This window comes from Sinohyriopsis cumingii, chromosome 3, assembly GCF_028554795.1.
Source record: "Sinohyriopsis cumingii isolate HCF-2022 chromosome 3, ASM2855479v2, whole genome shotgun sequence".
NCBI lineage: Eukaryota > Metazoa > Mollusca > Bivalvia > Unionida > Unionidae > Sinohyriopsis > Sinohyriopsis cumingii.
In genome coordinates, this window is record NC_142963.1 from 33,061,217 (window position 1) to 33,187,542 (window position 126,326).

The 126,326-nt window shown below is 35.5% G+C and overlaps 2 protein-coding genes across 2 annotated transcripts in view; one reads left to right on the top strand and one right to left on the bottom strand.

Annotated features, from left to right (window-relative positions):
- Positions 1-2,299, top strand: part of LOC149802652 (uncharacterized) — a 23,136-nt gene extending 20,837 nt beyond the window's left edge. Inside the window, exons 11-12 of the mRNA XM_089951296.1 lie at positions 863-949; positions 1,446-2,299. Coding sequence (XP_089807422.1) covers positions 863-949; positions 1,446-1,570 — 212 coding nt within the window. The 3' untranslated portion in view covers positions 1,571-2,299. The remainder of the gene's footprint in view (positions 1-862; positions 950-1,445) is intronic.
- Positions 2,300-13,146: 10,847 nt separating this feature from the next.
- LOC149802653 (uncharacterized) lies at positions 13,147-108,045 on the bottom strand. The gene is made up of 11 exons (XM_089952014.1): positions 107,711-108,045; positions 100,561-100,714; positions 78,177-78,330; positions 77,158-77,248; positions 64,399-64,514; positions 62,167-62,407; positions 57,073-57,244; positions 46,915-47,071; positions 44,903-45,011; positions 42,284-42,428; positions 13,147-16,956 (listed from the first exon to the last, which is right to left on the bottom strand). Exons 1-11 carry the CDS (start codon positions 107,796-107,798, stop codon positions 16,713-16,715), a joined length of 1,671 nt encoding a protein of 556 aa, XP_089808140.1. The 5' UTR covers positions 107,799-108,045; the 3' UTR covers positions 13,147-16,712.
- Between the last annotated feature and the right edge of the window lie 18,281 nt (positions 108,046-126,326).

The following is a 126,326-nucleotide window of genomic DNA, read 5'->3' on the forward strand; positions in this document are numbered from 1 at the left end:
AGCCTCTAAAGTCTTGGAAAAGGTCTAAAAGTCTCTGTAGTTTTAGAAAAGGTTTAAAGTCTTAGAAACATTCTAAAGGTCTCTAAAGTCTTTGAAAGGTCTAATGTATCAAACGTCTCTGAAAGGTCTATAAGTCTCTAAAATTTTGAAAGGCCTAAAGTCTTAGGAAAGGTCTAGAAAAGGTCTGAAGTGTTTGAAAAGGTCTAACGGTCTCTAGTCATAGAAAGGTTTAAAGTGTTTAAAACGTATTTGTATTTGTTTTCTTCTTCGCTTCGAAATTTCCCAATCGCCCGAGCTGAGAAAATCAAGTCATGTGCATTACCATAGCATATCAGATGAAATCAAAGTAATTTATCTTGATTTTCACAGGTGAATTAGTGTTAATAGTTTAGTGTACACTGAACATTTAATGATAAATTGTTGAAAATATTTAAACTATGATGATTTGAATTTTTATATGATTATATAAAATTTTAATAGCAGTCGCATATGTGGCTGACATTAGGCTTCAATGTCCGACAAGCTGTCCGTCACTGCAAAGATCCTAGATCTCCGGCCCAGTATGCGACAGGTGATCAGGGTTTATGATATTTGTAGTTTGACCCGGCTTGTTAGCGTGCAAATATGGATGGGGTAATTGTCAACTTTGATAGGCCATTCTTCCAGCTGACTCGAAATTCTGATGCCAGTCGCAAATGGATAAAATAAATATAAAAAATACTGTGTACATACTTTTAAGTCTTTCTGATGATGCAGAAACTTAACGTCTTTTATAATTTATTCCTATATTTAAAATAAACAATGACAAAAACAACAATACCTTACAATTACCTTCTCTTTTAGCACAATTTACCATTTTTAGGTGAGCGAAAACTTAGCCGAAGTGTCAAGGCCGTGGTTATCACTAAGCACACAAAGAAAGAATGTCTGGAAATGAATATCAAACCAGGTGAAGATGTTAACATTTTCCTATTTCTATTCACGTTTTGCTTACTTTGCATTTTGTTAAAAATAACTTTAAAATCTGTTTCTTCATGAAGACCGACCACAGTCCTCATAAAGTACTTCCTATGAGAGTCAACGATCTTGAAGTCACCATAATTGTAATTTATTATTGTATTGTGACTTGTCGATTGTAGGTCAATCCACATTTTGTAGCCATAAACTATCTACTTTTAGCCATTACAACATTGTAGCAAATTGTGCGGAATCTATACTGCTCTAAAATATTTTTTAACCAAAGATATATACCATATTATGCATGTATTATTCGTGAAAATTCAAGTCCCTAATATTCACGATTGACTCTGTACGAGAAACTTGATGTTGCTAATAATCAGGAATGACTGTTCGAGAAAAAAGATATCGCTAATATTCATGATTGACTCTGTTGGACAAAATTGTTGACGCTAATATTTACGAATGCGGTATCCATCTATTTTTAGGCGACAAGGTGGAGCTGCTGACACCACCCAACTCGATGGGAATGGTACATGTGCGAATGCTGTCAAGAGTCGCGAGAAGGCAAAAGAGTGGATTTATTCCGTCCAGTTGTATTTTACCTACTTAAAAAGCGACTAGCTAATGTACAAAACTGACAAAAAAGGGCATTATGACGGATTGTTAAATCCTGATTTCATCTCCCCTTCAGTTGTCAGTCATTATTGTATTTCTTTATATAACTGAATTATATTTCATCTTTACTCATGCATCTTTTTACTAACGAATATGAATACATTTTAAAACCAATTATTTTCCTCTCTTTCTCAAGTTCTAAAGTTTGTTTTAGCACAATAGGTATAATAGTCAAATCTCGAAAGAAGTTCGTGATGGAACAGGTACTGCGATTTACGCCAAATACATTGAAGTCGTGAAATAGCCTTCCTTAGTTAAGTCATATCCGGATTTGGTGGCGCCAACAGAAAAGCCCGACTAGACGATTCGATTAACCCTAATCTTGCTCCAATGAAAGCGTGAAATACCAAATGATGCTTTTATTATTATCATTTACTCATCAGTAATTGGCATTAAATATTTTGTCAGTATTATTCGGAGTAAATTTGCTTTTATCCATACTATTTTTGTTCAGATTTGATTACCTGTTTAAATTTGAGATTACCGCCAAATAATTACAAGAATTTTAATAATTAAATCACGAGTACTTCAGAAAAAAGAAATTGCCAGTATCTTATCATAACCTTCAAAAAAAGAAATCACATTTTTTAATGGAGTTTTTGAGACAATATGCTAATCGAAGTTTTCATATGTCTCGTAATGTTATACTCGTTAAAGTTCATATATTTCCCACATTTTGCAATATGTTTATATTGATCGCTTCATTAATAATATATATTTAATTTAAACACGCTTTGTTCACATTTTTTTTATACCAACCATTCAGTGACAAATATTCACTATTTTGCGACTTGCAAAAGGTCCTACATCAGACCTACAAGTATTCGCATACCATCCCGTTTGTTTCTACCCCAACATATTTTAAAAACGAGAAGCACCATGGATATAAGAAACGTACAACATTTAGCCATTTCATTGTGATTTATAATTTTTAACCGGACTGTCGCCAAGGGTTTATAATACTCACGAATTAATGGAGTTTCAACGCAAACGGAAGCTCTCAATGTAAACAAACAAACAGTTTACGCTCTGTCAATTTCTGGTTTCTAGAATATTCTATTTCAGTAAACAGTGTGTCGGCTGCCTCCAATATTTGCAATGCATAGTTTTAATACTTCTAAAACATCCAAAATATATTGAACAAATAAATAGCAGGAACTCTTGTATACATGTGTTTAAAGATAAGTAAATCCAGAATTTACGGAATTACTGAGATTTTCAAAGACTGGAATACATACATCTATTTCTTGAAATAATAAACAGGCCCTAATATATATTGACAGCGTTAGCCCCCCACCCCTCCCGCGACAATCAGGTTAAAAAGTATAAATCCATCAATGATATGACAAAGTTTTGTGCATTTTTTTCATATCCTTGATGCCTTTTGGTTTAAAATCTATGGGGGTGGGGGTGAGAATACTAGTTAAACAAGGGTTGATCAAAATGTTCAAGAACAAATACAGTATCATCCAAACAAAGAAACTAAATGTCATAAAATATTCGCCCATCAATAATTGAAAACGGTCCGAAATTAGGATGTGACGTCATTTTAATTAGACGATATCACGTAGTGACATCGTGGCAAACTGTCAGAAGAGTCCGTTTCCGAACACAGAGTGATTATAAATTGTTATGAAAACAAGAAATAGAAAAATGCTTCACACAGATAAAAGCTCTCATGAATGCTATTTATGGATCTAAGTCGCTTGTTAAATCTGAAATCAGCAGATGCATAAAACGTCTTAGTAATGGTATGGCGACTGTTACGGATCGTATCAGAATATGCAGGCCAAGGACACATCTTTAAAAATAAACCATTTGATTCTGTCGAAGCACATGAGAAGGAAATATGATATGTTACTGTCCGAGAGGTAGCACACAATTTTGAGACTTTATACGTAGGTGCCGAGGAAATTCTGATCAGATAATTCGATATGCAAGGCTTTTGTGTCGCTTGCGTAATAAATAACAAATAGATTTAACGGTAAAGACGTGCGGTGAATTTTTATGCAGGTACAAACTGAAGGCCACGCTTTCTTAAAATAAGATCATTAAATGGGATAATACTTGAATACACTACTTTTAATCCAAGAGTGATACAAAGTAATGTATGGAAGTACACATGTTCGTTATCGCCTATAAAAGCACGTCTTTCCAAATCTGCTTGATAGGTTATGCGCAGTATGTTCTTTAATGTACAAGGAATAGTTCTTAACACATGGCACAATCGAGCACAACAATGAAGGACAATAATATGTCACAGTTTCTGCAGTACTTGGTGCCTCAGAACACAAGAGTGAAGGACAAATGTCAGTTTCTGCAACACATGGAACCATATAACACAATCGTGAAGACAGTAACATGGTAGAGTTTCTGCATCACATGGTACCATAGCACATAATGGTGAAGGTCAATATGATATTTCTGCAACACATGGTACTATAGAACACAATGGTGATGGACAATAATATGTTGCAGTTTCTGCATCACATGGCACCATAGAACACAATGGTGAAAGACAAATGTCAGTTGATGAAACCCATGGAACCATAGAACACAATGGTGAAGGTCAATAATGTCCGTTTCTGCTGTACACAACGGAGAAGGACAACAATATATCACAACTTCTGCAACACATGGTACCACTGAACACAACACTGAAGGATAATAACATGGCAGTTTCTGCAACAAATGGTACCATAGAACTTTAATGATGAAGGGCAATAATGTCACAGTTTCTGAAACACATGGCACCATAAAACACAATGGCAAATAACACAGTTTCTGCAAGATATGGAAAAGAGCTATCTAAAACAGCCCATGTAAGTCTTGCCCTGCTTTCACTAAACATCTGAATTTGAGTATATCCTCATCTGCTCGACTCAAATATTTTATCAACATTTTATGGCTTGTTGACTAACATACAACTGCTTTGGAAACTTGGCTACTGAATTTCCAGATGACAGCTAGACCTGGTTATATTTTTTCTGTTCTGGGAACACAGTGTTTTACATACAGCTCTGTATTGTTTATCCATATCTTCTGTTGGGCTGGACATCTCAAGAGAACATTTTGTGCACATGTGTATAGTATGATCGCTAAGTAACTCGACATATTGGAAGGTCTGTCTTAAAGTTTGAATAACTTATTGTGAGGTGCATTAAACGTGAACACATTCATATATAAATGATTAAATGAATGTTATAATGTAGATTTCCAATTCAAATGTTTGCCCAAAAATATTCTTACGCAATTATTTCTTTAACCTCTAGAACAGAAGTGATTACATGATTACAGTGAAATGGTGAGAAAATTAAAGCACAAATTTCACATGACAGGACTTCTGTAATTGGCTTTTACCTGTTTACGCTGTTGCCACCAGCAGTCATTACCAACATTTTTATCGGCTATGATTTCATCATATCTTGTGCTATTTATTGAGCGAATATATGATTTCTATATTTAAAATTTGCAACTTTCTCGACGACTCAAAATTCACAAGCAATAAAGTCTGTTTTTGATGATGAAATGAGCAATATGTTGAATTTTCATTCACAAACTTTGATTGCAATTTTTTCATGGCAGGCAAAATTTAATCTCATTTTCTAAACGAAAAAAAGAGTCCCTGAAAGGGACCTACACTCTACTATCTGAAAAGAAATGACAGGAATCCATGAAAGTCCAGCATGTACTCTTAGCAATGGACACTTGTCACAGTAGTTCTCAAATATCATTAAAACGACTAGTCTTTGCTTTGTTTAACCATCATACTGCCAAATAAACAACATAACAAAGTAAAGTAAAATAGGTCACTATGTCAAGCTTACAGATTGTTCCTTTGTCAGCTAGTCAATAAAGGTGCTGTGAGCTGTTTACATTAAAAGTGACTACATTGTTTCATTGCTTAACAATCAATATGTAATCATCTATGTATTTGATTATTGTTTTCTCTACTTATTAGAACTCTAGCCAGAAGACACATGACAAAAGAGAGGTGAAAGCTTATCTCCTGGAACTATCAAACAGCTAAATGACTACCCAAGGATCTGTACCACACACATTACACCTGTCACTCACACTGCATGGTTGAATCATGGTGTGTCACCACATTATCCTTAGAATAAATGTAAAGCCAAAGCCAGAATAGCAAGAACAACTAACTTTTATCCTCCAATATTTATGTGACTAGATAAAAAAAAACTTCACCATCCCACTTTACCCGAAATGCCTGTCAATTAGATGTTACATATTTTCAAGGTAGTATGGGTTATTGTCGATTAATAATTTTTAAAACAGCTGAGTGGATTAAAATATTGTTGTCAGGTGAAATTTTACAGTAATTTTCAGAAAGCAAATGATATGTTTAAATAGTTTGAAAGGAAACCAGTTAGGCAAGGAAGAATAACAACAACAGTAAATCAGGTTACCATACTAGAGATCAGATCATTACAACCAACATCTTAAAAAGTTCATAGTGAAAACTCCACATCAACACAACTTTCTGTTTAAGAAGTGTAGTGATATAAAGATTTTTCAAAATGGTTGCTGTGGCATCAATACTGGATGTTCAAATGGCACCTTTTTCATTTAGGATTAAGAAGACATTATATGAAGTCTTGTGGTAAACCCCTCTCGTGTCAATGACTCAGGAATGGTAATAACAAGATGGTCATTGTGGTGGCCATATTAGCTGCACCATTTTCATTTAAGGTATAACGGTACCAATTGCGCAAGTCCAGGTGGGCGGAGCTTAAGGTGTATGGAACATTGTATTCAGAATTAAAGAACAACACTAGCTGTGATTGGTGCATTATGTAAGAGTTGTACTTTCTGTTTGGCTTAAAAAAATGTTGAGCCTCTTGGCAACATGTGAGTTTGTGTTAATTTCTATCTAGATCATATTTTGTATTTTTTATGATTTTTTTAAAATATGGTACACATGGCTGAAAATGTGCTTGTTGTGACTAGATAACTCTTACCCCTGTCTAGTTCCAGTAGAGTTATCTCTCTTAAATGCATTGGAGTACCTGGTTATGTCATTGTCAAATTGACAATCTAGCATTGTTCTATATGACAGTGTGTGACATGCATGCCCAAGTAGGGCAGAAAGTATATTTATTTCACAAAACATTAGCATTGAGGTATATGGAAAAACAATTGGTACCGTGATACCTAAAGGAAAGAATAGCCTCACAGTGTATCCATAGAAACGCATACATGTGGGCGGCATTTATGAACTATACTAGTTTGATGTAGGAAAACAAATGTGTACTGAACAGTTTTGGTCAAATATTGAAAGTTCTTTAAGAATAAAATGTATGAAATCTTCAGAAAATAGCACAAGTTGGCTTTGGATGGGGACTTTTGATAACTATAGCTATGATAGATATAGGCTTGTGTTACCTGATGCCTTTATGTATGTGCTGTTACCTCCTAGATTGGAATGCATGCAACAAAATAAGTTATGTAAACATAATTGATTTTGGCCAAATATTGTTTATTTTACCTGCAAAAGATGAAAAATCATGTGTACAAAAACAGCTATCTTGTTCTTGTAAGGCATGCCATAAACCAGGATAGAGAACACTCTAAGTAAACTTGTAGATAGATCACTTGTACCATGTGGGATGTTCTGGCATGAGTAATTTTTAGGTAATTTATTAAGGATATGGTATTTATTCCCACTTTGATTAGAATTGTCCTGCTCTAACTGTCCTTTTTTTTTTACACTTTCCTGCTTTGAAATTGTTCATGTAGTTAGTTCAGTTCTCTTGCATTCCCTTTTGTTGAAGTATCAGTGAATACCAACAAACAAGAACAGTTTCCTTAAGTCAGCATTTGCCATTGGCACTTGTATAAGCCCAATTATAATCTACTATTGACTTTCAATTAATCCTATTTCTTTGTGTCAAGCTGCTCTTGTGGAATTTCCATGTTTGGTCCAACATTACAGAATGATAACCATTTTAGTCACACAGTGCGTATTCATTCCATTCAAATCCACACTGTTCTTGAAACTTTGCATCTCATCGCAAGAATCCAAATTGGCATAAGATGACATCTGCATGGTTATGGAAGGCTGCACTCTACATGCTGGCATTGTAGAAAATATGAACTATGTGAAATGAAAGAGCTGTGTCATCTTAGAAATTAAAATTACACGACTCTTGAGGTCTCCACTAAATATAGGAGTCTAAATGTTAGGTTCTCACTTTATCAGTAATGTGTTTTGAGATAATTTAATTGCAATGAAGTTAATACAGGTTGTTGATGAACTCATCTATATTACATGGATACTGTATTAGAGGTTACCACACCTTATGTATATCATTCAGTTATCTCCCTTACACCAGTCATAACATTTTAAGGAAATAAAATCTCACATTTTCAGTAACTGGTTATGAAAATAAAGAGAAGATTTGTGAAGTATTATATTAGCCCTCTATCTTGATGCAAATGTAAGTAGAAGCAATTTAATAATTTCTCACAGTAAAGTTTACAAGTTTGAAAACTGATAAGGTATCTTCTGTTTGGATCTGAGATAAGTTTCTCTCTATCTTATGCCAATTATTATTAAATTCTTATGTAGAAGAAATATACTTTATATGTATCTATATTATCTAAATTATTCACCCTTTCATATTAGATGGAAATGAACACAACTTCACTTGAAATTTGGGTACCTGTAAGGGATGTTATAGCACAGTTGCCATTGGGCTGTCCTTGGACCGGTTGGGCCCTGCCCCATATATTTGTCCAAGGTAAGGTCATCAAACTTTCACTTCTCATTTTCAGCATTGCTGATTTTGCCTCCTTTAATTCCTTTATCATAAGCTACCTCTCCCTTTTAGATAAACACTTTCCTCCTGTTTTTAACTCCATTTGATGTGCTATACTTAGTGTTTATATTTGGCATTTTTCTGTATTTTATTCCCCTAAGTTCACCCCCCAATCCAACATAACCACTTAGAGGCTGTGATTTACTATATTTGGTGACTGATTGGCTTATTGAAACAATTTTGTTCACATTACAAAGGAGGAAAGCTTACTATTTGTGTTACAATGAGGATGGGTAGGTGGACCTTTGTGTGAGGACTGGTGGTTAGTGACTTCTTGTATCTGCAGATAGTGTAATGTGGTCAAAGCTTATACTTTATAATAAGATTGGGTCATGTCCACCTGTCTCTGATGTTAAGTTCTGCACCTACCAAACAAATATAAATTCCTTTCTTTTAGGTGAATTGTACATTTTGAAATAGGACAGGTACATACTATTTGGTACATTGACCTTTGACCTAGTTATTACATAATATGACATAATGTGATTTATCCCATATCACCTATGTGAAGTTCAATAAGTGCTGATAGGAATAAGATACAAGTCATAGTTGAAAGAATTCATTTTATTTCAAAAGATGATTTTGATGGTGAAGCAAAAGTATGAAAACAATAGTTCAAACAGCTCAATGACATTTCTATACACATTCATATAAGACATAGGTTAGTACCTCATCAAATTGTTTTTCACAAGTGAGACTAAGTATATTTGTTACTTATACAGTCCCGAACTATTTCACAGATTATTGGAAAAATTAAGGTTTGCTATAGGTATAACGGTACCAATTACGCAAGTCCAGGTGGGCGGAGCTTAAGGTGTATGGAACATTGTATTCAGAATTAAAGAACAACACTAGCTGTGATTGGTGCATTATGTAAGAGTTGTACTTTCTGTTTGGCTTAAAAAAATGTTGAGCCTCTTGGCAACATGTGAGTTTGTGTTAATTTCTATCTAGATCATATTTTGTATTTTTTATGATTTTTTTAAAATATGGTACACATGGCTGAAAATGTGCTTGTTGTGACTAGATAACTCTTACCCCTGTCTAGTTCCAGTAGAGTTATCTCTCTTAAATGCATTGGAGTACCTGGTTATGTCATTGTCAAATTGACAATCTAGCATTGTTCTATATGACAGTGTGTGACATGCATGCCCAAGTAGGGCAGAAAGTATATTTATTTCACAAAACATTAGCATTGAGGTATATGGAAAAACAATTGGTACCGTGATACCTAAAGGAAAGAATAGCCTCACAGTGTATCCATAGAAACGCATACATGTGGGCGGCATTTATGAACTATACTAGTTTGATGTAGGAAAACAAATGTGTACTGAACAGTTTTGGTCAAATATTGAAAGTTCTTTAAGAATAAAATGTATGAAATCTTCAGAAAATAGCACAAGTTGGCTTTGGATGGGGACTTTTGATAACTATAGCTATGATAGATATAGGCTTGTGTTACCTGATGCCTTTATGTATGTGCTGTTACCTCCTAGATTGGAATGCATGCAACAAAATAAGTTATGTAAACATAATATAATTGATTTTGGCCAAATATTGTTTATTTTACCTGCAAAAGATGAAAAATCATGTGTACAAAAACAGCTATCTTGTTCTTGTAAGGCATGCCATAAACCAGGATAGAGAACACTCTAAGTAAACTTGTAGATAGATCACTTGTACCATGTGGGATGTTCTGGCATGAGTAATTTTTAGGTAATTTATTAAGGATATGGTATTTATTCCCACTTTGATTAGAATTGTCCTGCTCTAATTGTCCTTTTTTTTTACACTTTCCTGCTTTGAAATTGTTCATGTAGTTAGTTCAGTTCTCTTGCATTCCCTTTTGTTGAAGTATCAGTGAATACCAACAAACAAGAACAGTTTCCTTAAGTCAGCATTTGCCATTGGCACTTGTATAAGCCCAATTATAATCTACTATTGACTTTCAATTAATCCTATTTCTTTGTGTCAAGCTGCTCTTGTGGAATTTCCATGTTTGGTCCAACATTACAGAATGATAACCATTTTAGTCACACAGTGCGTATTCATTCCATTCAAATCCACACTGTTCTTGAAACTTTGCATCTCATCGCAAGAATCCAAATTGGCATAAGATGACATCTGCATGGTTATGGAAGGCTGCACTCTACATGCTGGCATTGTAGAAAATATGAACTATGTGAAATGAAAGAGCTGTGTCATCTTAGAAATTAAAATTACACGACTCTTGAGGTCTCCACTAAATATAGGAGTCTAAATGTTAGGTTCTCACTTTATCAGTAATGTGTTTTGAGATAATTTAATTGCAATGAAGTTAATACAGGTTGTTGATGAACTCATCTATATTACATGGATACTGTATTAGAGGTTACCACACCTTATGTATATCATTCAGTTATCTCCCTTACACCAGTCATAACATTTTAAGGAAATAAAATCTCACATTTTCAGTAACTGGTTATGAAAATAAAGAGAAGATTTGTGAAGTATTATATTAGCCCTCTATCTTGATGCAAATGTAAGTAGAAGCAATTTAATAATTTCTCACAGTAAAGTTTACAAGTTTGAAAACTGATAAGGTATCTTCTGTTTGGATCTGAGATAAGTTTCTCTCTATCTTATGCCAATTATTATTAAATTCTTATGTAGAAGAAATATACTTTATATGTATCTATATTATCTAAATTATTCACCCTTTCATATTAGATGGAAATGAACACAACTTCACTTGAAATTTGGGTACCTGTAAGGGATGTTATAGCACAGTTGCCATTGGGCTGTCCTTGGACCAGTTGGGCCCTGCCCCATATATTTGTCCAAGGTAAGGTCATCAAACTTTCACTTCTCATTTTCAGCATTGCTGATTTTGCCTCCTTTAATTCCTTTATCATAAGCTACCTCTCCCTTTTAGATAAACACTTTCCTCCTGTTTTTAACTCCATTTGATGTGCTATACTTAGTGTTTATATTTGGCATTTTTCTGTATTTTATTCCCCTAAGTTCACCCCCCAATCCAACATAACCACTTAGAGGCTGTGATTTACTATATTTGGTGACTGATTGGCTTATTGAAACAATTTTGTTCACATTACAAAGGAGGAAAGCTTACTATTTGTGTTACAATGAGGATGGGTAGGTGGACCTTTGTGTGAGGACTGGTGGTTAGTGACTTCTTGTATCTGCAGATAGTGTAATGTGGTCAAAGCTTATACTTTATAATAAGATTGGGTCATGTCCACCTGTCTCTGATGTTAAGTTCTGCACCTACCAAACAAATATAAATTCCTTTCTTTTAGGTGAATTGTACATTTTGAAATAGGACAGGTACATACTATTTGGTACATTGACCTTTGACCTAGTTATTACATAATATGACATAATGTGATTTATCCCATATCACCTATGTGAAGTTCAATAAGTGCTGATAGGAATAAGATACAAGTCATAGTTGAAAGAATTCATTTTATTTCAAAAGATGATTTTGATGGTGAAGCAAAAGTATGAAAACAATAGTTCAAACAGCTCAATGACATTTCTATACACATTCATATAAGACATAGGTTAGTACCTCATCAAATTGTTTTTCACAAGTGAGACTAAGTATATTTGTTACTTATACAGTCCCGAACTATTTCACAGATTATTGGAAAAATTAAGGTTTGCTATAGGTATAACGGTACCAATTGCGCAAGTCCAGGTGGGCGGAGCTTAAGGTGTATGGAACATTGTATTCAGAATTAAAGAACAACACTAGCTGTGATTGGTGCATTATGTAAGAGTTGTACTTTCTGTTTGGCTTAAAAAAATGTTGAGCCTCTTGGCAACATGTGAGTTTGTGTTAATTTCTATCTAGATCATATTTTGTATTTTTTATGATTTTTTTAAAATATGGTACACATGGCTGAAAATGTGCTTGTTGTGACTAGATAACTCTTACCCCTGTCTAGTTCCAGTAGAGTTATCTCTCTTAAATGCAATGGAGTACCTGGTTATGTCATTGTCAAATTGACAATCTAGCATTGTTCTATATGACAGTGTGTGACATGCATGCCCAAGTAGGACAGAAAGTATATTTATTTCACAAAACATTAGCATTGAGGTATATGGAAAAACAATTGGTACCGTGATACCTTAACTTCAACTAGACCATGGGATGAATGTGTTTATGAAGTTTCATGGTAATCTTGGAAATAGTTTAGAAGAAGTAGTTTTAATAAACTTGTGATTTTGGATGGATGACAGTGTATATACAACAGGCCCTTGCATAACCCCATCTGGTCTATGACCAGTAGAGCTACCTCTGCATTATAAATTGGTTCTTGTGGGATCTGGGCATATAAAAATGAAGGCATGGCACATGTGCATCTTAAAAAAAAAAAAAAAAAAAGTACATCCTAAAAGAAATTATATTTCATCTTTCAAGTACATGTTCAATGAGGTAATTAACATCAATGCAAACAAAATGTACAATGCCAACAGTATGGCATAAGTCAACAATAACATAAAATAATCAACAAAGAGACTTTGCATAAATTAATTAATTTGTTGCATGATTGTAGGTATAAGAGCAGGTGGAACTATATCATGACAATAGAAAAAACTTTCATCTCAAAAGCATTAAAAAGGCTATTATCTTCCAACCAGGCATAATTAAATGTAGTCTGATTAATAGGTTTTAAAGCATTTTTATTTTCTGATTACTAGATTCCAAAGCATTTCAATGACAAAAATCACTTTATGTCTGATCACATCTCAAATTCAATCATGCCCTCAGTAATAATATAAATGACTTTATTTAAAGAGGATAACACAATTATCTGAAGAACTAATCTACCATGAGGCCCTCAAAGGAACTTATTTACATACACATGCACACATATAAACACACATGCATACCTATATGTAATATCACTTACATACATAGACATATTATATCTACTATCTTTCCTTTCACCATGTGGATACTTGTCCATACATACTGAACCCACATAGTCACTTAGTCAATATACATGCAATATGCAATTAATGACAAAAAATCTGAGTAGTCTATTTAATGATGCCCAGAGGCATTTATTAATACAAATACCGTAGTTTTCATTCTTATTTTAACTGCATCTATGAAGCCACTGGATATACTGGGTTTGGAAGAAGGAAATAGAGTGCGCATTTCAAATCTCAAATGGAATAATATTCCAGAGCAAATTTCCAGAGTACTGAAAACTTCTTTTGAATAATTCCTTATTTGGTTTGGGAATTTAAATTGTTTGGAAGAATGGAGTGCAGGTGGGGAGTATTACCAGGTAGCCTATACTGGAATAGTGACTCAATATTCATTAGAACTATTATTGGATAACCTGCACATAAACTTTGCTTTCTGTCTGGATTGATGTTAGCCCAAATGCTGTTTTTAAGATGTACTACCTTTTCTATGTTTTCATCATTTGAATGACCCCATATTGTAATACAGTAATCTAAATAGGGTTGTCTGTCACTGCTACAAAATAGTCTTCTATGCCTTTCTGGGAGAAAATGTCTTATCCTACTGAGAAGCCATAAACTTGAATAATTTTTTTTACTGATATGTTTGATATGTTCAGTCCATGATAGGTTATTATCTACCACAACATCAAGTAGTCTATAATGAGAGACCATTTACAAATTTTTATCCTTCCATGTCAGACAAAGTTAATCACTATCAAGATTTGTCCTATTTTGCTGTGTTGAGATATTTAGTTTTACCAGTATTTACCACCATGCCATTGCATGTGCACCAGTTGTCCAGTTTGTTTAGGGCATTCTGTAAAGGAATGTTGAGTTCATGCTTTGTGTTTTTGGATGTCTGATAATGCTGTGTCATTTGCATAGTGATCTGTTGATGAAACTGAATCCCCTAGTAAAACTGGTAGGTCATTAATGAATAATATAAATACTAATGGACCTAGAATTGAGCCTTGTGGTACTCCACATGTAATTGTTCCTGGTTCAGACAGAATATTATTTATTTAAACATGTTGTGTTCTCTCACTGAACCATCTTATTGAGTTTTCAGCACATTGGTAAATGTTCAGTTTCCTCAAAAGGATTTCATTATCCACCATGTCAAAAGCTTTCCTGAAATCTACAAATACAGATCCTATTATTCTACCTTGATCAAGTGTTTGAAGCCATTTATCAGTTAGCAAGATCAAGGCAGTCTCACATGAATGTTTCTGCCTAAAGCCTGATTGGTCAGGGTGTAACAGCAAGTGTTTGGATAAAAATGACATGATCTAGTCATGGACATGTTTTACAATCAATTTCAAAAGCCTTTATTGGTACACATGCTAAATACAGGGTACTCACCCCTTCTCAAACACATCAGTCACATGAGCTGAAACTCAATATCCATCCATTCATTCATCCACTCAGTCCTGGCATCGGAAACTACTCCATAAACTGACCTCAAGGGGTGATGGGAAGGGTTATGAGCCTTTAATATTTCAGAACTATTATTTTGTACTCATATTCAAAACTATCTGAATAAATACAAATCTTTGGCCTGCACTGAGAATAATTAACATACAAGATTACATCAAAATATATTCATCATGTCCAATACCAAAATTTGATGGATGCTAAAACTAAGGTTCAAAATATAAATTTAAGTCTGTATCTGAGTATGGGCTCAAATATATTATTCATACTCAAGGCCTTGACCCATACTTACAAGGTCACATAAGCTAAATATATTACTCATACTCAAGGCCTTGCACCATACTTACAAGGTCAAAAAAGCTAAATATATTACTCATACTCAAGGCCTTGACCCATACTTACAAGGTCACAAAGGCTAAATATATTACTCATACTCAAGACCTTGCACCATACTTACAAGGTCACAAAAGCTAAATATATTACTCATACTAAAGACCTTGCCCCATACTTAGAATAAAGTAATCATACTCAAGTCCTGGCCCCATACTGGAAATAAAACACTCATGCTCAAGTCCTGACCCCATACTTAAAATAAAGTACTCATATTCAAGTTATTCAAGTATAAATTATTCAGACTGAAGTCCTGGCCCCATACTTACAATGTCACAAAAGCAAAATATTCATATGCAAGGCCTTTCTCCATACATACAAGGTCACAAAAGCTAAATATTCAAATACAAGGCCATTCCCTATACAGACAAGGTCACGAAAGCTAAATATTCATACTCAAGTCCTGGCCCCATACTTACAAGGCCACAAAAGCTAAATAAAGTATTTATACAAAAGGTCTTGTGTCTTTCTATTAAAAACCCCACAAAACACCCAAAGATTAAAAAAATGTAATATCATACTAAATAGTTTGTCCATATTATTGATGATTATGCAGTGATATTATAGACTAACTCTGAGAAAGGTTATAAAAGATCAGAGAGCTTTAAATCTGAGGATGACTTGAGTATGTGTGCTCAGACAGTCTGGTAGCTATGAGGCCTGTCTACAGTCATTTTGCTGTCCATTTTTGATCATTTAGTTCAGTTGGCAGATGAGAAATTTAGAAATGCTACAAATAGCTTTACCATCAGTTATTGGGGTTAGGTCTTGCCCAAAAAACTTCACTGGGGATGCCATACTAACAGTTATTGGGGTTAGGTTCTGCCCAAAAAACTTTCACTGGGGATGCCATACTAACAGTTATTGGGGTTAGGTTCTGCCCAAAAAACTTCCACTGGGGATGCCATACCAACAGTTATTGGGGTTAGGTTCTGCCCAAAAAACTTCCACTGGGGATGCCATACTAACAGTTATTGGGGTTAGGTTCTGCCCAAAAAACTTCCACTGGGGATACCATACTAACAGTTATTTGGGTTAGGTCCTGCCCAAAAAACTTCACTGGGGATGCCATACTAACAGTTATTGGGGTTAGGTCCTGCCCAAAAAACTTCCCTGGGGATGCCATACTAACAGTTATTGGGGTTAGGTCCTGCCCAAAAAACTTCACTTGGGATGTCATACTAACAGTTAAAGGGCTACTTGCAATAACTTGACTTTGATCAAATATGATTTTTCTTAAGCCTTAGAACTGATTATTTATTATTGTGACCTATACCTCACTTACCACTTCCAACATTAAATGATTGAACCGTAGCTTAATCAACCTGCAAAACTGAAAATTCACTGTATAAATCAATACAAACTGTTCATAATCATTTATCCTTTGGTCAGTTTTGTCACAGTGATTAAATGATAAAGTTATTAGAATGGCTAAAATCCAACTGCCATCCCATCAGCCCTGGGGTCAGAGCCTGCCCAGTAAACTTGACTGGCAGGGTCAAAGGAAGGGTTGAATGGCCAAGGTCCTCTTGCAATCACTTGTCCACGCCCAAACAGGGACCGGCTAAACCCTCCAATTCCATTCACCTTGTGACCAAGTGTCTGAAGTTCCTCCACCACCTGAAGACAAATTCCCTCTTCCAGATTTACACAGTCAAGACTGCCTTTCATCATTCTGCAAAAGTTACAATTTAAATCTATTAATGTACTGTAATTCTTAATATCCTCTAACATCTTGGTACAAATTTAATCAATAAAACCGTAATTATACTCTGTCTTGTAAATTTTAATACTGTGAGCTCTTTTTTGCAACTGTAAATTTGGAATTCATTTTTACATAGCTGTTAAACTTACTAAATTCTTGACAGTAACTGCATGCATGCATGTGAACAAAAAGCATACTGGAAAAAAATGTGAATTTTTTCAAATATACATCACCAGCATATAAAAAATGTGACTAGTTATTCTTAATGCTGCCTGAGACGCAAAGTCTGGGAAAATAAGTGCTCACAGGCATTCAATTAAATTTTTTGTGGCAAAAATTAGTACAAGTACACTATTTGAGTTTTAAAAAAGTATAAGATGTAAAATTTGCTAATTGGATGATTACAACAAGATATCTTGTTTCTGATTAAGTCATAAACATAGCTATTTATTCACTTTGTTTTAATTCTGCCTTTCTTTCTGTCTTTCCTTTCTTTAGCTCAATCTAGTTTATATGACTACAAGGTGAAAGCTGCATATTAACAGGTATACTCTGATCAAAGTCGAAATGCAATATGCACTGATTCATATCTACTGTTGCATTATGTGCTGGCAGATCCAGTTTGTTAGGATTTGTTGGTACATTATGTGACAATAGACCTGGATCTATGTTGCTTAGTTTGATGCAACTTGTGAGTATATTTGGCAGCGGCATTGTGATACACTTCCCTATCAATAAGCTCGTTAGGGCATTTTAGGAAAATATGGTGATGACATCACAAGTTTACATCTGGATCTCCACCAAAGGTACAATCTTATTAGTTGATCTTGCTAGAAAAGTTGCATTTATCCATTACAATATAAACAATGGTGCAATAGTCCATAGTAAAAATACAGCCGATCACAGGGTGTTCTCCTCAAACTCCTGCCTCAACCCTTAACCGCTATAGACAGCCTACAGATTTCAAATCGCCAGATAGCTTACAAATGAAACTCACAAATCTTAATCCAACCCATTCTAAATCAACAGCCAAACTGAAAAGAATGACATTATATTTATATTGTTTCCACTGAATTTCCATATATTAACCTCCATAAAGGAATATGTGTACACTCAATTTTTGACCAAGTAATGAGAGTTAGGGACCGACTATTTAATGATGACATGAAGGGACTGGTTTTGCTTTATCTCAAGATACAAAAATTCCAACATAATATGAAGGATTTAAATTTTTCCCAAATCAGAGCAAGAGTACTTTTTCTCAAGCTATTTGAGGGTCACATTTTCCCCCCAAAATATAAAGCCCTTGAAAAAGTTAATGGTCTGTCCCTAATATTGCTATATCTTGCTTCAGCAACATCATTATAATGATTTTGGTTATGACAATGATAATGATGATAGCAAAATTAAATTGCAATTATGTTGTCACAAATAAGAATAGAAAATATCTGTATTATACTCCATAAGCCGAAGCTACTAATAATATACATAAGAAATTAATAAATAACACATATCTCTACAGCTGAAGATGTGCAAGACCTTAAGTAGACTGCTCAATGACAAGACATTCCATAAAGATTTTGACCTAAGGTGAGGTATTTATACACAGACAATGTAGCCCTACATCATCTGTGCACTGGAAGTAATATGTTTCTCCCATCGAAACCACTTCGCACGTGCGGCATATGATGAGCCAAACTCACTGTTTCGAAATATTGTACAATATACGTAAATCACCCTCATGTATCATTGTACACAAAAAAAAAAAAAAAATGAAACCCAAGTACATGTATTTAATAAATAAATAGATTTATACAATTCCATGACAACAATGCTTGAATGTTATATGTAAGGTACAAAGCTGTGAAACGACCTGGAAATGTGGCCTGCTAAGCCACGGCAATACGTCCCACCAGACTGAGCTGAGCTCGTTGGGATGAAAGATCTCTCAGGTAAAAACTGGAGAATGTGGACTCCATCCTATGCAATGGATAACATCACTTAGAGAACAGTTCTGGTCAAAGACGATGCTTGTGGCAACTGCTCTAACCACATCAGCCAAAATGTGTAACAAATTCATCTGCACTGTTGTTATATCGTTCTGACCTTGCTGGAGAGGTAAAAATAGGCAGATCTTAATGCAATGGTTCCGTCCTTTCAAGATACCACTTCAAAGCTCATACTTGGTCTTGTAAGTGTCCAAAGTAGAAAATGATTTCATTACAAAGGTCTGGTTACCCATGGAGCCTGTTTTTGACATTGAAAGGGGAACTGTCATAAGTGAAAATGAGACATCTTGTTGGAACTGCATATAATTCTGGTCCCCTGATAGGGCATGTATTTTGCCGATTCTGCCTGCTTTTCATTAATATGATGACAATAAAGGTCTTGTGTGAAAGGTGAGTAAATGATGCCCTTAAAAATGGTTCAAATGGTATTTTGTTCAACCAGGTTTAGCACCCAAGATAGGTTCCACATTGAGTCACAGAGCCAACATTTTTGGTTTGAATGTGTATAATCAAAGTTGGAGAGGAGGTCAGATAAATCTTTGTTTTGTCTGATATTCTCTCTTCAACGATGATGAAAGGTGTCAGCAATCATGCAGCGGTAACCTTTGATTGTACTTGGTGCTTTTTCTTGTCGAAGAGACAGATCAGGAATTAGCTATAATAAAAAATTTCAGGTATAGATGCCTGTAGAGGTATAATGTGTTCTTGTGTACACCACTGTGTAAAATTTTTCCATTTGCTTTCATGTGCTTTCAGAGTGGAGGGCCTTGTGTGACTAGTTGTGAGAACTGTTTTTATCTGAGGACCTGTTTAATATGATCCAGATGTGCAGGTTCAGTAGCTCTGGGTTTGGGTGAGACAACTGCTATCATGGTTGTCTAAGTAGATGAGGGAAAATTCTCTATTTTCTGGGGAATTTCTGTTGTGAGGTCGATGAGTTCACTGATCCATGACTTCTCCCATCTGAGCGGTGCAATTTGGATGAGGCAATACTCTGATTCTCTGGCTTTTTGTATTACCTTTGGAATCAGAGGTGTTGGAGAGTAAACATATATGTCTAGGCCATTCCAATCATAGGATAGCATGTGGACTGCCCAGAGTCAGTGCAGAGCTATGCCTTATGGCATTACCTGGAAAGTAGCAGATGAATTTAATCAAGCTATGACCACTCCGGTAGCCTAGTGGTTAGAGCGTCCGCCTTGGATGCGGGAGGTCGTGGGTTAGATCCCTGGCTGAGTCATACCAAAGACTTACAAAAATGGTACTGACAGCTTCCTCACTTGGCACTCAGCATTACTAGGTTAGTGTAAGGACTGGTAGACCTGGTGTCAGGATAATGTGACTGGGCGGAACATCATGCTACATGTCTGCGACATGATGCCCCAGTGCTAGACATCACTATAAACTGCCACACTGCAGACACCATAGCGATATGACTGAAAAATTGTTAAAGCTATGTTAAAAATCCAAATCACACACATATAATCAAGCTATGAAGCATCCAGGTAAACACCAAAATAATTCACCATACTACCTGTGATAAGTTAAGAGACAACCTGTACAGGTAAATGCAATGAAGCATGGCATCCAGATACTAAACTATATGCATTAGTAAAGAAAACTGACCTGTATGATGTCAGAGGATGGAAAGTTTTCTATAGGTCTCATGGACTTGCATGAACATAAATTAAAAAATACAGCTTGAACTTATTGTAAAGTCATATAGGCTACCTAAGTACAATTAAATGTCTAAAGACAACAAAGTGTGGTAAAATTGTAAAGACAGTACTTTGCTGACAAAGAAAGAAAGGTTGGAAATAAAGATGGAGTATATTTTCCTTAAAAGGTTAAACTCCTCTAACTAGTATCAAAGTTAATTCTGGGTTCTGCAAGGTCTCTCATGGTAAGAGTTTGCTTCTTGGCATGGACAGAAGTAGTGACAGAAATGTATGGATTGCTGCCAATCCTATACTATATCAAGGGAGCTCTCTGTCCAACTACCACCTAGGCGGGAAGATAACACACAGCTCATTAGCTAAAAGTGTTATCTAGGAGTAGTAGTTCTTCCAAGCTAATATAATTTGGTAATGTATTTAATGAAGTAATATATTGATTTTAAATGTAGATATCTGTATTTAAAATAAAAATATCTGCATTTGGAACTGAGATATCTGTTTTAATTATAAACAATACATGTGACAGAACCGGGATCTCAAACATGTTCGTTTGCAAATTTTGATCAGAAGATTGACTTCTGAACCCGTCCAGCAGGTTTTTTTTATTGCCATAAATTTTATGTTTTTCAATGGGATTAAAAAACAAAATACATGTAACCATTAAACATTATTTATAAGATACAAGTCTGAAATTATAATATGTCCATGTAACAAAGCTATAAGTTGCTTCCTACCACTGGAAGAACCCAGGTCAGCTCCAACAGATTGTCCATGGGAAGGCACTTTACTCCAATTAGCTAAATGCATGAACAATCTTTAAACTTTCTCTGGTAAGTGATCCATTTACAATCAAAATCACATAGCTGGGCCAATTTAACAAAATTTGTACATGTTGACTGCAGTTCTCTGGAATTTGTCACACTAATATATGCCTGACAAATCTGATTGGTCTTTATGACCGACCATAAAATGACCAATTGGACCATGACATTGTATGCCAACCCATTGGTGGGTCTTTATGACTTACCGTAAAATGCCCAATCAGACCATGACATTGTATATCAAACCCATTGGTGGGCATTATGACTGACTATTACACGACCAATCAGACCATGACACTGTAAATCAAACCCATTCGTGGGCATTATGATGGACTATTAAATGCCTGTTCAGACCATGACATTGTATATCAAACCCATTGGTGGGCATTATGACTGAATATAAAATGCCCAATCAGACCATGACATTGTATATCAAACCCAATGGTGGGCATTATGACTAACTATTAAATGCACAATCAGACCATGACATTATATATCAAACCCATTGTTGGGCATTATGACTGACTATCAAATGCCCAATCAGACCATGACATTGTATAAAAGAGGTATTCCCAGCGAACAGTTATTTTCAAAAAGGTATTAAAAAAGTTAAATAATCCCTGCACAAATTTAAATATATGCAGATAACTATAGATTGTACTAATGTACAGCAAAGACAGAGCAGAGAACTTTATTGCCACAGCAAACTTTCTACTGCTATGATTAAAATGATTGTGTTTCAGAATCATGCCAACTGGCCCACCTACATCTTGTTGATACAAAGCTGATATCTGCACTGTGTACTTTGAAGAATTTAAAGAAAAGTATAGTGTCCGATTTTAAGCATATTGGTAATTCCATAGCTGTGTAATAACTTCAAAACTTGAATTAAAGACAAAATGCAGAACTATACTGAAGTTAACTTTATGACTTAAAAGTAGCAGCGACTGGTGGAAGGTGGGTGGGTGGGAAACAGTGGTAGTTTGCGGGGATGACTACAACTGCTTCTGATAAAATGAATACCTGGTTTGTTGATGGATATGTAAAGCTTTGTTGACTTAGATATAACCCCTATGTCATACCATTTTGACTTTGATATAAACCCATTTCAGACAATGTTCACCTTGATAAAATCCTTATGTCGTACCATGTTGACTTTGATATAACTCCTATGTCATACCATGTTGACTGTGTTATAACCCCTGTGTCATACCATGTTGACTTTGTTATAACCCCTATGTCATACTATGTTGACTTTGTTATAACCCCTATGTCATACTATGTTGACTTTGATATGAACCCTATTTTATATCATGTTGACCTTGATAAAATCCCTTAGTCATACCATGTTGACTTTGTTATAACCCCTATTTTATACCATGTTGACTTTGATAAAACCTCTTAGTCATATCATGTTGACCCTGATATAACCCCAATGTCATACCATGTTGACATTGTTATACCCCCCTATGTCATACCATGTTCTTAATCTACTTTCAGTATTACAAGTTATTTTTTCAAGACTATAATGAATACAAATGGTTGCATTGTGAGCATTCTGGGAATTCACATCATTATGATTACCTTGTCAACTGGAGTTTGAATTGCAGGCGATTTTGTAGGTTTTTAGTTGTTCTGCTGAAAGCTAATTAATTCAAGATTAGTTTCTGTTACAAAATGTTGCCAAACCTAATGGGTAAACAAATGAATATTCTTAAACCAATTTTTAAACTCATAAAAATATTTACAAAAAGTATTAAAAAACTGGAACGTTCAGATATTCATTTCAGCTCTAGTTGCTATGCCGTAAACCACCCAACCAAATCATTATAACCAAGACATAAATTACATATAAGTGACTTATAAGTCATGAATATGGGATTTATATTTCAGTTATAATGAAAATAAAGTTTTTCCACTTTAACATAATTTATAAATTCTGTAAAGGTAAGGAATTACTTACAAACAAAATTAATTATGTAATCCATATATTTATTCACAAACATAAATGGAATACACATTATAAAAATTGCTTAAACAAAGTGGAAAAAACCCTATCGAGATATCTTCTCCATAACTCCATAAAATGAACACAGTTCCATCAGTTTATACTAAACAAAATGCCAAAATAATGGGAGCATTAGCTGTTTTGCAAATGATGTATAATTTAGAAGATACATTAAGAAATTATGGGGGAATCAAGTAACGTCCATTCTTTGTATTTATTCATGTCAATTGTTACAGTCCACTACTTAATGCTCAACTATCTATGAGTCACTGAATAGAATGTATAAATAATAATACTATGAGTCACTGAATAGAATGTATAAATAATAATACTATGAGTCAATGAATAGAATGTATAAATAATAATACTATGAGTCACTGAATAGAATGTATGAATAATACTACTGTGAGTCACTGAATAGAATGTATGAATAATACTACCGTGAGTCACTGAATAGAATGTATGAATAATACTACTGTGAATCACTGAATAGAATGTATGAATAATACTACCGTGAGTCACTGAATAGAATGTATGAATAATACTATTAACTAACAAAGATCCTTGCACACAGTTTTCAGTTACTTTACATTATATTTATTGGTTCCAGTGACAGAAAATCAACAAAGAATCAAGTGATAAAAAATTTTTATTCCCCAATTCCCAGGAGGATTCAACTGTGGTCATTTAAACAGGGTCCTTATTCAATGATAGTAGTTGTACTTATGGGATGGACTTCATTCCACTGCTGGCCTAAAATAAATAAATAAATACAATTTTTAAATTAATTAACAAGGAAACAATACACAACGTAAAAAAATGTGACCTCATAAAGTGTCTTCACAACAAAACTTTTATCGAAGAAACTGAAAATGTTTAAATATTTTTTTAAGAAAAATCAATGGACAATTAGCATGTCCATGCATGTACCAAAATAACTTGAAATTAATTTTACCTAAACTTTATTCCTCCTAATACAAATTTTATGCTAATACCACAAGCATGTTCTTTGTAGTTCATAACTATGTTAACAATGTCTTAGAGTCAAAATCTACTCATACTGTCTTATATCACCTGAATAATAATAATAATAATAATATTAATAATAATAGTCTATAATTGGTCTGAGTTTCACAGAAACACCACTAGTTCAAAGAAATACCACTGGTCCAAAACATGTACCAGTTACAAAGAAATACTACTAGTCAATAATGTGTACCTGTTTCACAGAAATACCACTAGTCCACAATGTGTAACAGTTTCATTGAAATACTACAAGTCCACAATGTGTAACAGTTTCACAGAAATACTACAAGTCCACAATGTGTAACAGTTTCATTGAAATACTAAAAGTCCACAACGTGTACCAGTTTCCAAGAAATATCAATGTCTATAATTGGTATGAGTTTCACAGAAATACCACTAGTCCAAAATGTTTAACAGTTTCACAGAAATACCACTAGTCCAAAATGTGTAACAGTTTCACAGAAATACCACTAGTCCAAAATGTGTAACAGTTTCACAGAAATACAACTAGTCCAAAATGTGTAACAGTTTCACAGAAATACAACTAGTCCAAAATGTGTAACAGTTTCACAGAAATACCACTAGTCCAAAATGTGTAACAGTTTCACAGAAATACCACTAGTCCAAAATGTGTAACAGTTTCACAGAAATACAACTAGTCCAAAAATGTGTACCAGTTTCAAAGAAAAACCACATACTGGTAGATCATAAGACTGGCATACTATCATTATTTTATTGTCCTTTTACAAAACAGATCGATTATGTGTAATCAGGCATACAACAATTCAAAATTTAGAACATAAATTTATCTTAAGAACAGTTTTTTGTAAATCAAAATAATTCATACATTTGTAAATGATTTTAACAGTGAAGTGAAGATTGAGTCAGAAAGCTTGCTTTTGAAGTCTCTCCACTTTTGACACATTTATCATGAAACATTATTTGTCTTTGAGAACAGGGTACTAGTCTTGTTTCCTTCCACCCCTCTGCCCCATTTTACATATTTGGACAGCAATGTTATGGTGTAAGGTCTGAGTATATTCTCTTTCAAAAACATTTGGGATAGGGTGGGGTGGTAAAACTAATTTTAATTATGTATGGGCTTTAAGATCATAAAAGAAAGGTCCCCATCATAAGAAAATGATATGCTCTTCTGATGGTAATAACAATCCATCATGTGATGGAGGAGGCCCAAATATTAACAGAGCCCTTCAGAGGAAGGAAGAGACATTTCCTACCCTTCCTTTTCCTTTTTGAAGAATGAAACATTGTGTCCTAATAGGTCATAAAAGCCTATATTGTTTATCTGCAGCAAATATTTCACTGAGATTTGGGATTTCTGTAGGTAGTTTAGCTAACAAAGGTAACTTTTTTTTTCTTAAAAAAATACCAGTTGACAAACAAGAGAAACAGATTTTTAATTCCCATTAAATCAAAGACAGCCAGTTTCAAAAGACAAGGACATGAAGCTTGCTCCATCTTCTTGGTGAGTAGAACAGTTTTGACTAAGAGGTTTTGGAAGGAAGCCTTGTTCAACGTTTCACAGGCTTGTTTTGTTAAAGATCATAAATTACAAGATAGGTTCCATCTGAGCATAAGAGATTGGGATACAGGTATTTGCAGCTTGAAATACTTAATGAGAATGGCAAGGTGAAAAACCTGATCAATTGTCATGCCTTGAGAGAATTTAAGGGTGTTGGAAATGACAGCTCTAAAACTCTTGATAGTCAATACTGTACAGCCTTTATTCTTGAAAAGAGACAAAGGAACTCAGTGACGGAACTCACAGAGGAACAGCTAAAATCATGTTTTCTAATGCAACAATCACAAAAGATTCTCTACCTGGCACCTTGGATTTAGAAACTCCTGGCCTGAAAGATGCAACTGGCAACCTGAACTGAGTTGATCTATCAGCCAGTTTAGAAGATCAATGCACCATAAACATTGGGGTCATACTCGAGCTATGAAAAAGATATGAACAGCTGAAGTTCTTACTTTTTGCAGAATTGTCTAGGAGGTAACACTTTAAAGGCATATTCAACAAAATCCCTAAAAATGTGGGACTTGAAATTTATGACTGAAAACAAGAGTCCCTCCAAGGAGCTGATGCTCTAATGGGCAAAGAGAATTTCCAGGAATAAAAGATAAGACCATTTCTTCCTTTTAACTCTCAAGTGTTGAAGCCATCTCTGATATTCTTTGGTGATAAAAATGTTTTCAAATTAGCTCCTCTGGTGCACATACTGAATGTAAGCTTGGCACCATTTAAATTTTGGACAAAGACATCATTAGAAGTGAGTTGGTGAAAACCAAATGTCATCATGACCATCCATTCAGAGTAGTGACTTGTAATGTTTTAAAGCAGTCCTTGTAGCAGCCATACTGGATGTATGACTGGCATCATTTTCATTTGGGACCATCTAGTTGTCATAAGAAGTCTACTGGTAAAACTCCATGTTGATATAGTCATCCATTTGGAAGGAGTAAAGAAAACAATATTTTTTAAGATTTGGCTTTCCATTCAGGAGTAGGAGCAACAGCAGGATTTTCAAGATGGCCAATGTGCGACAGACATACTTAATATCAAATCAACAGCATTGTCATTGAAGACCAATAGGATATCATAAGTCTTCTGGTGAAAACCCCTCATCAATACAACTTTCTTTTCAGGTAGAGTTGTGATAAGATTTTGAAGATGGTAGCCATTCATCCACAATGGATATCAGACTGGCAATCACGATGATATGACCAGTCATAAAGCAGAAGTAGCAATGAGATTTTCAAGATGGCCATTGTGGCAGCCATAATGGATATCAGATTGACACCATTTTCACTTAGGACTAGCTTGGGATCATAAGAAGTCTTTAAGTGAAAACTCTACGTTTATATGACCATCCATTCAGGAGAAGTAGTGAAAAGAAAAGTTTCAAGATGGCTGTCATGGTAGCCATACTGTATGTCACCATTTTCATTGAGGACCAAGTAGATCATGGGGTGAAAAGCTGTGAAAACTAATACCATAGATTGAAAACTAGATGGAATATATTTCTCTGATAAAACAAAATTCCAAGGAATCACTCAACTGATGAAAGGACGCAAAATAGATCAACACTTGTGAGGCCTCATAAGCAGCATGATGACCAAACACAAGTGGTCATAGTAGCTGGCAACTGACAGGATGAAGCGCCCAATCGCTCTATTCAAGTAGACAGTTTGACTGCCACCTAAGGCAAGCAGGCAACCATTAAGCACTTTTAGTGTTAAAATAAGCCCACAAGCCATGCTGGATTTGCAAGGTAGTGGACTTATTTATGCAGATTAGGTAATGTATATGAAGAAGAAATTTATTACACAAGTTTAATATTATATGTAACAAGCTGCTTGTAGTGAGAGAAATACATTATTTTATAATTTTCAAAAAATTACTTTGAACATTATTTTCAGATTAGTGATCACATGGTTTTAAAGACTATTACTATAAGAAATTTTAATGCAATTAATAAGGAATACATTAGAGTCTTATCTACTATATTTTTTACCAGATGTCATCATGCTACTAAAGATGAATCATGTGTAACAAATTCTTGATCCAATAAGGTCAAAGTTTCATAGAAAAAAATGAAATGTCATAGCGAGTCAGAATGCAGTTGAGTTTACAAGAATTAAGCATGTTAATCAAAGAATCATGAAAGAGATACATTAATATTTAACAGAGCATACCTCAAGGTAACTAAATATAGTAATATCAAGACATGGCATATTTAATGTATTTCAAAACGTACCTCAATCGTGGCAAGCTTCCATAGCATGACAGCCTTCGGTTACGTGAGGAAATCTTTGTTCTTCTCTCCATCACAACACCTCATAAGGGAAGGGTGTATCTGCATGACTTTGTTAGGAAATAAGGACATATGACTAAATATTCATTACATTGTTCCCTTCCTGAGAAAATAATTCGTCCCGAATGGAACTTGAACAGATTGAGTATTAAGACCAGGCGACCCCAACACTGGAGACCACAATGACATCAAAAAGGTCAATAAGACTTTTGTTAATACATTGTACGTTATTAAAAAAACACAAATTATGCATTCTTATATAACAAACAAATATTCATACAAAATATTATTGAATGAGATTCAAAAGCAATTTTTTTTGGATGTTTCTGACATATAGTAAAATCTCTCTCTCTCTTAATACGTTTAATTATGTACATGTATGTGGTGTCTTACACCAAAATATTTACAGGCAAAAAATGACAAATTCATATTTTCCAGCTACTTCTAATGAGAGTTTCTATTAAAATGTTTAATGTGGGAAACTTTTTATGCCAAAGATAATGACTATTGTTTTGTGGTCAAAAAGATAATTTTACAAACTATATCTATACATTTTTAAATCAGTCTTGAATTATTTTCTCCAAGCCTGACAATTCATAAAACTGAACTTCTGCCAGAAGTTCCTCTAATTGTACATAGCTGGAAGGTAAGGTTCTGGATATTGGGACAAAACTGACATTCCTGAGATAATTTAATATAGTCCTAAAATGCATTGGGTCACGGACGATAAAGTATGCATAAACTTTTGCTAGTTCATAGGGTTGCATAGGGGATTCCTTGGTTATCATCTTGCTTAGTGGCGACGATGGATCTGCCTGCATGGTTGGAGCGGAAGTTTAAAATCTGGTTCCACCCATGTTGATAATTATCCGCTGTAATTGGCATGCAGACATACCAATAAGTCTGATGAAGGACTTGTTGGTTGATTCATAAGTTGTGGTTTGGTCCTTGGGTCCTTCCACTTCATATTCAGAATATATTATTGACAGGGCATCTCTGCTGGGTAGGGTTGATTTGACTGAACAAGCAGACTTGGTGGAATCAGCAATGTCATTTTTCTTCTTGGTTTGGGTCCTGCCCAAGGTTAGACTTGATGGCTGAGGACTGCACTCCAGATGCTTCCTGTTCTACAGGGGATTCTTGTTCAGTGGGTAATTTCAGATGAAGAAGAGGATGATGATGAAGATGAAATAGAAAGAATAATTTGATCAGCTTTGGTCTGCATCTCCCATGGATGCCAGCCCCGGGATTGATGTTTACTATCTGATGTTGCAGCAGCCGTTGGATTGGGTACATGTATAGCTGAAACAGAGGCAGTTGTTCTTTGAGTGTTGTTGATGGGCTTGGAGTTGGATATTGTGGTGGTCATATTAGACTCTTCCTTATTGATGGCTGTTGTCAATACTACTTTTCTTCTTTTACTGTAAGGCCTGTTTGCTTTGGCTGTGTTGATCTGTGTAAAGGTATTATGTCTTCCTGCCTTCTCTCCTGATGGTTTCTTATTGACAGGAAGTTTTCCTTAGCTGATTTTTCTATGACACGTGGGCCTCTTCTGGTGGCTTCCAATTTTTCTGCAGGTGTTGCAGTTTCCCTTGTAACGAATCAGACATACTGCCTACGTTTTCTGATAAATTCATTGTACTCCCTCTCTTCCTCCTGGCCATACTTCATATTTGCTCTCTTGATGAGGTTCATGGTGGCTCCAGGACATGATAGATGTTTGCTTTTATATCTTGAGCTGACTGCTCTGCATATGCTTCACCTGTATCTAAAATCCAGAATGTGCAGTGGCGATGTGTCTTTCACAATAGTGGAGCTTGGCAAATTCCAGGTCTCCACATATAGTACATTGGAACCTTGTAATCTGGAAGTAGAATGTGAAATGTACAAGACAGAGCTATATGTATGGTAAATAATTATTTAGTTAATTCAACCAGCTTGATTTTATAAATTATAAGGAACCACTTTAGGTTTTGATTTTGGAGTTTTCTGGATGCAAAAGGTAACATCATTTATCTTTTGTATTATGAGAAATGAACCTTCCCATGGACAGTGTAGTTTTCTACCTCTGCCTTTTATATGTACATTATATAATCACACAAAATCTCCTTTTTCATAGGGATTTAGCTGGATATTTCTGTCATGATCTTTTCTCATGTGTTCTGAAGAAAGTTTAATCTCTTCCCTTGCAATTGCATATATTGTCTCTAATTTGTTTCTTAATCCAAGTGCATAATCAGTTTTTATGTTTTCCATTTCAGTTTCAACTCCACCCAAAACAAGATCTACTGGTAAATTTATGTTTCAGCCAAACACCATCTCACAGGGTGATAAACCTGTTGATTCATGCGCTGCTGACCTATATGCCATCATGAGAAGGTAAATGTGCTCATCCCAGTCTCTTTTATTCTTTGAAATAAAAGCTGAAAGCATGGATTCAATAGTTCTATTTGCCCTTTCCACCATGCCATCAGATTGAGGTCCGTAGGGGGTGGTGTGGGTTTTCTCTATTCCAAGTATTTTACAAACTTCCTGAAATACATCTGATTCAAAATAAGTACCTTGGTCAGAATGTAACTGCATGGGTGAATCAAAAATGGTTACTACTCTTTCAAGAAATTTCTGTGCAACAGTTGTAGCTTTTTGATTCCTAATGGGGACAGTATCAACCCATATTGTGAAATAGTCCACAACCACCAGTAAATATAAATTCCCTTTACTACTTTTTGGTAAAGGCCCAAGCACATCAGTTGCCCATCTTTCCATAGGGACTCCAACATTGTAGGATTTCATAGGTCCTTTTCCTTTTTTATGAGGTGGTTTCCTGCAAGCACATTGGTCACAAACATTACACCAATGTTTTATATCTTTGCTCATGTGTTGCCAGAAGTATCTTTCTCTAATTTTTGAAAGGGTTTTATTAAATCCTAAATGACCGCCCGTTACACTGTTGTGTAAATGCTTCAAAACAACAGCTTGTTGCCCTTGACCTGGATTCCATTTATGGCATAGTAAAGTATTGTACATTTCCAAGGAGTCGAATCTTGCCCAATAATATTTTGTACTTTTATCTAAGTGTGAAATCTCAGACCATGTGGACTATTTACCCACAGTATCACCTGTTTTAGTTGTTGTTGTTGCAGGGTTTAACGCTATTTTTCAGCACACAATAGGCTATACATGGCGGCCAGTATTAATGGTGAAGGAAGAACCCAGAAAATCCCTGGAAAGTCCAACCGACCCACGAGAAGCTACTGGCAAGCTTTCTCACATACCCACATTGGCTGAATCCGAGACTGGAACCCACGCAGACAGAAGTGAGATGACAGTGATCCATAATGGAAAGCGCTTTAGACCACTCGAGGCTCCCCCGTTTTAGTACTGATTTCTTGTTTTTGTAAACACTCAGTGTTTTTATTTATTGTATCGATGTTATGGTTATTGTAAGTTTTGTGATTCAGCATTTCATCATTTCCATAGTCAGTAACCTTAGTGTTTGCATGTGGATCCCAGGACCTGGTATGTACCCTATAGCATTTGGAAGAATCTGTTCTGACTGTGACTTTTCACTATATGCATTGTCATATTTCCTTTCTGCTTGGGTACAGTGATTATATTCCAGACTTAGACAAGATCTGAGAGATAATGCATCTATCTTGCCTTATCTTCAATGCATCTGCATTGTTATGTATATGTCCAGCTCTCTACTCCATTTTGAACTGATAGGAAGACAGAAATTCAATCCAACAATCAACCTGATCTTCTGGATTTTTAAAGCTTAACAGCCAGGTTAGAGAACCATGATTGGTTCTAAATTTAAAATATTTTCCATACAAATAGGGGTGGAAAAGTTTTATTGAACTTACAATGGCTAATAGTTCTCTATGAGTCACACAGTATTTCCTTTCAGTCCTGAAATTGTTTTACTGTAATAGCATATAACCTTTTCTACTCCATTTTGTACTTGTGACAGGACAGCACCCTGACCCATATTTGATGCATGTGTCCAATATGAACAAGTCATCAAGTGTAGGATATGCCAGTACTGGAGAACTTGTCAAGGCCCTTTTCAGTTTGTCAAAGGCAGCCTGACAGTTTTCAGTCCAGATAAATCCTTGACTTTGCTCAGTAAGTTTGTGTAAAGGTCTTGCTATATCAGCAAATCCATAGACAAACTTTCTATAATAGGAACATAGGCCTAAGAATTGTCTAATCTCTTTCAAATTTGTGGGTATTGGCCAGTTGTTGACAGTGTCAGTTTTATAAGGATCAGTAGCAATGCCATTCTCGTTTACAATACGACTAAAGAAGGACACATTCTTTCGAAATAAGGTACATTACTTTGGGTTCATCTTAAGGTTTGCATTCCTAACTCTTTCAAAAACTTGTCTTAAATTTTCTACATGCTCACCAAAAGTCTTAGAGAAGACTATAATATCATCATGGTAGATGAGACATATTTTCCAAGTTAGTTCTGATAAGGCCTTTTCCATCAACTTTTCAAATGTTGTGGGTGCTGTACACAATCCAAATGGCATTGTAACAAACTGCCACAGTCCACTGCCAGGTATAGGAAAAGCAGTTTTGGGCCTGTCTTCAGGAGCAACCTTAACTTGCCAATAACCACTTTTTAGGTCAAGAGTGGAGAACCACCTTGATCCAGACAGTGTGTCTAGTGTGCTATCAATTCTTGGAAGAGGGTGACTATCTTTTATTGTAACATTATTAAGTTTTCTATAATCAGTGCAAAATCTCAAAGTATTATCTTTCTTTCTTACTAAGACAAGTGGAGAACACCAGGGGCTATTAGATTCCTCAATTACCCCTTTTACAGCCTTATCTTCAATTTCTTTCTGTACTTCTTTCATACAAGCTAATGGAACCCTTCTGGGTTGCTGACTAATAGGTGGTGAATCACCTGTATTAACATGATATTCAACTAGATCTGTTAAACCCACGTCATTGGTTGATCTTGAGAAAGTGTACTGATATTCCATTAGTAGGTCTTTAAGAACTCCACGTTCAGTCTCATTTAATTCCTTACAGGACTCCTGGAAAAATGAGTCTAAATGTTCAGGTACTGTGTTTTGACCTAAGCAAGATTCTGTGACCTTTACCTCATTTTGTTGTTCAATACACAACTTGACCACATCAGCTGTGGCCACTGCAGTGTTTTTGTCAAGTTTACACCCCTTGTCAGTAATATTTAGAAACTGCAAGGTACAGTACCCAAAGTAGGACTGACAACAGTTTTAGCCAACAATGTTTCATGTTTTTGCATGAAGTTTGGTGTTGGTTCCATTAAAGCAGTTGTTTCCTTAATAACTGGCTCAATAAATTTTCCAGGGACAATAATTGGGAGGGACGATAACAACATCCAAGACTGAAACACGGCTACAAACGGGTTCCATTTCAATCTGATACCGAAAGCATGGAATGTTTTCCCCTTTAACTGTTATAGTTTTTATTTAGCAGAATATCAATAGAATGTCTAGTCATAAAGTCTAGACCAAGGATTCCATTCTGTTCTATATTAGCTATGAGAACCTCATGCCTAAGCTTTTGACTGCCTAGTGAAAGGCCAAGCCAGCATTTTCCTAGTAAAGGTCTCCTAGTAACCAAATTTAATTTCACAGGTTCAACATGAAGTTTCTCCATACTGAATAATTTCTCTTTAAATTTATGGCTAATGGTAGTTACACTGGCACCAATATCCACAAGCAAAGGTGCTTGATAATTTTGTATTTTAGCACAAACAAAGAACATGGTTCCCACGCTTTTCTAAATATAAATTTCCAGGTCTTTTCCAGGATTTTTCCTGGATGAAATTAATTTTTTCAAGGTTAACAAATGACCATTAATGAATGGAATTAAAGAACATTTTGGATAATAAAACATGCATTTTCCGTATCTGACAATGTTTCTCATTCAAGCCTTTCCAAAACATATGTCAGAAAAGATGATCATGTACAAAACCACAAAATGAGTCACATGAAACAATTTGACTATATTCCCATAAATTGGCATTTAAAGCCATTTCAATGTACAGAATACAAATTCTAACTTTACTTTGCTGACCTGCATTATGTTGCTACATGGAAACAACATAATGAGTATAAATTATTTTGTTTCCTTTCAAGAGATTTTTGTGCTCTTTCATTTTTGTATTTTTATTACAACCAGTATACGACTTTCATTTAATATTTTTTTCTACAATATTTGAAAAAAACGATTGTGAAATTCTGTGTGCTCATGCGACATGCTATCGAAATCGCTAGTACCAGCTCAAATTTCATCAACACATTAGTTTCATCATCTTTCAGCAGATTAAAGAATAACGATTTTAATACTCTCGCAATTTCTGAGAAAATAAATAATTTTCATATCAATTTTATGCAGGTATAACTCGATTTAACAATGTTTAAGTTTGCTAGCCCATCTGCTAAGCGGCTATGCTTTAATGCCACCATGTTGGCCTCTTGTGATGCTAGACTAGTTTTCATACCTTCCATAAAAAAAAAAAGGATATCGAGCTGTCTGTGAAACAAGAAGTCTACTAGATTAATCTAATCCACTAAGTGTTTGGATTGTCTTGACAAATATATTTATGGCAAGCACCCAAATGATCCATACTGCAACCTCCTAATATTCTGGTTAGAACTCGATAAATTTAGCTCACGATCAGTTCAGTTATGACTCAATTATGTAATTGTTTCGAGCATCATGTTGTGGAGGAAAATTCCCAGGTTTTTCCCGACTTTTGTCAATATTTGCAAATTCAAGGACTTTTCATGGTCAGGAAAAAAATGATCATTTCTCTCAATTTTTTCCAGATAACATGGGAACCCTAAAAGAATCCACGATTTCTGTCATTTATATTGCTAATCATAATATCAGTGGGCCTTTCTTTCATTTCTGCTGACTTCTGACCCTCAAATTCAGCACTAACTAGTTTTCTTCTGTCTCTCTACTCTTTGATTGGCTATTTCTGTCTGTATATGGTTGAGTCTGTGTATTATCCCTACCCTGGAAGCTTTGGTTGCCATTTCTGTATCGGTTATACCTTTGGCTTCCATTATAATTCTGTTGGTTCATTTTATTGTAATTTGGATTACCATTCCAGGTATTTGTGTGTTGGAGAATCTGTTCTGTCCAGAGTTACCTCACTTTAGAGTTTCTATTAGCTGTTTACTTGTACTGTTCAGGCCTCTGATTCATTAAGGGTTTTAATGTCAATTTCCTCCTTTTTATCAGGGATTGTCTGCTTCTGAGTCTTACAGACAGTTACATGGATTTCATGCTGTGCAGATAGTTGGAGGGAATTCCCTCTTTGTCTTTCAGCAAGTCTGTGTGACGGATAGCATGACTTTCAGCTTCATTGATAGTTTGGGGCCTAAGTTCCCTTATACGAAGCCTTATTTCCGAATATGGGATAGAGTCAATGAAATAATCAATAGCCAAATAAGGCTGAGTCAGCTGATAGATAGGCTGACTGGATTAGCTTTTGAACAGATTGTGCAATTAGTTCTGATAAGAGCTCATCTTTTTCTCTAATTCTTGTTTTCAAGTTTGCTTTATACATTTCTGACCGTTCAGCTGATCCAAATCTGATATTTAGTATCCGAACCAAAGAATTAAAATCTTTCCTCTCTTGAGGGCTTAATTCTGTTAGAACTCCCCAAGCACTACCACTAAGATTTCCAGCCAGATACAAGGATTTTTCGTGGTAGTTCCAGTTATTGATTTGTACAACAATTTCAAATTGAGACATATTACTCTTCAAAATCTTCATGCCCATTATACTGCTGTGGCTTGATTTTAACTTGTCCCTTGCCACTGACAGGTGTTGGGTTTTGTGAAAAAGATTCAATATGGTTTTCATTTTTGTTTCAGTTTTGGATAGGTGAGCTAGTATTTCTGTGATCCCCATGAGAAAACCTATTTCCAGTTGCTTCCACAGAAATTTGTTTTTCCAAAGTGTTTACATGGTCTTTAAGAGAATTAAAATCTTTCCTTAGCTCCCTTACATTTTCATTCACTTCTTGTTTCAGTGAATTTTTCATATCCAGTAAACTTCTCATATTTTCTTTTCTAAAGATATCTAGCTGCTCAGTAAGGTTATTTAAAATGTGAATGCCGCTAAGAGCCACGTTTTGTATATTTTCAGATGGATAATCAAAATGGTGCAAAACGGGAGTTTCTTCCTCCTGACTGTCTCCAGCACTGGACTCAGACTGATCTCTTTCTCTTGGGAAAATAATTTCTGAATCATTCATTTTTGATTTATGATTGTTAATAAAAATTGTTCAAAAAAATTCTATTCTTTTATTACAGTTGTTTGCTTTTTCTAGAATTTTTTCAACAAACAACATTTAAAAATTATGTGTCCTTTTGGGTCACTAGACACTGGGAAAAAATTCTGGGAAAAGGAAAATATTCCAATAATTCCACTTCTTGACACCAATGTAACGTTTTCTTGATCCACATAAGGTCAACATTTTCATAGAAAAAAAGTTCGTCACAGCCTAGCACTTGACAAAAAGAAAACTATGTAAAATAAGTAAAATATAGTAGATATAGTAGATTTATTTTATACAAACATTGGAATCATACAGTACAAACAATCATATATATATATATATATATATATATATATATATATATATATATATATATATATATATGTAGTTTAACCATCTATGGGTATTGACATGTACCTAATACTGGAGAAAGATACAAGTTTACAATGTCTTTACATTACTCCACAAGTGATACAAAACATCTCATACTTGTGGCTTGTAAGGTTAATAATAATAATTTCCTTTACTTCTTTGCATGTACATATATTATTACATATATTATATTTTCTTCGGGAATGCTACCCAGGATTGGAGAGATTTTAGAAGTAGGTCTCCATAGATGGAGAAATATGTTTCTTTGGAAACAATTACAGTTCATCTAATATTGCTATGGTTGGTTTTAATCCAACTTCAATGATACCTGAAGCTATGCCATAGCCATAGTTTAGGGTTTTGTTTCTTTTATTATAACCGCTTAAGTCAGTGTTTCAATGTGTGAAAAGCAGCTCTCATCTGTTGATGCAGGCGTATTTGTATGCAAAATATGGTAGCTAATGGAAATTCAGTCAACCAATGAAAAAGGGTAATGCATCTCACCTTGTTATGTAATTTCAATACCTCCACACTGGAGAGTGTGGTACTGAAACGACATCGTAAGTCAGAATGCAGCTGAGTTTACAAGAATTAAGCATGTTAATCAATGAATCAAAATGAGATACATTAATATTTAACAAAGTAACTAAATACAGCAATATCAAGACATGGCATATTTAATGTATTTCAAAACGTACCTCAAGCATGGCAAGGTTCCATAGCATGACAGCCTTCAGTTATGTGAGGAAATCTTCGTTCTTCTCTCCATCATGACACCTCGAGTGGGAAGGGTGTATTTGTGTGATATTATTAGGAAATGAGGACATATGACTAAATATTCGTTACACAGAAAATCCTGCCTAATGACTATTCAGATACTATGATTTAAAGAACCATTTTTTCCCATCTGTTTCCAAATTCCAGAATAAGGCCACCCTGCTACTATGAATTCACAATCAGTAATTCAGGACTGTTAATGATTCCAGGTGATTTTCTACCTGCAAAAGCCATTACATGTACACCCTGTTACATCAATTCATTCAATGGTGTTTTGTTTATACATCATGAAATAATTGAGACCCTTTTCCACTACAACTCATCTGTGCTTCATATTTACATTGTCGCTCATGGCCATGTTAATTATAATCACAAGAGATGCACACAGTTTTACAGAGCATCTCTGATGCTCCTAGCTGTAATGGAACAGAATCACACTAGCCTTTTTTCTGCATTCATAGAATTTAGATTGCATCTCCATGATTGAACTCTATTATTATGTAAAGTACTACTTAAAATATTTTTCACACAATTCGATTGCTTTAAAATCTGCATAAACTGTGTTTTTGTTTATGTACTCATAGCTGCCAACCTTCCAGGCTCACAATTAGTGAAAACAGGGATAAAAAGTCGTGAATTTGGACACAAATTCGTGAATAATACTATGACAATAACTCCATCCATTCTGACTACTCCGACCGTCAATACTACACTATATCAAGTTCGCAAAATAAAAATAAAACACTATATATATGCAGAAATATTTATTTATCAAGACATGATACTGTGGCAGACTTGAACTTCCTCAACTGCTTGATCGTAAACTTGTTTTCTAAACAGTTCCGACTTCTTGCCTGCTGGTTGATCTTGGGGACTAAAATTGCTGACAAATTTTCTGCAGCTAAGGAGGCCTTAAAGTCTGTCTTATTTTTCCTCACTAAAGAAAATACTCTTTCGCTGTCACTGTTGCTGTGAGGAATGCACAGGAGCTGCAGCATTTTTGGTTCTTCCACAGGAAAATTTGGAAGCGATTTTCGAGTCCGGGAACATATGTCAGAACAAATGTTTAGCATGGTCTCCAGCTGATAAAGGTAGATTGTGTTCAACACAAGAAAACTCACAAATAATGCTTAAGCGTTGGTAGCCTGCGGGTCTTTCCACCAATGGTTTAAAATATTCCAGAGCTGAAATCTGCGAATTCTTAATTTTCCCAACTTCTACGTGTTTTTTGCAACCGACATTCTTCCTCACATCGTCTCTGCGATGGCACACTGAGTGCAAAAAGCATGAATGAATATCAATGTTTAATGGCAGAATGCATGGCCAATTTTTGATATATTCCAAATTAAACTTCACTTTTTGAGTGATACATTTCTTTTTCCTTGGCGGTGAAGACATTTTCAAAATCATACATGCGATGCTGAACGGTAACTCGAATCAGTGTTTTGACGCATGCGCGGAGCAAATTTCCGGTTAGGCCCCAGTTTCTCTCAAAAGCATTTGTAAAACTACTCTTATACATATAGATTAAAATAGGCTAAAATGCTTGCGACCGGGCCAACTGTACTAATCGGCTGTAGATCTATTAATATCGTGACCAGCGGTACCGGACCGTTTCGGCAACTGCGAATATCATGACTAGCGCTTAACGAGAAATCGGTTATTTTATTAAAGATTTAAAATAACTGAGGATCGGAAAATTCGTGAATTTTTGTCTTACGGCGTGAATTCGTGAATCGCTGAAAAAGTCGTGAAATTCACACCAAATTCGTGAGGGTTGGCAGCTATGTGTACTGTATGTTCTCAATTGCATATAAATATATAGAAATTATCTGTGTTTTTGTTAACCCTTGTTGATATTATTTTTTTCAAGGTGCACACATCTCCCGACAAATGCATTAATTACTATGGTAATAATGATTGTTTCACTACACATATTTTCACTTTATGTCATACTTTTGATGCACATATTCCCGACCTTAAGCAGGGTATACCTGTATCATATGCACTAATACCATCATGGATTTCAAATCTCTTAAAATACCACAAACTAATCTGAAAGCAAAGAACAACAGGCACAAGTGGGTAACCTGATATCACTCACCTGGACAATAGACAAAGGCAAGCTTGTGAAACTACTTTTATACACATAGTAAAACTGGGGAGTGGAAAGTAATTAGTTGCAACATTGTCTACTGGGCCTAACAAAATATGACTCTTTCTGGTTTCATGCCATAAAAGAAACATGTTTGGGTTAGTTGGGTGGTTATCCCGCTCCATTTTTCTCGACCGTGAACTATGATCACAAGACCCTCTTATTCTTTTTAGAAATGACTTCATGAGTATTACAAAACACTGCAAAATATTTTAAGATAGTTACATCTACAACCTCTATATAATTACTTAATAATGTTTGCTTGTTTGATGTAACCTGCCGTACTCTGAACAAATCATGCTGAACTCGATGGAAGCTATTACTGAATCGTGCTATTCAGTCTTTATCCAGAAGGTGCTAAAAATAGACAAGTAAACTCAAAATATGCATGAGCTCTAATACTGTTACCTATGAACAAAACGAAATGTGATCTGACCACAACATTCTGAAAATCTGGCATTTGCTTGTTAGTTGTTATTTTTAAATTTTGTGCTATGATTAGAAAATTTCTCAGGTTGCTGCCTGGAAATTGGATGATCTATATATCTGGAATGACAGTAATAAAATCTGGAAGTTGTTCTGTAGAAAAACTTATTGGGGTATCACTTTCTACTTTTTATGGAAGGCTAAATATACAAAATATGACTCGAAAATAATGTATGACTAACAACATTTAATAGCTGAAATGGCATAAATGATGAATATACATATAATAAGAACATCAATTCAGGCATTTTAATAAAGCTATACCATTTTAAGGTGCTTATGTCTTTTTAAGTTTTGCTGGGCAATGAGGTTATTTACTGGAGTGCATTAGAGATCCCAACAACATTTTGGTTAAGCTGGGTCCAGTTTACTTATCAACGTCTTTTACCAAGAAGTTCAGATATTTTGGTTTGCCCAAGGACACAACATGGCAATCCAACAATCCTGGCCTGAGAATCAAGCCTGGTACTTCTGCATAGGAATCCAGCATGCTAACCACTAAGCTACCATTCCTCTGGCATGCATCAGAAACTCACAATCAGTACCTACCTGACATTTAAGCTCCAAAGAACATGTACCTTCCAAATTGATATAAAATCTTAGTTTACTTAACCCATTACCTCATACAACCGTCTTTGGACGCCTCTACAAAAGTCGCATCGAAGCGACTTTTGACGCTTCTACAAAAGTCCCATAGAAGCGCCTTTTGACATCCACTGTAAACATCAGCCATTTTAAGCCGGTTTTCGTAGCGCCACCTTCGGGGAAAACCCCTTATTAGATACTACATTCATTTCTGTGAATGACAATTACGTCAGATCACGTGGTCACTGTTTCTGTACTGGTCGATATCTGCTATTTAAAGTAACTGGGTCGTAATCTCCACTCTCCAAAATGGCGGTCGCGGATTTCATTCAGTACTTACGAAGTTTTCATGATTAGAATCACAACTGTGAAAGATTCAATAACCTATGTAAAGGCTCTGATATTGATACAGGCTGCAATTACTTTTTATAAATTATCAAATTTATATGACTTAGTGATGTAGACACAGATGAAAAACTTGTAAATTTCGAGTATGAGAAATGGCAGCTCTACGGTTGGTCACACGGCCTCACTGACATGACGGTGAACGAATTCTCTCCAGATTTTAAAGCACATAACAGATTCTTCCGTGATAAATAATTACACAGCTATAACAATCGGACTTTACTCTTAAATTGTTCCACATGTAATAGATGTGTACCAAAAATGTAAAATGGTTAAAATTGCTGTTAAACGTAACATACACTACATTGCTTAATAGTTCACAGGCAAGCTATGCGTATGCGGTCGACTAGGTAACCTGTGTTCTATGTATAGCGAGCTGCACTTTGTCACTATGCTCTATGAGGTAAAGGGTTAAAGAATTTTAAAAATATTTTTATGTTGTTTTTCTTTTATATATTTTCTTCAGCTTCAAACTATTCAATTTAATTCCAAAGGTGTATTATTTCACTTCTTTACATAATTTGTTTCAACAGAGCCTGATGATCTAAAGAAAGGAAGCATTACTCCACAACATTAACCAGTTCACTATACTTTGGTTGTGTTCATTTGGGTCTTCTAACATGATAAGAGTGCATTTTTATACTGAATCTCAATTACATTCATGAAACAACCCAGAAATGCATTTCATAAGCAGTTACATGAATTATAGGTTAATAATTGTACTCCAATTAAAATATCTGCATACATACACACATAGCCCAATATGCTGGATATTGAAACCAGACCACCAAATTAATAAGAATACTTTTCTAAGTCATATTACTGTACTGTGCTTCACCTGTCCCCATGGCCAATACATAACCGTGGCTGGTCCAGCGCTTGCTGGGGGTCCATACCAAACTCCACCATATTGAGTAAGACCTGTACATGGCCTTGTGGCTGCATATACGCCCCCATCACTCCATAGCTGGCCAGCAACTCGCCTGGAGTATGTAAACGTTTGTTACGATAAGAATAAGTCTGCACAAATCAACAACACACTTATTCTGTCAGCTGCTGTATACATAAAAACATCTAATACGCACTGTGTGAAAAGATAATGCTTTCAATGGGATTTGTTTGACTGACCTATGCTGCAAATCCTAGCAATCTGAATAACTATCTGCCACACCATGGTAAACCACTATTGGGAGGGAGTTTACATGGCTTACTGGAAAATGAAACCAAGTCCATGGGCTCAAAATCTTTTCTCAATGCTCTGGCAAACATCTGGAAATCTTATCCACTGCATAACTGTTATTCTTGCACAATCAATTTATGAGTACATAAATTTGATCCCAAAATACAGTGAAACCTGTTTTAAGAGACCACCCATCCACCCCTTATGCCAACGGTGACTTTTTAAGATAGAAGGTCTCTCATTAGTGGTCATATGGTTTTTCATGACAGGTGGTCTTCCAAAACAGTAGTCTTTCAATTTAGGAGTTATTGTTCTAATAGATAGTTTTACTTAAACACAAAAAGCCCATGCTCAGTTCATACAATCCCATGCCTATACTCAGTTCATACAATCCCAAGTCCATACAGAGTTCTTAAAATCCTAAGGCCATACTCAGTTCATACAACCCTAACTCCTTACTCAGTCCATATCATCCCATGCCCATACTCAGTTCATACCATCCCATGCCCATACTCAGATCATACAATTCCAAGCCCATACTCAGTCCATATAATCCCAAGCCCATGCTCAGTTCATACAATCCTAAGCCCTTACTCAGTTCATACAATCCCATGCCCACACTTAGTTCATATAATCCCATGCCCTTACTCAGTTCATACAATCCCATGGCCTTACTCAGTTCATACAATCCAAAGCCCATACTCAGTCCATATATTCCCAAGCCCATACTCAATTCATACAATCCCATGGCCTTACTCAGTTCATACAATCCAAAGCCCATACTCAGTCCATATAATCCCAAGCCCATACTCAATTCATACAATCCCATGGCCTTATTCAGTTCAAACATTCTCAAGCCCTTATACAATTCATACAATCCAAAGCCCATACTCAGTTCATACAATCCCATTGCCCACACTCAATTCATAAAATCCAAAGCCCATACTCAGTTCTTACAATCCCACTACCCATATTCAGTTCATACAATTGCATTGCCCCATACTTAGTTCATACAATTCCACTGTTCAAGTACAGCCGACATAGTTTTTGGCAGAGAATCAATGCATTGGTAATACATGTAGAAGAAAATCAACAACTGAATAGCATGAATAACTAAAGTACACATGTACCTACCATGGGTTCTCAATGCATTCAGCATTTTATGGCGCTTCAGGGGCGATCTGGTGCTAATGCATTCATAACAGTGAATCAATAAGAATTCCCTCAAAAATGTGTATAAAGAATCATAACTTTTAATCATCCTATAACAGACCATAGTGTGTGTGTTCAACACAAAACTTATTGTAAGAATAATATAAGGAAAGCCATAGCACAATTACATTTCATTATGTACATCTATAGGTAACATGGACACTAATTAGTGTTGAATGTTATTAAAACCTCCAGAATTTTCTCTGCTGGAATCCATCTGAATCCAAACACTTAATTCCTTGCTAATAAACTCACACAAACTAATGAAGTACTATAAATCTGGACTTTAAAAGTATTCACATATGTTATACATGTACAACTCATAAAGTGAAATAACCCAATTCACTTAAGTTATCACTGACTTGAATGTGAATGTTTAAGTAATCTGTATTAAAGATTACTGGCAAATCTGTGAACAACAGCAATGTTTCCTTTAAGTGGATTTTTCTCCAAGTATAAAAGGTAAAGCATGATTATTTCAGTGGCCAGAATCATGCTAAGTGTGACTCATTTTTAAAAGTCATTCAGGAAACAAAAAGCTCTCATTTTTAAAAGTCATTCAGGAAACAATAAGCTATCTGCAAAGGAAGCAAAAATAACTCCTTGTTAATGGAGCTTTACTTCATGAAGCACGACAGCAATGGGGAGCATTTTATTATTTGCACAGACTGTAAACAACACATCAACATAAGTCATTCTAGAGTGTACAATGTCTGTGAAAATAGCAGCACCATATGCCATAATTACATAATGACACAATTCATGTAACCATCACCATGATTAAATGCCCAGACATTATACTAGCAACATTCCACATTATTTAATGCCATAGACAATTACATAAATGTAAATCAACATGATTTAATGCCACAAACAATGATACTTTTAGGCTATTCTTTACTCAAAATTTGCTAAAACATATTAGGGAAGCAAACACTGTATTATAATTTTAAATCTGCTGACATACATTGGTGGTGATACTGATTCCAATTATTGGCTTGGCTAGTGCATGCTGATAAAACTAAATCTGCAACACTAATTTCAGGTAGAACCGTGCCTCTTTACCTGTTGTAGAGGAAGTAACCATTGCAGGAATGATTGTGTGGTATGGTCTTTTGTTAGGAGCAATCACATTGCGGTGGCTTTCTTCAAGGGAGAACCCATTTCCTCTGTTCTGCAAACAACATTTCTCATAGTTATTTTAAGTGTATTTTATTTCTTTTGTTTATCACAATGATATTCCAGATGCAACCACACTTTTAATCTTTTAAATAACTTGAAGACAGTTCGTGTTTTGTATAAAAATTATTTTTTCTGTTTATTTTTACATTTTCTAGCTGAATCCCATGAAGAATGATAATTGATACAATTAATTTTATGTATCACCTGAAGAAAGAAAAAAAACACATGAATACAAGCTAATGTTTTGATAATAATTACATTATACCCACAAATATGACACTAATGATGGTGCAAGCATTTTGTTAGCAATTTTTTTATTGTCTCGTTCATATCTACTGGTTAACAGGTGCAAAACATTATATTTGGTACAATTAATTCTGACCTTTGTCTGCAACAAGATTTCATGTCAGACATTAATTTGATGGCATATGACCCAATAATAAGGACTTACTTTAAAAAACAATAAATCATTGTATGCTTTAATCAATGCAAACCACCATTTTCTGTCAAAGCTTGTGGAAAATTTCCCTACTGGGAGCATGGCTTTCTCAATCTAAGTTTGCTTCATTGGATGGAAGCTGCTACTAAAATGTACCAAACACAGTAATATTTATTTTCTTTTAACTTAGGACTATACAAACTTTTTTGTCTCATTAACATTTTAACTTTTTAGATTATGTCAAGTCTCAAAAATGAATTTTGTACATGCTTTATTCAGCATGAATATATATTGGGAGAGACAAACGCCCAAAGTGGAGAGCTCTCAAAACAAATTATGGGAGCTAACTCTTCTAGTATGTAAATTAACATGATGGGCACATTGTTTATAATACCAACAGTATGCGCTTATTACAGTGACCTTAAATCTCACACAAGAGTCTCCCTGAAAGGAATCAGTACCATAATGGAATATACGATAAGCCCGTTTCTTCATCTGAACTGCTGAGTAGTGCTACCATCTCCAATATTCTTAAGAAGCTCCAACATAACCATATTGGTAACAAAACTATTTTCTTACGTTTGATCAACTATGCATGCAGTAAAAATTTGTTGTCATGGCCTTTGACCCTAAACTAACATCACTTAACTTTTCAAAACATCATATATATATATATATATATATATATATATATATATATATATATATATATATATATATATATATATATATATATATAGACTTACTGCAATGGTATCATTCAAGGTATTCTTCAGATATATCCACAAACATGGTTCAATAAAATCCATTCATATATGTGTTATTATGCTCACAAGAAAGTTGAGTTAAGAACTTTGACCTAAATATCGATGTCAGCATACCAACTATTGACTTGTTCAGTGGACTATAACCAAATGAAAAGACAGGCCAAATAAATTCAATGATATATGTGTAGCCATGTTCACAAACTAAATTTACATATAACTAATAAAAGCAATGATATCTGACTCGACCCCAAGGTTAATTAGACATGGTTTTCAAAATTCCCAAACAAAAGGGTGGATATGTTGGTGGTCAGATTGCATAATTTTCTTTCAGAGATAACTAAATACTGCAAGCAGTGTTTTCTGAAAATCCAGTGTCAATACCTTCATTCATGCAAGAGTAATGATAAATCTTTTCTAAAAGGAAGGCTACAGTACCATGCATTAGATCAGACTGGCTTCATTATTATTATTTAGAGCCAGCTACAACCAGTGAAAAGTGTTTCAGTGAAAACAACAAGTCAATATGAACATACCTTAAAGCAGACTAGTGATAAACAATTTTCAAGATGGATATCATGTATGCAGTCTGATCAGCACCATTTTTATTTAGCACCAAGTAAATATCATAAAAGGTGTTTCAGTGAAAATCCCAATGCCTACAAGACCATCTGTTCAGACATTTCTTCTACCTGCAGCGTGAAGCCACAACCCTCTGGCACGATTGCTGATCCAAACCCCATGTAGTTACTGTTGATAAATGAGCAGGCGTTTCCCTCTTTGTCACAAACACTGAAATACACTGTATCACTCCCTGGCATCTCCCCATGACATATGTCAGACAGTTTCCTGAAAAAGGAAAGAAAATGATAATGGAAAATGCTTAAATTGTCCGCAAGTAATGAAGTTCTTAAAACATGGAAATAGGAAATACAACTGATTAAAACTGAGTGCAGCAGCAGACACCTTGATCAAATATTAAATGTACAATTCCCAAATCTATCCGAATGGCAACTATAGTGTATTTCATAGTAAGTACGATTTGAAGCCCAAGTGGGTCGGGTATCACTCACCTGGCTTACATAACAATTGACAATTAGATTAAACAGGTTTAGGTAGAATTTTAACTAAATATTTATATAAACTATCTCCTTCTGATTTTACCTACGTTGTTATATCCTCATAAAAATTCTTTCTAAAGATAAAGGCATATTTAATAATCAGTCTCTTCTCTTGCTTATAACAGAAATCATCCACAATCTTGAGGATAAATCCATTTATCTGGATCCAAGGAAGTGAAAATTACAAAGTGGAACTAGCTGTTTTTTAAGTGGTGTATATCTTAAGTAAGGACAAGCTGTTCACTGTCTAATGCATCAATCTTACATCAAAATAAAGAGAATTAAGTTATTTTAACAAAACCAAGATATACAGGGTCTTTCTATAATAGTCAAGATATGGAGACAGGAAATCCTTTATAAAGTACAAAACTGTTGAGCAGAACCGTATCAAATCCATCAAGATCTTGATACAAGTCCATTTTTCAAGTTTCAATAAAATCTGATCAAATCTGGTTTCCATGGGGTAACAAGTTCAACCAATCAGATGCAAGATCACCTTACACAAACTCTGTAGACCAGTTATGCGGTTGGTGTACATGCACAATGCAGTTTTACTTTTATTTGCCTCCTTGTTGGGTAAATTTTTTACAACTTGTCATCAAAGGGTTTCAGCTCGTCACTTTTCCTAGAATGCTTGAACAGAATTTTAGCAAAACTTTGTAGGCTTCTATATGGTTGGTGTAGCTGTGCAATAAGGTTCTACTATTTTCTGCCACCTCATTTTGTGGTAATTTGCTTCAAAAATTATTGAAAGATTGTATTTAGAGAAATAAAGCGAGGGAGAACCTTTGCTTTAATTTCTCCTTTTATGCTGCTTGAATGATTTTAAAGACATTTAAATAAGTCTTTGGTATAGATTTGCAATAGTTATGTTTCTCCTCTATCATATTTTTGGGTAATTCTTCTGAAAAATTGTTGAAATGGTAGAAATTCAGAAAAGTTAAATTAGTACAAGCTTGTCATCACTATTCCTCCTTGGCAAGTAAGCAGATATTATAACTGTGCCATAAGGTTTAAATTTTTCTTCTAGTTCATTTTCTCGTACGTCTTTAAAAAGTTTGATTGAAAATGTGGGTATTTTGAAAAGTCAAGTGGTAGTTATCACTTGTGAAGATAGGCAATAAGGTTTTGCAACAATCTTTTGATTTTTTTTTGAATTTCTGAAACATTTCTCAAAAAGGATTTTGTTTTGAGGTGGAAAATTGTCATTACTTCCACAATAGTATAATGATGCCTTGTAGGTTACATATGTGGTTGGTTTAGACAAAAAATTGGGGACAATAAACATCCTGGAAGTGCAGATCTAATTTATTTTCACAAAACAAACTGTAATGTACACAGGCACTTCAGCTTCTATTAAAAATGAAGTTATTCTGCAAAGTGTGGCAGAGAGAAATGATGTATGGTCATGATGATAATATTTCTTACACAGCATTATAAGTCAATGGTTTTGGTGATTTACTGCACAGAAACACTTCTTGGGTTTATGCTGTGCCAAGACAAGTAAAGTGTGTTGCCAAAGGACACAAGATGGTGGATGACCTCGGCTAATATATTCGTGCAAATAGAATCAGCACCCTTTGGGTCACGAGTCAAATGCCTTAACCATGGAGCCCCATTGCAGCTCTATGAAACTGAAACTCTATATACTCACTTGTAAGTCGAATCAAATTGCAAACAACAAAGATCCTGATCTGCCATAGCATAATGTGCCTTCAGATCCAGCTCTGTGTTGTTTGTTCTACTGATTACTCCTATCAAATTGCACAGACCCAGATCGACCTGCACACGATGCATAGGCAGATGTGCATCTGTGCAGTTTGACTTGACTTATAAGCCAGTATATACGGTATTAAGAAAATAAACCCACCAATGGCAGTGAAACTGGACTGAAAAGTAGAGACTGATAAACTTACTTAAAACCTCAAATAAATCATTGGATTATGAAGTACAGGTTACAGTAACCCCATTTTGTCAAACAAGAGTGTTTTAAAGGAACTGACTCTGTTGGCTGTAAAACATATCCTGGAATCTATGATAAATTAGTTTGTTTCTTTCTTAACTTATAGGTATTGAAAATATCTCTGATATTCTTAAGAAACTCCAACATACCAAATTTTTAATATGTCCACAGATTGGGTCAAAGGGCAGAATCTTGATATATCCACAGATTGGGTCAAAGGGCAGAATCTTCAGATATATCCACAGACTGGGTCAAACGACAATCTTCGATATATCCACACACTGGGTCAAATAATGGAGTCTTCTGACATGTCCACAGACTGGGTCAAAGGATAGAATCTTCAGATATATCCACAGACTGGGTCAAATGATAGAATCTTCAGATATATCCACAGACTGGGTCAAATGAAAGAATCTTCAGATATATCCATAGACTGTGTAAAATGATATAATCTTCAGATATATCCACAGACTGGGTCAAATGATAGAATCTTCAGATGTATCCACTGTCAAATAATAGAAGTCTATTTATTCTTGTGTTTTGCTGCAAGCCAGTACAGCTAAAACTCAAGTCAAGTCCTGACTATCAACTTGTTCATTGGAATGCAACTAAATATAAAGTCTGGTCGAAATTCACTGTGTTCATAAGCTCAGTGAATTAAAGAAATGTAACCAATGTCCTTTGAATGACATCAACATAAAATTTCAATTAGATCTAATTTTGAAAACTCCTTTTCAAAGTGTGCATATGTTGATGGTTATATATGCACCATATCCAATGAGAACCAATTAAATATTGCAAGAAGTGGTTTTATGAAAAAATAACGTTGTGCTTGCTTCTATGCCATCACTGTCATCATGTGCTGTGACTCGTGCACAGCTCACATATGTATTGTTTGAAAATTATGCATAAATTATCATTCGTTTAAAATTTAGAGGTATAATTTGCCCAAGAATATCCTTAATTTAAAAGTATCATATGGGGAAAATTACTTTCGATTTATGCCAACTTCAATCTACACGATAACCTCAGGAAAACATCTATGGTGTAAATTGAGTGTTACCTGTGAAGTGTTTTAGTGATACCCCCTTGAAAACACTACTCTCTGTTCAGGGGAGGTAATCACCGTTCAGGGGAGGTAACTATATTAGGATTTCATGCTGGAGGTAATATCAGCACTTAAATGCATGAGTAACTCATATGTCAATAAGACCAACCCTTCAAGAGGACATGTGATAAACAATTTCAAGATGGCCGTCATGTTCATGATCTGATCAGTATAATTTATTTCAGCACAAACATTATATCATAATAAATCTTTTATTGAAAAGTCAATTTCACTATGACTATCCATTCAAAAGTTGCCTTATCAAGGCTTTAAAGAGGGCCACCATAGTGGCTATATTGGTTTTCAGATCAGCAACTTTTTTATCTGGGTCCATCTAGATATAATAAGTATTCTAGTGAAAATCCAATGTCACCACAGTCAACTGTTTTGTAGTAGTAATAACAACATTTTCAAGACAGTCACCATTTGCATTTACAACCAACCAGAAGTGAAAAAGATGTCTTTTTTGGTGGAACACCCATGTAGGTATGGTCAGCGATTTAGGACAATTAGCTGCAAAAAGATTAGGTGGCTATGTTAGAGGTCTCATCAGTAACATTTTCATTTAGGAACAATGTAGTAAGAGGTCTTTTTTTATTGAAAACCTCATTTGGATATGTTCACAGGACCTGGAAGAGTAGCAATAATAAGATTTACTGGAAGACAGATCAATACCATTTTCATTTAGGACCAACTAGACATCATATAAAGTCTTCTAGTGAAGATCAAATGTCGATACAACTATCCATTCAGAGTGAAGCTGGCCACCATGGCTATACTGGATGTCCGAGGGTATATCTGGTGGGCACCATTTTCCTTCAGGACTAACTAGACATGATAAGGAGTCTTTTGGTGAAAATCCATGTTAATATGACAATCTGATCACAATGAGTAGTGATTACAAGTTTTTCAAGATGGCTAACACAGTGGCCATACTGGATGTCTGTACTGTTTTCATTTAGGACAAACATAACATTGTAAGTCTTCCAGCATAATGCCAATGTAGATAAGAACATCTATTTAGGTTGAGTTGTAATAACATGATTTTAAAAAAATTGGCACTTTTTGTTGAACATGAAGAAAATCTAAACAAATATGGGAAATACAACTTTGATATATAGCTTGTTTTATCATTGAAAACAGTGATTAGAACCCAGAAATCTGAATCAACATCATGAAATTTCAACTTTTAATAAGTCATATATTTTGTTATACTTTCTTTCCAAACAACATTCTCAGTACACAGTAAATAACAATATTCAACACAATTTCATTCATTGAAAATGTCACTTAAGCCTACTGGTGGCAACATTTCAAGAAATAGATACCAATTAAATAAGGTTTGTCAAGTGAAATTTGTGTTTTAGTTCTATCTTTTAATTCATTTTCTTCTTGTGAAAGATGTCATTCTACTGTCACAGCTATGTCCGTGATCATTTCCATAAGAACCTAATTAAGTGCTGACTGTGTTTGATCTCCAGCTTGTGGAAGTATTTGTTGTATTGTTACACTAAATTACAAGCAGACCTGCTTTGTATAATCAAATTATGCCTTTTTCATATCAAGGCAAATAAAAATATGTTAAAAGGCCTACCTGTGTAAGAGCTAGTGGTCACAATCAAGTGTCGGCTCAACTTATTTCAATTGATGAAATGAAGACTGTTATAAATAGTATTATTTAAGTAATATAATTATTAAATTAAACTAACTTAAATTATCCAACTCAGTCACAAATACAATCAAAGACAGCATGGCAACTAACTGAAATGAGTATGTGGTGAATAAAAAGATTTGTTTCTGATATACAGTTTAATTTGGTGATATATGTACCAGAGTTTGTAGTAACATTAAACTTCCTGAACTGGAACTCGGAGATTTCCTCAAGGATGAGAAGTTTTACTATTAACTGCAATCAAACCAGAAGGGTGGGAACAAAACACCTGTGCCTTGTACTGATACAATTCACTATACACAGCCTACAATAAGATACATTATCGATACACATATGAACATGGTGGTCTTTACATCTTTACAGACATGCCAACCCTGATGAGTCCGTCTCAGTAAGGCAGTTGATTTTTTCTGAAAGATTGGCCCGTTTTCAATAAGGTGTAACAAAATATCAATAATTCAACTGCTATTTTAAAGCTGGAAAACATAATTAAAAGTCTGATGCATCAACAATAAAAATTATGTTCAACAGAAAAGTTTGGTAAGTATGTGTGGACTTTATTTACCATTAGTACAGTTGCATAAACTCTAGTTCCAAACCCTATGCAGCTCAATATCTTCTTGCTATCTCTCAACTTGACATAATTCTTGGAAATTCTTTCCATTTCACATGACGATGGCAATCATATATACCAGCCACGATACATACTCAAAATGGCATGTGATGTCCAATAAATGTAATTGTGTCCTTTCCAGCTTTTATTCACAAGAATCTGAATACTCCTTTTTATTCTTCTGTGTTGATTATTAACACTTTTCTAGAAGCTTATTTTCCCTTCCGTCTTAAACATGCATCGCTTTCTGGATGCCATTTAAAAAAAATTCAATCATCAACAATTTGATCATGCAGGTGCTTCACATGAACAAATAGGTGCAGTTTAAATTGTCTGGGGTGCTGCTGTAAAGTTAGTCTGGTTCCCTGAATAATTTTTCTAATTCTAAGATGAAACCCAGAACCAAATAAAAAATTGATGAACCAATTATCTGGATTTTTTGGCAACTATTATTTTTTAGTAGTTTTTGCTAGTATGCCGCAAGTCCTTATTTTATGGGTAATTTTCGTAAGACTTATGGCAAAATCGTAAAAGAGTTGGCAGGTCTGTCTTTATTAAGCCTGTCAGTGGAAGGTGGTGCCCTTTTGTGTGTGTTGACATAATTCCAGAATGCAGATTACAAACATAGTCACAGCTATTCATATGCCATTCTTATCCATGTCAAGATAAAAAAAAAATACTTTCAGACCTGTTAGTTGTCAGTGATTATAATTTAGGTCATTTAAGGCAGCTCTGTTTAATCCACTGCAGGACTCATCATGGCATCCGATGGCTCATCATGGCATCTGATGCAGGACTCATCATGGCATCCGATGGCTCATCATGGCATCTGATGCAGGACTCCTCAGGCATCCAATGCAGGACTCCTCATGGCATCCAATACAGGACTCATCATGGCATCCGATGCAGGACTCATCATGGCATCTGATGCAGGACTCATCAGGCATCTGATGCAGGACTCATCATGGCATCCAATACAGGACTCATCAGGCATCTGATGCAGGACTCATCATGGTATCTGATGCAGGACTCCTCAGGCATCCAATGCAGGACTCATCATGGCATCCAATGCAGGACTCATCAGGCATCTGATGCAGGACTCATCATGGCATCTGATGCAGGACTCATCAGGCATCTGATGCAGGACTCATCATGGCATCCATACCCTTTGTTTTGCACAACATGAATGCTTTAAAACCATTAATTAACAATTTCATCATGTCTCACTTGAATTTGGAAGACATTATATTATCTTCAAAATAATAAATAAAGCAATTTACTTGTTAAAGAAAATTTCATCTAGAACAAATCCAGGCATGGGAGTGGGGGTGAATACCAACAAAATCTATCACACTGTAATTCCTGCAGATGTGTGTATAGGAATAAACTGCAGTGACCACAGGTTCTTGGTTTTGTAAGTGAGATGGAAAACTATTGACAGCACCCACTCCATTTCATAAAAAGAATAAAACATTTATGCAAGGTGAAAAACTCGTGTGGTTTGAAATCTGCCCCCTTGAGCTAATATTATTTATCCCATCTGCACATTCAGCCACCAATTACATATCTATCAAAAAGAGACATTTTAAATTTGTTCTGCATTCATTATGTAAGCAGAAATGCAGTCAAGAATTTACCTAAATAATGGAGTTCCCCCCATGTCACCATAAAATGGGAAGGTAGAGAAAAAAAGAGGGGAAGGAGGAAATGGCCAGAGTTCAACATTTACCTAACACATCAACAGACTTGTTCAATAATTCACCTAATTAACCCATGATGCAACATTCCTTCCACTGAGCAAATCTGTATAATGATGGCATCAAACAAAGCTGTGAATGAACTTTGTGACCTGGAAAATTTTAGTGTCAAGTGCCTCAAGATGTATTTAAAAGACATGCCATGTATATATCACTGTATATGCAGAAATTATGATTTGTAGTTGTTTTGATAATAATAGGATCTAAATGAACTTTGATTTACTGATTTTTAAATGAACTAATTACTTTTTTCCCAAGTGGCCAAGTGGTCTAAAGCGCTCTCCGTTACGGATCACTGCCATCTCACCTCTGTCTAAGTGGGTTCAAGTCTAGGATTCGGCCAATGTGGGTATGTGAGAAAGCTTGCCAGTAGATTCTCATGGGTCGGTGGTTCTTCCCGGGGTTTTGCCAGGTTCTTCCTCCACCATTAATACTGGCCACCATACATAGCCTATCACATGCTCAAAAATGGCGTTAAACCCAACAACAACAACAACTTTTTTCCTATTTCAAATACAGTTTATGTAATGACGTAACTTGGATTTACTTGAAAGGTCTGTTAAATGGTGAATGGCAATAATACACACAGAATGAGGACTATAACCAACTAACACCAGAATTGCAATTATTCCAGTGCATGCTGTAATTACTAAAAAGGACATAATCATTAAAGGTTATGCATGTGCAAGAGCCAGAGAGCTGTAAACATGAGTATATGAGACAGTAGAGTGTACATATATATTTAAAAATACCCAGTACTAAGAAAGCCACAAAGTATGCTTATTTCGTTAAGAAAAGGAAACAAACAGTACCAAAGTGGCTAACATGAATTAAGCTATAACTGTTACATTTTGGTGTCAACATTATGCACACAACCAAGTTAAATTTAATACTTATAAACTGGAGCATCTGTTAAAAATAAAGTTCATCATGAATAATAACTAAAATAAATTTTAACGGTAATAAATAATATAAAGATGATTTAATTTCAATGTTCACCACAAATATGCAATTCCCTAAAAAGTATCTGTTCAACTATATATATATATATATATATATATATATATATATATATATATATATATATATATATCTCGGGACTGAACTTTGATGAAAACAAAACAAGAAACCTGACTATGACATTTGGATGTTTTTATCATTTAAGCATACAAGTAAATAAGATCATTTATTCATTCACAAGTGAAAGTCTTAACATTGAAAATCTAATTCAAACATGGATATTTTAAAAAAGCACAACCTTATTACATATCAGACAGAACATATAAAAAAAATTCTTTCAATTTGTCATTTCCAGACATATCTATAAATTCAGACCATTCTTATTCAAAGGACAAGATTTTTCAAAAAAACAAACCAGATTATTTACACATTTCGCTTTCCCTGTGAAACAATGAGTATACATAAATGTGTATGGAGGATTTAATAATAATAATAATAATAATAAATACTTTAAAAAGGTTAGTTTACATGTGACGGGTTGATTTTTTTGATAATAACAGATTCAATCTGGGAAACACAACCACGTGCACAGACTTTTCTGTAAATTTAGGCACTCAAGTCGATGTATCCATAATGGGGTACTGCTTGCTGGAAATAGGAACTGTAAATTCATGCCCATGGTTTCTGATTTCAATGGACCAAAGAGCTCTTCAAGGGAGCCTATTTTCAGGAGTGGCAACAACAGTTATCCAATAGGTCTATATATATCTCTCCTTCTTCCTGCTCCTCTCTGCTAGTGCTCTATTGCAATAAAAATATTTAAAGAAGCCACCTCTAACTGTACAAGCATTCATTTGTTGATTGCTTCTGAGTATAATCTATTCCTTTTCTGTGTATGAATAGTTTGTTCTGTGCTTCTGTCTGAAGGGGGCATATACATAGCTAGCTTAGCCAGCCTGAATAAGTTGGGAAACTGTTCTTTATGATTATTATGTACAATTTTCCAGAGCTCACAGATACTTCTTCTCCAAATAAGATTTTGTACTAACATAAGCTACACCAAAGTTTCACTTTCTACACCCAGTCCTTTCCTGACTACTATGCCAGATTTCTGATCTATTTCTTTATTAGGGTTTTAAGTCCATCAATGCCATAGTCTCCTTGTTCAGACATAGGTCTTTGATTAAATAAATACAGATATCTATATCATTTTATAATGTAGTTTTTATTTAAGTCATTTGGGTTAATAACAGTAATATTACAACTGTAATTCTAACACTGCAAAATGCACTTTAAAGGTAAGGTTGCATTGCATCTGTAGTGTACAGGTACAATACGTTGTGAAATTTCCATTCATAAATCAAGGTCAATTGCCAAGTTTACTTAATTTTTTGAGGTCCCTTGGCAACTAATATACTTGCTTATGATGCAGCAAAATTATTCTAGACTCGACTGTGCATAAGTTATCGAGGGAGAGGCGCAGATAAGTTGAACAACTCTTCTGGCAATAGTATCTGATAAAATGAACATAAAATTCAGCATACATCATCTTCTAAGTGTTAATGTCAGAGCAATGGACAGACTGATGGATAGACATCATAAATCCAAAGGCCAGAATAGCATTGTATGTAGTCAACAGAAGGGAACATATCTTACTTGTCTGGATGTATAAGAGACCTTCGTTTAGCAGCATACTCCTTGGACAGCAGTTCTGCAACTGGTACTTGGACTTTTGTTGGATCAGCACAATACCATGTTGAATCAGCAAAACTCAATCTAAAGGCTTCAATCAGTGTATGAAGGTAGGCTGAAGAATTATGTTTCATACCTAGAAGGAATTAAAATTATTACAAATAAGTACGCTAATGCTGTAAAAAGTCCCATAGTGGCCATTCCTCATCTTAACTTCAAATATAACTCAAACTGGCATTATGACCCATCGGCCACCACAGTCATCACAAGGGATTCTAAAAGAATGAAAGACTGTATGTATTTGCTTATAAGCCAGATCAAACTGCAGAGATCCAGGTCTGCTGTAATATAACATGCCAAAAGTCCTTGGTCAATCTAGTTTCTTAAGACTAATCAGTTGAACAAACAACACTGATTCTGATCTGCTGGCACATTATGCAATGGCACATCTGGGGTCTATGTTGTTTGCAGCTGGACTGGACTGGACTTATCAGTGAATATAGATGGTATATGACCAAACAAGTAAATGCAAAAATCCTACAAGAAACATTAGTTTCTATTCACATCCATTCTTTCTACAAGGAGGTCCAAATACATTACAATGTATTATGTAGATGATCACCTGAGAAAATGTTGAATTAGATTTAATACCGGATATCATGTTCTACCTCATCAATCGGGTCAGTACAACTATTTTAATTTGGATTCTGTAAGGATCAGAGGTATGCTGCTTCATTTTCATCTGTTTTATTACAGGTATCTGGCAAGTCAGATTAACAAGTTGTTATCGTTATTGGGTCAGTTAGATTAGTCAATTATTAAGGGTATTTGGCAAGTTAGATTAACAAGTTATTAATGGTATCAGGCAAGTTAGATTAATTAGTTATTAATGGTATCAGAAAAGTTAGATCAATTAGTTATTAATGGTATCAGGCAAGTTAGATTAGTAAATTATTAATGGTATCAGGCAAGTTAAGTTAGATTAGTAAGTTATTTAGGTATGGATTAAGTTAGAGAGCAAAAATTGCAAGTTTTACCCCTCAGAAGTAGTCACATAATAGGGTCTGCTGATATAAATATTTGCTTATTTCTCAAATCAACAAAGCAATATCTGTTCCAACATGCTGATTAAGTATCTAACTTTAATCTATACAACAAGGTAGGTAATCTGATTATTCTGTTCACTGTGTGTTCCATAGATGTCAGATTTCATCACTTTGATAAGCTATTATCTCTACCCATAATTATCATGATAACAAAAGCTAACCACTGAGAAGCACATTGAAAATGGTATGTAAGCCAAGGTGGCTTCCTTCTCTCCTAGCATGCAAAACATATTTGAAAAAGTACCACTAAAAGAGGTCGATCATGTGACAAGCTCACTTCTTAGAAAACACAAAGCATTTTGTCTAAAATACAACGGGCCAGTCATTGAATAAAATGTTGCAAATGTGCAAGATATCCGATATTCTCAGTTTTAAAGGAAAAGTGAAAGCAGTTTGAGTAACAAAAAGAGGGAAAGTCCCTTAATTGCTAATTAGAAATTTGATATAAAAAAGATTGAAACCAACATCACAAGGATGGTTACTGACAAATGTTTGTACCATGATTTTACTGACAAGGTGGTTTTGCACCAGGATGGTTGATTATTCATAATTAATATAAATAACATTAATAAAAGTTTTATCACATATATTCCAGAACATATCTGTGAATTTTAAATGAAAATATTAATTATTAAAACATTAGTTACATGTTTTGTACTTTATATGTAAAAAGTACTCAGGTCTGTGTGATCCCCCTTCAGAAAGACCACTTTATTGCTGCAGAAGAGGTGACCTTGTAAGAGGAGGACCAACGTGTTGTGTCTGTACAGATAACATAACCTAATAGCCTGGTGAATGAAGGTCACTGAGAAAACTTAATTGAACTTTCAACATTTTTGCAAAGGTCCATACACACCAACAGATTCACACCTTTGTCTGCTACAATGTACATACCTTTTTCCCTTCTGCAAATCTAAAAAATGAACAAACTCAAACTATTTGTTTTTTTAGGAGCTTACTTGCCAAAAAGAAAAATTAGAGAAACTCGAACAATTTGCACAAAATGGGACACAACTCTTTTCAAATTAGTATGGGTACAATAACTGGTCAGCATGCATATTTTTTTATGATAACCATAATATGTACTAAGTTTTGCAGAATCACTAACAAGAAACTCAAGAAGGCTTGTCACTGCTGATCTATCTGATATTTACCAAATATCTAGAAATCTGTCCAGAAAGCTGGGTCAACACAATGTGTTTTGTAGAAATTCGTTCCACGATATTGATTTTATTTGATATGAAAATCATTGTTTCAAGTTTTCTTTTTTATGTCTTCATCTATAGTTGATTGAATGTCAGCACCATTTATCCAGTATTGAAATGCATTTATGACAGGACCCTTCTACCAAAGCTGGTTGAATTCTGTTGAGCATTTATGTGACAGTTATTTAAATGTGCATAATTTGCATAAACCTAAAAGGCCATCATGCAAAGCATGCTTTTTGTCAAATATGGTAAAATGCTGACAAACAGTTTTTGAGAAGAACTTGTCAAAATTTTTCTGTGTTTAGTAACAACAGCCGTATTTGACTGTGGGATTAGCAGCATTTGTACAAATTTAAGAGCTGTTCATGCCAGGATAATCTTTGTCAAATTTGGTAAAAAAACTGTTGTAGGTTATGAGAAAAAGCTGTTGCCATTTTTAGTACCTGTCGACATATTTGATGATGAATCTGCAACACTGGTTATGAATTTGAAACATATTTAAATCTGGAGATTTGCTATCAGTTTGGTAAAATTCTGACAAGTGGCTCTTTCTTTTAGTAATCACAGCCATATTTGATGATAAATCATAATCATGTGCAGAAAACTGAAAGGTTATTTGAGGATGCCTTGTGTCAGATTTTGTCCAAATCTGGAGAACAATTTCTGAGAACATGTTATTTGAAATTTTTTGTATATTTAGTAATGGTGTCAGTATTTGATGTCCAATCAGCATAATTGGTATAAAACTGAATGGTCTTGATACCTGGATCCTCATCTCAAATTTGGTTAATTTCTGTGGAGTTGTATTTGAGAGGTTATTTAAAGGCTTACTACTTTTAGCAACAGTTGTCATATTTTATAATAGACTGGCGCCATTTGTACAGATGGGAAAATCACTATGTCAGAATGCTATCTATCAAATTTGTCTTGATTATGGAGAGTAGTTTTCTTGGAGAAGAAGCTCTTGAAAGGTTTTTCTATGTTTAGCAATCATGGCCATATTTCATGGCAAAGTAGCATCATCTGTGCTAACTTGAAAGGTTTTTCTGTGTTTAGCAATCATGGCCATATTTCATGGCAAAGTAGTATCATCTGTGCTAACTTGAAAGGTTTTTCTGTGTTTAGCAATCATGGTCATATTTCATGGCAAAGTAGTATCATCTGTGCTAACTTGAAAGGTTTTTCTGTGTTTAGCAATCATGGCCATATTTCATGGCAAAGTAGCATCATCTGTGCTAACTTGAAAGGTTTTTCTGTGTTTAGCAATCATGGCCATATTTCATGGCAAAGTAGTATCATCTGTGCTAACTTGAAAGGTTTTTCTGTTTAGCAATCATGGCCATATTTCATGGCAAAGTAGCACATCTGTGCTAACTTGAAAGGTCTTTGAACCAAGATGGTATCTCTCATGGTTGGTTGACTCTGGTGTAGCAGTTGTAGAGAAAATGCTGAACAGGAATTACTGACGGATGGATTTCAAACAACAAACAACACATGATGGATGGATTTCAAACAACAGACAAAACATGATGGATGGATTTCAAACAACAGACAACACATGATGGATGGATTTCAAACATCAGACAACACATTATTGCTGGATTTCAAACAACAGACAACACGTGATGGATGGATTGCAAACAACAGACAACACATGATGGATGGATTGCAAATAACAGACAACACATGATGGATGGATTTCAAACAACAGACAACACATGATGGATGGATTGCAAATAACAGACAACATATGATGGATGGATTTCAAATAACAGACAACACATGATGGATGGATTGCAAACATCAGACAACATATGATGGATGGATTTCAAATAACAGACAACACATGATGGATGGATTTCAAACAACACATGATGGATGAAGAACTATACCATAATCTCACTTGTTCTCACATCCTGGTGAGCTAAAAACAGCAAGATTAGCAGTATTCACAAATTTCTGTAATATAATGCATCCAGCTATAAATAAAGAGGATAATAACTCTAAAACAAAATCAAAGGGGTACAAATATGTTCATCTTTAAACCACGCTAAGTACCAGGTTCAGGTTTCAATGTGCAACTAGTTATATTTACAAAATTTTGTCATATAATATATTCTAATTCAAGGAAAATTTGACAACCAGACAACAAGATTTTCCAAGTTTAATGGCAATCAGTAGAAATTTGTGACAAGATTTTGCAATATACTACATTCAGCTGCAACTAAAAAAGGGAAATAACTGTTAAAAAACGAGAATAACTTTTAAAAAAAAATTTGCTGATATCTTGTTCTTCCAGTGATGACCGTAATGTTTAATAAATTTCATGTTGTGCTGATGAAATTATGTCACACATGGTACCAAGGTGCAAGACAAAACGGGCATTAACTCTATAAAAAAAACTTGAACGGGCAAGTGATCTGTTGAAATGCAATTCATTACAAAATGTGAGACAAGAAGAATAACAAAGTATAATTAACATTTTTGAAGATAAAGATATTTATTTCACCTTTATTAAAATCACATTCAACCAGAATCATTACATATATGGATGCAGTTCTTATTGCATAATGCCAGTCAGGGAACGTGGTAGAGTTCATCAATCACAAAGGTAGATCTACATTTAGATATTTGCCAGCCCAAGTATATACGAACTTGCTCAAGAAAAATTAGATTGTATAATAAACTAACATTGATTATCATAACAATATGGACAATAATAAATTACTGGCAAAGCAACTTACTTTTTAAATCAATGCCTTCCAGGATATTGAGAGCTATCAATGCGGTGATGCCCTGACCATTCGGAGGGATTTCCCACACCTGATAACCTTTATAGTCTGTACTGATTGGCTCATCAAATGTGGTCACATGATTTTGTAAATCTTCTTTTGTCATCACACCACCAAATGTCTGGACAGCTTCAACAATGGCTGCAGCAATTCTTCCTTCATAAAATGCCTTCTTCCCATGTTGTCCTAATTCCTGTACAATGTAGAGCAAAAAGAAGTCATTCTTAAAATCTTCAAATATGAGATGCATGCATTTAATGAAAAATTCTGCTTTAATTGAAATCTGTAACCTGCATTTGCAAAATATTTAAACATAATGACATCTAGTTATAGAATCACAAGATTATGCAATGACACATTTGCTGTTCACCTCTGCAACCCCATATTTTATCTCCAACTCTTGCAAATACCTGAGTAAAATGGAAACCCATACAAGGTTGATGGTTTTCAACCACTGACTCTTTTTTCCAAGAAAAACCACACTAGACCAACATCATAACTTTAGCTGTAAGAACTTGCTTCACAAGCAAAATAAATAAACTTTAAATTTAATCATTTTTTTTGAGAAGTGCATGTAAAAAAAAAATCCTTATTTACATTGGAGCAGACATGACAATAAAAAATAAATCTTTTGACTCTGTAACTGGCACTTAAACTAGATAATCATCCTTCTGTTTAGTGTTGATATACTGATGAGTGAAGCTTTATCAAAATTTGTCTTATAATTCAATGTAAAAAGACATGAAGATATTCCCTAAATTCAGTTTTGTGGCACCTGCATAATGCAACTGCAAGGCACTACTGTTTAATAACATTCCCATTTTAGTGACACATTTTGTTTAATCATACATTCCCTGTAATGTTTCACCAAAGAATGTCTCCGACTTCCAAGAAACTGTGCAGATGCAAGAAAGAAGTATTTATTTCAAGTAATCTGAAATCATCTTGTTTCTGTATAAAAGACACACATATATGGTGGGTTATGAAACAAAAGACCCAAGTTGGCCTGCAACCTCTCACCTGACAATGCAACTGCAGCTAAGTGGCTCTTGAGAAAAAGAAATATAATTTTGTATGGCTTCTTTGTTGTAATGGCCATATTTGGATGACAAATGAACATAACTGACAAATACTTCAAAGTTTTCAATGCCAATATACCTTCTCTTAAGCCTGGTCTAATTCTTTTCCAGTTTTTGAGAAGTCATTGTGGGATTATTTTCTTCTTTTAGTAAGTATCCATACCTGGCAGCAGTTCTGTGTACATCTTTTGTGTACATCTGAAAGACCTTGAAGTTTGAAGCTGTTAAATTTAGTTCAATTGGTCAAGCAGTTTTTGATAAGCAAAAACTGCCAATGCTCATGGACAGATGATGTACATATATGATGGATCCAGGACTATACCATAAGCCAATGCTCATGGACAGATGATGTACATATATGATGGATCCAGGACTATACCATAAGCCAATGCTCATGGACAGATGATGTACATATATGATGGATCCAGGACTATACCATAAGCCAATGCTCATGGACAGATGATGTACATATATGATGGATCCAGGACTATACCATAAGCCAATGCTCATGGACAGATGATGTACATATCTGATGGATCCAGGACTATACCATAAGCCAATGCTCATGGACAGATGATGTACATATCTGATGGATCCAGGACTATACCATAAGCCAATGCTCATGGACAGATGATGTACATATATGATGGATCCAGGACTATACCATAAGCCAATGCTGATGGACAGATGATGTACATGTATGATGGATCCAGGACTATACCATAAGCCTGCTTGACCTTATGACCAGATCAGTTAATAATACATGTGCTCCCTCTTCATCATGCCATGTGTCAGACAGATGAAATTGATATGCACTACAAGTGAAGAAACCTTGTAAAAAAAATACGTATGAAGACGGGTGAATCATAACACAAACTATGGTATTTAATGATGTAGAGCCACACTGTAATTTGTTTTCAACAGCTAGAATGACTGAGTGAAATAAATTAAACAACAAAATTATAGTAAAACATGACATGATATTTGTTATCAGAGGGACAGCTGTATAGTGAGGAACCATTGTAGTGATTCAAGAAAGGTATACAATTTTAATTTATTGCATTGTATTGCATGATAAAAAAGGGAAATAAATTAAGACAATAACTTTGAAAGTTCTGGCTAGAAGTGGCAGTCTCATTATCTCCCCTTGGTATGGAGCTCTTCCATTCAGGAGCATATCTTGACCAAATGTATTCGCTGGGTCCAGTAGAAGCTCACTACCTTGAATAAGAAATTTGTTGGTAACAATATGTTAGTGAATTTGGTTTATATAAATATAAATGTCACATGATAAAGAATTAAATTCACTAACTCATATACTCTGCTAAGTACAGTAAAACCATGATAACTTTGCCATTAAGTGAAGTAGTAGAGTATATACTTGCTTATAAGTCAAACAACAACAAAAACCCTTATCTGCCATTACAAAATGTCCAGCAGATCTGAGTCTATGTTGTTTGTTCTACTGATTACTCCTACTAAATGTATAGACCCAGATCTGCAGGAGCATTATGCAACAGCAGTCATGGATCTATGCAGTTTGCAGTTGAATCTGACTAATAAGTTAAGTAGATATGGTAAACTGAGCATAATGTGACATACTTATTTCACTCTGGTGATGGATACAGCAAAATTATCAGAGTGAAGGTCATATCTTCCAGGTCATGGTGAAAGATTTCCCCCACCCCACCACTACCAAAATCTGTGCACCTAATAACCATCATAGTAAGCTTTAGAAATTAAGGTAATGAGATAAAATAATATTCCATGGAGTTAACATCCAACAAACATAAATCAAATGTCCACGTCACACTAAAACAGTAGTGTTTTCTGTATGTTTTCCGATATTGGCTGTTCATAGATGCCAATATTTTTAACCAAATAATGTTTGTATGCTTTGCTATTTTTAGACATCATTTTAAAAGAATTTTATTTATGTGTTCAGCTGTAGTTCTACAATGAGAATACATGAGAGAAAGACAAATGCTAAATTCAGAAAGTGGAAGAATAGCTTGCTTATCATCAGAAATAGCCCCTGCAAGTTGCATGTATCACTGAAAATAACCCTGCAAGATCAATGTATCACTAAACATAGCCCCTGCAAGTTAAATGAATCACAAACAATAGCCCTGGCAAGTTACATGAATCAATTATAATAACCCTTCACTTCACATACATCACTGAAAAAAGCCTATGCTAGTTTCATGTATAACTGAAAGTGTCAAAAACTGGGAGAACCATGTGTCACTATTCAATAGCTTTCTGGAATTTATACAATGCAATTCATGGGAAATTTCAATTTGAAAAATATTAGAAGACTATGCCACCATTCACTGAAAGAGAAAGCCATGAAAGTGAAATTCTTAACTCAAAAATGTTATTTAACACAACCAGTGTTGATATTACTGTAACATCTACTGGGTCATGTACTAGTCACATGTCTAGGAACAGTTTTAGCATATAATTATATTTTTTTAGAAAGATAAACACGCACAAAGCACATCCTTATTTCATTTGTTTTATATATTATGACTCTATAAGTATTGGAATGTAACTTACTTTGCTATCAGTCCCATACTTGTTTCAAATGGGGATCAGTTAAATGGTTCCATAAATGACTGGGTGCAGGTTTCCGTCTTATCCATGATGGAGATGTTAAACACGATTTTTTTGATGAAGACATTCACTTTAACAATTTTCTCTTTAAAAGAAAGGATGACACATTCTTCTGTTTTCACAATTGCGATGCTTTATTTATAGGTGATTAAAATAGTTTTAATCAAATGTTATTCAATGTATCAGTGTGAGCAAGCTAATGAATAGTGAAACATGGAACTCCCAATTTTTGACAATTTGTATCACTGTATCACACATGTAGGCCATTCCTTCACTTTCTGAAAGCAGTATTAGTCTGCCTCTTTTGTCATTGTAGAACTGAATTTGTATCAGAAAACATCAGGAGATAAAATTACATGGTATGAATTTTTTTATTTTTCATGCATTCATTTGTTTTTGGACACCAAATGAAATATTTTGGCATGTTTTCAGACAGAGAAAAAAGAAACTATTCTTTGCCATCCAAATACATGCTTATGTGTGAGAGAAAAGAGAGGTAGACTGAAGCAGATTAGGAGATCTGACAAATCTGGCAAGGATTTTTTGACAACAAATGAGGAAGGATATTCAGTGACCCAATATTCAGCAATGCAAATGAACAAAAATTATAACCATTGAAAAAATTTCCATTTTATTAATAATAAAAATAGCGAATCAGTCCTTTCACAGAAACTTGCTGCCATTCATGCTCTCCTTACATGTACCACAGGCAATTTTCTTCATTTCTTATTGAGGCCACTGCCTGAATTTTATTGATAGCAGTCCTTGTTATTGTTGATCTAAGCACTTTAATCATGATGTACTATCACTTGATTTTACTGTTCCAACAGAGTCAGTCCAAATTTTCATCAGAATGGAAAATGTCCTTTCAGTGTCTGTACTGGAATGTGGCAATGTCAATACCATTCTACTGAGTTCAACAGAATGGAAAATGTCCTTTCAGTGTCTGTACTGGAATGTGGCAATGTCAATACCACTTTACTGAGTTCATCAGCATGGAAAATGTCCTTTCAGTGTCTGTACTGGAATGTGGCAATGTCAATACCACTTTACTGAGTTCATCAGAATGGAAAATGTCCTTTCAGTGTCTGTACTGGAATGTGGCAATGTCAATACCATTCTACTGAGTTCAACAGAATGGAAAATGTCCTTTCAGTGTCTGTACTGGAATGTGGCAATGTCAATACCACTTTACTGAGTTCAACAGAATGGAAAATGTCCTTTCAGTGTCTGTACTGTAATGTGGCAATGTCAATACCACTTTACTGAGTTCATCAGCATGGAAAATGTCCTTTCAGTGTCTGTACTGGAATGTGGCAATGTCAATACCATTCTACTGAGTTCAACAGAATGGAAAATGTCCTTTCAGTGTCTGTACTGGAATGTGGCAATGTCAATACCACTTTACTGAGTTCAACAGAATGGAAAATGTCCTTTCAGTGTCTGCACTGGAATGTGGCAATGTCAATACCACTTTACAGAGTTCAACAGAATGGAAAATGTCCTTTCAGTGTCTGTACTGGAATGTGGCAATGTCAATACCACTTTACTGAGTTCCTCAGAATGGAAAATGTCCTTTCAGTGTCTGTATTGGAATGTGGCAATGTCAGTACCACTTTACTGAGTTCATCAGAATGGAAAATGTCCTTTCAGTGTCTGTATTGGAATGTGGCAATGTCAGTACCACTTTACTGAGTTCATCAGAATGGAAAATGTCCTTTCAGTGTCTGTACTGGAATGTGGCAATGTCAATACCACTTTACTGAGTTCAACAGAATGGAAAATGTCCTTTCAGTGTCTGTACTGGAATGTGGCAATGTCAGTACCACTTTACTGAGTTCATCAGAATGGAAAATGTCCTTTCAGTGTCTGTACTGGAATGTGGCAATGTCAATACCACTTTACAGCGTTCAACATAATGGAAAATGTCCTTTCAGTGTCTGTACTGGAATGTGGCAATGTCAATACCACTTTACTGAGTTCATCAGAATGGAAAATGTCCTTTCAGTGTCTGTACTGGAATGTGGCAATGTCAATACCACTTTACTGAGTTCAACAGAATGGAAAATGTCCTTTCAGTGTCTGTACTGGAATGTGGCAATGTCAATACCACTTTACTGAGTTCAACAGAATGGAAAATGTCCTTTCAGTGTCTGTACTGGAATGTGGCAATGTCAATACCACTTTACTGAGTTCAACAGAATGGAAAATGTCCTTTCAGTGTCTGTACTGGAATGTGGCAATGTCAATACCACTTTACTGAGTTCATCAGAATGGAAAATGTCCTTTCAGTGTCTGTACTGGAATGTGGCAATGTCAATACCATTCTACTGAGTTCAACAGAATGGAAAATGTCCTTTCAGTGTCTGTACTGGAATGTGGCAATGTCAATACCACTTTACTGAGTTCAACAGAATGGAAAATGTCCTTTCAGTGTCTGTACTGGAATGTGGCAATGTCAATACCACTTTACTGAGTTCAACAGAATGGAAAATGTCCTTTCAGTGTCTGTACTGGAATGTGGCAATGTCAATACCACTTTACTGAGTTCATCAGAATGGAAAATGTCCTTTCAGTGTCTGTACTGGAATGTGGCAATGTCAATACCATTCTACTGAGTTCAACAGAATGGAAAATGTCCTTTCAGTGTCTGTACTGGAATGTGGCAATGTCAATACCACTTTACTGAGTTCAACAGAATGGAAAATGTCCTTTCAGTGTCTGTACTGGAATGTGGCAATGTCAATACCACTTTACTGAGTTCATCAGCATGGAAAATGTCCTTTCAGTGTCTGTACTGGAATGTGGCAATGTCAATACCACTTTACTGAGTTCAACAGAATGGAAAATGTCCTTTCAGTGTCTGTACTGGAATGTGGCAATGTCAATACCACTTTACTGAGTTCATCAGAATGGAAAATGTCCTTTCAGTGTCTGTACTGGAATGTGGCAATGTCAATACCATTCTACTGAGTTCAACAGAATGGAAAATGTCCTTTCAGTGTCTGTACTGGAATGTGGCAATGTCAATACCACTTCACTGAGTTCAACAGAATGGAAAATGTCCTTTCAGTGTCTGTACTGGAATGTGGCAATGTCAATACCACTTTACTGAGTTCAACAGAATGGAAAATGTCCTTTCAGTGTCTGTACTGGAATGTGGCAATGTCAATACCACTTTACTGAGTTCAACAGAATGGAAAATGTCCTTTCAGTGTCTGTACTGTAATGTGGCAATGTCAATACCACTTTACTGAGTTCATCAGAATGGAAAATGTCCTTTCGGTGTCTGTACTGGAATGTGGCAATGTCAATACCATTCTACTGAGTTCAACAGAATGGAAAATGTCCTTTCAGTGTCTGTACTGGAATGTGGCAATGTCAGTACCACTTTACTGAGTTCAACAGAATGGAAAATGTCCTTTCAGTGTCTGTACTGGAATGTGGCAATGTCAATACCATTCTATTGAGTTCAACAGAATGGAAAATGTCCTTTCAGTGTCTGTACTGGAATGTGGCAATGTCAATACCATTCTACTGAGTTCAACAGAATGGAAAATGTCCTTTCAGTGTCTGTACTGGAATGTGGCAATGTCAATACCACTTTACTGAGTTCATCAGAATGGAAAATGTCCTTTCAGTGTCTGTACTGGAATGTGGCAATGTCAATACCATTCTACTGAGTTCAACAGAATGGAAAATGTCCTTTCAGTGTCTGTACTGGAATGTGGCAATGTCAGTACCACTTTACTGAGTTCAACAGAATGGAAAATGTCCTTTCAGTGTCTGCACTGGAATGTGGCAATGTCAATACCACTTTACAGAGTTCAACAGAATGGAAAATGTCCTTTCAGTGTCTGTACTGGAATGTGGCAATGTCAATACCACTTTAGTGAGTTCATCAGAATGGAAAATGTCCTTTCAGTGTCTGCACTGGAATGTGGCAATGTCAATACCACTTTACTGAGTTCATCAGAATGGAAAATGTCCTTTCAGTGTCTGTATTGGAATGTGGCAATGTCAATACCACTTTACTGAGTTCATCAGAATGGAAAATGTCCTTTCAGTGTCTGTACTGGAATGTGGCAATGTCAATACCATTCTACTGAGTTCAACAGAATGGAAAATGTCCTTTCAGTGTCTGTACTGGAATGTGGCAATGTCAATACCACTTTACTGAGTTCAACAGAATGGAAAATGTCCTTTCAGTGTCTGTACTGGAATGTGGCAATGTCAATACCACTTTACTGAGTTCATCAGAATGGAAAATGTCCTTTCGGTGTCTGTACTGGAATGTGGCAATGTCAATACCATTCTACTGAGTTCAACAGAATGGAAAATGTCCTTTCAGTGTCTGTACTGGAATGTGGCAATGTCAATACCACTTTACTGAGTTCAACAGAATGGAAAATGTCCTTTCAGTGTCTGTATTGGAATGTGGCAATGTCATTACCACTTTACTGAGTTCATCAGAATGGAAAATGTCCTTTCAGTGTCTGTATTGGAATGTGGCAATGTCAGTACCACTTTACTGAGTTCATCAGAATGGAAAATGTCCTTTCAGTGTCTGTACTGGAATGTGGCAATGTCAATACCACTTTACAGAGTTCAACAGAATGGAAAATGTCCTTTCAGTGTCTGTACTGGAATGTGGCAATGTCAATACCACTTTACTGAGTTCAACAGAATGGAAAATGTCCTTTCAGTGTCTGTACTGGAATGTGGCAATGTCAATACCACTTTACTGAGTTCAACAGAATGTAAAATGTCCTTTCAGTGTCTGTACTGGAATGTGGCAATGTCAATACCACTTTACTGAGTTCAACAGAATGGAAAATGTCCTTTCAGTGTCTGTACTGGAATGTGGCAATGTCAATACCACTTTACTGAGTTCAACAGAATGGAAAATGTCCTTTCAGTGTCTGTACTGGAATGTGGCAATGTCAATACCACTTTACTGAGTTCATCAGAATGGAAAATGTCCTTTCAGTGTCTGTACTGGAATGTGGCAATGTCAATACCACTTTACTGAGTTCAACAGAATGGAAAATGTCCTTTCAGTGTCTGTACTGGAATGTGGCAATGTCAATACCACTTTACTGAGTTCAACAGAATGGAAAATGTCCTTTCAGTGTCTGTACTGGAATGTGGCAATGTCAATACCACTTTACTGAGTTCAACAGAATGGAAAATGTCCTTTCAGTGTCTGTACTGGAATGTGGCAATGTCAATACCACTTTACTGAGTTCAACAGAATGGAAAATGTCCTTTCAGTGTCTGTACTGGAATGTGGCAATGTCAATACCACTTTACTGAGTTCATCAGAATGGAAAATGTCCTTTCAGTGTCTGTACTGGAATGTGGCAATGTCAATACCATTCTACTGAGTTCAACAGAATGGAAAATGTCCTTTCAGTGTCTGTACTGGAATGTGGCAATGTCAATACCACTTTACTGAGTTCAACAGAATGGAAAATGTCCTTTCAGTGTCTGTACTGGAATGTGGCAATGTCAATACCACTTTACTGAGTTCATCAGCATGGAAAATGTCCTTTCAGTGTCTGTACTGGAATGTGGCAATGTCAATACCACTTTACTGAGTTCAACAGAATGGAAAATGTCCTTTCAGTGTCTGTACTGGAATGTGGCAATGTCAATACCACTTTACTGAGTTCATCAGAATGGAAAATGTCCTTTCAGTGTCTGTACTGGAATGTGGCAATGTCAATACCATTCTACTGAGTTCAACAGAATGGAAAATGTCCTTTCAGTGTCTGTACTGGAATGTGGCAATGTCAATACCACTTCACTGAGTTCAACAGAATGGAAAATGTCCTTTCAGTGTCTGTACTGGAATGTGGCAATGTCAATACCACTTTACTGAGTTCAACAGAATGGAAAATGTCCTTTCAGTGTCTGTACTGGAATGTGGCAATGTCAATACCACTTTACTGAGTTCAACAGAATGGAAAATGTCCTTTCAGTGTCTGTACTGTAATGTGGCAATGTCAATACCACTTTACTGAGTTCATCAGAATGGAAAATGTCCTTTCGGTGTCTGTACTGGAATGTGGCAATGTCAATACCATTCTACTGAGTTCAACAGAATGGAAAATGTCCTTTCAGTGTCTGTACTGGAATGTGGCAATGTCAGTACCACTTTACTGAGTTCAACAGAATGGAAAATGTCCTTTCAGTGTCTGTACTGGAATGTGGCAATGTCAATACCATTCTACTGAGTTCAACAGAATGGAAAATGTCCTTTCAGTGTCTGTACTGGAATGTGGCAATGTCAATACCATTCTACTGAGTTCAACAGAATGGAAAATGTCCTTTCAGTGTCTGTACTGGAATGTGGCAATGTCAATACCACTTTACTGAGTTCATCAGAATGGAAAATGTCCTTTCAGTGTCTGTACTGGAATGTGGCAATGTCAATACCATTCTACTGAGTTCAACAGAATGGAAAATGTCCTTTCAGTGTCTGTACTGGAATGTGGCAATGTCAGTACCACTTTACTGAGTTCAACAGAGTGGAAAATGTCCTTTCAGTGTCTGCACTGGAATGTGGCAATGTCAATACCACTTTACAGAGTTCAACAGAATGGAAAATGTCCTTTCAGTGTCTGTACTGGAATGTGGCAATGTCAATACCACTTTACTGAGTTCATCAGAATGGAAAATGTCCTTTCAGTGTCTGTACTGGAATGTGGCAATGTCAATACCACTTTACTGAGTTCATCAGAATGGAAAATGTCCTTTCAGTGTCTGTATTGGAATGTGGCAATGTCAATACCACTTTACTGAGGTCATCAGAATGGAAAATGTCCTTTCAGTGTCTGTACTGGAATGTGGCAATGTCAATACCATTCTACTGAGTTCAACAGAATGGAAAATGTCCTTTCAGTGTCTGTACTGGAATGTGGCAATGTCAGTACCACTTTACTGAGTTCAACAGAATGGAAAATGTCCTTTCAGTGTCTGTACTGGAATGTGGCAATGTCAATACCACTTTACTGAGTTCATCAGAATGGAAAATGTCCTTTCAGTGTCTGCACTGGAATGTGGCAATGTCAATACCACTTTACTGAGTTCATCAGAATGGAAAATGTCCTTTCAGTGTCTGTATTGGAATGTGGCAATGTCAATACCACTTTACTGAGTTCATCAGAATGGAAAATGTCCTTTCAGTGTCTGTACTGGAATGTGGCAATGTCAATACCATTCTACTGAGTTCAACAGAATGGAAAATGTCCTTTCAGTGTCTGTACTGGAATGTGGCAATGTCAATACCACTTTACTGAGTTCATCAGAATGGAAAATGTCCTTTCAGTGTCTGTATTGGAATGTGGCAATGTCAATACCACTTTACTGAGTTCATCAGAATGGAAAATGTCCTTTCGGTGTCTGTACTGGAATGTGGCAATGTCAATACCATTCTACTGAGTTCAACAGAATGGAAAATGTCCTTTCAGTGTCTGTACTGGAATGTGGCAATGTCAATACCACTTTACTGAGTTCAACAGAATGGAAAATGTCCTTACAGTGTCTGTACTGGAATGTGGCAATGTCAATACCACTTTACTGAGTTCATCAGAATGGAAAATGTCCTTTCAGTGTCTGTACTGGAATGTGGCAATGTCAATACCACTTTACTGAGTTCATCAGAATGGAAAATGTCCTTTCAGTGTCTGTATTGGAATGTGGCAATGTCAATACCACTTTACTGAGTTCATCAGAATGGAAAATGTCTTTTCAGTGTCTGTACTGGAATGTGGCAATGTCAATACCATTCTACTGAGTTCAACAGAATGGAAAATGTCCTTTCAGTGTGTGTACTGGAATGTGGCAATGTCAATACCATTCTACTGAGTTCAACAGAATGGAAAATGTCCTTTCAGTGTCTGTACTGGAATGTGGCAATGTCAATACCACTTTACTGAGTTCAACAGAATGGAAAATGTCCTTTCAGTGTCTGTACTGGAATGTGGCAATGTCAATACCACTTTACTGAGTTCAACAGAATGGAAAATGTCCTTTCAGTGTCTGTACTGGAATGTGGCAATGTCAATACCACTTTACTGAGTTCATCAGAATGGAAAATGTTCTTTCAGTGTCTGTACTGGAATGTGGCAATGTCAATACCATTCTACTGAGTTCAACAGAATGGAAAATGTCCTTTCAGTGTCTGTACTGGAATGTGGCAATGTCAATACCACTTTACTGAGTTCAACAGAATGGAAAATGTCCTTTCAGTGTCTGTACTGGAATGTGGCAATGTCAATACCACTTTACTGAGTTCAACAGAATGGAAAATGTCCTTTCAGTGTCTGTACTGGAATGTGGCAATGTCAATACCACTTTACTGAGTTCATCAGAATGGAAAATGTTCTTTCAGTGTCTGTACTGGAATGTGGCAATGTCAATACCATTCTACTGAGTTCAACAGAATGGAAAATGTCCTTTCAGTGTCTGTACTGGAATGTGGCAATGTCAATACCACTTTACTGAGTTCATCAGAATGGAAAATGTCCTTTCAGTGTCTGTACTGGAATGTGGCAATGTCAATACCACTTTACTGAGTTCAACAGAATGGAAAATGTCCTTTCAGTGTCTGTATTGGAATGTGGCAATGTCAATACCACTTTACTGAGTTCATCAGAATGGAAAATGTCCTTTCAGTGTCTGTACTGGAATGTGGCAATGTCAATACCACTTTACTGAGTTCATCAGAATGGAAAATGTCCTTTCAGTGTCTGTACTGGAATGTGGCAATGTCAATACCATTCTACTGAGTTCAACAGAATGGAAAATGTCCTTTCAGTGTCTGTATTGGAATGTGGCAATGTCAATACCACTTTACTGAGTTCATCAGAATGGAAAATGTCCTTTCGGTGTCTGTACTGGAATGTGGCAATGTCAATACCATTCTACTGAGTTCAACAGAATGGAAAATGTCCTTTCAGTGTCTGTACTGGAATGTGGCAATGTCAGTACCACTTTACTGAGTTCAACAGAATGGAAAATGTCCTTTCAGTGTCTGTACTGGAATGTGGCAATGTCAATACCACCTTACTGAGTTCAACAGAATGGAAAATGTCCTTTCAGTGTCTGTACTGGAATGTGGCAATGTCAGTACCACTTTACTGAGTTCATCAGAATGGAAAATGTCCTTTCAGTGTCTGTATTGGAATGTGGCAATGTCAGTACCACTTTACTGAGTTCATCAGAATGGAAAATGTCCTTTCAGTGTCTGTATTGGAATGTGGCAATGTCAGTACCACTTTACTGAGTTCATCAGAATGGAAAATGTCCTTTCAGTGTCTGTACTGGAATGTGGCAATGTCAATACCATTCTACTGAGTTCAACAGAATGGAAAATGTCCTTTCAGTGTCTGTACTGGAATGTGGCAATGTCAATACCACTTTACTGAGTTCAACAGAATGGAAAATGTCCTTTCAGTGTCTGTACTGGAATGTGGCAATGTCAATACCACTTTACTGAGTTCATCAGAATGGAAAATGTCCTTTCAGTGTCTGTACTGGAATGTGGCAATGTCAATACCACTTTACTGAGTTCATCAGAATGGAAAATGTCCTTTCAGTGTCTGTACTGGAATGTGGCAATGTCAATACCACTTTACTGAGTTCATCAGAATGGAAAATGTCCTTTCAGTGTCTGTACTGGAATGTGGCAATGTCAATACCACTTTACTGAGTTCAACAGAATGGAAAATGTCCTTTCAGTGTCTGTACTGGAATGTGGCAATGTCAATAACATTCTACTGAGTTCAACAGAATGGAAAATGTCCTTTCAGTGTCTGTACTGGAATGTGGCAATGTCAATACCACTTTACTGAGTTCAACAGTAAGTTCTCTCCCACTATCTTAATGTCATGAACCTCTCAGAGAGTTCATCACTGCAATACAAAATGCAAAACATTAAAACTTTGAAATTGAATACCATGGACTGATGGATATACAATACTTAAATTCAAATATTATAATATAAGGCAACTCTGTTTATTTGTTTTAAACTTTTTTTTATGCCACATTTAGGATATCATGAAAGATTACATGTCCATGCATTCTTATTGTTAGAACAAAATTACCTCCCATTCTGAAGAATGGTCACTGAACTCACCTAGAGTTGATGGAATTGGCCCAAGGGAGATTTCTATCCCTGAAATATTGTAAACTCTTTTGCTGTGGTTTTATAAGGCTTAAATCCAGAAAGTAATCATCCATCAATACAATTCTTTTGGAATATTATAGCAACAGTTTAAACACTAACTGCTTGATGAAAATTTTCCTTTAAATTTACCTGTCATTTGCTTTTAATTTCCAATTACTGGTAGGGGCCTATAACACCATTTCATTGTCCAGCTATCAACAGCTGATAATTATCAATATCAATCTTGCTAGATAAGTCAATCTACTGACCTGATCAGTTCTATTGCACTTCCAAGCCTCTAATCATGTTTTAATATCGGTAAGATTGTCCACATGAAGCAATGATGCATATAACATCACTATCACCATCCTTTAACATTAACAATTGAATTCAGAAAACGATTATCATTTTATAGTATTACAGATGAAGGCAAAGACCTCTTTCATTCCAAGCATAATGGATTAATTTCTGCACTGTATCCATATAATACATATTATTAATATTGTTATTACACAATCGTGATTATGATTTCTTATGAAAAATAAAACAGTTCAACTTTAGTAATACTTACATGGATATTTTTATTCAGTCCTGCAAAAATGAGTTGTGCTGATCTAATGTTACAAGCTGGTATTCAACTGGAATCTTGTGGATATCCTATTTCATCCTTGTCAAAAACACAAACTAAGAGTGTCAGCATTTTATTATTCCTTTCATCATTTGACTCATCAATGAAATAGGTGAATTTTTCATTTATGGCACATGTCTGAATTTCCCATCCCAGTGAGGACCCAAAGCTTGGGTCACAGTGTGAGTAGTTGATGCACCTGTTATGAGTGGAGAATCAAACATGCCATAAGCCAGTGGTTCCCAACCTTTTTTGGCTATGACCTTAAAAAATAGTTTTTCTGGGCCTCATGACCCCAAAACCATGTTCTGAGTGACCCTCCATGACCTCTAGAACATGGCAGCTTAGGGATTGGGAACCCCTGCCCTAGGGATTGTATCTCATTTTAAAGCTGAATAATATCTGTACAGATGACTTTTACTAAATTTACTAAAGGCATCACTAACCTTTGTTCCAGAAGTGGGCAGTGATTTTCTGAACTGGGAATCCAGTCTCAGCAAGTTCTATGGCTGGCTGCAGAAGCTTGGACAGCTGGAACTGAAGCAAGCAAACCAAAATGTGCAAACTGCTGAACTTCTTTTCAAGAACAAATAATTATCCCATGAGAGGTTGAAACTTAATTGTAAGTCACCCTCTGTCTTACATAAATGTAATAATCTTTATTTTTTAAAAAAAGCATTTTTCTACTACAAACCCTCCCCCCCCCCTTTTCCTCAACTATATATAACAAGAGTGATATGAATGACACATTATACCTTATGTTTATAAGTCACTTATGTAGGCACTAGTTAAATCTGGAAATCACTGAATACATCTCAATGATCTTGAACTTAGATCACCAAAGATGGTGTGCCTTTGGTCAAGATAGACAGTCTTGAACTAAATTTACTGTGCAGAAATAGAAACACTTTCTACTAACAACACCTACCAGTCCATCCACAAGGTATGGCTAACAAAACAGTCTAGAACAAAAGTTATTGTGCAAAAACCCATTCTTTAGTCATAATGACCATGACCTTTGAACTTTCGATCCAAAAGTCAACAGGTTCCTTTTTTCAAAACCTTAAATGCAAAATTGACTATTCTTCTTTCAGTGACCTTCAAGAGGCTGCTCTCTTTGCTGAAATACAACCATCCGCAAACTTTGGTGAAAGTACATGGTCAAAAACTGATGTTTTTTTTTTAAACACAGAAACCATATATCAGGTTTCAGCTACAGTGACTTTGCCCCCAACATTTTGGCACAAAATCAGCAGGTTATTTTCTTACTTTGAGTTCAAACCATCCACAGAGTTTAGGTTTGGGATGCAGAACTCAAGCTTTTATAATGAAACCTTTCTCTCTTTTCTTCTCACAATGACCTTGACCTCTGATCTCAAAATTTGGCAAGCTTCTTTCTTACCCTAAGTGCAAGTCATCCACTGGAAATGAATCTGAAAGGATGGATCTGATGCCAAATTCTTACCTTTCCACTGCCAAATTTCTCTACTGCATCGACCCAAGCAGCTGCTGCCCCTGGTACTGTGACCGAGTGTCCATGTCTGACTGGTATTGGGTTGCCAGTGTCAAATCCATCCCTCTTGACCCTCTCCAGACTCAATGCAGCAGGAGATCTCCCACTGAAATAAAGTTGTATTTTTATAAACTGAAATCACATCTGCTTTAGCAACCATGTGCAAATAACAACCACTTATTTATAAAGGTCAAGGACATGAAATATATTCCTTACATAAAAGATATAGATGTAATCTCCAGTATGTAATAAAAATTTATTCATACAAAAGCCATGTCATTTATGCAAATCCCACCCAAATATTAAAAATAAATTTTACTGTACATTTATATATATATATATATATATATATATATATATATATATATAATTAATAAATGCATGCAATGATTTATAAAGTTTAAACCTTTTCTCTAAAATAAATTATTACTAATTTACTTATCAAAGGTTCTGGTAATAAACATTTTTTAAACCTAAATACTGTCATTTAAGGAAATTTTGATCTGAATGATCACTGAATTTACCCAAAATTATGTGAAAATTGTATATATATATATATATATATATATATATATATATATATATATATATATATATATATATATATACAAGTCAAGATCATTGGAATCAGTGATGCAGAAGTATAAAATTTATTGGAAGTTCCTGCCTCAATGATAGCCATGTGCGTGTTGATTTACATGTCTTACCGATTTGTAAACCTTTACTAGCATTAATCTAACCTTGCCCATTCGAACATATAAACACCGCAGTCTTAATATACTTACATAAAATAAGTGATGATAGACACTAGTTTGACTACTGTAATGAATATAATTTTTGGTAACCTTTAACTTTTCATGCAATGTTCACCCATTTGTTCCATATTGTTGTTTGCTGAATTTTCATACACTGCATATATGTTCCATCAGAGTAGTGATTTATTTAAATTTATAAAATGTGTGTGAATTCACCTTGACAACAGTTAACATCTACAATCTAAAAAACTCCGGCTTCAAATAAAATATGTGTAATACGATTAAATCATCTACATATAGAGACCACACTACATCCCACCTTTTTCCTAAGCCTGACTCTTAAGGAAATTAACACTGTTTACTAATCAATGTTTATTGTTTTCAATTAGTTTTCTGGACTTGTACTGCCTGATATGTATTTTTAATATATTTTTTGGTCTCATCTATGTTTATCTATGTTAATGTATATGGTAGTGTAATGCCTGGTTGTTGTTGTTGTTGTTGTTGTTGTGGGGTTTAACGCCATTTTTCAGCACACGATAGGCTATATATGGCGGCCAGTATTAATGGTGGAGGAAGAACCCGGGAAAACCCTGGAAAGAACCACCGACCCATGAGAAGCTACTGGCAAGCTTTCTCACATACCACATTGGCTGAATCTTAGACTCGAACTGCTGCAGACAGAGGTGAGATGGCAGTGATCCGTAACAAAGAGCGCTTTAGACCACTCGGCCACTCGGGGCACCGTAATGCCTGGTACCGCACACTTTGTTTATAAATTATGAAATATAATTAGTAAATTTGTGAATTTATTTTATATGTTTATACTAGACCAAAGAACAATAATAAAATTTTATAATCAATTAAGTTGAGTAAACTAAATGTGTCGAGTGATCTTTAGTGTAATTACAGTCTAACACTGAAGACTACACTCACTGGCATGTAACTTAATAACAGTTGGAAAGATTTACCTTTCCTATGCATAACAAGATGGTATATCATGTCCTTGTTTGAAATATAACTTCTGAACTAATTACAATACTTTAATGAAATGTTGCCTAAGTACATACTTGACAAGATGGTACGTCATGTCCTTGTCTGAAATATAACTTCTGAACTAATTACAATACTTTAATGAAATGTTGCCTAAGTACATACTTGACAAGATGGTACGTCATGTCCTTCTCTGAAATATAACTTCTGAACTAATTACAATACTTTAATGAAATGTTGCCTAAGTACATACTTGACAAGATGGTACGTCATGTCCTTGTCTGAAATATAACTTCTGAACTAATTACAATACTTTAATGAAATGTTGCCCAAGTACATACTTGACAAGATGGTACGTCATGTCTTCTCTGAAATATAACTTCTGAACTAATTACAATACTTTAATGAAATGTTGCCCAAGTACATACTTGACAAGATAGTGTGTCACACACTAACTGGCACACCCCATGTCTTGAAGTCAAAGTCATGACTGAAGGCAAAATGTAATTCTGCATCTATTTTAAATATAATATTTAAGCACTGAAAAACATAAACCAATTATCAGTCATGTTTAGACAGTGTGTCACATACCATAGCCATATCTCTGAGATCAATGTGATAGATGTGACAAGAAAAAATGTAACTGTAACTTTTATTCTTGTCCAGTGTCTAATTTTTGAAGCAGTTAAGATATTTTAATGAAACTTTGTAAATCATGACATAACAGCCCATCCCCCAGCATGAAGGTACAGGTCATGGCAAGGAAAAATATAAATCAGTGAGCTCAATCAACATACAAACACAACTTCTGAGATGATGAAGTTATCTAAATAAACTTCATCCTGTTATATATCTTAACTTGATAGTGTTTTGCATGTTCATTCACACTCCAGCCTTTCAACGTTGAGGCTTAACCAAGGTGTAATATGAGTCAGCGACCTGTTTTCTAATTCTAGAAGTCACCTTTTAACCTCTTATTATACTCTAAGGGTCCCCCGCTGGCTGAGTGTTCTAAAGTGCTTACCTTTACCAAACACTACCGATCACCTCTGTCCATGTGGGTTTGAGTCTCCAGCCTGGCTAATATGGTTATGTGAGAAAGCTGCCAGTAGCTTCCTGTGGGTCAGTGTTCTTAAAGACTGGGTCCTTCCTCCAGCAGCAACCCCAGAATTTTTTATTTGAAATATGACAATCAAAAGTTAGTAAATCTTGCTTACTAACTTTTTCCCTCATTCCTTACATACCTGTAACAAATATTATTAGATCCAAACCGTAATTTTACCTTTTTCCTTTCCAGAATTCATCTTAATCATATGAAAGCTTGGCACTGCTCTTAAGTGTATTTGATTAAATTGAATCAGGGTCAAAAGTCGACCTTAAAGGGGACCAGAAACCAATGGAAATATAGAATAATAATAAAATCACTATAGATAAAAACCTTATTCTGAAGTATCATCTGCGACCGTAATGCCAATATTTAAATATTGGCCTATCTTCTAGAAGCTGAATTTCTGTGACCTCGTATGAAACATTTTCGTGCCTATTCAGTTACTTTCGTGATGTGACTTCATAGTAGCGAATCCAGCATTCCGACATGCAGTTGCCAGAGTAAAAGTCAATGCCGTTTTGCATTGTTTACGGGTGTGCTCATTAAGAAAAGGCTGTGGAAAACATTATTTTTTCTTTTCCAAAAGATAAAGACATAAAGAAAGTATGGATACATTACTGTGAGTCGATTTCAAAGAAACACCATACATTACATTTCTCAAAGGAATGTTAGGAGAGGGATCCTGAAAAAATGGCAATTCTAGGAACTGCAAATGCTAGGCCTAGACTAAAAGTTGGCACTGTTCCAGACATACTGTTGGATATTTTAAATCCTGGGAAAAGTGTTAAACAAGTAAGTTATGAAAATAGGCAGAAGGCCAAATAAGTGACCATAAAATGCAACAATCAATTCACAGATCTTTTATCTACACCAGCAGTGCTAAAAAAATCTGATAGCCCAACATCCTGGGCCCCTCTAATTTTAGTTCAGGCCCGTCCTGTATTCAAAAGTGAGGTGCCCGTCGGCTTGTTGAAAACAAATTGTTTGCATGAGGAATTTTGATTATGCTGATGAAATGAGTAAAATGTAGTTTCAAGATGTTGACATACATGCCTTAACATGGCACAACCTAAATCAAATCACCACTGTCCCTGGTGAAATTGAGATCTGATTTTAATAAAATGGAAGCTTTGCTAAAAATAAGATTCTAAACCCCTGACATGGTCAAGTTTTAAAAAAACATAATTTTCAGTAATCTTAAAATTTTAATTTTTTTTTATATATAACCAAAACCAACAAAAAAAACTCTTTCAGTCTATGCCTGTTACATGTAGTATGTATAAACGGTAATCTGTAATGATTGGAACTGATATAAAACTATCCCTTGGGCAGTTTAATATCAGCGATTAAAAGAAAATATGTCAGGTATAAAATCAAAGTTTCACATTAACTAGTTGACAATAGATATTGGGGGAGGAGAATATTTAATTTAATCATGGTAATTAACCCTGGTAGTGCTGTGTTGTTTTGCTTGACCTTGAAACCAGTGCTGATTTGTTTTTAATTGCACCATCTGTGTATTATTTCAGTCATGTGTATTAATGTAAATTTAAAATTATTTATCATTTTCAGTATGATTAGTATTTGTTCCTTACATATACGGTAGAGGAATGTCAGGTGTTAACTGGCCAAATTTCTTTGACGGAAATGGAGGTGCGATTTTGTTTGCAGAGAAGATTAGACAGCATTCACAGTGCTCATTCATGGGATTTAAGCTAACTGATAACAATTTTTTTTATAATTTTTTTTTTACTATAGTACTGTTGTAGTGGCTTAAAAAGAATCTGAAAATTACGTGAATGTCTAATCTTAACATTTTATTTACTGAAGAAAAAACTGTCATGTGATATTAATTATTTCGTCCAGTGCCAGATTTAGACATAATGAAGCCCTAAACTATGGGAAGCTGCAGAGGCCCTATTTGGTATAAAATAAAATTGATAGGCCCCTTCAGACTGTGAGTTCAGACAGTGAGGCCCTAAGCTGCAGCTTTTTTAGCTTATGCCTAAATTCAGCATTGATTTTGTCACTACAATATTCACAAGTGATAAAATAGAATATGGCATCTATGGATTGCATATGTCATATCTATTTATGTATAGTTTGGGTTTTTTTCTTCTGAGAAATGAAAATTGACAGACATTATGTAATAATCAGGAGTTCTCTGTGAAAAATCGGGAGATATTACGAAATCGGAAGGTAGGTGTGGAAATACCCCAAAAATCAGGAGGTTTTCCTCCCGGCTTGAGAGTTGACAGGTATGAACTGTCCAGGCTTGTGGGATTTCAGTCAGGGCTTGTGAGTTTATTTAGGTCACCAGCCCGGGGCCTGTGCCTACTTTTTGTTTGTTTGAGCACTGAACAGTACAGTACATAAACTATTTATACCAGACATGTATATACTATCAGATTTGTCAACATGCTAACTGTAGCCTGCATGTAAAATACACTGATTGAATCATAAGAAAGAAGCTTCTTAATGTTTAAATTAATTACTTATGATTTCTGCTTTGCAGATTTATGTATGTTTTAAAAAAAATAAAAAACTATTGCTCAAGTTATGACTGATGAAACCGTTCTCTATGCCTTTTACACCTCCCCGGGAATGGATACTGTTCCACACACAAGTCGGTCCCCGTTCTAGTCTCTTCGCCCAGAACTCAGTATTATCTCTCAGTGTTTCAGTGTTGAATGTATATTTTCAAGATATTAGTCATTAGGTGATGTGTGTGTGTGTGTGTGTGTGGTAAGTAATGATATGTCAGTTACATATAATACGATTGAACCTCATCCTTCTTAAATGAAAATTTATTGCATTGTGGTAAATTTTTTAATTTTTACGTTGGGCACCATCATTTAATCCGTATCACATTTTTGTACAGCACACAATGTATAAGTATTTATTTTATAAGTACATTGCTTTTTTAAAATTCCAATATATGTTGTACTTTTCTGCTGTCAGGTCTCAAACACACTGTTGACACACAATTCAACAGATATAGTTACGAGCATATCTCGGAAGCAGATTCAACTTCTGAATGTGCAACCCAAACCTGGTCTCCTCCTGTCTGTCTCGCTCGCCATGTTTCTGTTTGTATTTGAGGACTGGCTAGTATTGCATCCCGGGACCATGTGATCTGTTGTCTCATTAAAACTCGGAAAAACTCGAGAATTTATGGAATTGTGGTATCTTCCGGGCAATATATTCACTACCTGCATACAATATTTAATATATTACATGGTTCCCATGCTTTTCTGAAGATAAATTTCCAGGTCATTTCCAGGGTTTTACCAGGATAAAATTAATTTTTTCAAGGTTCACATATAACCATCACTGAATGGAATTAAAGAACATTTTAGATTATAAAACATGCATTTTCTAAATCAAAAGATGGTTCTCTTTCAAGACTCTCCAAAACATCTAAGCCAGAAAAGACGATCATGTACAAAACCACAAAATGTATCACACAAAACAAGTTTGATAATACTCCTATAAATTGGCATGTAAAGTCATTTCAATGTACAAAATAAAAATTCTAATTTTATTCTGCTGACCTGCATTATGTTGCTAAGTGGGAACAACATAATGAACATAAATTAGTTTTGTTTCCTTTCAAACCTTTAATTCTAAAGAATTCTATCGGAATATGTATATGCATCTTAATAGAAAGTTAACATTTCCTATTACCGTATTAAAAAACCAATAAATGCATATAATTAGAATATTGCCTTGTAAAGAAGAGATTTTAACCCTGAATTTATGTGGGCCAAAAAAATCCCAAATAAGATTTTTCAAACAACCTAATCTTCTTAAGATGATCTGGTTAAAATCCAACATTTAAAAAACATTTTCAAAAGGGTTGATTTAAATTTTGACAAAAAGACCTTCAAAATTATATACTGTTGTATAAACAAGGACTGATTTTTCTGTAAAATCAACTTCTTCTTGTAATTCGTTAAATCAGTCCCCAAACCTGTATTGATACAGGGGCTTGAACCATTTTTTAATATATAATACAAGGGACGACAATTTCTCATTTAAGCTGAGATTCGATAACTATGGGCTACAAATTTGGTTTAAAAGAATAGCAGTCCATTTTCTAATCTGGGTTTCCTCCGAATATTCCCACCCCATTTTTCAGATTTGGACATTTAGGCTGGGGTGTGGGGTTGTTGCAATTGCTTATCAAAAATTTGGAATTTGTCACCACCATTATATATATATTATATATATATTAAAATACGCTAAAATGCTTGCTACTGGTCTAACTGTACAAATCGGCTCTAGTTCTACTAATATCACAGCTAATAGAACCAGACCATTTCGGCAACTGCCAATATCATGACTAGCACTTAACGGGAAAATTTAAAGTAACTGAGAATTGGGGAATTCGGGATTTTTTGGCATGCGGCATAATTCCATGAATAGCTGTAGAAAGTTGTGAAATTCCCGCCAAAATCATGAGGATTGGCAGCTGGTTGAACCAGTATACGACTTTCATTTAATTTTTTTTTCTTTTTCTCTACAACATATGAAAATGTGGGTTGTTAGATTTGTGTATACTGTACTGATGCAACTGGCAATGCAAATCGCAAGTGCCAGGTCACATTTCATCAACGCCGTAGTTTTATTTTGTCTTTCAACAGATTAAAGACGTAATGATTTTAATACTCACAATTTCTGAGAAAAATTTAATTTTTCATTTGTTTTTCAAGAATAAATTTTTTTGGTAGAAATCCTGAAATAGCAAAGTAATTTCTAGTATTTATTTTTGTCAAATGAGGTACCAAAACTGACAAAAGAACTTATAACTTTTGTTTCTGTTCTTTACCTTCCTCTTTTACCGGTAAGTGAAAATTGATACAAAGGAAAACATTTTACTTTGATTATTAGTACACTGTACTGAAACAAAATGGGTAGGTGGGCATAATGTCATGAAATCAATGTAAGGCAACGTAAACTTCACTTTTTTGGGGCCTTGTGTAGGTGAAAAACTAATAATGTGTCTATTCTGCCCAGTCAACCCCTCATGTGGACCTTGTAAGCATTCAGATTCTCCAGCATGTGTGCATTGTCAAAAACCTGACAAGTGAGTAGACAGCTCCCACTGACATAAAATCTGACAAGTGAGTAGACAGCTCCCATTGACATAATGACGGATATGCAATTCTTCACTAATCTGAAGAACAAAATATCACTAGCTGCTTCAACAAAGATCTAGAGGAGATGAGCTTCACATAGTTTGGTTATGAGGTGTAGTCTGTTAGAAAATTTGTTCAGGAGGTTAGCAGGCTCGGGAAAGGGAACAGAGATTAATGAAGACGGATACCAGAAAAGGGTAGAATTAGATAAGCAAGCTAAGAAAATAGAGAAACAGGCAGACAAGGAAAGGATAGGGTGGGAAAGCCATAGTTAGAAGACTATAATATGGATAGAAAGCATAAGATAAAATTTGAATTATTAACTACTAAGATGGATGGGAACAAGACTCAAACTCAAGCAAGATGAGAGGCCAAAAACTACACCTGTTTGAAGGATGTTAAGGACCATATGGATAGCTATTTGCAAAGATTTCAAAGAAATGCCACTGAACAGAAGTGGAGAAAGGATGAATGGTTACTCTATCTCAGAGTTATGTCAAAAGGTAAATGTGTATTCACATCTTCCTGTGAATGACTTGTTAAATTGTAACGGGATGAGAAAGACACACTCCTTAAGAGATCTAAGTTAATTGAGCAAGGGTTCCGCAAGAGGTTAAGGTATAGTAAATCCAAATTAAGTGAAACGTACACCCAGTTTGTCATTACAACAGGAAATTATTTAAAGCGGTGGGTTGATTGTGGTAAGATAGAAAGAAAAAAAAACAGTTGAGGGTCTTACAGACATTTTTCTTAGGGACCTTTCTTTAACCACTTGTGTTAAGATTTGTTTTTGAGGGAAAAATCCTTCACAAATATTTTGGATATGGCTAAATTGGCTGACTATTTTGCTGAAGCTCGGGAAGGTACCAAGAATGTGGTTTCATGAGACGATAAAACAGGTTACCAATCTAAGACCAGAGACCAAGAGAACCTGAGAACACTTGTGTAATAAAGATAGACATTTTCAAGGTGCAGATCATAATGACAGAATGTGACAAATGTAAGTGGAGTAAAATCTCACCCAATCATCTGAAATGGAAAGGGTTTGTTCAACGAGTCGTAGTTGTTATTGAAACCATGGATGGCCAGGAAGCAACAAGTTCTGTGATATGTGAGATATTTTGGGTTGATAGGCTTTTTATTTTTAGCCATATAAATTCTGGATCCAAGAGATCTGAGGGTCTGAAACTGCAGGGATAAATTACTTGGGAAGAGTGTGATTTGCAGACTTTTTTACCAGGATATTCTGGTTATATAAATAATAAGTTTCAGTGCATGTTGTTTTTGTTCACATTTCATTTATATTTTCTAAAAGTGTTTTCACATTATTTAAGAGGAGAGGTATAAATTGCCATACTGCAAACATCGTAGCAATATGACTGGAAAATTGTTAAAGCTGTCACGGAATGGTGTAAATGTTGTTAATTAAATACATGTACTCGGGTTTCGTTTCTTTTCACTGTACAACGATACCCGAGGGTGATTATATTAGGGTCTATTGTATTTCGAAATCGTGAGTACGATTCGTCCTATGCCACACGTGCAAGGTGCCTTCGATAAGGCAAAACGAAAATTCTAAAGGTATAAATACGTTATTGCATTAAAGGACCTTTACAATACCAATGGTTTTGTCAGCAAGCGGCCTGCTTAAAGGATTCGCACAACTCCAGCTGTAGGGGAAGGTAATTTTTCGGTTTTAAGTGATAAGTAGTGTATTACCATATTTACCTTTGCATGTTTGTTATATAGTTTTCTTTATACAGCATAATGCGTGCATTTTTTATTCTTGTTGCGACGTAGTACAGGATTTATACTGGTAATGTAAAGCTACATTTTTTTTTAAAAGAATTGTTTACTATTGTCTTATCGAGCAGGGTTAGGTTTACTATTGAACCTCTGTTTTGTAATTGCCATAATAATATAATCTTTATAACTTACCATGTAAAACGTCCTTACGTTATGTCTGTATCAAGTTTAGTACACTGTATCGGGTATATTTTCAGCTGTTTTTGATGGTAGGAATATCTGGGGTGTCCGGTGTTGTCTGAGAGTAGGAATATCTGGGGTGTCCGGTGTTGTCTGAGAGTAGGAATATCCGGGGTGTCCGGTGTTGTCAGAGTGTAGAAACGTCCGAGTGTCCGGAGCGTTTAAGGTGCCGGAGCGTCTAATGTCAAGCGTCCGGAGTGTCCAGAGTGACTAAGGTGACCCAGCTGTAGAGCCATCAAAGGACCAGGGGGTCCGGAGGGTCTAATATTTCAAGTGATCATAGTATTCCGAGGGTCCGGAGTCTATATCAGTTGTGAAATTGATTCGGAGGAGCTGTGGAGCGGATATGGTGCACGGGTGACGGAGTGCATCTCCACACATGTATTTTATTAGCTGTATGCTAATTTTGGGTTAGTAATACCCAGTGTATTATTCAGGGCTGGAAGGATAGATTGTATATCCATCCTTGTGTTTAGTGACATAATTTCGCTACCTGAGCGAATACATTTTTTTACTATGTGTAAAGACTTACATCGTTTACTATCTGAGTGAACACTATATTCATCTTTCCATTTTTGAATCATTTGTGAAATCATTTATCCTGTGTTTTAGGGTTCCTGAACTAATTTATTTGTATATTTTTTCCATCTTTGAAACTGTGTGTTTTTATGTTAAATAGATCCAATATTTGGATTATAAATACGCATACATCTTCATAATCCACTACTCATATAAATCGTCACATTAAACCAGATATATCTGTGTCATCAAAACGTGTTCTGTTGTTAATCCGAAATATCCCACCCGGTTATCTTGTTACAAATGGTGTCAGAAGTGGGATCATTTCAGATATAACAGAGCACTGAAATTGTTTTATTATATTTGTATGCTTTTTGTGTGTTTCAGATGCGCTTGACAAAGCACCAAGGTTAGGTAGATACCTAATATTACTTTATTTTTTGTATTTAATATTTTTGTTGCATTTCGTGAAAGAAAATACGGTTTGTGGTAATTACGTGTTTTGTATAAAACTGCACTTTAAGGTTGGTCACCACCAAACTTTTGAAATGTCTTCTATGAAAGAACTGGTAGAACTGGGGAAATAGTTTGGTTATGAGGGGGAGTCCTTTAGAAATTTCGTGCATGAAGAACAAGCCTGGGAGAGGGACCAAAGATTAAAGGAGAGGGAATTAGAAAGGGAAAAAATTGAAAGGGAACAACAAATAGAAAGGGAAAAATTTGAAAGGGAACAACAAATAGAAAGGGAAAAATTTGAAAGGGAACAACAAATAGAAAGGGAAAAAAGGGAAACCAAAAGGGAAATGACAGAATTAAAGGGTAAGACTAAACTAGAGAAACAGGCTGAGAGGGAAAGGATAGAATGGGAAAGGGAAGCAGAGAGGGAGAAGTTAGAAGGGGAAGATAGAAATCGGCAGAGGGAACATCTAAGAAATTCTGAGCTACTGCAAGCTAACAAAGAGGGGGAACATGATGTTAAACTGAGAGGACCAAAATTGCCCCCATTTGAAGACGATAAAGATAATATGGATAGTTATCTAAATAGATTTGAGAGGTATGCTACGGTACAAAAATGGAAGAAAGACGATTGGCCGCTCCATCTTAGCGCGTTATTGAAAGGTAAAGCGTTAGACGTGTATTTGCGTTTATCCACGGCCGATTTGCTCAATTACCTCGTGTTGAAAGAGGCACTTCTCAAGAAATATGAACTAACCGAGCAAAGGTTTCGCAAGAAGTTTAAGTATAGTAAACCAGAGAGAGGCGAAACATTCACCCAGTTCGTCAGTAGGACTTGCAATTATTTGCAGCGATGGGTGGAATGTGGTAAAGTCGTCAAGACATTTGAGGGTCTTATCGATTTCTTGCTTCGTGACCAATTGTTAACAACTTGTGGCAAGGAGTTATATTTATTCTTGAAGGAAAGGTCCTTCACAAATGTGCATGAAATGGCCACACAGGTGGATTTGTTCGCCGAAGCTCGGGGAGGTTCACAGAATGTCATCACGCGAGATGTCAAAGGTGGGAACCAGGTCAAAGACAGAAAACCCAGGGAACCAGATAAATCTGGTAGGAGTAACCAGGGGAAGCAGAGTGACACGCAATGTTTCATTTGCAAGGAAGTGGGTCATATCTCCCACTATTGTCCTAAGCGGAAGGGACCAGTCCAGAAAGTAGCGGTAGCCATTAGAGGCAGAAGATCGGTAAATGGAAAACTTAATGTTTCCCAGCAAGTTAAGCGGAAAGTGGTGCGTGAACCGGTGGTGCGTTCAGAGACCAGTCGCGATGTGATCCAATCAATCGTCACATGTATTTTTCCAGAGGCATGGGTGCCGACCGCAAACGGCACTGTCAACAGACAAGAAGTCACCGTTCTACGAGACACGGGATGCACTACTGTAGTCGTGAAATGGAGCCTAGTCTGCGATGATCAATTGCTTGGGTTTAAATCACCTTGCATGTTACTTGACCAGACAATCGACCACGTTCCAGTTGCAAGGATAATGATAGAAACACCTTTTTTGACCGGGACTGTGGAAGCTTTATGCATAGCCAACCCGATCTATGAACTTACGATTGGCAATGTACCGGGTTCTAGACTCCCAACCATAGCAGATTTCCGATTCCCTATCATCCAAGCAGTGCAAACTAGGGCTCAGGTAAAGGAGGAAAATAAACCTTTGCGTAAGTTAAAAGTACTGGAAGCCATTACTGATATATCCCGCGAAGAATTTCAAAATGAGCAAAAACGTGACGCGTCTTTACGTGCAACCTCTGAGAAAGCATTAACGGGTACCGTGAGAAAATGTAAGAACGGGGGTTCCTCTAAATTCCTTACTCGAAAGGGTTTAATGTACAGGGAATACTCTACATCGGATAGGAAGTTCTTGCAACTAGTGGTTCCCCAGAAATTTAGGGCACATGTACTAAAGGTCGCGCATGAGTCAAGTATGGCAGGTCATTTAGGCGTAAAGAAAACAACGGATAGGGTATTAAGAGAATTTTATTGACCTGGTGTCAATAGCGACATAGCGCGGTTCTGTCGCTCGTGCGACGTTTGCCAGAAGACAATCTCTAAGGGCAGGGTAACTAGAGTACCGTTAGGTCAGATGCCCTTGATAGATACTCCGTTCAAACAAGTAGCCATCGACATTGTAGGACCAATATTTCCGCGTAAAGATCGGAAAAACCGATATATCTTGACACTGGTAGATTATGCTACCAGATATCCTGAAGCCATAGCTTTGCCATCAATTGAAACTGAACGTGTAGCCAAAGCGCTCGTAGACATGTTCAGCAGGGTCGGAGTACCCAAAGAGGTTCTTACGGATCGTGGAGCGCAATTCACCTCAGATCACATGGCAGAAATTAGTAGGTTGTTGTTCCTTAAACAGTTACGCACAACACCTTACCCTCCTATGTGCAATGGATTGGTCGAGAAATTCAACGGCACATTGAAGCAAATGTTGCGGAGGATGTGTGTGGAAAGACCGAAGGATTGGGATAGATATCTGAACGCCATTCTGTTCGCATATCGTGAGGTTCCTCAGGAAAGCTTGGGTTTCTCCCCATTTGAACTATTGTACGGTAGGACAGTTCGTGGTCCTATGCGCATACTTTGTGAACTGTGGACAGACGAGGTCGCGGACGAAGAAGTTAAGACACATACCATTACGTAGTTGATTTGCGCAAAAGATTAGAAAGTACTTGTCAAATGGCGCAAGACGAACTCGCGAAATCTAGTCGTAGGTACGCCAAGTACTACAACCGAGGAACTTGGAGTAAAAAGTTTGACATAGGCGATCAAGTGTTGGTGCTTCTCCCAACGAATAACAACAAGCTGCTAGTCCAATGGAAAGGGCCATATGAAGTCAGACAGGTGAAAGGCGAAATGGATTATATCATTGATATGGAGGGGAAGTCCAAGACTTTTCATGCCAATATGCTTAAACTCTACGTAGCGAGACCTGGACAAATGACTGATAAAGGGATTTTAAATGTAGTATGCGTAGCGGTGATAGAGGATAGGTCTGGTGACAAAGTGGAATTCGTCTCCAGCACAGAAATGCCCCTTGAATACCCCATGGACGTAGGTAAAGAGAGTATTGACCAGATAAATGTATGCCCTGATTTATCGGAGGGTCAATGCACACAGATTATGGAGGTTTTGTCCAAATATCCAGATGTGTTCATGGACAGACCAGGCCGTACGGGTCTAATTCTACACAAGATCAAATTGAATACCACTGAGCCTATCAGGATAAAAGGATATCCGATACCCTTTAATGCATGGGAGACAATCAGCGAAGAAGTGATGAAAATGTTAGTCCAGGGAGTGATCGAACCTTCAAATTCCCCATACTCGTCCCCCGTGGTGTTAGTCAGAAAGAAAGACGGGACCAACCGGTTTTGCATCGACTTTCGGCAATTAAACAAGATCACCGTATTTGACGCAGAACCAATGCCAGATATGGAAAGTGTATTTTCAAAATTGGCAGGTCATAAATACATTTCCAAATTAGATCTAAGCAAGGGATATTGGCAGATACCCATCACCGATAATGCCCGCGAGTTAACGGCATTCGTGACTCCCAAAGGACTTTTTCAATTTAAAGTTATGCCTTTTCGGTTTAGTCAATGCCGGTGCATCGTGTGTTCGTCTCATGAGCAAACTGTTAAACGGAACGGAAAACGTCGACAGCTTTGTAGACGACGTCTTTGTTTACACGCATACATGGGATGAACATGTTAAGGTATTACGGGATCTGTTCGATAGACTTCATGTTGCAAATCTTTCAGTTAGGCCAACTAAGTGTAGCATAGGGTATTCCAGTCTGGAATGTTTGGGACATCTGGTAAGTGGACTAGGCCGGTTGCAACCTCATCCAGATAAAATAGGAGCAATCAGGGATGCCCTTAGACCAGAAACAAAAAAACAAGTAAGATCTTTTCTAGGTCTAATCGGGTTCTACAGGAAATTCGTCCCCAACTTTTTGGCTATTGCCAGCCCATTAACGGATTTGACTAGGAAGGGGCAACCGAATAAAGTTTCATGGGGTGTATGCCAGGAAAAAGCGTTTAACACTCTAAAACACAAACTGGTAAGTGCACCAATTTTAAAGTTGCCGGAAATAGATAAACCTTTTGTACTGAGGACTGATGCGTCCGATACGGGCCTTGGGGCTGTTTTGCTACAGGAGCAAGGGGGGATGAAATTGCCCATTGCTTATGCAAGTAGGAAATTGCTCCCTAGAGAGAAAAAGTACTCTGTGATTGAAAAGGAGTGCCTAGGTTTAGTATGGGGAATAGGAAAATTCCATACGTATCTTTTTGGGAGGGAGTTTACCTTGCAAACGGACCATCAGCCGCTTTTATATCTGAATAAAGCAAAGGTCACCAATGCAAGATTGATGCGTTGGGTGTTGTCTCTGCAACCATACAGTTTCCGAATCGAGGCAATTCGAGGGTCAGAAAATGTGGAAAAGTAGGGTGTAATTAGCAGATCATTTCGTTCAGTCTGAAATTTGGTAGTTTTAATAATGATTCATTGTTCACATTCCGTGATTGTTCTAAAGTGATACCACTTTTTTTTAGGGGGGAGGTATTGTCACGGAATGGTGTAAATGTTGTTGATTAAATACATGTACTCGGGTTTCGTTTCTTTTCGCTGTACAACGATACCCGAGGGTGATTATATTAGGGTCTATTGTATTTCGAAATCGTGAGTACGATTCGTCCTATGCCACACGTGCAAGGTGCCTTCGATAAGGCAAAACGAAAATTCTAAAGGTATAAATACGTTATTGCATGTAAAGGACCTTTACAATACCAATGGTTTTGTCAGCAAGCGGCCTGCTTAAAGGATTCGCACAACTCCAGCTGTAGGGGAAAGTAATTTTTCGGTTTTAAGTGATAACTAGTGTATTACCATATTTACCTTTGCATGTTTGTTATATAGTTTTCTTTATACAGCATAATGCGTGCATTTTTATTCTTCTTGCGACGTAGTACAGGATTTATATTGGTAATGTAAAGCTACATTTTTTTTAAAAGAATTGTTTACTATTGTCTTATCGAGCAGGGTTAGGTTTACTATTGAACCTCTGTTTTGTAATTGCCATAATAATATAATCTTTATAACTTACCATGTAAAACGTCCTTACGTTATGTCTGTATCAAGTTTAGTACACTGTATCGGGTATATTTTCAGCTGTTTTTGATAGTAGGAATATCCGGGGTGTCCGGTGTTGTCTGAGAGTAGGAATATCCAGGGTGTCCGGTGTTGTCAGAGTGTAGAAACGTCCGAGTGTCCGGAGCATTTAAGGTGCCGGAGCATCTAATGTCAAGCGTCCGGAGTGTCCAGAGTGACTAAGGTGACCCAGCTGTAGAGCCATCAAAGGACCAGGGGGTCCGGAGGGTCCAATATTTCAAGTGATCATAGTATTCCGAGGGTCCGGAGTCTATATCAGTTGTGAAATTGATTCGGAGGAGCTGTGGAGCGGATATGGTGCACGGGTGACAGAGTGCATCTCCACACATGTATTTTATTAGCTGTATGCTAATTTTGGGTTAGTAAGACCCAGTGTATTATTCAGGGCTGGAAGGATAGATTGTATATCCGTCCTTGTGTTTAGTGACATAATTTCGCTACCTGAGCGAATACATTTTTTTACTATGTGTAAAGACTTACATCGTTTACTATCTGAGTGAACACTATATTCATCTTTCCGTTATTGAATCATTTGTGAAATCATTTATCCTGTGTTTTAGGGTTCCTGAACTAATTTATTTGTATATTTTTTCCATCTTTGAAACTGTGCGTTTTCATGTTAAATAGATCCAATATTTGGATTATAAATACGCATACATCTTCATAATTAACTAATCATATAAATCGCCACATTAAACCATATATATCTGTGTCGTCAAAACATGTTCTGTTGTTAATCCGAAATATCCCACCCGGTTATCTTGTTACAAAAGCTACATTAAAAAAACCAACACACCCACTGACCCACACTTAATATCAATGCATTAGATATGAACTAAAATATACTCATGAATCATTGCTGCATAAAGCAAACTCCCAAAGGTAGTTTAATTTTGTCTTCATCTGTTTCAAAATACTTACCTCAGTTTACCAAGTGATGCATGAGTAACGTGCTTGCAAAATGAAACCTGATTACCTAAGTTCTCTGGCTGTGGATTTTCAATTACAACTAAGGTAGAACAAACTCTTATTTATCACAATACAATGAGTTCTGTCAGGAAACTGTCTGCTTTAAAGGAGCAATCTACAGCTGTAGAGGAAAGTGAAATATAAAATTACCTTCTTTTTTGCTATCCATTTTACACGATAAAATTGTTCCATATATTGGATGTTTCATAATTCTAAATTTTACATAGTCTGACCAATTTCACATAATGCCATGCTATCAGTCAGACCAATTTCATATAATGCCATGCTATCAGACAGACCAATTTCACATAATGCCATGCTATCAGACAGACCAATTTCACATAATGCCATGCTATCAGTCAGACCAATTTCACATAATGCCATGCTATCAATCAGACCAATTTCACATAATGCCATGCTATCAGTCAGATCAACAACCTATTTGACCTACAACCTACGCGCGATCGTTATTACATTGTGCATGACATGAAAGAACTTTTTGATAATATAAACATCACTCGTATTATAGAGTTCTTGAAAGCCGTAAATATTTACTTTAAACTCTGACTTTTATGCTATCACCTTATGCAGTTTTATGCAATATATGTACCGTCCCATTTTAATACCTATTCATCTTTTTTACATCTCCCGTTGATCGGGAAGCTTTATTTTGCAACGTTACCATCTTACCGTTTTTAATTTCAACCATTTGTTCTTTTATATCGCTGGTCGATATAGGACCTTTTATAAGTTTTAAAAGATTATACAAATAACACTTTGTTTGGCGCTAAATAGCCTAAAAGTGCTGATGCGCCGTTAAAAAATAATCAATTAATCAATCAATCAGTTATCAGTCAGACCAATTTCACATAATGCCATGCTATCAGTCAGATCAATTTCACATAATGCCATGCTATCAGACAGACCAATTTCACATATGCCATGCTATCAGTCAGACCAATTTCACATAATGCCATGCTATCAGTCAGACCAATTTCACATAATGCCATGTTATCAGACAGACCAATTTCTCATAATGCCATGCTATCAGACAGACCACAGTCTGTGCTCTTTCCAGTTAGCCATTTTTATAACTGGGCAGACAGAACTGAATTCAATTACATATTGCAAGCAATGAATAATGAGTAATGCTCAAGTTCTTATAATTCAGTGAGATTATTATTATCGGACTAAGATTCAGGTACCAACGTTGTTCTTACAAAAAGAATCTGTACAGTAGTTATGATGAAATCATTTAATGTGCAATGAAGCCAATTTATGTGCATGCATGCATAACATATCACTACATTTGTTTATTTGCATTGAGGGACCAAAACTTCTGGACCATCATGTCTGCAAGAAATATGGAGGCTCTCAAGAAACCATTCAGCAGACTGGGATGGGTAAGCCAAGTGTAATTGCTCTCAAACCATTCTAAGAGAGCTATGGAATTGGAATTAATTCATGCTCGTCAACTGGAAGCCACGAGTTACCTTGTTTCATTTCTGAATCATTATTATTCAATATCACTATATGAATGAAATCACTAATTCAGTATCTCTGTTGAGTCAAATCAATAATTTGATATCAACTGTATAGGTGAAAACAATAATACATTCAGCCTACTTATGGGTGAAACACACATGATTCATAATTTCACTCAACTTAGACCACCTTGGTGAAAGAATCATATCTTTTTCATATTTGTGTACAAATTCTATACTTTGATACCCTTGGTGACAGAATCATACATTGTTCATATTTGTGTATAAAATCTATATATTGATACTTTTAGTGATAAAATCACACATTGTTCATATTTGTGTATAAATTCTATATATTGATACCTTTAGTGATAAAATCACACATTGTTCATATTTGTGCATAAATTCTATAAATAGAATGAAACTAATGCATGACATCCAAGCAAACCTAACAACTTGCTTACCTCCTACAGCAGAACAACTTGATAACTGCCTGCGTTCATTGCTTGACAAACATGCCCCAGCTACCAAGTGCAGAGAGTATCAATTCAAAAGTGTTCTCCATGGTATAGCAGTGTTAGGGACCAGCTTTGCACTGCTAAAAGAGAACACCGTAAAGCTGAGAGGCTTTGGCGTTCCACCAGACTCACTATTCATAAGCAAATCTATGAAGCTGCTAAGAAGAATGTCACAAATATAGTCCATGCAGCGAAATCAGCCCACTACACTACTAAGATCATGGAAAGTTCCAGCTGCAAAGAGCTTGTCGAGATTACTAACAAGCTATTGTCAAAGAACAAATCTACACCACTTCCAACTACCTTCTCTCCAGTTGACCTTCCGGACATGTTTGCAAATTTCTTCCATGACAAAGTGCAAACCATTAGAGATAAGCTTGACACCACTATTTCAATTGACTCGTCATCACCATACAACTGGGATACAGAATTTGAGCGGCAACCATTAGCAGCATTTGAACCTGTCTCTATGGATTTCATACATACAATCCTGATGAAGAGTGCATCAAAGTCATGTGAACTTGATCCAATTCCAACATCACTGCTGTTTGAGTACTTAGATCCAGTATTGCCTTCACTAACTGATGTTATTAATACCTCTCTCTCATCAGGGGAATTCCTATCATTTTTCAAAACTGCCATTGTAAAGCCTCTGCTGAAGAAACCAACACTAAACCAAAATGATTTAAAGAACTACCACCCAGTTTCTAATCTCCCATTCATATAAAAAATCTTAGAAAAGGTTGTTCTATCCCAGCTTGTATCTCATCTGAATTCAAACAGTCTTTTTAGCAATGTACAATCTGCATATCGCCCTTGCCACAGTACTGAAACTACTCTTCTAAAAGTAGTTAATGACATTCTCTCTGCTTTGGATAGCGGAAAGATTACAGTCCTCACCCTCCTTGATTTGTCTGCAGCATTTGACACAATAGACCATGATATATTACTTCACCATCTCCAGCATGTATTTGGCATTCGTGATACAGTCCTACTTGGTCAACAGGACAACACAAATTGTGTCTGCAAATGGAATACACTCCAGCCCAGTTGATCTATGTTGTGGTGTTCCACAGGGGTCTGTTCTTGGACCTGTTCTCTTGATTCTATACACTCAGCCACTCTCAAGTGTCATAGATCATCATCCAGTGTCTCACCAATTGTACGCTGATGACACCCAAATATACAAAATTAGCCATCACACTGAAGCTGATCCTACCATCCAAAGTGTAGAGAGGTGCATTTCTGATGTGAAATCATGGATGACATGTAACCAGCTGCAGATGGATGACGACAAAACTGAGACCATTCTGATCACAACACAAAGACTGTCTCATTCACACCCTTTACCTCAAACAATAAATATCAGCAACAACAACATTAAATTCACACAGTCTGTACGAAACTTAGGTGTTACTCTGGACAGTACTCTCACATTGCACCATGTCATGAACATATGCAAGGCTGCATATCTTGAGCTGAGACGCATCAGCTCCATTCGCAAATATCTTTCAGTTGATGCCACTAAAACACTTGTGTGTTCATTAGTACTTTCAAGACTGGACTATTGTAACTCAATTCTGTCTGGTTCATCTCAATATCTACTCCAAAAACTTCAAAACACAGCTGCTCAGATCATACTTAGAGTACCACGATCGGAGCACACCTCCCCGCTGCTCTGTACCCTACACTGGCTATCCATTCGATCCAGAATCAAACACAAACTTTGTTCTCTGTGCTATGTTTCACTGACGCACTCTAGTCCAATTTACCTATCCAACCTCACCCATGTGTACACACCAGCAAGATACTTACGCTCCTCTTCTGACAATTGTATACTCATGATTCCCACTATGAAAACAAAGTCATATGGACAGCGTTCTTTTGCATACCAGAGCCCAGCAATGTGGAATGAATTGCCCACTGAACTTTGACACAAAGACACAGTGATCACATTCAAAAGTGCTCTCAAAACTCACTTATTTCGACTGCAAGAACAAACTTAAAGACATAATAATGTTTCCTACCTTAAATATTCTCAGCATGTTTTTTTTATATAGTTTCTAATCTCATGGTGTTTGTGTTTGTAATCATATCATTATATATGTTTTTTATCTTGTAGGTGTTGTCTAATGTTGTAAAGCGCTTAGAGCTTCTAAAGATTAGGCACTATACAAAGTCCTCATTATTATTATTATTATATATTGATACCCTTGGTGACAGAATCATACAATGTTCATATTTTGTGTATAAATTCTACACATTGATACCTTTAATGATAAAATCATACATTGCTTATATTTGTGTATAAATTCTATACAGTGTTCATCCATGGTGATAGACCCATATATTGATCATGTTTGTTATCAGTTCCATATGTTGATTCTTTTGTGATTACTCACTGATATTACATTTTCTGATTATTTCCAGTTAGGAACAATATAATTTCCTTATATCAGTTGTTTAACTTGGTGTGCATCAGACTGTTAAATCCAACACTGGACTGTAAGTTCACAAGTATAGCATCAGAATGATTCATCATTCAATCACATTATCAATTTATAAATAAACATCTCATTCATACAACTGATTTCAGTCACAGTCTGCACTAAATCCAATCCCAACTCAGCTTCAGTCTGTCACAATGTCATTACTAATACTGGTCTATATCATGAAATTATTCATCTATGATCAAGGGACAAATGAAAATAAACTGCAACAAAAATTATGAGTGATGAGGGAGAGAAATTAGAAACTGTAAGCCAATGTGTTAAAAATTAAAAAAAATACTCACTTTGGGATGAAAAATTATCCATTTCTGGGATGGGGGTTCCAAGATTGTTGGAATCATCCCTGCTTTACCAAGGTAAACACTTTATCAAACAGTAGAAAAATCCTCATCTCAAAGGTAAATGCCAATAGTAGCAAAAAAGGTGATGATATAGGCATAAAATGGGCTATTTTCATGATACTATTGCTTGGTAAAACGGAAATGTCATGCATTTTCAAACGAACAGAACCAAAATCTCTCTCTCCTTGAGACTATCAAAAATATGAGAAAAAAATGTTTCAAACAGATACGGACATGCATTCATTTTTAATGGTTCTTAAATGAACATCGCCATAATCATTATCAAATATATTACATAAATATACCTTCCATTCAGCCCCTGCACACTTCTGGTTTTAGCATCATAAAAAAGACAGAAAGCATCTCCACCAATCCCTGTACTACATGGTTCAGTCACATTTAAAGCTGCTGCTGTGGCAACAGCGGCATCAGCAGCATTTCCACCTTGCTTCAAAATGTCTGAAATGTATATTGAAACACTAGTTTTTTATTCTAGTTTAAGATCTCTTCCAGACACAGCTAAGCAAATGTCCAAACATACTTGCCTATACAAGGAATAACTCTCTTATTTTCGCCCAAGATAACACCTTATCCATTACACCCAACACATAAGGTAAGGACAGTCAAAGCATGTTCGGAATCTAATTTTCATTACCATTTAAAAAAATATTAAATTAAAATGATAGTTCCCTAAAAGACAGAATGCATATCCTACAGCAGTTTACAATTGTTCTAAACCTTTGGTGTTGAGTTATACAAACATAATAACTTAATAAAAGAAATGATTCCTATTTGTTAAGGTTATAACTGCAGATTAATTAGGACCAACAAAATGTCATAAAAAGACTTACTAAATATTAATATAACCATTCAGAAAAAGATGACAAAAGTATTATCAAAATGGCCACTGTGGAAGCCATATTGTACACTGGATCAGTGACTTTAGGATAAACTATATTTTGTCAGAAATGTTTTAGTGAAAATCTCATGTAAATGTAGCCATCTTTTCCAAAAGGTGTGATGATAACAAGATTTTCAAGATGGCTAACATGACAGCCATGTTGAAGGTCTAAGCTTCATCATTTTCATTGAGGACGAACTTTATATTGTTAGAATAACATAAAGATAAATTCATAATAATTTAACAAACTGGCTTGAATGAGTAGTAATAAGATTTTCAAGTAATGTGGTATTATAGGCTCAAAATTCATTTTTTATCCATTTTTAAAAAAAAACATTTTTGGATAAAACCTGAAACACATATTTATTTCATGCTTCACAATGTGTTAGAATACAGTAAACATGTATTTGTCAAAAAATGCATGCACTAAACATAAAACTGGATCCATGACTGAGATTTTAGTAAATTTAGGCCATACTGAATAAGGGGGATAAAAGCATGAAGTTCAAAACACAATGAAAGATCAATAAGCCAAAGGCATCTATTTTAAAAATACGATGATGGGTCAATGGCCACATGCCTTTAGTTTAAAAATGCCATGATGAGACAGTGTCCACACAACTATAAATAGTTGGTACTGAATGAGGGGTATAAAAGCATGAAGTTCAAAATACAATGAAAGATCAATAAGCCAAAGACATCTAGTTTTAAAATACGATGATGGGTCAATGGCCACATGCCTTTAATGTAAAAATACAATCAAGATTCAATGACCTTATGCCTCTAATGTACAAATCATCAGTCCTAAAAGATTTAACATTTTTATATTTCTTCTTTCAAGTTTGTTCTAACAACTACTGAACATGCTGAACAATGTGATAAAATTATTCACTTATATCAAACAAGTGTCATTATTTCTATAAATGCCAATATTATAAGTTTTACTGAAGGGGATATTTGAATGTAGAAACTCATTTATGACTATATCAGATGTTTTACAGTAAAACAACACAAGTAGGTTATTTAGTGCCAAGGCAACTGGAGTCAAGTTCCTAACCCAAGGACACACCACAGTAGTAATACAGACTGAACTGATTGGATGATTGGCTTGTACAGTCTTTTCAGTTGTAAGTCTGGTACACAATTTACTAAACCAATGTGACTCTTGCATAAATTAGTTGCCTCTTATAACATGCAGGAGGCAACAACAGACCTATTCTATGGATTAGGTCTACATTACTGTAGAATGAATGACCTATTCTACGCATTGTGTCTAGAGTACTGTAGAATGGCTGACCTATTCTATGCATTAGTTCCACAATGCTGTAGAAAGACTGACTTATTCTACAGATTAGGTCTACATTACTGCAGAATGAATGACTCCACAGCATTAGGTTTACAATACTATATAAAGACTGAAATATTCTATGGATCAGGTCTACATTAATGTAGAATGAATGATCTATGAATTGTGTCTACAGTACTGTAGAATGACTGACCTATTCTATGCATTAGTTCCAAAATACTGTAGAAAGGCTGACCTATTCTATGCATTGGGTCTAGAGTATTGTAGAATGACTGACCTTATATATGCATTAAGTCTACAGTACTGTAGAAAGGCTGACCTATTCCATGCATTAAGTTTACAGTACTGTAGAAAGACTGACCTATTCCATGCATTAAGTTTACAGTACTGGAGAAAGACTGACCTATTCTATGCCTTAGTCTAAAGTACTGTAGAAAGGCTGACCTATTCCATGCATTAAGTCTACAGTACTGTAGAAGGACTGACCTATTCTATGCAATGGGTTTACATTACTGTAGAATGACCTCTTCCCCACATTATGGCTACAGTACTGTAGAATGACCTCTTCTTCACATTAGGTCTACATTACTGTAGAAAGGCTGACCAATTCCATGCATTAAGGTCTAAGGTACTGTAGAAGCCTGACCTCTTCTACACATTAGGTCTATAGTAATGTATTAAGGCTAACCAATTCCATGCATTAAGGTCTAAGGTACTGTTGAAGACTGACTTATTCAATGCATTAGGTCCACAGTACTGTCAAATGACTGACCTCTTCTCCACATTAGGCCTCCATTACTGTAGAATGACTGACCTCTTTTATGCATTGGGTCTACAGTACTGTAGAAAGGCTGACCTATCCTACACATTAAAGTCTACAGTACTGTAGAAAGGCTGACCTATCCTACACATTAGGTCTGTTTCTAAGCATAATATATACGTCAGTAATTACCTTGATTGGCCACTACAGCTGATGCCTCACCTGGAATGTATGAACAAGCAGTCCACTCATCTAATTTCTTTATGCAGTCACATGTTTTACTTCTTTGTGTTGGTTTTAAAAGCACCATAATGGATATATCATATCAAGGAAGTAGGAGTTAAAAGTCTTTCCCAGGGACACAGTGAAGCAGCTTACCCTGGATGGCAATGCATGACCCATATATTAAACCTAACTAGTTTTGGGTAACCTATTAAAATATCAGTCTAGTCATTAATATGGAATGTTTACCAATAAATAATCTTTAAGTCCTACTTCGAAATGCACTGGTCAAAATGGGCCTTCTGAATAGACAGGGATGTGTATAGCTTGAACAAATCTGTGCTCATGAATTAAAACAAATACTTAACCATGTTAATAAAGAATAAAATGTTTGTTACAGTGACCTTATTGAATTGATAAGGGTATAGTATGAATAAAGATGCATCCAATTATAGTTTCATGATTGGGACATAAAACAGCATCTAATAAATGAACTTTGAAAACTAAATTTCAAGAAAGTTGCTGAAACAAAATAAAGACCACAGAGACCTATATATGCCTTAAGGATACAGTACTTCAAGATACACTCTCTCAACAAATTTCACAATTATATGTAGGATAGTATGCATACAGTCCACAACACATCAAAAACTCATGTGGTCATTGCTAGATGCAAAAACTTAACCAATAAAAGAAAAAATATAGGTCACAATAAGCTTCTTTTGTTGTAAAGGTGTTGCACTAAGCAAGATGCATATCACTGTCAATTTCACAATTCTAACCATGGCATTGCCTGAGAAATTAACATTAAACACAAAGTTTAACCAAGGCAATCAAGTACAGTATATGTATCAGTCGTGATAACCTAGTTTCATAATTATAGATGAGGTAGTATATACATATCATGCAAAGCAAGATGTCATGGCTTCTAACCCTGGCTGAGTCATACCAAAGATTTACAAAAATGGTACTAACAGCTGCCTCGCTTGGCACTCGGCATTAAGAGATTAGTGTTAGGACTGGTCGGCCTGGTGTCAGGATAATGTGACTGGGTGGGGCATCACGCTACCTATCTGCGGCATGATACCCCGGTGCTCAACATCACCATAAACAGCCGCACTGCAGATATCATAGTGATATGACTTAAAAAGTATTAAAAGTATTAAAAAAACACACATACACACACCAGTGCCGCGAATATATTCCTCACAGTAGGTTACCTTGCTTTGGAAGAACAAGGCCACTACTACATCTATGTAAATATTTGCTAAAATGCCATCTGGAGATAAACGTACTCTGTCATGATTGCTTGGGTAGGACAATGCTATGTGTCTGTGGCATGATGACCCAGTGCCAGACATCACTATAAACTGCCACACTGCAGACATCATAGTGATATGACTGATTAAAAAAAAACAAACCTACATTAAAAATCCTAATCATGCACACACACATATATTGTGAACCATCTGAGTTATGTAAACAACACTTTTGAAGGATGAACAATAGATGCATCTAAAATCATGCATGCTGCTCATTTCTGAAGTTTATAAATCCTGTCAAGCGCAAATGTAGCACAGTTTCCCCATACATTTGAACAATAATCCATTGTTGGAAGAATATATCACTTGTAGTATAGATTTTGAGTTTCCACAGGTAAATATTTCTTGAATCAGCTGAGATGGGCAATTTTGGATGACAATGTTTTACCAAGCTTACCAATATGGTCATTCCATAATAAATTATTATCTGGACTACGGACACACCTGCAAGCTTTTCATGTTTAACATTTTTTAACTGATGATTATTTGTTGCAAGAGATAGTTCTGGGTTCCCTGACTTGTGTAGCTTTTGTGATGTCCCCAAAATCATAAATTTTGTTTTACCTTCATTAATTACCATCCTATTTTGTTGTGCCCAGTTTTGGACTCTAATGAGGTCTGAGTTTAATCTAATTTGGATAGCTTCAGTATCAGAACTAGATGTATACAAGGTTGCATTATCTGCAAACAAATCTTTATTTGTGGATTCATTATTTAGTGATAGATCATTGACATAGATAAGGAAGAGGTGATGGCTTAAAACTGAGCCTTGAGGGACTCCTGAATGAATAGTGTGAGTCTGAGAGCTAATATTGCCAATGCTTACTTGTTGAGACCTTTGGTTTAGGTATGATCTAAACCATATTAAAGATGGATTGTCGAAGCTGTAACAGTTCAACTTTTGCAGCAGAATTTCATGATCAACAAGATCAAAGACTTTCTTGAAGTCAAGGAAAACAATCCCAGTCATATGTCCGTTATCCATTTCCTTCAGCCAAAGATCAATTAATTTTGGTACAGTCTGTTTGGCACGACTGACACTTTCTAAATCTCGATTGTGCTTTATGAAATACAGAGTATGTTTCAAACAATTTTAATAATCATTCTATAGGATGGGGTTTGTGTACTAATGCAGGTGGAACAATCATCTACCAGCACAAATCAAAATACACCCAGTTTTATTATTAAAAGACTTTAGATGTATTAATTACGGTTATCTCATGAAAGATTTGGGTGTTGGAAGGTAGATACTCTGGGTAGGATGAAACAGTTTGTAAATTTTTTTGTTAATATCTTCAGAGATTTTGACTTGTGTTTATTTTTTACTGGGTTTTCATTGTTTACCCTGATCAAAATTCCTTTGAAGGTCCTAAAGAAAGTGTTCAGATGATTTGTGTGCACTTGAGCTGGCAAAAAAAGAAAGTTTCAAAGCTGTTAAGAAAGTATCCATTTGAAAAACTGGAAGTTCCTGTTGGATGATACATTTTTCTCATACATTCTTTCAGTTTTCAATGTTGTTCTTACTTTGTTAGCAGTTAAATCCCAAACTAAAACAGCACCCTTAATGAAAATCTACTTGTACCACTGAACACTTTATTTAGCACTTACTAAGTGGTTTCAGCAAGAGTGAACAAAAAGTATTCAATAAAAATGAACTCTGGAGCAGAAATCTATAAAGGAATTAATTTACTGTTTGAAACCTTGTTGTTGACTTCATTCAATGGGAAAGAAACTCTACATGAAACTGTAAAAGTTTAGACTGGTGATATAATTTAGTTCCAGTTTCATTTTATCCTGTATCAACAGTGTCAGTCTGTAGCAAGATAAAATATCACCCAAATATAAGTCAGTGAAGTGTGAAATATCAGTCAAAGTGACCTACCTTTCAGAGAAGTATGTAGTACTTATCAAGATACATTCATGTTTCATCATTGCATGTATAATAGTATGTATGCAGGAGGCAGAAACCTGTGGTTATGAGCCAAACAGAAAAACCTATAATAAACCAGTAAAATATTTAATGTAGGTGACAATGACCTACTTTAGTTGAATAGGTATGGTATTAAAAGGTGACTACAATCATTTAGTTTTGACAATTCTGGCATAAACAACATTTGAAACTGAACCTGAGTCAGTGATGCAAAAAATATCGGTCATAGTGACCTACTTTGTAACGAGGTTGTAGTAGTCATCATGATGCACTGTCTTGCTGTGTTTTATAATTCTAGTTATATCAGTATGCATACAAAACCCCATAAAGGTCATAAGGTTAACACATTTTTAACTTACACCAGCAAAATGCAGGATGTAGATCACATTGTCCTTGTTTTGTTGTATGGGTGAAGTACTAACAGAAATTCACACGATTTTCTAGTTTGACAATTCTAGTATGAACTGAGCCAGAAAAAAAAACAACTTAAGACACAAAATTTAACCAAAGCCAGTAAAGTGTGACACATGAGTTACAGTAACCTACAGATATGCTAAGGCTATAATCTCCATCATCAAAATGCATCCCTCCCAAAATTTCCAGAATCTTCATAAAACAATATGTAAACAATGTGCAAAAATTAACAGCAAACACACACTTAACCAATAATGTACAATGAGATGTAAACACATGCACAGTTTGCCCCCTCAGCTCTGTCCGGGGGTGGGTGTGTGTGTGTGTTGCCATAGTGCTTCACAGACATGCATACATTAAAGATATGCAAAAGCCAGGGAATTTGTATGTGCTGTAAAATTGCTGTAGCCTATATACGAAAATTAACAAGCCCGTCAAGTTTTGCCCCCCCCCCCCCCCCCCGAAAAATACTGAAATGACGTTCCTGCTATTACTATCTCTGTATTCTGTTATTCAGCCTGAGCCACAGGGGCTCGTTACAAAGAAAATCAAGGGATTGGGGTTCTAACCTGTAATAATATAACACATAATAATACAAACCTAGTCCCACTTGCGATGCCAAAGGTTGCGAACTTGCAACACAACCATTCGAGCAAGTAACAACTGAACGGTGCGAGTTGAAGTTCATTCTGGTAAGAAGCGGAGTCTTGCACTGCTCTTCGCAGTCTTGTTTTTATATAGGTCGTACTGGGTATATCACTGTACACGGAGGGTACACATAACACGGAGTCGATGTTCCGATATTGAATAGAAGCAGTGACCTCCAAAGCATAGTTGATCACATCTGTGTTTTGGAGAGAAAAAAATACATATTCTTAACACTTTTCGGAATTACGACATTATTTTTTAGTTATTACCAACACAGGTACTCGACGCGACCTTGATGGTGAGCAAAAAAACAAAAACAACAACAAAAAAAAACAAAAAAAAACAACAATAATCTGAAGGGGAAAAAAATCATACAGAGTGACAAAAATACCTTAGATTACCCCCATGACCCGTTCGGACATAGAACCCTCTCTATCAAAACTATATAAGAGAAGGTACGTAACATCCATGCATCAGAGAACCGTTTCACTATTTCGACTATTTGTACGCAGGCAAAAATAGGCAATAACATGATTGCATCATGTTAGAAATCATTTGAATTTGTTAAATTAATGAGAGGATACTTTAAAGCAGGGGTGGGCAAACTACAGCCCGCGGGCCGTGCAGCCCGCCAAAGGTTTTCATACGGCCTAGGAACAAGTCATCATTCGCACTGTCTCTATTTATGTTACTCTGTTTATCAAATAAATGTGCTTCTTTTGAAGTTTAAGTTTTCAAATATTAACAACATATTAACAACTGAACATTAATTAGATGTTATTTAGAAAAACCTTTTGTTTTTGCTATTTCAAATATTAATTATTTTACTTAATGAACTATGCGGCCCGCGACAAGGTGTAAATTTGTGTATGCGGCACTTGCACTGGAAAGTTTGCTCTGCTTTAAAGTATAACATTTTGAGCCAATCATATTTCGCCGATGACGTATGTGCCCCATAGTGTACATGTTTTCGAAAATAAGAGTCGCTGGTATACGATGTATGTGCAGTGAAGAAGACAATGTCTAATTCTTCCATGGAACAGGATTCCTAAAGTTGAATAGAGTTAATGGTAAATAAAAAACTTACTTTTGCATCTACCACTGTTCTGTAATTAAAGAAGGGACGTATCGTAGATTTGCAAACATGGTATATGTAGCGCTTTCACCGGTTGACTCATGAGCTCGACGTTGTCCTGGCAGGCAAAATTTGCGAAATTCGCACGTATCGGAGCCCGTAACTTCAGCTTGCTACAACGCAAAAAAGTCAATGATGGCTTGATAAATTGAAAAATGTTTCAGGAGTAAAATAAGCCATATATTATGGTTGTGTGCCTTTAAAGACGGAAAGAGAAGAAGGAAATCGAGGGTTATGGGTGGAACCAAGTACTGGGAAGTTACGTACCGTCTCTCTTATATATTATGATAGAGAGGATCATGTCAGAACGGGTCGTGGGGGTAATCTGAGGTGTTTTTGTTACTCTGTATATTTTTTTCCTTTTGATTATTGTTGTGTTTTTTCAACATCAAGCTAGCGTCGAGCACCTGTGATTACAACGTTATTTTTATCGTTCTTCTAATAAATGTTTTCGTTGTTACGAACAACACTTCGTTACTACAACACATTTTCTTCTCGACATTACAACGACTTTATTATGACTTCTTCGTTACATCCAGTGAGTGTCAGAAACGAAGTTAATAATGGTTATGCTGAAAGCGTGTTTAAATGTAGATGGATACATTTAGTAATGATTGTTGTGTGCTTAACTATTTGTTTCAGAATATGATATAGCTATACATGGCGGCCAGTATAACTGGTGGAGAAAGAACCCGGAAAACCCCAGGGATGAACCACCGGCCCACTGGAAGCTACTGGATTGCTTTCTTACATATCCACTAAGGCCGAGCCCGAGAGTCAAACCCACGCAAATAGAGGTGATATGGCAGTGATCAGTAAAGGCGAGCGCTTTACTCGGCCACCCGGGGTTCTTGAAGGCTGATATGGAACGTTTAAATGTAGATGGGCAGTCTGAAGAATGGTACGGAGGGTTTAAATGTAGATGAACAAATTAAATGACGCTAGGATGATTTAAACGCAGATGGACAAATTAAATCACGAGATGGGAGTTCAAATGTGGATGGACAAAATTAAGGACATTTACTGATCGTAATTTTGCACATAACTTGATTTTCATTAAAAAAAACAAAAAAACAAATTGGAACGTACAATAAATACACCATGACATTAAAATACAACAGATTTTAAAAATATACATGACAATTTCATTATTTTCGGACCAATTCTATTACGGTGTTTTCAGTCCCGATAAACTGTTTTTTTTGTGTTGTTTTTGTTGTTGTTCTTTTTTTTTCCGCAAACTGTGTACACTTTCACACCATGTTACGAACTATAACAAAAGAAATGCGGTGCAGGGCATGTAAGTAGGACAGCTCTATTGCATGCCTTATCATGCAAATTCATTCCCGTCATGACCTACATCAGTTAGTCAGTAGACTAAATAACTGTGTTGCAAGTGCCTGACATGAATACGCGCTAGTAGTTAGTGGGATACTTTAACGACAATGGGACAATATATATTACAACCCCCCCCCCCCCCGCGCCTTGGGAACGTCTAGCGACAAGACTTTTCATATCACCAGGGGAATTTAACATAAGTAATACTGGGACTGTATAGCGAAAAGGGAAAGTTGGGTTGTTGTTTAGAGATAATAGGAATGGAACAGGTGAGGTGAAGTCACGGTACTGGACACTGGAAACAATGTGACAAGGGTTTGACCTGAATACTCGCTACTGTAGGTAAAGACAAATACAGTTGAGACAGACATATATAACACATGCAAGACACATATTTAGATTGATGAACATCAATCTATCACACCTAACTATAAAATCGACTAAATATATATTTTTAGGCAAGAGAATAAATATCTTTGGAGGCAAACATAAAATATAAAATCGACTAAATATTTTTTTAGGCAAGAGAGCAAATCTTTTCGAGGCAATGGAGTGGCCCTGAAAACAGCTTTGTTTTTTTTTCGCTTGTAATTCTGCCTTTTTTTTCTTTGCCACCAGAACATTATCTGCCCTATCACATTCTTATTTTTCTTCTCCTTTTTATCCTCCTTCTGTTCTTCCTTCTCCCCTATCTCCTCTTTTTCTTTTTTCATTCTCCTATTCTGTTTCAGTCTTATCATTCCATGCTCTTATCCTCTCTTTGTCTTGTATATCTTCCTTTTCTTCTTTTTCTTCTTTAATCATTTCTCTAAGTTGTTCCTTCACCTTTTTAAATTATTAATTTCCATGTTCAAAATGTGTGGACTATAGGCACCATTCTCTATTCTGTCTAGCAACACTTCTTCAATGCCTATGGTATCCACTACTTCCTGCAACTTTAACATCTTGTCCATGTGATTGCTCACCATTTTCCTTGGTTATTCAAGGTTGAATGGCGCGAATTTGAATATTTGATTATAGATGTGTTCGCCCATCAGTGCATGTACGTCTGGTTAATTCCTGCACAGCAGGCTGTTAATTATTCCTGGGGGAAGGAATCCGAGCCACATCCTCCAGGCATTAATACACGCAAAGAGTGTTGTTAATTTAGCCGTTGGACCATAAGGCTACACATGAGTGGGAATAGACCCAACATACACATGAGACGTTAGTCTCGATTGGTCGCGATTATGACGTCACATCGGGACACCTGATGTTTTTTTAGACGGGTGGAAATTGTCCCAAAAATCCGTTATGGTACGAAATGTCTGAGAGAGGCAAGGAGGCGAGGGACCCGGTACTTTATCCAATCTGGTCCAGTTTTTCTAATGGACAATATAAAATACCAATAACGTGTAAGCTACCTGTGCGATTAATCAAATCAAATATAGTAAAATATTTTTCCTATTGTCCTATGATAACAATTTTGCGTACTAAGTGTACATAAGTATTCTAAAACTATTCTACTCGAATCTAGTCAAAGTGACTATTATGAATTTCAATCAATATTAGGTTATTGGTTATAATTTTGAACGGTCGCCAAAAGATCAAATTCGTTGATTGGTTTTACGGAATTCGGATTCCAGGCCAAAATGGAATGCAATTTTGTTGTTGTTGTAACTGTTGTACGACAGAATCACGGACTGGAAGATACTTCTTAATCGCATCCAGTCATTCTCGAGTTAATTTTGCCGTAGGAGATTCCATAGTAAGCGCAGAATCACTCATTATTATTATTACAACAACGATTTAATTACATATCACTAAGTCAGGCGATATACAAGGGTTTACTGTATCTCCAGTAACGTAATGTAGTTTGCCAAATACAACAAACAAATTGGATCTTAATTTGACTCAACTGTTTAGCCATGCCCGTTATCACGTGTCAAGCAGCTAAAAATATAAATGGACATAATAGTTCGTTGAGATTTCCAGCTATTTATTCATTGGCCAGTTACGTGGTTCAACACGCTAAGTCTTTGAAATTTGCAAATAAATTCGATTAGTGTATATTCGCTGAAGACATATACTGTTTACGTTAAATACAAATACTTGAGAAATAAATTATGCGATTTAAATACGTGCGTGTGTCTGTCTGTTCAGTAAGCGTATGCTCGCATAAATTATTTCATCGTATATTCTTAAGAGAGACAGTGGCCGAATTGGTAAAATCGTTCAGAGAATCTTTCGATAAGTGAAAACGACTTGATGGATTCGAGTCAAAAACACGGCAGACAAATTGTCGGTGTTAGCGACCTATGCTATTATAATTGGGAGAACCTGCGACGCATCGAGAAAAGACGAGGTATACTTAAATGGGTAATTTTAAAAAAAGTAACAGGTGCAATTCGCCTGACCCTCTCTGATCTCCCAAGGGCATTCATTTTAAAGCGCCCCAGATTCACTGGAGGTGGGGGGCGTGCTTGATCATAAATTAACAAAACTATAATTTAGCCTGGAAAGCCCTCTCTAAAATTTCGTTTCGCACTTAGCGATTCACCGGTGTGTGTGTGTGTTCACGCACAATGGAAAAAGAAAAATGGAAAAAGAAAAACACTCTGAAATAATCCAACAATTGAGAAAGGAAAAATATAACAATTACCCAATATATAAGAGATATCCAACGTCAATCAGATTGTTCGCGTTCTCCTCGTTTTCCTACTTTTAGGTCAGAATTAAATTATGTGAGCCTCGTATAAATTCAGGTCATTTATACTAAGAAGTTTTGTTTGTTCTTGTTTATAGAAGCGTGTGATTCCACAATAGAGGGTTTATCGATTGGTAACAAAAAAATTGTCAGCCATTTTTTTGGGTCGGTCGCCCCCTTCTGCTGCTAAGGATAGTCTATTTTGTAAGATTTCATATCCTTCTCTTACATTCTAAGCTAACACAGGACGTTTGGAGTATGTGTGCATGTGTCTGTGTATGTATGTGAATGTATATGTCTATATTTTGTTTGTTCCTATAACACTCCTTTTGTCCCATCAAAAATCTCTATCAAATTCATTTAACCTACCTACCAACAGTAGCGCGTATTCAGGTCAGCCAATTGCAACACTGTTACTTAGTTGTCAATTGTTTCTCAGTGTCCAGTACCGTAATGTCATTGAACCTAGACATTTTGAAGCTATTAAATATATATTTTCCATAGGATTTTACTTCAAGATGAAGCAATAAATAGATTCTAGCGTTTTACTATTTCTACTATTGTCAGTTTGTTTTGTATTTATGTTGTGTAAGTGTTCCCAGAGATGCATTTATAAGCATATAATCACTTATGTCCCAAAAAACACCATTACAGCACCCAAAATAAATCTCCTTTGTCCTAACGTGGCATTCCCATCTTAATCTCCCATTGTTCTCCAGGTGCAATTCCCATGTTAAATTTCCATAGTCCCTCGATAGTCCAAAACGCCCATGTTAAATTCGCATTGTCCTCAAAGTGCCATCGAATGGATTTACTCCTTGCCATGTTTTGTTGGTTTGTTTGTGTATGTGTATGTTGTATTTGTCCCTATAAAATGCTTGTCCCTAGACAGACCCACCATGTTCCATTTACCCTTGTCCCTAGATATGCACACCATGTTAAATTTTCCATTGTTCCTGGATAGGCCCAAACTCCCATGTTAAATTCCCATTGTCGCTCGATCATCCTCCATTAATACTCTGGTTAGCGGTTACCGCATTCCAACTGACCATAACATTATTAGACATCATAAGATAAACCATCACACCCCGCTGTGGCTTTAAATTTACTAGCTGAATTATACCACACGTTAGCTCGATTCTCGGTTGAAGAGAATTCACAACTTAATTACACACGAATTAATTGACTTCACACTTTCTCCTAAGTACGTTATTTTGCCAATTAGCTATTCATTGACACATTTCCAGACATAGGAAAATCAATTCTCAGCATACTTTATACAAAGCATGAAATTTTTCTGATACAAATCGTTTACACCTCACAATTTGTCAGCAGAAATGCATATTTTACACTACACGGTTCTATTGCATACGCACGATTATTTCTGAACTCAAAGGAATATTTAATTATTCATTTAAACGAATAAATTAAAAAATAGTTACCAGCTTACTTCGTATGTAATTGAGACTAAGCATGTGCTTTTATCCGAAATTATTCATGGAGAGTTCCCTCTATCTGCTCTGGATACTGGTTTCTAAAAGTTCCACATCCCCTTTTGTCCTATGGACAATTTCTTTAACGAGAAAATATATTTGCTATTTTTCATCGGAGTCAAGCTCTCAGCCTTGCCACTGAAATTTAGACTATTTAATATCCCGAGGTAGATTATTTTCAGCTATGAATTCCATCTGGGAACACACGCCCATTCATTTCCAGATTTAGTATATTTTTTTTGTGTAAATGTAAGTATATTTTATATCTGGGAACATCCCCTCGTTTAGCTTAGCCAATCAGGACTACTACTGTACCCGCCAAAATTCTTATCACTTCCATGGAAGTCAGAATAATTCTTTCTAGTCAGCCTTAATCAATAACTATTCTGGAAAATATCATTTGTGACGCCTTTTTCAAATGGACCACATCTTCCTATAATCTTCATTGTGTTAATATCTACTTTGAACATTTTACCGCTATGACCTCGCGTTAACATTGAACACTTATCTGGCTTTAACATTAGTCAAACTATCCCTAATCAAATCTCAATTCAAGCCCGAAGCAGAGCAGATTATTTATTACATTTTGCCAAGGTATCGCGATCCTAGCCAATATAGTAAACTTAATGTTTACGTGTCACACTGACCACGAAAGAATGCGAAATAAAACCACAACATTTTAAACCATTATACGAATCAATTCAAATCTTGAATATGCTAAATGTAACAATAACCTGGACTGTGGCGATGTGTTAACAATTTTAATGGATCACAATGATATAATCAAAACTCTCGTTGACTGCATTCACAGTAATCCAAAAATATTTATAAAGTTCAAGAAGTATTATCGAGCACTTTGTAATTCCAGTGAATAATTTAAAGTAAATAAATCCTCTGAAATTAAAACTAAACAGAACAATAAGACTCATTCCTCGCTGGGTGTTAAGATACGAATACAGATTTTGTTTGCAATTTCAAGGTTATATTATAACATTAGACTCAATAACAGAGCCAGATCGACGGTCATTATTTTTGTCGAATTCGTAAACAACTTGCTTTCGGAACATTCCTAATTTCTAAATAAAATTTGGCTTTCAACTCAACATCTGTAAATTTTGTATCTCCAATTAATAATAATCATAAAACATAGAGAAATATTAGCTATGTAATATGTTGTTAACAAAAAAGAAAACAACCACATATGAGTAGTCAGAGAGGCCCTAAACTCAGTTACTGACCAATGTTAATTACACAGTACAGATATACATAACATATAATCACGTACAAAAGCCTACAATACAATATGAATTAAATGTATATAACACTTGCCGTTGCCCAGCGATGAAAGACGAAGTGAGCAGGGTGAACCAGGCACCTGAATAACGAATTGTTTTTCTTGGGTGGGGGCAAGGTGATAAGAGTTTCATTATTATCAGAAAAGCTGATCATAAGAAACGAATTTATCGGCATGCTAATTTGCTTCGTAATAATTTTTTAACGGTAAGGTTTGTTTATGTTGAACATCACGTTGTTAAACATTGGCTTTCTGTCGAAATCTTGCATTTAAGGTAAAGTTTTCTTTTTATTTCGCTAGTGATCATAAAAATTGTAAGTTTAAAAAGAAATTACAATAAATTACCAAAATAATTTAACCATCTTTATTTTATGTGCCTTTTCTATCAAGTTCTTTAGCGGCTACTTAGCAGGTAATGGACTAAATTGGCAAGCTAATATCATAGGCCGATAGACCGCGCCGGTGGTTTAGTTCGAACCTGACCAAGTCATACCAAAAAGACAGACAAAAAGGGTGCTAAATAAGAGGTAAGTGTTAGGACTGGTCGGACAGGCGTCCGGATAATGTGACTGGGTGGCACATCACGCTACCTATCTGCGGCATGATAGCCCAGTGCTCGACATCACCATAAACAGCCGCACTGCAGATATCGTAGTGATATGACTTAAAAAGTATTTAAAAATACACACATATACACGCCAGTGCCACGAGTATATTCCTCACAGTAGCTTACCTTGCTTTGGGAGGACAAGGCCACTACCACAACTATGTAAATATTTGCTAAAATGCCATCTGGAGATAAACGTACTCTGTTATGATTGCTTTACACAGAATGCACATTGCATTTTTCCGCGATCTTCTATCTACACGGATTTTAGTGCAGAACGTGAAAATTGTACATAACAAGCAGGATGTGAATGTAATAAATTATCTACTCTCATCGATGGAGCATTGCGATGACGACTTTAAAGGTAGCACGCGGCAGACGTATCAGTGAGACGTATCTGAACAGCCTTGCATAGTATGTTTCGTTAAACCTCGTTTGTGTCTGGATTTCAGTTTGTGATATTAGGTGGACTCCAGTTGACGTGATGGTGTATCAATGTGCAAAGACGATGTGAAAAGGTTTTGATTACCCAACGGTCAAACCAGCCTTCTGGCAGATACATTTTATGAAACAGTATTTTACTGTGAGGAGCGTGGGTCCGGGGAGGAAAACAACTAAGGCCAAGTGAGCGTTAACCAAACAAAACTGAATTCAGTAATACAAAGTATGCTAATTCACACGTTCAGGGTAAGAAAGAGTCAAATTACATCAGTCAAGAAGAATGGTGCTAAACAGTTCTTTTGACGCTATTCATATTATGACGTTACACTCTCGATTATGCCAACACTTAGACCATACATATATTGTTCTCGCAACTGGACTGTGATTATAACGGTCCTTCAGTCATTGGTTTTAATAAGTAATTCCTATATTTATTCCAGGAAGATTTGTTCCCTTGTGTACACTTCCTATCAAAGATCACTGACTTTCTTATTTAGAAATAGACTGCTCTCAAATTGGGTTGTTTAACTGCTTTGGGAAAGAAATGTTTGTTTTTCTCATTTTAGTGAACTTTAGTGAACTTTGAATAGTCATTTAATTTGTTTCCATTTAAATTTAATGTCGACAACTGTTGCTGTTATTGTCTTTTGCTTTGGTTTTATTGCATATCCATGTGTGGGGCACACATCATGACATTACAAATGTAAACGTTTTTACATGCATGCAACAAGAGCAATTGTTACTTAAATACGTAGCGGATGAACTGGGTTTTCCCAACTGTCTGGTTGGAAACTAAAGTGCATGTCAGCGTTGTCATGTACACCCCCTACAACCTACGTTATTAGAAGTGTTGCATTCAGGGAATTTGAAAACGTCATGAAGGATCTTCGCATTGACTGAATGTACGTTTTGCATTAAATTCTGTTTAAATCAAACCTTTCAGGTAAATGGCAGTATGTACCAAAGACAACAGAATAGCTGCTATTCAGTAATCCTTTTTTCGGTGGTGTATGAGGTGTATTTTCATTGGTTAAGGTGTATTTTCATTGGTTAAGGTGTATTTTCATTGGTTAAGGTGTTTGAATTTATCATCAGCGTTTGGGACAAATATTTAACGGTGATAATTCTCTGAGAACCTATTGACTTTGGTGCACTAAATAAATTTGTATGAAAACTCTTCCTAATACGTATGCATTAAATAAACTTATCTAGAGTCGACAGTTCAGTTAAATATGGCGGCTCTGTGTTCCCTCAGTGCATCGCTTCCATGACGAAGTTTGTTGGCCTTGATGTAGATGCATTTTTAAAAAATATTAATTTAATACTAATGCAGTTTAACCAAAGTCTATTTAGTCATATTTGCTGAATGCTCTGCTCATTCATACATTGTGAATTTCAATCACTTTAATTTGGTTCTGTGAAATCACTCACCAGCAAATAATGTATTTCTTTTTTTCTCTCAAACATTCCTGTTTGAGAGGATTAATCCCATAAGGATGCTGTTTAACAGGTGTGGACTCTGCATTTTCAATGTCATGGTAGGTTTTATTTGTTCGTGTTGAAACATCTGGAAACAAACGCTTATATTTAAATAATAGCTGTTTTATTTCACTCTTTTCTTGAAGCTGTAGATGTCAATGTTTCTAATCAAGATTATTCATTTTTTTTTGAATTCCTAAGATTGGTTTCACCAGAATCAGTACAGTCCAGTTGCATTCCATCACATAAATCCTGACGGTATGGGACAGGTGCTACTAAAGAAACAGGAATATATCAATCAGCATACTCCTGAAACATATTGATATGTCAAAGTTGTTTTGCATTCGCTTCCCAAGAGTGTTAATGATATTATTTAAGTCACTTAATCTCTGTTTAATATTATAAGGACCGTGATACTTAACCTGAAGAGGTATGGGTTAGCGAGCCAGAACTCTTTCGCCATGCAGAACATTTTTTTCCGTTGTATTTCTATCACATATTATTTTCATTTTTGGCTTGGTCTTAGGTAAGGGAACGACACAGTCTACCATTATTCTGCTAAATAGTTCGTTTGATGCAGGAAGAGGTTGTAGATCGGCCTTATGTAACTTCTGATTGGGTTGTCCTGCCATTTGATAAGTATGACGAGATCTATTATATTTTCAAACATAGCTTTTAATTTTCGGTCAATACAAATGATTCAGGAACTTGAAATTAGTCTTAATGACCATTTAATGACTCCAAATGAGTTTCTTGGACGGCACTAAGAATTTTCTCTCTATACGACTTAGGAACAACAATTTGATGGCTCATTGACCACTCGTCACAAGGTGGTCTCCATGTTATCATAAGAACCACATTTTGTGACAAAATAACAAACAGGTACTAATGTGGCTTTAGTTTTTTATTTGTCTTCTAGAGCAAACAGGAGACCTCAAGATATTGTTCTCGTTCGATAATGAGTAATTTTCTTTTAGTATCCGGCGCTATAAATGAACCGTTTATATTATGCTGTGTTTTGTTTGTATTTTTACTCCAAGATTAAATTTATTGGATTTTTACTCCAAGATCACATTTATTGGATTTCTCTTCTAAGATTATATTTGTTAGATCTTTACTCCAAGATTACATTTATTGGAGTTTACTCTAAGATTACATTTATTAGATTTTTACTCCAAGATTACGTTTATTGGAATATACTCATGATTATATCTATTGGTTTTTACTCCAAGATTACAGTTATTGGATTATACTCCATGACTATATCAACTGGATTTTACTCCATGATTACATCTACTTGATTCTACTCCAAGATTAGATCTACTGGATGTTACTTCAAGATAATAACTACTGGATTTGTCTCCAAAATTACATCTACCTTCCTTCTCTGTAAGATTACATCTGCAGGATTTTTACTCCATCATTACATCTACTGGATTTTACTCCATGTCAACATCTACTAGAGTATACTCCAAGATTGCGTCTACTGGATTTTACTCCAAGATTACATCTACTGGATTTACTCCATGATTAGATCTACTGGAGTTTACTCCAAGATTACATACACTGGATTTTACTAAAAAATTTGATCTACTGGATTTTACTCCAAGACTATGTCTTCTGGATTTACTCCATGATTACATATGCCAGATTTTTCTCCGTGATTACATCTACTGGATTTTACTCCATGACAACATCTATTGGATTTTTGTTCCATGATTGCAGCTAATGGATTTTTCTCCAAGATTACATCTATTGGATGTACTCCATTACTACAGCTACTGTATTTTACTCCAAGATTACATCTACTGGTTTTGGCTCTATGATTACCTCTACTGGGTTATACTGCACGATTACATCTACTGGATTTTACTCCAAGATTACATTTATTGGATTTTCACTCAACGATTGCATCTATTGGATTTGTATGTACAATTACATTGATTGGATTTTACTCCATGATGAAATCTACTGGATCTTACTCCATGATTACATCTACTGGATTTTACCTAAAGATTACATTTTTTGGAGATTTTACCCTATGATTACATGTACCGGATTTTACTCCAAGGTTACATTTAATGGATTTTACTTCATGATTACATCTAATGGATTTGACTCCACCATTACATTGATTGGAATTTACTTCACCAAAACATCTACAGTACTTTACTCCAAGATTAGTTATGCTGGATTTTTCTCCACGATTTCATCGATTGGATTTTACTACTAGTTTACATCTATTGGATTTACTCCATAATTACATCTACTGGATTTTACTCCAAGATTACATCTATTGGATCTTCTCAATGATTATATCTACTTTATTTTATTCCAAGACTACGTTTTACTCCACGATTACATCTATTGCACTTTACTCCAAGATTAAATTTATTGGAATTTACTCCAAGATTACTTCTACTGGATTTTTCTCCAAGATTATGTTTACTGGATTTTACTTCAAGATTACATCTGCTGGATTATACTCCATGATTACATCTACTGGATTTAACACCAAGATTACATCTACTGTATTATACTGCATGATTACATGTACTGGATTTTTACTCCAAGAGTACATTTATTGGACTTTTGTTACATCTACTTGAATTTACTCCATGTTTATATTTTATCGATTTTTACTCAACGATTACTTCTATTGGATTTTACTCCAATAATTCATTTATTGGGGGTTTACTCCACGATTACATCTATCGGATTTTACACAATGATTACATTTATTTGATTTTTGCTCCTCATTTACATCTATGGGATTTTACCCAAAGATTACATCTACTGAATTTTACTCCAAGATTTTATCTACTGGATTTTACTCCACGATTCAGTTTTTGGATGTTACTCTGTGATTACATCTACTGGATTTAACACCAAGATTACATCTACTGGATTATTCTGCATGATTACAGCTACTGGATTTTACTCTATAATTACATCTACTGGATTTTGCTCCTTGATTAGATCTGCTGAATTTACTCCATGGCTAAACCTACTGTATTTTACTCCAAGATTACATCTAATTGATTATACTCCATGACTACGTCTACTGGATTTTAATGCAAGATTTACAACATTACATCTACTGGATTTTACTCCAAGATTACATTTACTGGTTTTTCTCCACGATTACATCTATTTGAATTTATTCCATGTTTACATTCATTCGATTTTTACTCCATGATTACTTCTATTGGATTTTACTCCAATAATTCATTTATTAGATTTTACTCCACGAGTGTATCTATTGGATTTTACATCAAGATTAAATTTATTGGATTTTTACGCCACATTTACATCTATCGGATTACATCTACTGAATATTACTCCAAGATTTTATCTACTGGATTTTACTCCAAGAATAATTTTTTGGATTCTACTCTGAGATTACGTCTACTAGATTTTACTACAAGATTACATTGATTGGATTATACTCCGTGATTACATCTACTGGATTACATCTCTGGGATTTTTACTCCGAGAGTACATTTATTGGATTTTTCCTCCAAGATTACATTTATTGTATTTTACTCCTTGTTACATCTACTGGATTTTACCCCAGGATTACATTTGTTGGGTTATACTCAATGATTGCATCTACTGGATTTTATTCGAAGATTACATCTACTGGAGTTTACTCCAATATTGCATCTGCTGAATTTTTCTCCAGGATTACCTTTATTGGATTAGTCTCCATTTACATCTGCTGAAAGTTTACTCCAAGATTATATTTATTGTATTTTACTCCAAGATTACATTTATTTGCATTTTACTCCACGATTATATATATTGGACATTACTCAAAGATTACATATACTGGAGTTTACTCCAAGATTACGTCTACTGGATTTTACTCGAAGATTTCATTTATTGGAAATTGCTTCATGATTACATGTACTGGATTTGACCCCACGATTACATTTATTGGATTTTACTCCATGATTACATCTGCTGGATGTTACTCCAACATTATATTATTTTGGATATTACTCCACGATTACATTTTTTGGATATTACTCCACGATTACATCTATTGAATATATACCATGATTATTTGTTTTGGATATTACTCTACGATTACAGCACCGCTCCGGTAACCTAGTGGTTACAGCGTCCGCCTCAGTTGCGGGAGGTTGTGGGTTCGATACCTGGCCGAGTCATACCTAAGACTTACAAAAATGGTACTAATAGCTGCTTCGCTTGGCGCTCAGGAATTAAGAAGTTAGTGTTAGGACTGGTCGGCCAGGTGTCAGGACAATGTGACTGGGTGGGACATCATGCTACATGTTTGTGGCATAATGCCCCAGTGCTAGACATCACTATAAACTGCCACCCTGCAGACATCGTAGCAATATGACTGAAAAATTGTTAAACTTACGTTAAAAAAAATCCAAATCCAAATCTACGATTACATCTATTGAATATTACTTCTACGATTACATTTATTTGATATTACTCCATGATTATATCTACTGGAGTTTACTCGAAGATTACATTTATTGGATTTTACTGCCAGATTACATTTATTGGATTTTACTCCAATATTACATTTATTGGATTTTACTCCAAGATTACATTTATTGGATTTTACTCCAAGATTACATCTACTGGATTTTACTCCACGATTACATTTATTGGACATTACCCCAGGATTAACGATTCCACAAAATCTGAAACCATATATAATTTATGAAGTCTCAAGCCTATTTCTTTTTTCTTGTTGGTTATTAGATGCTTGTTTCATTATTACTGAGTTTCTTCTATTTGGATTTTGTTTCGCAAAGTTTTTATAAAAGTTGTTTGATAAATTAGACTTATGAATTTAACGCACGCATTTCACAGCTTTTGCAGTGATGGTGTGTACCTTTCCTTAAAAAGAAAGTCGCACATAATAATTTTCAAAATAGACCGGTGTATTATGGACAGCAAGGATATGTTTACAGACAGGATGAACTATCAATACCAACCAGGGAAGCACATTTTTGAGAAAATCACGGAGAGTGTTGACATTGGTACTTCAAAGACATCTAGGATATGTTTACAAACAGGATGAACTATCAATACAAACTAGGGATGCACACATTTTTGACAAAATCATTGAGACTGTTGACATTGGTACATCAAAGACAACTAGGATATGTTTACAAACAGGATGAACTATCAATACAAACTAGGGACACACACTTTTTTGAGAAAATCATTGAGATTGTTGATATTGGTACATCTTGGACAATGAGAACATGTTTGCACATATAATCTGAATTATCAATACATATTAAGAACGCACGTAGCTGTTGCCAAAACATGGACACAGTGGATAGAAATGATAGATCACACACAAATGGGACTCGCATTTACAAAATGAAAATGACTAAACGCAACTGATAGGGTTAGTGGACTCGGGTGTTAACGCATGAATCGGTCAGTTATAGTTCGTTTCCCTATCTTGGACGGTTCATGGACCCTTTCCAGAAGCATAGGATGACCGCATTATGATTATATGTTGTCTAGATAATACATCAAATGCCAATGGTTCCGTTGACATACATGTAATATATAAATAAACTCACGTATCAAAATATCTTGTGTGATATTTCTGCTGAATTTTATAAATTGACACTGTTAAGCTTTTCAACAGAATATGAAACCATTATATCCTGCATGCTATCTTATTCTGATTCCCTTTTGTTATTGTTATTATTACTGTTATTATTGGATTGTATTACATTTTATAATATCTATTAAAGATGAAGTTTGATTGTTCAAATCTACCTGATTATTGAATAGACATGTTTACATTACATTGCAATACAACAATACAACACATTAAATTGCAGTGCAATACAATACAATACAATATAATACATTACAATATAATACAATATAATTCAATGCAATGCAGTGCAGTGCAGTGTAGTGCAGTGTAATGCAATACAATACAATACAATACAATACAATGCAATGCAATGCAATGTAAAGTAATGCAATGCAATGCAAAGTAACGCAATGCAAAGCAATACAATACAATACATAATTATTGACACCAAACATGTAGAGGGTAGAAAACGGGACATCATAGACAATGGGAACTCATTTATCCTGCAAAATTAAAAGAATTATGTCCGTGCCAACTTTTATTTTACATTTGGACTAATGTAATTATTTAACAACAAAAGCAACATTGATCATACAGACAGTGTGACACCACAGACAACAATGATTCACTTTATCCTGCAAAATGAAAATCAAGATAAACATTATTCGGTCTTGTATAAACGATTCAGATTCACCGAGTTAGTGCACTTAGCATTTCAGTGGTTTATTATTAATATCAGATGCTTAACCATGCAGAGACCCAAAGCACGACCACATTATGATTATTCATTGTCTAGGTAATATATTTATTGTTAATTACTACTCAGCAACACGGTGACAGCCTAGTGGTTCTATACATCTACTTAGAAATAAACGATGGCGTGCGTTAATATATCATAACAGGTGGTATCAAAGTGTACATAATTTTCACCGTCAGCCATGTCTCTACATGACACCAACCACCGTCAGCCAAGTCTCTACATGACACCAACCACCGCAGCCAAGTCTCTACATGACACCAACCTGTTTCTTATAATTTGAAATCATTATATCATTCATAAAATTACAAGCTGATTATCTTAAATTAGTTTTTGTTTTATCCTGTTTGGATTGCATACTTGTTTTTTCACTTTTAGAAATGCTAAATAAACCTTACAATTAAAAGCTAATGCATGATATTAAAATATAGTCTGGACAATGGATATGTTTCTACAATTTTCTAATAATACATTGAGGTTTAAGAAACACTACGATATATGTTGGAGATATCGTTTAACAAAATGCTCACAACTGGCCAATATTAGGAGATTTTACATGTACAAATTTCATGATCATTCATAATTTTAAATTCCGATGATATGTACGAGTTTCAGTTTTCCCAATCTCTTAACAGGTTGCTAGAATGGCGTAAATAGAAAATGAGGCGAAAATTTAACAATAAACCGTAAATAGCGCAGCCAGAAAATTAGAATACAATTAGATGGCATTGCTAAAGCTCTATAAAAAATAAAATAAAATAAAACTGCAGGAAATGTTTGAACTTATCAAATAATTTTATTTGTGCGTGAAACAAAGAAGAAAATATCGATACTATATGTTAAAAGTACAAGTGACAGTAGAAAGAGTAAATCGAGTAAACAACTGGCTTTTTTAAGTGATTATTTTTGAAGAACAAATCATTTCTAGTACTTGATAATTTTCTTTTTTGTGTTAAAATCTCATTTCAACATTAAAATATTTGAAAATTCAATGTTAAAAATCATTAGAAATCTAACTCTTTCCTATCATATCTGATATTATCGTAATTTTTTAAAATCTCATACATTTTTCCAACACATAAAATCTATTTTCTATCAATGACACGTTTATATGATGTTCTCTCACATTCCAGGTAAATGTAAACGTACAAAGAGTGACAATATTGTTGTAAATACAACATATAAGGAAATATGCATGTTTGATATGGAGAAATTGTCGTTGGATTTAGAACCGGAATAAATATTCCGAAATAAAGCTAAAACTTACCAGCGAACGCGTATGTTTTCATAAATGTTAGAAAGAACGAGCATATTTCATTTTTATTACTTCTATCTCAGCGAGAATTGACGATAAATTGTCATTTTCAGCCCTCTGAGAGAAGGTTACTTTTATGCTTACTCCAATACATTTGTATGAAAGAACATAAAATGCTGCTCTTGAATTTAATATTGAACTATTTTCAATTCATCGATATATAACGAATGCTTCAAAGTTAGCATACCACTGATCGAATTCGGATACGCTGCTTACTTGACCTCAGTTGAACTCTTGGTCTTTTTTTTTTTTTTACAAGCATTATATCGCAGGTAGGAGAACATTGCCATTAAAAGAGCAATTAATAGCGTTGCTAATGAGGTCTCTGCTTTTGACAGTTTTATTGTGCGAGTGAATATTCTGTTTAAAATATCAACAGACATTTTAAATACCGACGTTGTTAATATTTTGT

Coding starts and splice junctions, on each gene's coding strand:
- LOC149802653 (XM_089952014.1), bottom strand. CDS start 107,798: ATGAACTTCAACTCGCACCGTTCAGTTGTTACTTGCTCGAATGGTTGT. Junction 78,331..100,560: donor GTGCAGGGGCTGAATGGAAG/GTATATTTATGT, acceptor ACTTTATTTCAG/TGGGAGATCTCCTGCTGCAT. Junction 64,515..77,157: donor TGCCCACTTCTGGAACAAAG/GTTAGTGATGCC, acceptor TTCTTATTCAAG/GTAGTGAGCTTCTACTGGAC.